The sequence below is a fragment of the Dermochelys coriacea genome, chromosome 12, assembly GCF_009764565.3.
Source record: "Dermochelys coriacea isolate rDerCor1 chromosome 12, rDerCor1.pri.v4, whole genome shotgun sequence".
NCBI lineage: Eukaryota > Metazoa > Chordata > Testudines > Dermochelyidae > Dermochelys > Dermochelys coriacea.
The window spans coordinates 2,610,143-2,754,321 of NC_050079.1; the positions used below are offsets into that span (position 1 = coordinate 2,610,143).

A 144,179-nucleotide genomic window follows, 5' to 3' on the forward strand; every position below is an offset into this window, starting at 1 on the left:
TTTGCAACAGCAGCCATACTGCCAGCTATCTGGGGAGCTTATATCAACCTATTCTGTGTCCTGTATTCAAAAGGCCTTGGTGAGATGAAAAAGGATAGCTGCTCTAAAAAAAATAATTAGACGTTATTACTTATAATTAGGAAGGAAAATAGGAAACTCTTTCCCTTAAAGCAGTGTCATACATATTTCTCCAGTGCTTTAAAGGGTCAGTATCAATGAATGTTAGACCCAGAATGGAGGGTTGGGGCGTTTTGAAAAAAAAAAGGATTGTAGAAAAGCTATTAAGAGAATTACGTTCATGGCCACATTTCAATGCAAACTGTTTTGTGGGGCTCTAAGCTTTCCATACGCAAAGAAAAACCATATCATTTCATTCAGAATGGTTTTTATTTTAGATTAAGGGAGACTAGAATGAACACAAGTAAAATGTCCTTGACAGAGCCCAGTGTGTGTCTCCGCTGTTACAAGCAGCATCAACTATGCCATTCTGCCTCTACAGAGAGTGGACTCAGAGAAATAGAAAGGTGCAATATAACAGAAAGACATCTTCAACATGATGATTGGATGGATTGCACTCTCAGCAAGTTTGCAGATGACACTAAGCTGGGAGGAGTGGGAGGGTAGGGATAGGATCCAGAGTGACCTAGACAAATTGGAGGATTGGGCCAAAAGAAATCTGATGAGGTACAACAAGGGCAAGTGCAGAGTCCTGCACTTAGGACAGAAGAATCCCATGCATCGCTACAGGCTAGGGACTGAGCAGCTAGGTAGCAGTTCTGCAGAAAAGGACCTGGGGTTACAGTGGACGAGAAGCTGGATATGAGTCAACAGTGTGCCATTGTTGCCTATTGAATATTCGTGCCCTCAGAACCTCAAAGTACCATGCCCAGATAGATGGGCTGGTTGAGAGTTCAACGGGACCCTGATGGCAATACTACACAAATTCATGGGGGATGACCCATGGCACTAGGGCACACTGTTACCAGTCCTGTTAGCAGTACGGGAAGTCCCCCAAGTATCCACCAGCTTCTCTCCCTTCAAGTTCCCCAATGGGAGGCAGCTCAGGGGCATCCTTGACCTTCTAAGGGAGAACTGGGAGGAACAAGAAACCCAGGTCATGGGGTCAGCCCATTTACATGTTACAACTTTGCAAACGGCTCTGAATGCCTGGGACCTTCGCCCACGAGAACCTACTTCAGGCGCAATATATGCAAGAGCGGCAGTACAACAGAGGGGCCAAGATATGTAACTTTGAGCATGGAGACCAGGTCTTGCTCTTGTTACCCTCCATGGAGCTAAGTGGTAGGGTCCCTTTGGTGTGGCATGGCAGGCAGGGTCCATGGATTATGAAATCTGGTTGCCCAGGCAATGAAAGGTGGTACGAATGTACCTTGTGAATCTCCTGAAAGCCTGCAAGGCCAATGAAGGCTTCCTGATTGCCCTTTGCCCTCTGAAACCAGAATTGGAGCCTCTAGTCAAGGGACCTGTGGATATGAGTGTGACACTGCACCCCATAATCTTCACAGTGATATTATTATGATAGGTTTATGGCATAATTATGATATATTTTGCACTAGGTAAGTCATGTTAGGTGTCATAGGAAAAGTTATGATTTACTGAATATGATTATCCTATTTGTATGCCTGTATAATTTTTGTATCTGAAGTTATGAATATTGACTATGTATCTGTACTTAAAATGTAGTTACATCTGGATAACGCCCACTTGACAAGATGCTTTCAGCCTCAATAGTGGGTGGGGAAGGACCTATTCAGGGCAATGGGCCAGAAGGAAAAAACAACAGGCCTTGGGAAAAGCTTATCTCCCACCTGGTGAGCCTTCCTGTGAATATTAGAGACAGCCTGTGAGTGATGGCTGCTCTGACTCTACAAGGACATGTGATCAGGTTACATGATGCTGGACTTCATATTGGGATGTCAGTATTTTTCCACAGATTGGTCTGGGAACCAAGCTTCGGAACAGGGTTCCCACCATATACAAATGCTTTATAAGGCAGGGAGTGACATCATTTGTGGTTCTTCACTCCCCACACAAGAGGTCTCCCGAAAACACCTGAGGAACAAAGAGTGAAGGGAAGTGCTGGACCAGGCTAAAGGGATTTCTAGCCAGTGTGTGAAACACCTGGGGATTCCAAGCTGCAAAGCAAGTGTGGCTTGCCCCTTAAGGATCTGCAGCCTGTTTGTATCATTTCTCAGAGTGAGAATCTGCTATTCATATCCAATCTAGCTAATATATTAAGTTTAGTTGGCATTTTTTGTTTATTTGCTAGGTAATCTGCTTTGATCTGTTTGCTATCCTTGAAGGGCCATTTAGGGATCTGGGGCAAAAATTGGGGATTGGCCCTGCTTTGAGCAGGGGGTGGACTAGATGACCTCCTGAGGTCCCTTCCAACCCTGATATTCTATGATTTTATGATTCTATCACTTAAATCTATCTTTTGGAGTCAATAAACTTGTTTTATTTTAATCTAAACCAATGAGCTTTGACTGGAGTTCTTGGGGAAAATCTCTGCATGGTTACCACAAGTGTGCATTGTCCTCTTCACATTGAGGGAGAGGTGGACTGGGTGTTAAACCCACATACTGGCCACATTTGACCAGGCCAGGTCAATTCTACTCTGGGGTCTGAGACTGTTGGTTAGAAAGCCTGCATGTGATTGCAACTGGGTGTGTCTCTACCTGTGTGGATGCTGGTGAAAGTGCAGGCTGGAGAGCTTTGCAGCTTGTCACGGCAGCACAGTGGGAGAGGGAGCCCAGGCTGGTGGGTCAGAGGGCTCAGTGGTACCCCAGTTCCAGGTGGCACCCTGGAGGAACTGGTCACAATGAAGTCCATGACAATTGGCCAAGAGCTCAACTCCGAGCAGCAGGAACAGCTACAGTGGCTAGTGCAGGCCTTCTGAAATGTCATGTTGGCCCTGGACGAAAGTAATGAGCCACCACATCACCAGGTCAGAAAGTATTCAACAACCACTGGCCCCTCCCTAAGAAGATGTGGGGAGCCATCCAGAAAGAGCTAGAGATGATCCTGGGGGTTGTGGAGGAATCAGGGAGTGAGTGCAGAGCTTAATAGTCTGTTCCTAAATCCAATGGGGTCATCCAATTTGCATTGACTTCTGGAAAGTCAATGCTATTTCCTGATTCAACACCTACCCGATGTCCCAGGTAGAAGAGCTCCTGGAATGGTTGGGCAGGGCCAAGTTCCTTTCCACCCTAGATTTGACCAAAGGGTATTTGCAAATATCCCTGAGGCCAAACTTGCAGGCAAAGACTGCCTTCCCTACGCCGTTTGGCCTGTTCCAATTCGTAACAATGCCGTTCAGGCTTCATAGAGCACCTGCCAGATTCCAGTGGCTGATGAACCAGATACTGCAGTCATGTGATCAGTATGCTGCGGCCTATATCAACAATATTGTGATCTACAGTGCCAGCTGGGAAGATCACCTCACCAACATGCTGCAAGCCCTCAAGGAAGCGGGTCTCACTATGAATCCAGCCAACTGTCACTTTAGGCAAAGGGAGGTGACCTACTTGGGGAACACAGTGGAGGAGGAAAGTTACAGCCCTTGGTAGATAAAGTACATGGTGGTGTGGACCATGTTTAAGTGCCCTAGACACCATTTGACCCTTTCTCTCTCCATTGTATAATAAAAGAGCTAATTTAGATTCAATTGAGTGTCTTGTTACATGCTGCAGAGCTGAAATCACTGATACCTAGGTCTAAGTATTAGACCTACTTTGGGATAGCACCTCTACTGCAATAGACTGCCCAGTGTGCACCAGCAGTGAGGCTCCCCCACTAACAGCTGAAATCACTGAGAGCTGTGTTAAGGTGGGGGGGGGGGCCTGAAGACATCTTGGCAAGTGGCCAGTAGGGAGGCTGGTGGAGAGGGCCAGAGCAGAGCCCGCAGAGAGGTGTGGCAATAGGCCGTTGGGGTGATGAATGAGTGACCAAGCAGTAGAGAGTGCAAGGTGCCTCCTAAACCCCTTCCACCTAGGGTGGGAGGTGAACTCTCTGGATGAGCCTCTGAACGAGCCTCTGAACTCTGGGGCTGCACTGGCCAAGGACAGCAACTGTGAATGGGGTACAGAGAAAGAATGGGCACATTAAAGGGACTTTTGGGTGGCTGGACGTAAGAACTTGAGGGGAAAAGGACACTGCCCAACTTACTTGGGGGTGGATCTTTTGCTCATGGTTTATTTTTATGAACCCTAATTGCGGTATTTTCCCAAGTTAATCCTGAGTTACTTCCCTCCTCTTATTAAAATTTTTTGCTACACTCAGACTCTGCTCTTACAAGAGGGGAAGTATAGCCTCTTAGAGACACCCAGGGGGTGGTGTGTAATTGTCCCAGGTTGCTGGGTGGGGGCTCGAGCCAGTTTTGTGTTGTATTGTTGTAAAGGAACCTCTAGATACTGAACCTGGCCCTTGTTGCTGCTGGCTCCACTTGCCAGAAGGGTTACAGATCAATAGTTTGGGGATCTGTCTGAATTAGCAACAATTATCCATGTAGAGGGCAATTATATGAATTCAAAGAAATTTGGACCCAGTTTGTTGATAGAATTGGATAAAATATGTGGAGACAGCGCAAATAATGTCAGATTTCCATTCCACATAGAATCATAGAATCATAGAATATCAGGGTTGGAAGGAACCTCAGGAGGTCATCTAGTCCAACCCCCGCTCAAAGCAGGACCAATCCCCAACTAAATCATCCCAGCCAGGGCTTTGTCAAGCCTGACCTTAAAAACCTCAAAGGAAGGAGATTCCATCACCTCCCTAAGTAACCCATTCCAGTGCTTCACCACCCTCCTAGTGAAAAAGGTTTTTCTAATATCCAACCTAAACCTCCCACACTGCAACTTGAGACCATTACTCCTCATTCTGTCATCTGCTACCACTGAGAACAGTCTAGATCCATCCTCTTTGGAACCCCCTTTCAGGTAGTTGAAAGCAGCTATTAAATCCCCCCTCATTCTTTTCTTCCGCAGATTAAACAATCCCAGTTTCCTCAGCCTCTCCTCATAAATCATGTGACCCAGCCCCCTAACCATTTTTGTTGCCCTCTGCGGGACTCTTTCCAATTTTTCCACATGCTTCTTGTAGCGTGGGGCCCAAAACTGGACTCTTCTATCCCCCAGTCACCTCTTCCCTTTTTGCCTACTTTATTTTGTCTTTTTCTTTAATTGTCCCCCTCCCTAACAGGATGTGTCTGAACTCTGGTCTGATTTTTGTATTGTCTGGTCTTGCAGCTTTGACAAGTTTGTAAAGTTGCATAATTACAGAATTTCATTGGCTAGGCTGTGAAATGAGCAGCATTTGGTGACATGTACAAGAAGTAAGGCGTTCCTATTGTTTGGCATTTCTGTTTGTTTCTTTATGAAAATTAATTTTAAAAAATCACAAAAAAGAAAACCTGCCTTATTGTGATAGACTGAAGGAGCTCTATCTATTTAGTTTAACAAAGAGAAGGTTGAGGGTGACTTGATCACAGATCATAAGTATCTACACAGGGAATACATGTTTGATAATGGGCTCTGCAGACAAAAGGTCTAACATGATCCAGTGGCTGAAAATTGAAGCAATACAAATTCAGATTGGGAATAAGGTGTAAATTTCTAACTGAGGGTAATTAACCATTGGAACAATTTACCGGGGATTGTGGTGGATTGTCTATCACTGGAAATTTTTACATCAATATTGGCTGTTTTTCTAAAAGCTCTGCTCTAATAATGATTTAGGGTAAGTCGTGTGGCCTGTGTTAAACATGATGTCAGACTAGATGATTGCAAGGCCAGAAGAGTCCATGGTAATCTATGGCTCAAAAAAAGTGTGGTGTTTTTATTTTTTGTTGTTTTCCCCCCCCTTTAGAGACTCTCTACAGCTAAAAGGAAAGGGAACAAGGGATATTGTTAAGACTTTCATTTGATTTAATACTTGCCACTGCAAATGCTTTAACTGTTTTCCCTTCTCTTCTGTAGTATTAAGAAAAGGTTAAAGATTTTAATGATGTTTGCCATGGTAACTAAACAAGGTAAGTCTCTGTAAACCAAAGCCCAAACCTTCTTTAAAAGTGTTTAATGCTGGACAGTTACAGGATCAGGTTAGCATCTTTGACCCTGTTGTGTGATGGGGTTTAATCCCCCATACTGGCAGAGAAAGTGTTAGCAATTAGCACTCTTGGTTGCACCTCCCGGATGTGTCAGAACCAATTCTGGATTAGGTCCAGCTGGGGGGAGCTGGGTGTCTAAATGAAGGATGAATCCCAGCTGAGGATAGGGTTGCCAGGTGTCTGTTTTTTTGACCAGATGGAGCCCTCACCCGCTCCTGCATCCCAACTCATTGCCTCAGCCTGGTGAAAATAAGCGAATGAGAGAGGGTGGGGAGAGCAAGCAACAGAGGGAGTGAGCTGAGGGACAGGGCCTCAGAGAAGGGGCAGGGCAGGACTCGGGAGGATGGGGCAAGGGTGTTCGGTTTTGTGCGAGTAGAAAGTTGGCAGTCCTAGGTGAGGAGGTGGGTGACTAATAAAGGAAGCCCCTCAGGGCCACAGAGGACAGGCTTGGGGGAGCATAGCCTTTGGGAGCTGCTCCTGAGACAAGCATTCTGGCAAAGGACAGGAGAGACATGCAGAAGTTACAGGGGCGGAGGGAGCCTTGACAGAAAGGCAGGGAGGTAGCCTGGAGGTTGGGTTTCCAGAGGAAAGCGACATGGACACACAGACTTGGGAGAGGCAGACAGGAGCTGTTCTCCATTGCTCAGAATGAGCCAGAATTTCCCCTAGAAAGGGGAAAAAAGCCAGTGCAGGAGTGAGCCAAGGAGGGCCTGGGAAAAAGGACCTAGAGACAGGCTGAGGGAGGAGGTGGGCCAGAGAGGCAGTGAGGAGTCTGAGGAAGCAGAGATTAGCTGCTTATATAGGGTCCCTGGCCTGCAATCTAGAACAGAGGGAGGGCCTAGGTTTCCTTCCCAGGCACTGGGCAGCTGGTGTGATGGAGTCCCCTGAGACAAGGAGTATAAGGACTACTGGGCCCAGCGCTTGGCTGAAGCCCTGGCATAAAGTCATTGGATTAATATGTGTGTGTTTGGGGGGTGGGGGGAATCTGTCTGCTATCCCAAAGGGACAGGGCTGAATGTGATCTGGGTGGAGGACCAAGCCATGAAAAGAAGCAGACCGCTGCAAGTCTGGAGAGAGGCTGGTGCCAGAGGAGAAGCTTGCTATGCCATATATGGCCATGAGGGGGCGGCGGGCTGGCTGGTGAGTCACGCTCTTCTACATACTGTTTACATGAGTGGAATTCAGGAAGTGTCGGTAGTTTCTACCACTGCAGGTGGCCATGTATACACAACAGGGACCACATTGCTCCCAGTCCTTGGCATGGAATGGGCATGTTTTGCCATTAGGTTTGTCAAGACCCCAGACATAGGGAAACATACCAGCCTCTTACAGTGCCAGAAAGCTGCTCTCTCTGCTCCCATTGCAGCTGTGTCACCTGCTGCTGCTCATCTTTACATCTCAGGCCATTCAAAGATTCCAAGTCCAGAAGGGACCACTGTGACCTCCTGTATAACACAGGCTAGAGACCTTCCCTGTATTGATTCTGGTTTGAATCAGAGCAGATCTTTCAGAAAACACCCAATCTTGATTTAAACATTGCCTGTGATGGAGAATCCACCCCTGGTAAATTGTTCCAGTGCTTAAGTACCCTCACTGTTAACATGTACACCTTTATTTTCAGTCTGAATTTGTCTAGTGTCAATTTCCAGCTGTTGGAGCTTGCACCCTCCGCAGGGTTAGGAGGGTGACAGATGTTCTCTCTCAGCCTACTGCGGGCAACTTTTTCTGATGACTAAATGTACATGGAAGAAATTCCAGTTACCAATCCTCAGGTTCAAAGGACTCACCTAGCCAGGGCATGCACTAAGGGGGGCACAGGGTGGCAGGGGCACAGCTGGTGCCCCTCCAAACACAGTAACATTTAAATTCCTGCACATGCCCCTGCACCTATCTGTCTGGAAAGGGTGGGCCTAAATTGCCCCATCTCTCTTTGTGGTGCTTTCCAGATTGTGGGCAAGTGCTCTTAGGGGATGCTATGTCTCTCGTTACTGAAGAGTCAGTTAAATCAGCCAGTGAAACCCATGATTCTGAGTTTTATTGATCACTTGGCTCTGCAGGGGAAGTCACATGGTACTGACTAAGGCCCTGGTCCTGCAAACACTGAAGCATGAGCCTAAGCATCTGCAGCACTGCGGCCACACAAAACTGATTCGGTGTAAAACCTGGACTCAGTCCTTCAGGGAAGAGCTCTCCTTTCATTATCCCAAAATCCTGGACAAAAGTCTAAGGAGTTATTCCCAGGATGTTACTGGGGACTAGTATAGAAACAGTGCCAGTTTGCTTTGGATGTAGTCGCTGTGGGTTCATCTACAGAGCAAAAAAACTCCACGTCAGCGAGTATAAACTTGGGTCTACCGACTTGGGATTGCTTTATGGCCCTAAAAATAGCCATGTAGTGGTTCCTGCTCAGGCTGGAGCTCAGGCTTCGAAGCTGGGGAGGGGGTAGTTTTCAGAGTCTGGACTCCAGCACTGTAGCATGAGCCCTGCAAACCTGAATCTGTAGACCTGGGCCCTGGGACTTGCTGCTGCAGGTATTTGTTTTGCAGTGTAGACATACCCAATATGGGGAGAGATGGAACAGTAAAGATAAGCTGCTGCCTCTGCAGTCCCAGCTGTGCAGTGTCTAATGCAGGAGGACAATTTCCATGTACTTCTAGCCCCTAGACTGTAAGTTCTCTGTAGCCAGGGCTACCCTCCCCTTTGCCTTCTGAAGTGCCGAACACGCTGTGGGTACTTAACAAGTAATGTTGATCCACTCCAGTGAGTCACTCCAGTTGGCACCATTATGCAGGACACAGGGCAATTTTGTCAGCATTGGGTGTTAAGAGATGGATACTATGATCCATCCTAGACACTCATGGGGATGTAGGAGGAGCCGATGGGAGTGGGAGGAGAGTTGTCAAGAAGGATATTTCACAAAGCCCCTGGCCATGTGCAAAATCTCTAGCACGGAGGCAAGGTAAAAAGCTGTGGGATAAAGTGGTTTGTTGCCTGTACAATGCCCAGTCATGTCAGCAGGTGGGATTCAAGTCTAATGATGATCTCATTTCAATAGCATCTTTGATCCAGGAGGGTCCCAATGTATTTGTGGCCACATTCTCTCCTGGTGTAAATGGGTAAAACTCCACTGAGATCAGTGGAGCGATGCACCTACACCCACAGAGAATTCATTTAAAAGATAGAATCATTTCCCCCAATCACTGAAATGCAGCCACCTCTGGGGTGGATTAGGGCAGTATTTGAATAGCACAGAGCACCAGCTGTTTCACCATAAACATCCAATTTTTAGAGTAAATGACACCATCCCAATCTGCCATCCCAGAATGCAGGAAACTAGCTGCAGAGTTTAGGTTCATGGTGCACCTTGCCTAAGAGCTCACAGAGCATTGGCTGTAATATACCTCGGGGGGGGAGGGGAGGGGAGGGGAGTTTTTACCTACCCCTGGAATGGAGTGATCGTCTTATCCCCTGGCACATGCTGGTTTATGCTGGTTATTGATGTTTATCCTTTTTAAAGATTTTGTATTTGAGGCCTGTGATGGGGGGTTTACCCCACACAAGGCAGAACAGGTTAAATTAAACTAATTAACCTGAAGGGCTGCACCTGAGGGAGAGCCAGGGCTTGAGAGGCTGATTGATGATGGAGCCCAGCTGAGAAGGAATGGGGGGGGGGGCTCTGACATAAAGCCAGGAAGTTCCCAGCAGAAAGGGGATAAGAGAAAAAAAGAAAAAAAAAAAAAGATGGAGGAAGGGTCCAGGGAAAGCGCAACTGGGTCTGGGAGAAGGCAGCTCACAGTTGCTAGACATAGGGTCTCTGGACTGGACTGGAACCCAGAGTAGAGAATGAGCCTAGGTTCCATCACCAGCATCTGGGAGAAGTGGCACTGACCAAGGAGTAGAACAGAAGAGTGCCTGGGACTATTGTCCAATAGGACTTTGTTACTCTGAGAGGGGAGGACTATAGTAATCTGGCTAGAGGGCCAAGCCAAGAAGAGAGGGTGTGCTGAGTTGCAGAGAGAAAGAGGCAGCAGGGTGCACAAATAAACAGCAGAAGCTGGAAGGTGCTAATCCCCAGAACAGCCAGGAGAAGGTGCCCTAGTGGTGAGTGTGTCCCATGACAAGGTCATATTTAATTAATAACTTTTTTTGGCATTGACTGGAAAACAAAGTGGAGAGGAATACACATTTTTTTAAGAAAATTTCCCTTCCACTCAATATTTGATCAAGCTAGTCCAAAAAAATAGGAATAATGGCAAAGATTTTTGTCCTCTTTCCTGGTTTTTCCCCAAATTTCAGAACGTTGCTGGAATAACATATAAAATGAATTTTGTTGAAATATAGTGGGCCGGAGCTGGTGCATCATTCTGGTCCCTTGTACCTGGTACATCCCTGGCGAAATGCAATAGAAGCTGTTCAAACATATGACCTGCCATGCTGGAAGAGACCAGAGGTCACGGGTCTGTCTAGACTGGGACTGTGCCTCTGACACTGCTCACTCGTGGAAGCCTTTGTAAGGTAACTTGCAATTAACTTATTTTGTAGCTCTTGATTTTGTCATTTTAAATGGGAACTTTAGTAGGGCATTAACTTAGTTTGTGTTATTTTTTGTTGGTTTTTTTTTTTTTTTTTTTGCATTTCATCTATGGTAATATCACTCTTAGAATTGCACTAATTTATTTATTTCAGTGTCCTACAATAACAAGTTCCATAAATTACTACGTTGTGTATAAAATATTTCCTCTTATTGGCATTCAAGTGCATCTCTGCTCTGCTCTGAAAGCAATTTTGTAATCTGGCATTGTGGGGTTCCATACTTAGGCCTTCTTACACTAGGAAGGGTTGCTGATATAACTACACGAGCAAACCCTCCTAGCATAGATGCAGCTAATACTAGCAAAAGTTTCTTTGCAAGTACAGCTTATATCTGCTCTCTGAATGACACCAGCTACCCCAGCTAAGGCCTTTTCCCCCTGGTATAACTGCATCTACGCTCTGGCTTTTATTGATTATTATTAAAACACCTCGCATTACGATGAGACATTACAATTCCAGCAGAGTTTCAAGTGTAGACCTTCCTGTAGCTTCTCAATGACATCGTGGCAAGTATACTTGGATTACAAATTGAAGGATGTTGTTTCTCGGCTATGGCTACACTAGAGAGTTTACAGTGGCGGAGCTGCAGTGATGCAGCTTCACTGTTGTAAGATAACGTAATCGCTCTAAGCTGATAGGAGGGACCTCTCTCGTCCGCTTCACTACTTCAGCCCTGTGAGTGGTGGTAGCTATGTCAGCAGGAGAAGCTCTCCTGCTAGCATAGTGCTTCTACCCCAGCGCTTAGGTTGGTGTAGCTTATGTTCCTTTTTCACACCCCTGAATGACATAAGTTATACTGCAGTAAGTGCTAGTGTAGACATAGCCTTGCTGTCAGCTCACTAAGCAAAGAGAATCAAGGTGGGATCTTTCTTTCTCATGCATCATCACCAGTAAAAATGTTCCTAAGGGCAAATTAAACCTCCTAATATGTCTGCAACCCTGTTATCTTCAGATCAGGTCCTCAGTTACATTTATACAATCACCCTGCCATCCCTTGGTTTGCACAGGTGTCAGTGATTAGAACTTAGAACAGTTCTATTGATGGTGCACATGGGAGAATAGACCATGCAGCTCACTCTCTGCAGTGTGTTGACATGCCAGGGCTAGCAGCAGGAACAAGATGAGAGCTTATTTTTATCCACTAACTCAAGCAGATGTGCTGGAGAGAAAACCACTCAGGCTCCAGTTCTCCCTTGCCTTGCTCCTTGTGTTCTCTCGTATACCTGTGCTAAGTGAGTGTGATGCTACCAAATAATGGTTGTTGGGCTAAATTCTCTGTAGGCATATTACCACTGACCTCAGTGGAGTTATATCAGCAGATAATTTGCCTCTTGGTATTATGCCCCCCTCAGACAAGTATAAGTGATGACAAGGAGAAAATCTGATTAAGAAATCATTCTTGCATAGCTTCTTTTCAAACTAGAACCCGAGTTTTAAGACACTGGCAGTGGGATAAGCCAGCCCTATGGTTGCTGCAGGACCACAGAAACACTGACCAGCTTTCAAACCTGATCACGAATCTGAAAATCAGATGGCAAAAAATAACAAAATATCCCCCTATGGAGTCAGATTTTCAGAAGAGCTCAGGTCTGGAATTTCAAGGGCTCAGCACTACGGCCAGTGACATTTTTTTTGCACTGAGACGGTTTTGAGGGAAGATTAGGTTTTTGACTAAATGATTTTTTTTTTAAACAAAAAGTATCTGCTTTCCACAGGGAAATTAATTCTTACCCTCCCCACCCACGCCATTGAAAAAACTGAATACCCAGATACTGAAATATTTCAATTCAGAATTGCTGCCATGGTGCCTCATGGGAGTTGTAGTTTCAGAGTCTCATGCTTCTGTTCTCTTCTGTGGGCTGGCCTCTCTGGTCAGACTACATTTCCCATGATGCACCAAATCTATCAGCTGCCATGATGTACCACCTATCTTCACCAAGAAAGGAGATGGTGATGCATCATGGGAGAGGTAGTCTGACCAGGGAGCCCCGCCTATAAATGAGAATGGGATCACAAGGCTTCTGAACTACAACTCCCACTATGCACCACAACATCAGTTTTGGGGTTTTTTTGCAAACACCCCACCTCTTTCCCCCTCCCAAAACCTCTCAATGTTATGTGGCACCCCTCCCCAATCTCCACCACTTTCCAAACAGTTCTATTCAGAACCCAGCTCCTTCTATTCCTGTGACTCTTGAGGAGAGATTTTCAACTGAGTGCAGCACCCAGCATGCTGAGCACTTAAGCACCAGTCGGATTTTTCCAAGTTGGGAGCTGAGCTCTTTTGAAAAACCTAGTGCTTATTTGCTTGCAGATGTGGCCTTCATCGTCCCAGAGAAAAGAGATCCAAGCGCAGCCTATCAGCCCCGATAGCAGTACTAAGTTTATTTGTAAACTGTTCTTTGGTAAACAATAAGACAGAACTCGAAAAGAACAAAAAACAAACAAAGAAAAATTATTCACTCCAGATTCAGGTATGTACAGGAAACAAACTACGCCAATGCAAGAGACACCGGCTGTACCCAGGAAGAGAACTGAACTATCACCCTACTGAACACTTAGCCTAAATCACAGAGCCACTGGTGGATGAGGTCATGCATCACTGCCCCTCTCACTACTGTTGGCAAAGCTTCTGTGACCCGGGTCACAAGCAGATCAGCAAGTCTAGCTTGGGGGGTTTGGAGTTTATTGGTCAGAGACCCATCCAGTTGCTCTCCCTCCTCGTCCGCTCACACTTGCCCTCTCTAGTCATCTTTGTAGAAGGTGGCAGGGTGGGGGAGGTTTTGGAGGAGTGGGGCTGGCACCTCTTTACATGGGGGGCTCGTTGCAGAGTACAATTTCCAGTTCCGTGCGGTATAGCTTCCCCCCATCGGAGAGGTTCATGATGCTCTTTCTGTAGTTGGTGAGCTGCTGGATGTTCATTTCCTGGCAGACGGGAACAGAAAGGAACATGATATAGAATGGCTGCACACACAGGACTAGATTTCAATGGTGTGTCATGGGATGAGCTGGCCTTTGAAGTGGAATTCAAGGACCTCCCAGATAAGGTTGCCAACTTGGTAATATTTAAAAATTGGACACTCCACCAGGAGTGCCAGAACCTTCCCTGCCGCCCACCCCCCAGTCACTCATTGCTTTTCCTCTCCCACCCCTCTTACCTGAATCAGGGGGGACTCGCCCGTGGAGCCGGAGCTGGGCACTGCAGCTGCCCGACATAGGTAGGAGGCAGCCACGGCTGAGTATGGGGGGGCTGGAGTGGGTGAAGACCTGGCACCTCCCTCATCCACAGCAACCAGACTTTGGGTACCAGCCAGTAGATCTGACTGGACACTGGTCCCCTTTTTCAACTGGCCTTTCTGGTTGAAAACTGGGCACCTGGCTACCCTACTTCCAGAGCAGAAGGATTTGGGGGATTGTAAGTCGCAGAGAGCATGGGCATTGTAGACTGGTAGCAAAGCATGCTGGGAAGAGAGGCAGTATAAAGGTTACTTATGGCAGTTCCCCCTAGTGCAGGGGGAAAAAAGAGGAGAGTTGGATCTTGAAGGTGGAAGGAAGCTTGAAAGTGGGGAGACCTTGAGAAGGAGGGAGCAGAACCCCTCATAGGAGACCCTTGGGTGGAAGGCTAATGTGACTCAGCCAGCAAGGGGAAAGGGACAGCAGCAGTGTCTGAAAGCAAGAGGTGAGCTGCTTTATTACTGAGTGGGGGCCAGGCCCACAGACTCTAACTCCACTGTGGTAGGCTGCTGCAACACCACTGAGAGCAGGGCAGTTTCCCCAGCGTAAAGCAGAGTAAAATGGGTAAATCAGGCCCAGTCTCTGCATTTGTCCTACAAACTTGCTGTAGTTCACTTTGTACTCTTTTTCCTTAAGTACTTCTTGGACTCTGCAAAACAGGTGGAGCAGCTGGTTGTACTCTGGCAATAACTGGTTGGCTAGAATGACCCTCACCCCTGCACAGAGAGTCAGAAGAACCGAACTCTTCAGAAGACAGCAGATGTGGGACTTCAGTGGAGCACAGGCCTCTGCACAGAGGCAAACTTTGTGCAGTGAGTGGCTTGCAAGTAAGCACCCATGTCCTGACTTGGCAATGGGCCATATTCACCACTGCTCAGTGCAATGGCTCCTTGGCTGGGTCATTTGCAGGGATTGAACCTGGAATCTGTGGATCTAAAACCAGTCTGAGCTGCTTAATAATCAACCTGCTTACTGGAAGTAGCAACTTCCTTGTGCCACTCTGATTTAGCAGCACCTTGCACAGGACCAAGCAAGTGCAGGGCAACAGTGATTCAAGCGCCTGACCTCCACTGCTCCTACATTCCTCAAGGCAGACATTGCTGAGCACTGTGCAGGCTTATCACAGAATATCAGGATTGGAAGGACCTCTGGAGGTCATCTAGTCCAACCCCCTGCTCAAAGCAGGACCAGTCCCCAATTTTTGCCCAGATCCCTAAATGGCTCCCTCAAGGATTGAACTCACAACCCTGGGTTTAGCAGGCCAATGCTCAAACCACTGAGCTATCCCTCCCCATACCCACCTGATCAGTGCTGATCAGGTACTATGCAAACCCCAGATGCCCAGCACTAGCACTCTGGCCTACCTTCTGCACCCTGCAGGATTGAACCCTAAATGATAGGTCCAGCTAGGTCTCCAGCATGGCAACCTTTGGGCCAGATATTCCAGTGTACCTTCTGTGCACCACATGGGTCTGCAGCTGGCCCCAAGAGGATTTCCCCATGCTTGCTGCTGGCATAAAGGATGACGCTGTGATGCACTGATCCGTGTCTAAGGCACTGCCCTGCACTTCATCCGCACATAAGACAAAGACTAGTCATGGAGGACACAACAGCTGCTATTAAAGACCTAGGGATCAAAGCTGCTCTAGTGGATTTGCCCACTGACTTTAACAGGAGCAGCCCTTAGTTTGTCTCCATTTGTTCCTTGTCAGCTCACCTTCTTGTTCTTCTCATAGAGGTCTTTCAAAAGGGCATCCAGCTCGTTCTCATCAATGAAGCCGCTCCCATCCTGGTGAGCAGGAGAATGCACACACATTAGGACACACTTCATCCAACCTGCAGGGCCCTGCAATCATCTCCCTGCCTCTGCTCCCTAGGGCCGTGGTGGCCTTGTTGTCAATTACTGGGGAACAGCTCAGACCTGTCATTCCCCTGGATCACTCACAGGTTTGGGGGCCTGTAAGCTACAGGAAACCTGACACAGCTGGGAGCAGCACTCTCCTTAGTCCAGAGGGCGGCAGTGGGGAATTGGTTTCACTTTTGATTGTGTTCATAATGTGATGATGCAGCCATTGCAAACATTGCCACTCTCATTGTGGTAAGACCCTGAGTCAAAGCCCATTGCTAGCACCAGAAAGGCTTTGAGTATATGGCCTGGTCCAGAGCCCCTGGGCATGACTCTGTTGAAATCAACGGTGTTACACTGGTATAAGTGACAGGAGAATATACAGGCTGGTGCCAGCTCTACTCACTACAACGGCCAGCAGCAGCAGTGGTCCAAAAAAGCAGGATTTCATTCTCCATTATTATTCTGTCTCTAAATCCACAAATCCCCTGTGTTCAGATGGGCAGCAGATCCCAGGATTCATAGACTCTTTAAAATGTGCTCTTCTGTCTTCTACAGGCAGAACTACCCTACTCACATTGGAACAAGAGTCTCCTCCACAGCCCCTCCGTGAGCAGAGCAGTTGTCTATGTGCTGAGGGCTAGAGCCCCAGCTAGCCTCAGTTGGCATAATTATGCTGCAACTTAAGGGAGCCCTGCAGATTTACACCAGCAGAGACTCTGGCTAGAGGATCTTTTATTCTGTGCTGGTTTTATGATGGTGAATGGGAGAGAATGCCAAAATGCCTTTCTCAGTTGCAGCAGGCTAGAGAGAATAGGGGAAATAAAGTGCTAGGAAGAGTTATTCCTGGACCAAGCTCATAGGATTTCAAATCCCCTTGTGCTTCCCCTTCTTCCCCACCCCATCCACACAAGCCTCTTACCTTGTCATAAAATGCAAAGATAGCATTGAATTCCTCGGTGGCTAGTTTCATTCCCTGGACAATGACAGAAAGAATAAAGAAATGAGCCACGCACACAGGGAAGGATGCGAGGAAATACAATCACATGGGAAAAGGAAGAACAATTTGTTTTACCTGAAATTTAAGTAGGAAGTTCTCCTGCACAGGTAAGAGTCTGCAGAGAGATTGTGAAAGGGTAAATAGGAAGCTGAGAGGAGACACTCACCCGGCACATGTGGCCAGGGGGTGTATCATCCTCAGAGCTCTGCACAGATGCTGCCCTGGAGAGATCGGCCTTGCCTGCTCTTCTGTGGATGTACTGTACTCAAGCTAGTTAGTGGAGCCCTGTAAAGATGGGCCTACAGCCTGCACCAACCGGCTTCTAAAATGGAGGCCTCTCTATTTGCCACTCAGCCCTCTCAGGAAGGGCATGGTCTTCAACTCAGGGAGACCGAGGTTTAAAAGCTGTTGAGAATGATAGGATGGTCACAGCCCAGACTCCAGTGGATGTCAACCTGATTTGGCATGATTAGGCGAGTCGGGCCAGAAGTGGAATAGCAACGGGTGCTACAGGTTGGGATTGAGGTGTATTGACAGAATTGGGCAGGAAGCAGTTTTTGTCCTACAGTGTGCCAGGCTGGAGCTATTGGTGATTGCTCCCCACTGCCCAGGCCTGGAAATTAATGTTGTTTGTTTTTCAGAGGTCATTAGGCCTCATGGAATGCTTTTTCTGCAGCTGGACAAGCCATAGTAGTCTCTTCCATTCCTGGTGCTGATTCCTCTCTGGCACTAGTGTGAATGAGAAGTAACTCCATGGAGCTCCATTGGTGCAAATGAGAAGGAAGTCAGGCTCCTGGACTTTAATAGCAGTAAGGTCTGAAGCCCTTTGTTTGGAATGGCTTTGAGGCAGGACTGGAGTGGCTTGTAGAACAAGTTCAGAGGATGCCTGGCTGTATGCAGATGGAGCTGTAATTCAGCAGGGGGAAAGATGGGTTTGACTGGGGGGAGGGTCTATAGTTTTCTTTGGCTCTTGCAGGGGCAAGACTAAGAAGCCCAAGTAGCAAGCAGTGCAAGAGGACCCTTACCGGGACATCTCCGACAGGCCCAGCTTCCCGTCCCCATTCATATCGAACATCCGCAGCTGATGGGACACAAACCAGCAGTCTGTTAGTGACCGGTTCTTCCCTCCACCAACAGCCCCAATTGGGATTGCAGCTAAGCCTTTGGCAAAGCAGGGGGTCAGCTGCCACAATGCCAGCTTTCTACTGGGGGTTGGGAAATGGGGCCTGTTTAATTCAGTCATGGAGGAGGTAGGGTTGCCAGATGTCCGGTTTTTGACCAGAAAGTTCAGTCAAAAAGGGAATCCTGCTGTAACAGGACTCTGCCAATACAGGGCAGGAAGCACAGCTGCTGGAGCCTGGAGGAGCTGCTCTCTGCTCGCAGAGAGAAGTGGCTGGCTGGCTCTTGGCCATCTCCAGCAGACAGATTGGGGTGTGTGTGGGAATCCTGTCAGCCCCCACCCGCCCCGCCCTGCTCTGCCCTGATTTTCCCATCCTGGCCTCTTGCTCCAGGGACTGACCTCCCTCAGCCCCTCCATGCCCCAGTTGGGCGGGCAGGCAGGCACCGCATCAGCTCCTCCCAGGCCAGCTCTGCAGGTGGTAGGTGAGTCCCAGGACAAGGGGGAGTGAGCAATGGGGTGCGGGGGGGGGAGTGAGCAGGAGGCAGGGCCTGGGAAAGAGGCAGGCCTGGGGTGGGGTCTGGGGGGGAAAGGGCAGAGGGTGAGGCTGGGTGCCCAGATTTCAGTAGTTAGAAAGTTGGCAACCCTAGGAGGAGGGCAGGCCTGGTTCAGGATGTGTTAGGGAGAAAGCTCTCATCAGCCGGATAAGCTTGATTTTATAGCTAAGTGAACTGTAGGGAGAAAAGGTTGAGCCAAACTGTTCCCTATTGTAACTTCAATGGGCAATCCCCAGGGATAGATTGGGCCTGTTATGTGTGTGTCTGCATTTTACACTTAGTAAAACCTGTGAGAGGTTTAACAATACCAAGCTCTCACATAGCACTTTTAATCAGTAGATCTCAAAGCAATTTAAACAGGAGGCCACTATCATTATCCCCATTATACAGACAGTGAAACTGGGGCACGAGGGGAAGGGACTTGCCCAAGGTCACCTAGCAGGTAAGTGCCAGAGCTGGGACTAGGACCCCAGTCTCCACACTTCCAGCCTAGTGCACGCTTTGTTAGGACAGTCTCACCCCACTTTCCACATCACATGCCACTAGCCAGATTCTGTTGGCAATCTCAGCAGAGAGGCCAAGGAATTGCTGGGGGCCTAGATACTGAATTCCCCTTTCGTGCTAAGAGTGGACCCATGGGGGCAGTGGGGGAAGCCTGCCCTGCTGCCAACCATTCTGCAGTTAGACACAGGCTAGCACCGGAACCCTTTGCACTGGCCCCAGCCTGCCCTTTCCTATGAGTGAAGGACCCAGCCCAAGGGTGTGCTGCTCACGCTTCTACAGCAGATTTCAGAGTAGCAGCCGTGTTAGTCTGTATTCGCAAAAAGAAAAGGAGAACTTGTGGCACCTTAGAGACTGCCACAAGTTCTCCTTTTCTTTCTACAGCAGAGTTTCTGATCCAGATTTCCTTCTGCCTGGGGGAGTCAGGGCAGGGAGTGCTGCAGAACGACTGCACCCGTCCTCTGAGGGCCTACCATTGCTGTTAGATAGAGCAGCACTTCTGACATGCCCTGGGAATCACATCCACTCTTTTGGCTGGAAGATGGTAGCGGTGACAAGGGCTAGTGACCTTGGGGAGTCTCTGAGTCCTGAGACAGAAATAGAATTGCCCCAGCCCAAGCAGAAGATATCATTCATCCCATTGCTACAGGAGCCGGCCTTCTCTGCTACGGTCGCCATAAATTCTTTGGGGCAGGAATTGGCTTTTCGTGACATGTGTGTCCAGCGCAAAGCCCAATGGGGGCCTGAGCAGGCTGCTTGGTGTTACCACAACACCTGTAATAGATAGTACCTAGTAAGGCCAGGAGTTGCACTGCAGCACAGGGCTCCGTCACTGGTGTGGAGGGAGGAGAGTGTGAGGGACACATTCCCCACGTTGGGTAAAGGAGTGGACACAGGCTGGGGAAGCTCTCACTGCACCAGCTGAAGAGGAGGAGGTGTGTGTGTGGGGGGGGGGGGGGGGAAGCTGTTTGCCCAAACCAGGGGGAGGATGGGGGAGCATCTCTGACTTTAGCAGTGGGAAGAGGAGCTGTGTTCCCTAATCTCACCACTAAGCTTTTCACCCTTCTGCTGGTGTCCCTCTTCCGGCAGCTGGGCTCCCGCAGACTGACTCCTCATCCTCACAACTTCTTTGAGCTGGCTGCACCTCTGCTGCACCTGCTTCCTCAGGAAGCAGAATGGGCTCTGAATGGAGGGAGCTGTGTCAGCCGCCATAGGGGAGGCAGCAGCAGGACCCCTTCCCCCGGGATTGGGGTCACTTACTATGGTCTGTGTATATTCTTGCAGCTTTGGCTCACTGTAGGGCTTGTTCGCTTTCTTTAACAGGTCTGACAGGAATCCCTGCGAGTGGAGAGGACCATGTAAGATTTGTCACAGTTGCAAGCCCTGGCTTACCAAGGCAGAACTCCACCCGCGTTGCTGTAGTAAAAACACACCCTTTGTTTTTCTTCACTGGGAAAAAAGGCATGTCCACTGCTGGGCAGTCTAGGAATGGCACTGATGGGTTGCAAAGAGACGTGTCAGACCTGTCCAGTCAAGGGCTATAGCCACAACGCAAGATCATGTCTGAAAACGTTAGTGTGGGAACTTCCAGGGGATGCAGTGGTCACTGGCTAGTACCTTGGCACCCCCATCACTTTGCCAGTCTCAAAGCAGCACAGTGCTTGGCACAAATTCCTCTAGGAGTAAACCTGGCAATGAGTGCCTACAGTAGAGTGCCTAGTCCTTACATACTCCATAGGAAGTAGTGTCTCCTCGTGCCTCTTGGGGCCAGATTTAGCCCCAGTATACATGGACATCAATGGGGCTGGACCCACTTCCACGGGGTGGAATTTGTCTTTAGGTTTGTTGGTGTAATCCACAGTGAGCATTTCTTTCTCACAGCATCACTCAGGAGATTAGGCATTTCTCACTCTGAATCACCCCCAAAGGAACTTCCTTCAAAGAGCTCTAAATTCCCTTCCACAATGGGAATTGCCTGATCCCCGCTTCATTCTATGTGCCTTGAGAAATACCCCAACCCAAAGGTCGTGTAAATTGCAACACAGCTCTAATGGACTCCTGTGCAGCCATGCTGGTTTACGCCAGCCGAGGAGCTGACTCAAAATGTCCTGCTGGCATTATCTGGTTCTGGCTCTTCACCCTCTGAAAGGTAATGGCACCCAGCCAAGAGGACTAGCCCAAATTATGTGCCCAGTCTCTCACAAGGTTTTTGGGATAAGGAGCACTTCAGCAACCCATTGAATAAGGCAAACTTAGGAGTAAGGGGCAGCTTCCAGCATTGTACACCTCTAATATCCTAAGATACAGTGAGAGCGACCTGCCATTTCAGCGGAACAGCTGGAGTTAGTAGGCTCAGTTTTGTACGGAGCAGAGAGCCCTCAGCACTCCTGGATGCTGATGGCAACTGAAGCTGCTAAGCACTTCACAGGAACAGCCCATAGTTAAGAAGGGAATGAAGCTTTCTTGAAATGAGGCCACTGGTGCTGCAGAAGCCAGTCGATCACAGTAAGTGGAATTTTAAGATCAATATGTTAACAAAGGCAGTCTGCAAACAGTCTTATAATGTGGGGTAATATAGCCAATACACAGTGAAACCTGCCATCGGCCACCACCCACTGGGCAAAGCAGAAATCAGTTGCCTACTTAGCAGCAGTGGCTCTTTAAAGACTACACCAAACTGCCATGGAAACTTTGGGGTTGCTTTACAGTGGTCACTTAAGACAATGCAATGCCATCATGGAGTGGGTCCGTAGTGCAGATTCTACTGCTTGCATTTGTGCAACCCCATTGGCATTCAGTGGCGTTGCAGAGAAGTCACTGGGCAGGATTTGACCCTGGGTGTGTTTGGTGAGCTTTATTTCTAGTTGTTTCTGAACAGTTGCAGACCTCTGATCTTTATCAGCTCATCTCCCCAAGCTATTCTAATGTAAGGCAGCTTCAGTAAGAGTCTCCCATCTGCCTGAGAGCCCAGCTCTGCTTCTGCCAGTGTCAATAACAGTTTTCCCATTTGACTTCAATGGCAGCAGGAGTAGGCGCTATACTGTGAAGTACAATGCAGGCTGAAGTGATGAGGAGCTGCAAAGGGACAGTGTAAGCTATCAAGCCTAGCTTCTTATAGACTGAGTAATCATAAGATATACAAGAGCTGCGAACATGCACACATACTGCTTTTCTCAGTGAACGACTCTCAAGAGAGCTATGGTATGGTATAGAACGCCACCCTAGAATAGCTCCCACCAACAGCACAGCCCTTTAAAGTCATATCTCCAAGACATTCTTCAGTCATTCCCTACCTTGAGTTCATTGGCTTCTATATACCCACTGCGGTCTGTGTCATATTTCCGCCAGGCCTGCAATGGAAATGCCACACATTAGTACAAGTGATCCCCCACTAAAAAAAGTAATAGATTTTGGATATAGTGAGACATTGATAGCTCTTTGATCTAGAAGACAAAGGTATAAATGCGATCTAATGGCTAGAAGCTGAAGCTAGACCAATTCAGGCAAGAAATAGGGGAAATTTAACATTAAGGGTAATTCACCATTGGAACAACTTACCTAGGGCATGATGGATTCTCCATCACTTGAAGTCTTTAAATCTAGATGGGATGTCTTTCTAAAAGATCTACTATAGGTCAAACAGAAGTTATGGGCTCGATGCAGAAATTACTTCATGAGTTCTATGGCCTGTGTTATACAGGTCAGACTAAATGGTCATAATAGACCCTTCTGGCCATAGCAGCTTCATGACACACTTGTTGGGAATCCACTGATTTTATTGGGAAGTGCATCCACTTAACATCTGGGCTGGATCTGGCCCAAGGTACATATGTAGACAGCAGTGAATGTACTGGGACTACCCGTCAGCTTTTCCTTTTTAGGTAGCCCCTCTCGTGGCATTTGGAATAGGAATAACTAAAGCTAGCATGACAACAGACCTACAACCTGAGGTCCATTCTCCTAGTGATTTGTGTGTTGTCTCAACATCAGCACATCCATCTGAAATACAATAAGAACTACCCCACGACTACCTGCACCAAACTCAAACAAAACCCAACCTGTTAAGGAGTTTGGCTCACTGAGTGTGAACCTGTTCTGTAGCCGTGGAGGAGACGGATTGTTACCCATTAACAACAGAGATGACAAAGAGGGAGGGAAGGGCAGTAGAAATGTGCATTTTTCCCCCATACTTGGTTCGTATTTATTGTAAGTTTCTGTCTATCTCAGGTCTAATACAGCATCCTTTACCATGACACCTGAGTCCCCAGTTGAAGTCAGGCCCTATAGATCAGGAGTCTGTTTACAGTCTCTCTCTGAGGAGTTGGTTGATCAAAGTATTTTTCTGCTTCCTGTGAAGACACTACCTTGTATCCCCCACATGGTGTGTCAGAAGAGGTCTCCCTAAGTGCTTTTCTACTGCCTACTGTAGATTTCCATCACCATCTGGCCTGGGGAGAGCATAGCTCCTCATTGGTCTCTGGAGTTTTCTGAAGAGACTGGTTTTTGTCATGAGGGGAATTGGTTTACCAGAGCTGGGTGTACTCAGGTGAAAACAATGTCAAGAGTTCATGCTCATTATTATACTCACTATTGGTGGAGTGGGCTGAATTTAATATTTAATTGAATGTGCTTATTAAGCAATAAATCCACTTGTCTATTAAATGGCAATAGGTAGGCTCCCGTTTCATCGAATGGCATCACATTTGCATGTTGTACTCATTTTTCCATAATTGTTTTAAACTCTTGCATAGTGTTGCGGTGCATTGCTAAACAGCTGCTACATCTCACTAGCTGGTGAAACTTTTCATGTACATATAATATTTATGAAGAACTTTGGAATCTGTCAGACAGAGATGCCATATCACTTTATAATTCGAGAGGGTTTTTTATCCTCTCCTCTTAAAGAACTTTTCAAATATTAACTACTTACACTCAAAAATGTCCCTCTGAAGTAGATAAAGGAGATAAAGGTCATTTTACCCTCCTCCAAAATGCTGCCACTTCTGTGTGGAAAACAATCGCTGTTTGAGGGCACAAAGTAACACTACATAGTTTAGGACAGAAAATGAAGAAAAAGACCATCCAAATAATACTGGGAGTGAAATGTATGGACGCAGAATATAAATATCTAACCTGCAATTTGGGCAAGACACAGGGGCTAACTTCCTTACTCTTCTGAGAAGTGCCATAAGATCCTTGATGATGACAAGGCTTCTGCACCTCACTTGCATATTTGATCCACAGACAGCACCTCCAATAGCACAGCACCCATCGACAGATATGCCTATAGATATTAATCACGTCCCGCAGCCCAGATATCTCCCTGCTCTTCCCTTCCTCTTCAAATTCTTGAAAGAGGCTAAAGAACCAATTTAAAGCACCTGGCAATTTAGAACATTCTCTGGCAAAGTGAATTTCAACAGCACAACACAAGGGAAGTCCTCCTCCCCTTCCACAAGGAAACACATCCCACTAATGAGCAGCACCTGGCTGTCAAGTCCAGATTCCTGGCTAGGACTTGGGAGTGATCAAAAAAGAGAGCTCCTCCCCAAAAACTCCATCTCAGGTTTTACAGTGTGAGCTGAGCCAACCTGTCACTCTGGGATGAGGGAGCCGGGATGTTCCCACAATCCACTTTGCGCTTATCATAAACTATCTGACTAGCCCAGGTACTTGCAGAGTACCTGTCCCCGTAACAAAGTGCAATATGACACCAGAATTATGCTGCAGGCTCTTTGTGGCAGGCCCTTTCTGCCTGTTTGTACAGCACCTCGCTCAATATGGCCCCAATCCTGAACTGCTTAATACAAGCAACAAAAAGGACAAAACTACTGTGTGGATGTGTAGAGCTAAATGCTGCTCCCACTGAAGTCTATGGCAAAACGTCCCTGGACTTGAATGGCATCAAGGTTTGGCCTGTTGTATCCATAGCTATAGCTTGCCTTCAGTGGGAGGATAGAATTACAGCTGACATGTAGCTGTCTCTCTGCCAGGTAAAAACATTCAGAGGAAGCCAGCATGGCTGCTGAACAGAGAAACCACTCACCTAGAGAGTGTGGCCAAGGATTTCGCCAGGCTGTATTCATTAGGAATAGCTTGTTACACAGTATGCCAACATTTTTATGGCTGACTTAGAACAATGCTTCCTCAGCTCTCATCCCCTAATGCCCCTACTCTACTTGTGCTACATTGATGACATCTTCATCATCTGGACCCATGGAAAAGAAGCCCTTGAGGAATTCCACCAGGATTTCAACAATTTCCATCCCACCATCAACCTCAGCCTGGACCAGTCCACACAAGAGATCCACTTCCTGGACATTATGGTGCTAATAAGTGATGGTCACATAAACACCATCCTATACCGGAAACCTACCGACCGCTATGCCCACCTACATGCCTCCAGCTTTCATCCAGACCACACTACATGATCCATTGTCTACAGCCAAGCTCTACGATACAACCGCATTTGCTCCAACCCCCCAAACAGAGACAAACACCTACAAGATCTCTATCAAGCATTCTTACAACTACAATACCCACCTGCTGAAGTGAAGAAACAGATTGACAAAGCCAGAAGAGTACCCAGAAGTTACGTACTACAGGACAGGCCCAACAAAGAAAATAACAGAACACCACTAGCCATCCCCTCAGCCCCCAACTAAAACCTCTCCAACGCATCATCAAGGATCTACAACCTATCCTGAAGGATGACCCATCACTCTCACAGATCTTGGGAGACAGGCCAGTCTTTGCTTACAGACAGGCCCCCAGCCTGAAGCAAATACTCACCAGCAACCACACACCACACAACAGAACTACTAACCCAGGAACCTATCCTTGCAACAAAGCCCATTGTCAACTGTGTCCACATATCTATTCAGGGGAAACCATCATAGGGCCTAATCACATCAGCCACACAATCAGTGGCTTGTTCACCTGCACATCTGCCAATGTGATATATGCCATCATGTGCCAGCAGTGCCCCTCTGCCATGTACATTGGCCAAACTGGAGAGTCTCTACGTAAAAGAATAAATGGAAACAAATCAGACGTCAAGAATTATCACATTCAAAAACCAGTTGGAGAACACTTCAATCTCTCTGGTCACTCGATTACAGACCTGAAAGTGGCAATTCTTCAACCAAAAATACTTCAAAAACAGACTCCAAGGAGAGACTACTGAATTGGAATTAATTTGCAAACTGGATACAATTAACTTAGGCTTGAATAAAGACTGAGAGTGGATGGGTCATTACACAAAGTAAAACTATGGCCCCATGTTTATCGCCCGCCCCCATTGTTCCTCATATGTTCTTGTCAACTGCTGGAAATGGCCAACCTTGATTATCACTACAAAAGGTCCCCGCTCCCACCCACCCCCCCCGCTCTCCTGCTGGTAATAGCTCACCTTACCTGATCACTCTCGTTACAGTGTGTATGGTAATACACATTGTTTCATGTTCTCTATGTATATAAATCTCCCCACTGTATTTTCCACTGCATGCATCCGATGAAGGGAGCTGTAGCTCACAAAAGCTTATGCTCAAATAAATTTGTTAGTCTCTAAGGTGCCACAAGTACTCCTTTTCTTTTTGTTAGTCAATGCATTCCCCTGGTAATAGTTCAGATATATTCCCCCTGCCCTGCCTGACTGCCTCATTCCCCCCCGCCCCCAGCCTCCTAACATGCAGGAGAAACATTCTATCTAACTCATCAGAATTAAAGAAATTACAGGCCGAATTCCCTATTCAGCCTTTGATGTCAGTGGAAATTTAGCCTAAGGATGGCTTCAGGAGCTGGTTCTGTTAGAATAATAATAATAAAAATCGGCTCTCTACTCACCTCCATGAATTCGGAGCTGGATCTAACATGCTGTCTGAAACACAACAGGAAGTTCTCCTCTGTGGGCAGGATCTGAGCCAGCTGGGGGCAGGGGAGAGACAGCAAAGCCATCAGTGAGTAGAGTAGAAGGTTAGTCACACAACACACAGAGAATCCTTGGCCTGTCCCACTGGTGCGTGTAGACGGTGACAGAATAGGATTGTGTTTCCTTCTTAGTGCATCTCTGTAATTCTTGCTGCTTTCACAGGCCACTGCCGTTTTGTGAGGGAGAGTCAATGCAGCATGTTGCGGAGGAGACACATACATTGTGCTCTCTCTCTCATATTGCGGATTTACTTTTGCTCTTAATTGTTTTGCATAACCTAAAATTAGTCACTGAGACTGAAATAATATGGTCGCTCTTTGCGCATGGAAAGAACATAACAAGTCCCATCTCCATTGTTTGCAATAATTCCCTAGAGCCTCTTCCTGATGAAACACATTAGCAGAGCATTACTGTTACATTACTCTCTAATGGCTAGTCCACTAGGGAATAAGAGCCTACTGCCGCTACCAGCTAACAGAGTTAAACTATTAGTTCCAGTGATTGAGGTCTGTGCTTTTGTGTTAAGGTCCTGGCCTTAAATTCTGCTGACAGCTAAGAATGAGGTTTGTTACACTGTAATGCAACACACTTTCTCCATGCATTAATAAGGGAGTTTGAAAGTATTGTGGCTCTTTTTTACTTCCTTGTTTGTTGCACCTGCATCCTTGATGATGCTGAGCCCAGCTCTCGGAATCATGTTAGGCAGTAAAGTGCTGTCACAGAACTAACTGGGAGAGGCTAGTCACACTAAACACTTTCTACGGCTAATAAATTTGTTAGTCACTAAGGTGCCACAAGTACTCCTCATTCTTTTTACTAAACACTTTGTTCTACTTAAAGCTTTTGTAGAAGTGACTGTTTTACACTTTAATTTTTGGTGCTCACTAAAAGGAGGATTTAAAAGTGGGGCAAAAAAAGTCCTTACATGTACTATTGACACCACCTAGGATTACTGAATGCAAAAGAATCCTAAAAAATCCATTTTCATCATTGACACTGTTTACAATTTGAGCCTTTTTTCCATTTGAACTGGGAAAAGAAGCTAGACAAGTTCACATGTGCACTCCTAGTCAGTTTTAGACAGAAACTGTTCGGGTTTCAAGCACAGGAGAGAACTGTTTACATCCAGATAAAAAACTATTTTTGGTGACATTTTTAAAAGAAACCCTCTCAAAATATTTGCAATGGGGTTGGGAACTTTTAAACAAAACCTTACATTTGAAGATCAAGACAATTAGGACCAAAGAGAATTGTTCCAAAGAAGATTAATAATTTGAAAGGACCATAGATAAAACTGAGACCTAAACTTTGTGAGGTCCCTCTGTTTTTCCAATCAGTTCAGTTCTCCTTGTCTGTCTGCCTTTCGGTGCCCTTTTCACAGCTGTCTTCTTAACTTTGAGTCATTTCTCCCAAGATAGTGTCATTGTCTTCATCAAAGGGCTGGACAATTTTTAATAAGGCCTGTGCAAGCGAGCAGCTGTACAGAAGATTTCTTTGGAAGCTCAGGTTGGCAGGAGCCTCCTTTTTATTAGGAAAATAATAAAGTGGAGCTTCCTGGTAAATCGAGAGAGCGAGCAGCAGACCTGCAGAAGACAGAGTGACTGGCTTCTTTGATGTTTTCATTTAGTGGTAACAGCTGAAAGGAACCATGTCCTAGCCACTGAGAACATCCTGGCTATATAGCTGGCTTTGTCATGACAGCAACTCACCAGAGCAATTTCATTCCCTCTGCAGGTAGGGACAAATTTAGATCCAGTGTCACTCCACTGACTTCAATAGGGAGGAGTTTGGCCTGACGAGTTCTCAGATACTGTAAAACTACAAGAATGTAGACTGGGGAGCAAAAGATCTTATAGCCCCCACTGCCCATGGTATATACAGTATCCCTGCTCCCCAGTCAGAGTCCTCCCCTCTTAAAGAGAAATGAAATCTGGTTCTGCAAACCAACAGTGGATTCATGCAAATCCCACCCATTATGGATGTGACTGGCTTCAGCTAAATTGCTGCCATCCTAAGCCCAGCTCGGCTTCTGCTGTGCCCATGAGCAACTGTACATGAGATGCAGTTACATGAATACTGGTAATTCGTTGGTATGGTCAGCAGGACACACAGTGCGAAGCATGTTGGGATATGACAGAGTCAGGCCAATTACATATTACTGGTCCCTCTGCATGTGCCGGCTCAAACGCAGGGCCCAGGCCTGGGGCCTGACTCATGCTGAGTAGCATTTTGGTCCATGAATAGTTAATGGGACTAGTCAGTGTGAGTCAGGCTAGCAGGATCTGTCCTGACACAATAGTGCCTCCTTGATGGTCACAGGGAGGAAGCGGGTGGGAGGCAAAAATGAGAGTGTACACAAATACAAGGGTGTGGGGAAAAGGATGAGGACAGGCGAGTCAGAATCACTGATGGCAAAGGGGGGGAAGGGAATGTGAGGAGAGGCAGAGAACAGAAGGTAGAGACCGAAATACACCCTCTGGGAGCTAGTGCCTCATCACTCACAGGAAGGGAGGGCAGAGTACAGAAAAGTTAATCCACCTCTGGTGAAGGAGCCAGCTGGACATGCCGCCCTTATTTTAAAGGGACATCCCTTCCTTGGTGCCTAGCCTCCCACAGCACAGGGATTTGCCAACATCGTCACAGTGTGTGGACCAGGGCCGGCCCACAACATTTTGGCACCTGAGGAGGGGAGCTCAAATGATGCCCCCTCGCTTGGGCCAAAACTTTGAAAGGTCTCAAATCAGCCTTCTTCCTGTTCTACCCCTCTCATGGTACTGCTCTGCTACCTACCCCAATAAAGGAGAACTAACAACTTTAAATGCCTTGTTCAAAAATTTTAAGTAACACTTCACTTTCAAATGCCTGAACAGCAAATGTAACTTTTCTTGTCTGGCATTTTTATCTGTTTGAATAATCAAAGTGGTGCTTTCCCTGCCTTCTTGGTTGCAAAGATTTGAACTGCTTCCTGAAGGTCCATAGTCTGGGCCAGCTCATGCTCTATTGAGATGGTTGCAAGGCCGACCTGTGTCATTGTGGAGCGTAGATGTGTTTTTATTAACTTCAGCTTGGAGAAGCTGTGTTCTCCACTGGCAACTGCTAAAAGAAGTGTTAGAAGTATGCACAGAGCAACAAAAGCATTTGGAAAGAGGGTGGTCATCTTATTTGTGCACATATATTCCAGAACAGCCTTTGGAGTTGATCCTGCTGAAATGTATCTTGAAAGGATTTTCAGTTCATCACCTAAATCATTCGCATCAATATCGCACGTCATCATGTGTCAACACTGGCTCTAGTGCCCTGCATTGCTGCTGTAGGTCTTCTTCAGGTATAGTGAGGAGTTTTGGAATATCAGACAACATCCCAAATATACTGCTGTGTTCCTTGATGTGCATGAAATGTTCTTCAACTGACTATTGCACAATCTAGCACCTGGTTAAAGAACTCAACTTTGAATTGTTGTTTGGGGTCTGTGACAGGGTCGGGCCAGATGGCTACAGGAGAATAATCCTATTGGGATCCAGGAAGTGGGCAGGTGAAGCCTGTCCACTGCTAAAGGATCCCCCCCCCCCAGCCTAAGAGGGGGATCCACAGGACCTGGACACCAAATAAATCCGGGGGACAACTAATGAAATAACAGCAACAGGAGTGTGGTCAAAGGGTCAAACGAAGGGAACCGGACGGGGACACCGAGCAGAGAACCCCAGACAGCGCCCACTGCTCCTCAAAGGCGTCAAGAGAGTCAGTGGACGTTGCTCAGACGAACTCTGCCCAGATATGTGAACGGACCGAGGATCGGAAATAGGCCCCACAGTCACAGGAGACTCCATCGGCCAACCTCCTCACCCTGGTTTTATAGATGGCCATTTTAGCTAGGGCCAGGAGGAGGTTGACCAGGAGATCCCGTGACTTTGTGGGGCTGCGGATAGGGAGAGCATAAACAAGAAGATGAGAGGAAAAGTGCAACCAAAAACGTAATAAAATATTCGTGAAGAGCCGGAATAGGGGCTGCAGCCTGGCACACTCCAGATATATGTGTTTCCAGGTTTTCCCTCACGCCACAAAAGGGGCAGGTGTCTGGGATAGAGGTGAAGCACGCCAAGAACATGCCGTGCTCATGGCTCCATGAAGGAGCCGCCAACTGACATCCCCAGCAGGCCTCGGGACCAAGGTGGAATATAGGCTGGCCCACTGGGGCTCCTCACCCTCCAAAGGTCTCCGAGTCTGGTGACTTCTGCCAGGACCAACCTCTGGCGCACCGAGGGGGACTCCACCACTTGCATGTGGAGCTGGGGGTTGTGTAGCAGGGGCTCCGTGAGGAGATCTGCCCCCATGGTAGCCACCCTGGACCTGGTCGTTGAAAGCAGTTTCCAGGTCTGGAGGAGGTCCTGGTAGAAGACCGGCAGCCCGGAGAGACTTCTCGGATGGAGATAAAGGAGCTGCCGGTCATATTAGAGCCCTCGGAAGTGGTGCAGGAAGGCGTGCGCCAGTATGCTCCACGCCGGACTACCTGTACCATAAAGAAGCCTCTTCAGGGCCTGGAGGCGGAAGACATGGACCTGAGAGTACAGACACTTCAGGCCCTGCCCTCCCTCCTCCAGGGGTAGATGGAAAACCCCTACAGGGACCTAGTGAAGTCCTGACCAAAAGAACTCCAGAATCGATGTCCGGAGGTTGGCCAGGAAACCTGGGGCCAGGACCAGGCTGTTGAGCCAGTACCAGAGCATGGACAGGACTAGTTGATTAAGCACTAGTGCTCTCTCTCGAAGGGAGAGGCATCGGAGTAGTCCTGTCCATTTCTGGAGCCGCTCTATCACCCCGCCCTCTAAATTGTGCCAGTTCTCCGGCGGAGAGGGATGCGTGGCAGAAAGGTAAATGCTGAGATAGAGCAGCGGACCCGTGCTCCACCGGATGGCCTGAAGTGCGGGTGGGAGGGAGCTCGCCTGCCACCAGTCCCCTACCACCAAGCCAGAGCTCTTGACCCAGTTGACCCGCGCGGAGGAAGCTGCCGAATAGATGGCCTGGCAAGCCTCCACCCGCGCCAAGTCGCCCGGGTTCTGGACCATGAGGAGCACGTCATCAGCGTACGCCGACAGGACCAGCCGCAGCTCCGGCTCCCGCAGCACCAACCCTGTCAACCTCCTTCGGAGGAGACAGAGGAAGGGCTCAATCACTAGAGCGTACAGGTGGCCCGAGAGGGGGCACCCCTGCTGTGCTCCTCGCCCGAAGCTGACCGGTTCAGTCAGGGTCCAGTTGAGCCTGACCAAACACTCTGCAAAGGTGTACAGCGCCCAGAGAAAACCCACAAACTGGGGTCCGAAGCCAAACTCTCGCAGAGTGCTGAGGAGATACCCTTGGTCCACCCTGTCGAACGCCTTCTCCTGATCCAAGGACAGGAGGATGAACAACAGACCATCCCTATACCCGAGTTCCAAAAGGTCCCGATCTGGGTGGACCACATCCGCCAGCACGGACCCTAGCCGCAGCAAGATTGCTTTTGCCACGACTTTGTAGTCCATGCTAAGGAGCGAGACGGGATGCCAATTTCGTAAATCGTCGAAGTCCCCCTTCTTCGGCAATAAGGCGAGCACGGCTCACCTGCAGGAAAGAGGAAGGACCCCGCTCCGCAAAGACTCAGCCCACACGGTGACTAGGTCTGGGCCGAGAACGTCCCAGAACACGCGGTAGAACTCCACGGTCAGCCTGTCCATGCGCGGAGATTTATTGGTGGGCATGTGACGGAGGGCTTCCGAGAACTCGTCCATAGTGAGAGGAAGCTCTAGCCGGTCTCGGTCGCCCACGCTGACTGTAGAGAGCTCCTCCCAGAGCACTCTGCAGGCGTTAGGATCGGTCGGATCCAGGGAGAAAAGGCTTGCATAGAAGGCTCTCGCCCTCCCGCACATCTCCATCGGATCTGTGAGGGGGGGTTCCATCTTCTGCCAGAAGGCAGGTGATGTATTTCTTGGCCCCCCTCCTTTTCTCCAAGGCTTAGAAGAAGCGGGAGCCACGATCCATCTCCCGAAGAAGACAGATGTGGGATCGAACAAAGGCGCCCTGGGCCCGATGGTCCTCAAGGGCCCGGAGCTCCTCCCGCTTCTCTCGGCACGCTCCGCAGAGGGGTGGATCCTCGGGGATGGCGGCCAGATGCCTCTCCAGCTCTAAGACCTCCCGTTCCAACTGCTCTATCTCCGCATCCCTCCGTCAGCTAGCGCCCCAAGTGTAGTCACAGCAGAAGAGCCGGGCGTGCACATTCCCTAGGTCCCACCACCGCTGCCCTCAGCAGGCCAGCCAGAACTCCCGGAAGGACGCCACGAAGCCCACATCCTCCAACAAGCTGTTGTTGAAATGCCAATAGGCCGGCCCCGGCCTCTCCACGCAGAGGGAGGCTGTCATGGTGGCTAAATGATGGTCAGAAAATGGGGCCGGCTGGATGCTGGAGGAGTGGGTTTGTGAAGCATGATAAGTAGATGTGGTCCAACCGGGAGCGGGGCGACCGATGTCGGGGCATAGACATTAACGAGGTTGATCACGAGTCCCTCCATACGGGCCCGGAGGTGCAGAAGGCGGCCCGGCACAGCCTCGGCGACCCCCAGCACCTCGGGCCGTAGTACGAACTGTGAGATGGCTAAAGTAGACCCTGTCCCCCCAGTCCAGCCGCCAGCTGTCTTCGGCGGCCGGATCCGTATGGGTCTCCTGCAGGAAAACCACAGAGTACCCCCCCTTCCGAAGGAAGGAGAGCACCTGAGGCCTGCGGAGACCCATCCTACAGCCACGGGTGTTCAATGTTGCGAAGGTGAGTGGTGCCATGAGGAGGTCTGTGGGGGATCCTTGCTGGCAGGGATGCTCGCAGCCCCCATTGGGCCACGCCACAAACCGTAACCTACCCCGTAGGTGAGCAACAAGTCACGGAAGCCATGGAGCCGTTGGTAGGCTACGTTGTCGTGCTTCCCGGTCCTTTTACCTCCCCCATGAGGGCCCTTGCGGCCCAGAGGATTTGATGAAAGTCACCCCATCGCTGGAGAGCAAGGTGTACCTTGTTGCGGGAGCCACGGACGTCTTCTAAAAACTCCCGCAACTCCTCTCGCAGCGCATGGGGGGGGTGGGGTTACTGTCTCCTGGTCATCCCCTGGTGGGACATTTGGTACAGCCCCATGGCCCACCAAGACGGGCAGGCAGGGTGTGGACCCCCGACAGAGCACCCGATGAGCTGGCGCTATGTGGCTCGCCTCGAAACCTGGAGCAATGGGGGGCGACGGAGGGAAGGTAGCAGCCCCACGTGCGCTTGCACAAAGTTAATTTGGGCTGGCTGCTGCTTCTGGCCCAAATGGTGGAAATAGGGCATGGAAGCCAAGCAAGCAGCTGAGTCCAGAGGCAGGAGCTGAGGCAGATGGTAAACAGCCAGTGGGGTGGTGGAGGGGGCAGCGGTGATGGTAGTAGTGGTGGGGGTTGGGGGGGACACAGGTGGATCGGGGGGCAGCTCCATGCCACACACCCTGTGTCCCTTCAAACACAGTCAAGACCCCCACCACAAGAGCACAGTTTGAAAGTTTCTCAGTTCCAAAGACCCCCGCCACGGTGGTCTGCAAAGTCTCTAGGTGCTCCCCCACTGGTAGATGGTCCCCTTCTTCTCCTCCTCGGGCTTCAGCAGCTCCAGGCAGCAAGCTCCACAGCAGCAGCTCCAGGAACTCCAGGTGGTGGTCCGGGCAAGTAGAAAGGACCCCTCTAAGGTGGTGGTGGTGTCCACAACAGCAATGGCTGGGGCTGGGGTCCCTCACTCCGCCCCCCCCCCAGGGGCTGCAGTTGGAGCAGTAGCAGCACCCAAGGGTGGGGGGTCCAGCAGCCAGCCAGCAACCAGGTAGCAGAGAAGGGGGGTGGTGTCTGGCCCAGCCAGGGGAGCAGCTGGAGCAGCAACAGCAGTAGAGAGGACCCAGGGCCTAGCAGCAGCAGCCCTCTCCCTCCTTCTCCCTCCAAGCCAGAGGGAGAAGACCGGCATGCTATGCTACAGGAGCATAATCCGATTGGGATCCGGGAAGTGGGCGGGCGAAGCCTGTCCACTGCTAAAGGATCCCCCCCCCAGCCTAAGAAGGGGATCCACAGGACCTGGACACCAAATAAATCCAGGGGACAACTAATGAAATAACAGTGACAGGAGTGTGGTCAAAGGGTCAAACGAAGGGAACCGGACGGGGACACCGAGCAGAGAACCCCAGACAGCGCCCACTGCTCCTTAAAGGCGTCAAGGGAGTCAGAGGACGCCGCCCAGAGGAACTCTGCCCAGATACGTGAACGGACTGAGGATTGGAAATAGGCCCCACAGTCACAAGAGACTCCATCGGCCAACCTCCCCCCCCCTGGTTTTATAGATGGCCATTTTAGCTAGGGCCAGGAGGAGGTTGACCAGGAGATCCCGTGACTGCAGGAGAGTGATCAAAGGGAGAGCTATTGGTCCCCGATTACGAGGTCCCTTTTCCTTGGGTAAGGGAACAGGGAAAATTCCAGAACAATCAGGAACTTTCTGGAAACAATTAAGGCAGACAGGCTGATTAGAACACATGCAGCCAATCAAGAAGCTGCTAGAATCAACTAAGGCAGGTTAATCAGGGCACCTGGGTTTAAAAAGGCTCTCACTCCAGTTAGCGAGGGGTGTGTGCGAGGAGCTGGGAATAAGAGGTGCAAGAAGCTGAGAGTGAGGTGGTGTACTACTGGAAGACTGAGAAGTACAAGCATCATCAGACATCAGGAGGAAGGTCCTGTGGTGAGAATAAAGAAGGCGTTGGGAGGAGGCCATGGGGAAGTAGCCCAGGGAGTTGTAGCTGCCGTGCAGCTGTTCCAGGAGGCTCTCTAGACAGCTGCATTCCACAGGGCTCTGAGCTGGAACCCGGAGTAGAGAGCGGGCCTGGGTTCCCCCATCCCTCCAACTCCCTACTTGATACCGGAGGAGTTTAACTGGACTGTGGGTTCCACCAGAGGGGAAGGTCTCTGCCCTGTTCCCTGATCCACTAGGTGGATCAGCAGAGACTGCAGGGATTGTTCTTCTTTCTCCTTTTCCCCATGCTGGCCAGTGATGAGGCTAACTGAGTGAATGGCAGATTTGAGCCACAAAAGTGGCCAAACTGAGGGCTGCCGTGAACCTCTGGACAAGAAAATCCGCCAATAAGCGCAGGACCCACCAAGGCAGAGGAGGAGCTGTGTCACAGGTCTCTTATGGGATTATCCCGTGCCGCATAATCAAAATGTCTTCTTCAGTGACTCTTGTATTCTTGAATGGGTGGAAAAATAGTTTCAGTGTGAAGTTCCTCTGCCAACTTCTGTGCATTCTTCAGAACGTTTTGAAATCCCTCATCTGACTGGTAAGACTGTAGGTATGACTTTGCTTTATCCAGTTGTTCCATTGTTCCAGATATATCAAGGTCAACACTTGGAGTCTCTTACTTACAACATTTATTTCAAACAGTATGTCATGCCACAACACTAAGCCACACAGAAATGTGAAGTTATGTATGTTTCTGGTGATTCCATTTCCCTCTGCCACTGTTTTCCCACGAACAGTGCCTGTCATAGCATTATCCTCCATAATGGCAACTATGGCATTATCTATCTTTCCAATTTGGTGTTTGATAGGTTTTATCGCCTCCACTCGACTTTCCCATCATGTGGCACTCAGTGGTTTCAGTGTCAGAAAGGATGTTCCCAGATGTTGCTTCAAAATTTGCCATTGATAAGTTGATGCAAAGAAAAATACATAGATGCTTTGAATTACATTAAACAATTCAGCAGCCTCACTAGAAACTGATGCTGCATCACTGACCACCAAGTTCAATGAATGAGAACTGCATGGGACAAAAAAAAAAACGCTCGAGGGTTTAACTCTCGGATCCGTGTCTGCAGTCCTCCGTTCTTTCCTCTCATGTTGGCACCATTATTGTAGCCCTGACCTCTCATGTCAGCTATCGCAATTCCCATATCTTCCAGCTTTTTAAGAAGCGCATTTGTCATACCAGCTCCTGTAGCATCAGTGTCAATACATTCTAGAAAATGCTCTCTAACAGTCACCATTGCAGGGACATTTTCACTAGGTTTTGTTGTTGTTACAAAACGCACCATTAAAGTCATTTGTTCCATATGGTTGATGTCAGGTGTGCAGTCCAGAATAACAGAGTAATATCGTGCTGACTTCAGATCTGCCATAATCTTCTGTTTGACTTTTGTTGCCAGTAACTCTATGATCTCATTTTGAATTGTTTTTCCAAGGTAGTGGTGTGTGTACATTTCTTGGGTGGTAACTCTTCTTAGATGCTCCTGGCGTACAGCATCAAACTCAGCCATCAGCTCCACAATTTTAAGGAAGTTTCCATTGTTTGGCACATACAGCTGATCTGAAATGCCACGCAGTGCTAGGTTTTGGGTTGCAAGCATTGTCACAATGGCAATGAGTCTTTTCAGAACATTTTGCCAGTAAAGAGACTCTGATGCAATCTTCTCTTGATGCTGATCATCTATGGTGGCCTTTAACCTTAGTCTCATCTCAAGCTCTTTCCACCTATGGAATGCTCTCTGGTGATTTGTTGCCTTCTTATGGCATGCCAGATTTCTAGCCAGATTTTTCCAATCCTTTGTTCCTGTAGAACCCAGTGTGGCTGGAACATTAGGCTGGAAGACTTTGCAACAAAACCAGTATGCAGCATTCTGGGTTTTTGAGTACATAAGCCATGGCCTCTCCACTTTGGCACCATTGGGGATTTCACGCCAGTAACGTTTTGGATGGAAACTTCTATTTTCATTGTCTTTGGGGAACATGAAGTTTTTCACTTGCTGTGGCCCACGCAGTACAAGGAAGTCCCTCAGGCTACTGCTCAAGTGGGTCCACAGTCCTGGATCATCTAGACTCAAGGAACTAAACTCAGCAGCAGCTGTTTCTTGTGCCTCCACCACACTCTTCTCTGATCTACACTTTTCTTCAGGAATGTGCATGGTTACATCCACTTGAGATGGAGATATGGATGCTGCAGCAGCTGCCAGGTCACCTGCACTCTGACTAACTGGAAGATCAGGCATCTCCTCACCACTCGCATCCTCACTGGGGCTGGAAGGTTCACCGTGAACATTTGTGTTCAATGTATTTCGGGAGAGCTCCTTCCTGCTTAGATAGAAAAGCTTCCTTTGCTTTCTTTCTTTTTCTGAATACTGCCCAGAAGGGCGTTTTCTTCTTTCACTCATGGCTGCTGTTCTGTGCCAGCTGTAGTGGCTCTCAACACTCAGTTGAAGGGGACAAATAAGCAGGCTGGTAGCAGGGCCTGAGTGAGGGAAGATATCAGCGTTTTAGGGCCTAACTGGCTCTACTACTTCAGTTGACTGCCTGTTCTCCTCAAGTGGGTTCAGGGAAGCATCAGGAAACAGGAAACTCCCTGAGAAGCTGGGGTTAATCAATCCAGGGTCCTGGGGGTGCTGGAGAGGTACATAAGAGGCTCCTCCTCCTCTCTCTCCCTGCAGCTTCTGCTGCTTTCTGTTATTCCCTCTCCCCTTTTCTCCTGCCTGCCTGTTCTGTCTCTTGTGCCCTCCTCCCTCCAGCACAGCTCTCCCCCCTCTGTGCATCTCGAGCAGAGAGAATCCAGATGCACCAGCAACAGATGCCATTTTCTACACTCTGAGTCCTTGTTGCGTCTCCCCCACCCACAGTCTGGCACCTGAGGGGCTGCCTCAGTTTACCTCATGGTAAGGCCAGCCCTGGTGTGGACCACACCATAACAGCGTCTTTCTACCACCATCTTCTCTCCCATTCATCACTGTGTGCACCTAACTCCCCTGCTGGCAACTGAACAGCTGCCCTGGGGCAACCACAGTAGCTGCTTGTGTAGCCACGTACTTGGGGCACTCAAGGGATTCGAATCTAGGACCTACTGAGCTGAAAGCAGAATGTAAGTGCGGGGCTGAAACTTAGTGGGTTTTTGGTCGGCTCCCTCCCACTATTGAAAGAAAGGGGAAGGGCCAAAGAGAAATCAGGATCATGAGACTTTCAGTCCCCAGGGCCAATGGGGAGAGGCCGACATTCCAAATCAGCCCAGTTGAAAGGTCAGGTGAGCCAATGAGGGAGTCAGGAGCCTGGGGTCCTGTCCTCCCTGTGAGGTGGAGCTGCCTGGGTCACAGTAGGGCAGAGCTAAGGAGAGCAGCAGCCTGAGCTGAGCTGGAGGCAGAGCAGCAGCAGCATGGAGTCAAAGCTGGGCTGGAGCTGGAGCTGGTGCAGTGCAGACCAGGGGTGCCGACAGGAGCCAGGACTGAGGTGGGATAGCAGGCATCCATCATGCTACGAGCAACACCGGAGAAGAGAGTGGTGAGCAGCTGGGGAGAGCAAGGGGGCTATGGGCAGAGGGTCCAGAGAGGGGACACATTGCCAGGCTCAGAGTCGGCTGTGTGTGGTGTCCCCAGGCCCATGGACAGGGTGTGTGCGTGGGGGTCCTTGTGCCTTTAACCTTTTCCATTTTCCCTTATTTTTCTTAGTTGCTGTTTAGTAAATTGTATTTGGTTTAAGGTATGAGTAATGATCAGTGGGCTAGGGCTGTGGCTGGTGCAGAGAGAATACCCCTAGCCCTTGGCCTAAGTGACCATGACAACACAAGGGTTAAACCTCCCAGGAATCCTGGGCCCACCTTTATTGGGGGTAACAAGCACTCTGCCACATGGAAGCGTGGAAGAACTGTCCTCAAGGTCAGGCAGGTTTCTGGGTAAAGGAAGTGGGAGTGAGAACTCAGGTCTTTTCACTATCTGATTCCACTGGGATTGTGCAGAAGCCAGGAAAGTTCCTCACAATAGTGGGACCATTCCCCCACTTGCGATGAGCTACCACCACTTGAGCTAGAGAAGTAAACATTAGCAGACTTGTACACCTTTTATGGGACGCAGTGTGGCCTAGCAGACAGAGCACTGAACTGGGAATCAGGAGACCTTGGTTATATTCCCAGTTCTGTCACTGGCCTGGTAGGTGATGTTGCACAAATCACTTTCTTGTGCTGTGCCTCAGTTTCCCCATCTGTCAAATGGGGATTATGATGATCAGTGTAAGAGCCTGCTATTATGTAGATCAGCCACTAGAGGGCAACAGATTGAGATTCCTTACTACCCAGAGTGCAGATCACACTTACCTGGGCAGGCAATATTAGTGCTGAATGTATTTCTGTCTTATTTTAATGTAGCGCAGCAGCTGGAAACACGGAGAAGCCAAATCCACGTGACCAGCCAACTCCCCACTTGTCACCATGAAGTGCTCTGCAGATTGTAGTCTGGGACTACTGCCTCATTAAAAAATATGCCACACAGTTCTCTCTCATATTTCAACGATCATGCAAAATAGATATAACTTTCATACCTCATCCCAGGTATGATTTTATACCACTGGCCCTGAAAAATCAGTTTAATCTTTGACCTGACAGTTGATGTAAGAGTTTATAGCCCTTCTCAAATCTTATTCTAGCTATGTCATTTTTATTGTTCCTATCTATGTCTAATCCTTTCCTACATCCCACTAAGCTCTTGGATTTAATAATTTTCTGCAGCAGTGAGAACCAGGCCTCCTGGGTTCAGTTCTTGTCACTCTGATAGAGCAGAAATAGAAATGGTCCAGGAAAAGGCAGCAGAAATGATTAGAAGCCTGTAGAGACTTTATGAAGATAAATTAAAAAGATTAAGATGCTTTTCTTTAGAGAGGAGATGAATGAGGGGGAATATAAAATAATTACTGGGAGAGAGGAGGGTCCCCAATCCCATAACTTGGGAGCAAAGGGGCAGACAATGAAATGTAAATCAACAACTTCTACAGCTGTTCAACAACTTCTACAGGGCAATTCTGTTTTATGCAATGCATAGTAGAGCCAGTGGAACTCACTGCCACAATATGTTTGTGGGATACAAGGAGGAATTAAACATGTATATGAATAGTGAGAACATCAGCAGCTATTACACTAGCTGGGATAACAATCCATAATGAGCATCCGCTCATGCATCAGGACACAAGGCAGCCACATTAGTTGCCAGGGGTTCAGAAGATGTTTCTCCCATGGCTATTGGATTCATAGAATCATAGAATATTAGGGTTGGAAGGGACCTCAGGAGGTCATCTAGTCCAACCCCCTGCTCAAAGCAGAACCAATCCCCAACGAAATCATTCCAGCCAGGGCTTTGTCAAGACTGATCTTAAAAACCTCTAAGGAAGGAGATTCCACCACCTCCCTAGGTAACCCATTCCAGTGCTTCCCCACACTCCTAGTGAAATAGTTTTTCGTAATATCCAACCTAAACCTCCCCCACTGCAACTTGAGACCATTACTCCTCGTTCTGTCATCCGCTACCACTGAGAACAGCCGAGCTCCATCCTCTTTGGAACCCCCTTTCAGTTAGTTGAAGGCTGCTACCAAATCCCCCCTCAGTCTTCTCTTCTGCAGACTAAATAACCCCAGTTCCCTCAGCCTCTCCTCATAAGTCATGTGTTCCAGCCCCCTCATCATTTTTGTTGCCCTCTGCTGGACTCTTCCCAATTTTTCCACATCCTTCTTGTAGTGTGGGGCCCAAAACTGGACACAGTACTCCAGATGAGGGCGCAACAGTGCCGAATAGAGGGGAATGATCACGTCCCTCGATCTGTTGGCAATGCCCCTACTTATACAGCCCAAAATGCCGTTGGCCTTCTTGACAACAAGGGCACACTGCTGACTCATATCCAGCTTCTTGTCCACCATAATCTCTAGGTCCTTTTCCGCAGAACTGTTGCCTAGCCACGCGGTCCCTAGTCTGTGGTGGTGCATGGGATTCTTCTGTCCTAAGTAGAGGATTCTGCACTTGTCCCTGTTGCATAGGTGCCAACTTCTCCTGGTGCCAATGGGTGCTCATGCTCCCCAGCCCTGCCCTAACTCCACAGCTGCCCTCCCTCCATTCCAACCCCTTCCTCAAAGTCCCCACCCCAACTCCGTCCCCTCCCTGCCCCCTATTGGACTCCTTCCCCAAATCTCCGCCTCTTCCGTGCCTCCTCCCCTGAGCGTGCCACGTTCCTGCTACTCCCCCCTCCCTCCCACAGCCAGTTACGCCATGAAACAGCTGTTTCATGGCGGCAAGGGCTGGGAGGAGAAGCAGGGAAGGCGTGCTCATGGGAGGAGGTGGAGGTGAGCTGGGGTGGGGCGGGGAGCTGCATTTTCAAAGGTGCCTAAGGGAATAAGGTGCTCAGATCTCATGGAAATCCAATGGGATCTGGACACCTGACTCCCTGAGGCTGCTTTGACAAGGCAGCCTATTGCAACATGCGGCAGGATTCACACTCCCCACCTCTGGAGTGCAAGAGGATCCATGTGTCCATGCTAGGATCTAATCCCTCAGCATAGGTGGGACATCCTGGTCCCAATGAAGCCGATGATAAGTCTCTCACTGACTTCAGTGGGGCCAGGATTTCCCCTTGAACATAGTAGTATTGATGAGAGCAGCTTGTGGGTGCGATGCTGGTGCTAGCACCACTCACCTCTGCCATTTCAATTCTGCCATCTGCATTCTTGTCATACTTCTGCATGAACTCCTTCATCTTCTCTGCAAAGTTGCCATTCTTAGAGTCCTGTGAACAAAGCGAGAAGGTTTGTCCCTCTTGCACTCCAGCAGGGCCTCTGTGCCCCCTGGCCCTTCCCGCACTGTGTCTGGTCAGTGCGTTGGCTTTGAGCCATGAAATGATGAGAGAGAACAGCAAATGGGAAGGACGCTGCTTGGATGTCAAACAAGCGAGTACATCAGCCAGGAGTCCCTTTCCCTCTTAGTTCAAGGCAGGAGAGCCAACGGAATATCCTACCTCAACGCATTTGGGTTAAATGATGATTACAATTGTGCCTATGAGCCCCATTGCGCTAGGCGCTTTACACACGCACAAAGAGACAGACCCTGCCTGGAAGAGTTTACAATGTAACTAGACAAGAAAATTAGTCTCATTCCCAGCTAAGAAGCTGAGGCACAGTGAGATTGAGGGATACTCAGGGAGGCAAGGGCAGAGCTAGGATCTGAATCAGATTTGCTGCACTGAGGCCAGTGCTTTAACCCCAAGAGTACTCCCATCTAATCCAAGAGAGCAGACTGGCAGCTGGCAGGGAACACTAATCTAAATGAGTTTGAGGTGATTAACAACCCAGCCTCACATCAGATCAGGAAAGGGAGCTGCCCATGTATCCCTGGCCAGCTAATGCCAGTGTCAGGGTCCCCTCCCCACTCTGAACTCTAGGGTACAGATGTGGGGACCCGAATGAAAGACCCCCTAAGCTTATTTCTACCAGTTTAGGTTAAAACTTTCCCAAGGCACAAATTCTTTGCCCTTGGACAGTATGCTGCCACCACCAAGTGATTTAACAAAGAATCAGGGAAAGGACCACTTGGAGTTCCTATTCCCCCAAAATATCCTCCCAAACCCCTTCACCCCCTTTCCTGGGGAGGCTTGAGAATAATATCCTAACCAATTGGTTACAAAGTGATCACAGACCCAAACCCCTGGGTCTTAGGACAATAGAGAAATCAGTCAGGTTCTTAAAAGAAGGATTTTATTTAAAAAAAAGGTTAAAATCAGGATAGAAAATAACTTTACAGGGTAACAAAAGATTCAAAAACACAGCAGAACTTCCTCTTGGCTTAGTTTCAAAGTTACAAAAAACAGGAATAAACCTCCCTCCAGCAAAGGAAAAATTCACAAGCAAAACAAAAGATAATCTAAAATGCCTTGCCTGGCTTTTACTTACAATTTTTGTAATATGAGAGACTTTTAGGATAGTTTATAGGAGAAGGAGTTTTCTGACCTGATGCTTCTCTGCTTCCCAAGAGAACACACAAAAAACAAAAGCCTTCCCCCCAGATTTGAAAGTATCTTCTTTTCCCATTGGTCCTTTTAGTCAGGTGCCAACCAGGTTATTTGAGCTTCTTAACTCCTTACAGGTAAGGAGGAATTCTAGGCTACCCTTAGCTGTATGGTTCTGACAGCCAGCTTTACAGATTACTCTGTAAAGGCTGCAAACCCTTACTAGTAAGCGTAACACTCACTACCCAGAGTAGTCCTTTTAATGGCATTGGGGATCCTCTGGGTGGGGAGAGGTTGCAGGGTCAGGTTCTATTAATATAACTTTTGCTAAGGCAACTCTGTCTAAAGCTCCTGTTGACTCCAACGTTAATTCAGTGTTGCCAGCTCTTGTGATTTATTGTGAGGCTCACACTATTTGGTGTTTTCTCTTCAAGCCCCAGCTCCTGGAGTCATGTGACAATAGGAGAATTGCAGCTTGCATTTAAAAAAAAAAGTAGGATTTGAGCCCTTGGGTCTGTGGAGAAAAGCTGGAAAATGTGACCCCCTAAAGGCTTCAATGACAAATATAAAGACCCCAGATCTATTATTTTTGTGATGGGGGGAAGGGGCGGGCGTGCTGGCCTGTGATTTTTGCGGGACGGGGGGGGGGGGTTGGCAATGTTGTTAATGACTCAAAAATGGCAAAGTAGATTTTGCAGAAACTTTCCTAAACAAACATCACCTTGGGGCTGAGACCAAGCCTGGAGGGCCAGATACCGGAGACACTTATGACATGGGCAAGCAGAATATTGTGTGTACCAGGGGAGAAAGACAATCAAACTACCCACATCCAGCTCTACTCAGATTGCAAATCATAGGAGCTGGAAAACAATAATCCAGGCTTTCCCCAAGCAGCAGATTGGAGTTTAATGGTCACCCTCTTTTCAGAACCCTCTTCCTTAGTTGGCTTGTCATTTACTCACTGAAAACAAGAGAAAAGATCACGAGTTATGAGGCTTTGTTGCTAGAGTGTCTCAGCCATTAGAAGAGACCAAATTAGATGCTAAACAACTGCTCAGCAGAGGAAGTGCAGTCCAGTGGTTAGAGGAGCGGGAACTAGGTGCTAGTGCTCCTGAATACTGTTCCAGAGTAGCAGCCGTGTTAGTCTGTATTCTCAAAAAGAAAAGGAGTACTTGTGGCACCTTAGAGACTAACAAATTTATCAGAAGATAAATTTGTTAGTCTCTAAGGTGCTACAAGTACTCCTTTTCTTTTTGAGAATACAGACTATCACGGCTGCTACTCTGAAACCTGTCATTATGCAAGGCACTGAATTTAGCTGTATAGAGTGGAAATCTATGAACTTCATGAAAAAACTCGTACAGATACAGACAGACATCATCTTCCTCTCCAAATGCAAACAGATGGACATCATACCAAAAGGACTGGAAATTTGTTAGTCTCTAAGGTGCCACAAGTACTCCTTTTCTTTTTGTGAATACTGTTCATGATTCAGCCACTGACTTGCTCTGTGGCCTTATGCAAGTCTCTTCACCTTCCTTGTGCCTCAATTTCCCTATTGTTAAAAATGGGGCTAATCATATTTCTCTCTTGATGTACGGCTTAATTAATTTCCATACACATAGTGGCTAGAGATCCTCAAATGCCAGGTGCTATTAAAATTGTATTGACTTTCGTTTGGGGCCAGTTCTTCCATATGTGAATAATCTGATAGGTGGGTCCCTCTTTAAAGCAGCATGGGTTTGCCATGCCTTTTTACCTTCTGGCCTTTGCACAGCCAAAGCAGCAGAAACGGCCACCTGGCCTAAACCCAAGGAGGCCTTGGTTAGGCAAGGGGTTTTGACTGGCCAGCAGGGGGCAGTGTAATGATCGGGGTTGAGCAGTGTTTGGTCAGCAAGGGATGATGGGCAGTGGATCTGCTAAGGAACAGGCACATACACACAATATGTGTCAAATGGCTTGGCCTGAGTGAGCAAACCTTGGCTGATGGGGACCTCAAACTGTGTGGAGGGGACAGCAGCACAAAATGGAGCTAGTTTGCTCACCTCTCAGTGCTCACATCCAACCCCTTGTAAAGGGAGCACAGCCCCAGAAGGAAAGAACTATCAAAGCAGCAGTCTGGTTATGCCACAGCCCCTCCGAGGCAGTGAAGCGCTGCTCTCCAAGGCTGTTTGGAAGAAGTGGAGATCGTGTTTCCAGTGATTCCATAATTTATGCTGTCAGTTCCATCTGCAGCCTTGCATATGCTCCAATGAATATTGCACAGACATCTGCCGGCAGACTGCTAGGCTCAGTGCCACCTGTGCCAGCCTGATGATCACATGGCAGCGGGCGAGCCTAGTTCAGTTTCACACTGGTGTGAGAAAGGGTGCTGAGTTGTAGGGAAAGCTCATCTCTGGCTTGCCTTGGCCAGAGAGATGGCACCATGACCCAGAATATGAGGGTGGCACTGGGGAGGAGGGGAGCAGAAAATGAGAGGAATAAATGAGGCTCTGTGTGGATCACCCCTTCCACATACCCCCTCCCAAAACCCACCCCTGGATGTTAGGGCTAGAATAAAAGTTTCATAAGGAAGGAGATAAGAGCTGGCTCAGTGGCAGGGCTCTGTGCTGTCATGCAGGACAAGTGGCTTCAGGGTCCAATCTGGACTAGCAGGGACTGGGCTCACACTGCAGAGATGGTAGCTAGGGTCTGAAAATAGCAAATACCCTGAGTTGTTCAGCAGTGGCTCTCTCAGCTGACTGAGGCTTGAATGGATTTCAGCCTGGTCCTTAGCCAGCGAGGACAGGCACCTGAACCCACCCCAGATGTTTAAAAATCACAAGTCAGCCCCCTCCAAAATCAGGAGACTGGCTTAGAAATCACAAGTTTTTTGGAAAAAATAACCCATTTGGGATGATTTTTATTTGTCTGCTGATATTGGAACCTTCAGGTTGTCCTCGTGTCACGTTCTCAAGCTGCGCTTCGTAAAGCCTGAGGGCTAGAAATGTATTCGTATTGACCATTTTAAAACTGTTCTTTACTAACCACAAGTAGCCATGATCTGAATTTCCAATGTCAACTGCAATATGGCACTGCGAGCTGCTGGGGCCTTAACATCAGTGGTGACGCAGAAGAGTGAGCAACCACCCTGCTCCTTGCAGCACTGCACCTTTAGCTCTATGCTGGGCCAGTGGGGTCAAAAGTGATGCAAAGGGGAGTACACCACCTACTGAACCTTTCACAAACACACCCTTCCTGTAGCTGGGGCACTGAGGCTGCAACAGATTCTCATGTAATCACCCGACTCCAGTAGCTGGGGCTTTAAGTAAAACATCAAATATTGCAAGACACAATAAAGTCACAAGAGTTGGCAACACAAATATTCAAGCCTACAAATGCATATTTGCAGCAGATGTTTCCAGTGTTTACAGAGAGGCCATAGTTTTTTAAACCCAACTGTGTAATAATGTGAACATATGGGGGAAATATCCTAACTTCTCAGTACATGGAACTACTTGCCCAAGTATAAATTGGTAAGGCTCATATTGATTACTAGCCAAATCCTGCTGATTTTGAAGAGTCAGGACCAAACATCATCAAGAGGTTTAGCTTGGCACCCACACTGGGATTTTAGGTACCCTAGAAGTAGGCCTGAGACACAGAGTTCAGAACCAGACTTTTCCAACGTCCAGAGCTGTTTGGAGCCAGGATTGGGACACCACGCCAATCTCAAGTCAGACCCAAGCCCCTGAGTCCTTTTGAAATTTGCTTGTCACTAGTGAGCATGGCCTCTAAAACTTGCAGGTGATGGGCACAGATTCCAGCTCCCTGAGAATGGCTCTTCGTTGAAACCCTCATAGGGAATGAGGCAACACTGAGCTGTGCAGGAGACTCAGGTCAGGAAAAGAACAGGAAAGGAGGGAACAAAGAAGAGGAGGAAGAACAGCAGGAAGAGGAAAGGAAATGTATTTTTCTTACCACTCCAGCACCCTTCCTAGCACTTTCCAGCTCCTGGAAGAAGTTTTCCAGTTCCTTGCCTTCAATGTAGCCATTTCCTGCAAGGAAAACAAACATATGGTTAATAGTAGTTGAGCCAATGATGGGGGTAAGGCAGTGCCGGATTAAGGCCTGTGTGGAGAGGCCCGCTCCTAGAATCATGTGATTACACATGAATTTAAACATTCAGAAAAAACCCAAAATGTATTTCTAGCCTTTGTGGTTGGAAAAAAAAGCTTGAAAACATGGCCCAAGTGTAACCAACGCAGTGATGTCTGCCTGAGTCTGCAGAGAATCTATGACAATTGCTTGGAATGGGGAAACTGCCCCTTGTTTCTCAAAAGGGGGCTAACTCCAAGACCTTTTGTTCCAGGGTAACCCACCAAACCCAACCTGGCAGAGGGGTGGATGTAACAGGAGGAATAGAATGCAGCTGGCCTAGCCCACATATCTAACTGGTTTCACGTGGCTGCTGAAGTATGTCCTGAATGCCCCCACAGCCTACCCCGCTGCTCTTGGTGGAGACAACGGGGCTCCCATACCGCTTCTCTTGCTTCTCCGGGAGTGGAGGCCCCGCTGCCACCTCTACTCCCAGCCAGGGCTGGGCCAGGGCACAGGGGTCTGGGGATACAGACATGGAGGGCCTGGTACCATAGTGTGCCTGTGGTCCCAGATTGCCTTATTATCTATCCCCAGTCCATCGAACAGGAGGAGCTCTGTGTGTCTATGGAGTTCCCTTGCCACACTTCCCTGACCCCTGAGCACAGGCAGGAAGGAAGCTCTTCAGCTACTCTGCCTTAAACTCAGCTTGGGAGTCAGTAACTCAGGAGGGGCAGGGAGCAGGCTCAGGAGAGAGCAGCACAGATTCAGGCAGTGTCTCTTCTCTGCATTTCCCTCTGGCATTATTCACTCCTGCGAGGGCAGACTGGTGTTACTGGTGCTCAAGCCTTCCAAAATAGGCCCAGAACTTGGGTCAAAGGGCCGGGGCTTGCTTACAGTATCAGGAGAGAACTGGATATGGGCCCCCGGGACAGCATTTTAGATCCAGGTTTGAAGTGTGAGGCTGTTGTAGCCAGGCTCTTGCCTCATTATTGGAAGACAGGCAGAACTCGGATGGGTTGGGCCGAAAGCAGACCAAGAGACACAGCCTCTGCTAACTGAAAGCATCACATCTGGTGCATGTCCAGGCAACACTTTGTTCCAACACATTTTGTTTAACCCTCACCCTGTTTCATCCCATCCCCTCCTGCCCATCACACCCCCAGTGACAGCTAAATCCCTGCCACACCCCGTCCCCCTGCCCAGCACACAGCATGTGGGGTGTCACAGCTTTGCATCTAACCCCAGGGTTAGAAGGGACAGCAAGGTTCCTCTAGTCCCAGGTTTCAATTTACCACTGTGATACGAATATGATGTGTTTGTACAAAGAATGCCTTGTTGAGGTCTCATTTTGTAAGTCTTGATTTGTTGAACAATAATATCCTGTTGGATTATGTATGCTATCACTGTGTGCCAAGCTCTGAGGTATTGCTATATGTGATACTGAAACATGGTATGAGAACCATTGGGAACACCCACAGCCAGCCTTTCAGTTACAACAAAGGAGTAGCCATCAATAGCCAGATGGTCCTTAATGGCTCATCAACACACAATCCACTATTCCGGAGGCTTCTCAGAGAAGGCAAGTACACAATGGAGACTGCTTGAGCAATGGAGACTGCCTGACCCCCATGTCACAGCGAGGACCTTTTCGGCAGCTGGAAGAAGGTATAAAAAGAGAGCCTCTTCCCCGCCCCCACCCAACTCAACACCTGGAAGAGGGTCTGGAGGAGCAAGACTTTGAACTGGGGGTTCCCAGCCTGTGTATTAAGGAACTGTAACCTGCTTGTACCCTCTGTCAGGATGAGAAAAGCTGTTTCATTCAACTCTTGCTTAGACGAAATGTTTAGGATTTAGAATGCATGTTACCTTTTTATTTTCTTCTTTATTTTCTTAACTATTTCTGATCTTTATGCCTACCACTTACAATCACGTCAAATCTCTCTCTGTCGTTACTAAATTTACTCTTAATGTTGGGAAATCTGCTCATGTTACAAAGGCTGACACCGGCCCACTTTCCTTTGATGAAGTTGCGAACTAGGTAATGAACTTACACTGGCCAGGCTCCTGACCAGTGCAAACTAGTACAGCTCTGGGGTGCAAGACTGGGGAGCTGGCGGGGGGGAATTGGCTGGAGCCTCCCCATTGTGCGGTCATGAGTGGCTGCGAGACCATTCATGCAGCTCAGTTGGGTATGTCCCTGCCAGTGGGTGCAGGAGGACTCAGTGAGTTCACAGTCTAGGATGCACCTCAGAGACCCTGCCACACCATGTCAACAACTTGACAGGTTTCAGAGTAGCAGCCGTGTTAGTCTGTATTCGCAAAAAGAAAAGGAGTACTTGTGGCACCTTAGAGACTAACAAATTTATTAGAGCATAAGCTTTCGTGAGCTACAGCTCACTTCATCGGATGCATCCGATGAAGTGAGCTGTAGCTCACGAAAGCTTATGCTCTAATAAATTTGTTAGTCTCTAAGGTGCCACAAGTACTCCTTTTCTTTTAACAACTTGACAAGATCTCATACAGAGATTTACTAGGTGCCATCCTGCATAGCAAGACCTAGCCTGTCAGCCTCCCAAGTTAGCCTGTCTGGGCCAGCTACAGCAGCAAGGTGACTCAAAGCCTTTCCAGAAGTTCAGATCTATAGCCCTAAGCAGGCCTGTGGGCTGTTGTAACATGCAGCAGTGGGCTAGTCTATTGTTCTATGGTACTTATATGGCCCCCAATACCGTAGTGTCTGAGCACCTCACAGTCTATTACCATATTTATCCACATAACACCCTGGGACACAGGGAAGTGCTATTATCTCATTTTACAAATGAAGCTAAGTGACTTGCACAAGGTCACATGGGAAATCTGTGGCACAGCACTACGTCTCCTATGTACTATGCTACTGCTCTAAAGGCTGAACCATCCATCTCCTCGTATTGAGCATAATAGGTGGCTGGCTAGTTTAGAGAGGCACATGCTAGGCTGATGTGTGACATGATTAGTGTCAATGTATAACGGAATCCAGTAGATTTGGAACCTCCTCACCATGTTTGAAAGAATCCCCTTTCTCTCCTGGTCTCCAAGAGCACAAAACAAAAGTCAGCCTGGAACAAAGGCCCAGGACTCTCTTATATTGTGTCGAGCTGGGTCCTATGTAGCTTTCATAGAATCATAGAATATCAGGGTTGGAAGGGAGCCCAGAAGGTCATCTAGTCCAACCCCCTGCTCAAAGCAGGACCAAGTCCCAGTTAAATCATCCCAGCCAGGGCTTTGTCAAGCCTGACCTTAAAAACCTCTAAGGAAGGAGATTCTACCACCTCCCTAGGTAACGCATTCCAGTGTTTCACCACCCTCTTAGTGAAAAAGTTTTTCCTAATATCCAATCTAAACCTCCCCCATTGCAACTTGAGACCATTACTCCTCGTTCTGTCATCTGCTACCATTGAGAACAGTCTAGAGCCATCCTCTTTGAAACCCCCTTTCAGGTAGTTGAAAGCAGCTATCAAATCCCCCCTCATTCTTCTCTTCTGCAGACTAAACAATCCCAGCTCCCTCAGCCTCTCCTCATAAGTCATGTGCTCTAGACCCCTAATCATTTTCGTTGCCCTTCGTTGTACTCTTTCCAATTTATCCACATCCTTCCTGTAGTGTGGGGCCCAAAACTGGACACAGTACTCCAGATGAGGCCTCACCAGTGTCGAATAGAGGGGAACGATCACGTCCCTCGATCTGCTCGCTATGCCCCTACTTATACATCCCAAAATGCCATTGGCCTTCTTGGCAACAAGGGCACACTGCTGACTCATATCCAGCTTCTCGTCCACTGTCACCCCTAGGTCCTTTTCCGCAGAACTGCTGCCGAGCCATTCGGTCCCTAGTCTGTAGCGGTGCATTGGATTCTTCCATCCTAAGTGCAGGACCCTGCACTTATCCTTATTGAACCTCATTAGATTTCTTTTGGCCCAATCCTCCAATTTGTCTAGGTCCTTCTGTATCCTATCCCTCCCCTCCAGCGTATCTACCACTCCTCCCAGTTTAGTATCATCTGCAAATTTGCTGAGAGTGCAATCCACACCATCCTCCAGATCATTTATGAAGATATTGAACAAAACGGGCCCCAGGACCGACCCCTGGGGCACTCCACTTGACACCGGCTGCCAACTAGACATGGAGCCATTGATCACTACCCGTTGAGCCCGACAATCTAGCCAGCTTTCTACCCACCTTATAGTGCATTCATCCAGCCCATACTTCCTTAACTTGCTGACAAGAATGCTGTGGGAGACCGTGTCAAAAGCTTTGCTAAAGTCAAGAAACAATACATCCACTGCTTTCCCTTCATCCACAGAACCAGTAATCTCATCATAAAAGGCGATTAGATTAGTCAGGCATGACCTTCCCTTGGTGAATCCATGCTGACTGTTCCTGATCACTTTCCTCTCCTCTAAGTGCTTCAGGATTGATTCTTTGAGGACCTGCTCCATGATTTTTCCAGGGACTGAGGTGAGGCTGACTGGCCTGTAGTTCCCAGGATCCTCCTTCTTCCCTTTTTTAAAGAGCTTTGTTCTAACCCTGGCTCTGTAGTTAATAGTGTGGCAGCATTTCCATTATAAACCCCCATTTCAGGGGTGTACAGCTCAGCCCCAAGTGCTCGGTCTGGGCTGTGACTTGCTGCACAAGCTGTCAGCCAACCAACCTACTTCTCTCTTCTTACCAATCTGAGGCTTTGTCTACACTAAGTTACGCTACTCCAACTACGTGAATAACATAGCTGGAGTGGACATAGCTTAGGTCGACTTACTGCGCTGTCTACCACTTGCTCCTCTCGTTTGGGGTGGAGTACTTGGGTTGACCAGACAGTGATCTGCGGTCGATTCGGTGGGTCTTCACTAGACCCACTAAATTAACTTCCGGTACGTCAATCGCCGGAGCGAGGATCTGGCTATAGTGTAGACATAGTCTAAGAGCATTAACTACAACCTTTTTGAAATTGCAGGAGAGAGGGAAAAAAGAAAGATGGGTCCAATTCAGATCCTTCTTAGAAGTCAGGCTCCAAAAATGGCTTTGTTTTTTTTTGTTAAAAAGAGGAAATGTGGTAAGTGAGTCTCCCTCAACTTGATCAGATCATTGCTTATATTTTTGAGATCAGACGTCAGTCAATGCACAAATACTAAAAGAAAATCAGCCACTGAATATGCAGCAACTTGTCTTAAAAGCTCTTTCATATGCCTTCTGATTGTGCATAATGACATCTTACATTAATATTGCTCTTTCCTAGCGCCTTGAAAGACTGAAAAACCAGAGGAATTATTTTGATCACCACTAAAATGCAGCCACTTCAGGTGTGGAATGTGACAGTCTGTAGCCATTTTACAGTCCATTAAATACAAACCCATGATATTAAAACAGCAACAAGCCCCTCTACATGGAAACTGGCCAGGCAGAAGGAAACATAACCAAAATCTCCACAACCCTGACTCCCAAGAAGAGGCCATACCGCAACATCGCCCAAACATCATTCAGAAAGATAGAGTTTGTAGCATGCCCCAAAGGTCAGGCTGGGACTATTTCAGACAGGGAATTTCTAAGGGGAGGGAGGGAGGGAATTCCTAAGTCAATAGGTGCTCATGGAAAATGCACTGTCAGAAGTGCCCTCTTTTCAACCAACATTCACAACTGCTGCAGCAGCATGGCAAAGTTCTAGAGCCTCTCTCACTTAATAATAATCCCTAGCTCTTATCTAGCACGTTCCAGCTGTAGCTCCCAAAGCACTCTACAAAGGATGTTAGAATCATTATCCTCACAGGAGATGGGGAAACTGAGGCACAGAGACGGGAAATGACTTGCCTAAGGTCACTCAGCAGGCCAGTGGCAGAGCTGGATAGAACTGAGGTCTCCCGAGTCCCAGTCCAGTGCTCCATCCATTAGATCACCCTGCCTTTGAGATCCTAGACTTTGTAGGTCAACAACAACACCTTGCACTCCACTCAGAAACCCACAAACAGCCATTGCTGATCATGGATGGTTGGTTCTTGCTCACATGCTCAGAGTCTAACTGATCACCATATGTAGTGTCAGGAAAGAGTTTTCCCCTGGGTCAGATTGGCAGTAACCATGGGGGTTTTAACCTTCCTCTGCAGTGTGTGGGTGCAGGTCACTTGCCAGGATTATCGGGGCATATCTCACTTAATCAGTTCTCTGCCCTCATAGGGGCCTTCTGTTCCCTGCCTGTGGCACATCATAGTCTGGTTTCCTGGGGGCTGTAATACCTTGGTCTTATTTCTTTTGCTGTGTCAGTGTACAGGTGGCCTGTGCTATACAGGGGGTCAGACTGGATGATCTGGTGCTCCCTTCTGGCCTGGAACTCTATGACTTCATAATGGCAAGTACTCCACTTAGCAAGCTGACTGCTGCATTCTGTGTCAGCTTCCACATGGCGTTAAGGTGGCCATGTAGAGCGTCCACCCTAGAGGCCATAAAGACATGGATCAGTTTAGGGAGGCAGGATGTAATTCCCCAAACTGGAATTTGTCCAGAACACTGAGACCAACATCCCTGCCCTGATGATAGGTCCTTGTCCCTTGCCATCTCATCTGGATGCTGAATATTGACTCGGGTGTTACCAGCCCACAGGCTGGAATGGCCCCAGACATCTGCCTGGGTAAACAGCCCTAAACACCGTTTGGAATTCTTTGCCAATTGATGGAGAGAACATCTATGGATGTAAAAAACTGCCTTAATTCATATTTATCCAACTTCCAGAAATGGCTCAGGAATCTCTCTCATGAAAAAGTCACAACAAAATTAAATACAATCTCCCACCTGTGATATCGAACAGCATGTATCTGATGCTCTACATTACAATCATTCTTTGTTGGGAATGGAAGGATTGGGAGGGAGATAAGGTAGGATGCCAGGGTTGAAGCCTAGAGTTACAGGAAGCTTTATTATGGTTTCAAACTTGAAACTTGACTCAGGTTTGCCAAAAGATTCTTAAAACTGGGCCAAGATTCCAATAACCCTGTGCTGGTATTAACTTTTTGGATGGCAACTATGTCCGATCCTCTGGATTCACTCATTTTTAATCCCAACCCAGGTAAAACCTCGGTCTTTATTCCTCTCCAAGAGAGACAATGTCTGGAAGTTGAAGCTAGACAAATTCAGACTGTAACAAAGGTGTATGATTTAGCAGTGAAGTAACTAATCATTGGAGCAATGTACTGAGAGCCATGGTGTCCTGCATGACTTTGGGGAAGGCCCTTAGCCTCTCCATGCAATGGTGATAATAATGCTTCCCTGCCTGACACAGGTGTTGCGAAGATAAATACATTAAAGATTGTGACATGCCTTGAGCTGTTCAATGCAAAATGCTATACAGGAAATAGGCATTTATTATTTATTAGGATTACGGTGGCTTCTCCATCGGTGGCAATTTTTAAAATCAAGACCAGATGTTTTTCTAAAAGATCTGCTCCAGTTCAAACAAGTGTTAGTTCAGGGAAGGGCTAAATGTTCTGCAGGGAGGTCACAATAGTCCCTTCTGTCCTTAGAATCTATCAGTCGTGCTAGGTGCTGTAAGCACATACAGTGAGAGACAGTCTCTGGCCCACAGCCTAAACAGATACGTGTCGGGGGGGAACTGAGGCTGGAGAGGAGAAGGGTTTTGCCCAAGGTCACCAAGCAGGTCAGGGATCATGCCAAGAAACCAGACAGGGTTGCCAATGCCACATAACAGGAAGTCACTGTAAAAACCTTGAAAAATGGCTAGATGTTGCTGTTTAAGCACTTAAAAGGAGTAAAAAATGTCACTAAACAAAATGTCCAGAGAATTCAACATATATCTAATCTATATCTATCTGTATATGCACCCAGGCGAGTATAGTCACAAAATCATTGACAAGCAGCTCAGTAATGTTAATAAAATCCATTCCGTGCTCTTCTTACTACATTCTGTTGCACACCAAGCCAATGTCATTATGTCTCAGTTGAGCACGTCCTTGGAAGGAATCACATTCCAGGGCTTCTTGGGTTGAGATCACTATAATCTGCAAGCGAGGAAAAGAAGCTTGTGGAGGCTAATTAAATAGTTTGCTAAAGCCAGGTACACTTTGGTGAGAGCAGGACATTAGCCAGGGCTTGTTTTTAGCCACGTGTGTTCTTTCTTGCTGCTCTGTAGTAGGTAGCACAGCCTGTGATGCAGGGAAAGATGGCTAATGAAGTGGTCAGGGTGGGGGAGGCAGGTTAGCCAGTGAGGAGAGCTGCATGGATGGAAGGTGGGGTGGGATGAGACAGGGCCATGTGCCCCAATGGGGCAGGGGGCACTGTGCCTCCACGGCTGAAGCCCTTACTAGAGGATTGAACGTGGAGTTAGCTTGATTTTGGCTCCCCTTTACTCCTTCCCCTGGCTGGCCTGGGGTTAGCTGGCCAGCTGGGGAGGACTGGGAAGGGGTCCAGCTAGCAGATTTTTGTTTAAAAATCTACTTTCTTGGTTCCCTGCAGCACCGAGCACAGGTCAGGCGAATGCCCTGGCTCTCCCTTTCACTAACCTGTCGGTTCAAATCCAGGCTGGCAAGAAAGTGAGGCTGAGCTGAAATTAACCAACCCCAGCCCTGTCTGAACCAGGCTTAACCTGGTAACTTACAAAAGTAAACCGCCCAGATTAGTTACACCAGTGGAGATTTCTCTAATATGGGCAGGGGCATAATGTGGGCCTGTCTTAACAGAGCCACAGATTGGGCCAGCAAGGCTGGGAGGCCCACCTGGCTGGAGGGCTGAGCTGTGAGATGGGACAGACCAGTGCAGGCTGAGAGGGCTGTGGACAGGGCTTGCCATGAGGGTGTGCACTGGCTAGGCAGTGACCCCTCCACACATACTCCTCACCCCTGCATTAGACTGTAAGCTCTCCAGGGCTGCATTTTCCTTTTATATTTCTTGTATATTTATGGTTACGGGCTGACTGTGTGCTTGGTGCTGTAACTGCAATGAATGTGGCTGCTGTGGGGATCAGGGGCAGTTTGCTGTAGTGTTCCAAGCAGGTCAGATACATAGAATCGTAGACTATCAGGGTTGGAAGGGACCTCAGGAGGTCATCTAGTCCCACCCCCTGCTCAAAGCAGGACCAATCTCCAACTAAATCATGATCTATTGCTGCCAGATGAAATGGTCTAATGGAAATGCACATATCCTCACTAGCTGTTCTTCTCTCTTGCACCAGTTCCTGTTCACTGGGAAGGTAGTTCTTGGGACCTGTTTCTTCTCTGCTTCTTGTATGAGGAATTGCTCCCAGTTTCATGGCGCTGAGGCTTAACTACAGAACATTGAACTTGAAAATGCCTGACAAAGCCCTGGCATGCTGGTCACTGGGAGAAACTGCAGCAGAGAGAGGAAGCTGATGTGGGGGGAATCTCAGAGAGCCACTGCTGCTATCCAGGTACAGCCATTGCTAGGGTACCAGAAATGAAGCTCTTATGAGAGCTCTTTCTGTGTGCGTTCCTCTCCATGACTGGGTTACGCCGGCAGAGCCTCTTGGGACAGTATTGCTGCGAGTCTCCATTAAAGCATCTGCCCTCCCATGATGGGATAAGCCCTTACTCAAGTTAAAAATCACCCTGAAGGTGATGGGAATTCTGCCTGTGAACGGACTGGGAGGATACCAGGAACTATCTATCAATGGTATCTATCAATGGTATTTACATGGCCGCTGTAACAGGGTGACTGGCCCTTTAAGGGGAAACAGCTGCAGTGCCCACCTGTGATATTTAATTCATGCCCCAAGTGCAGAAAATGAGCAGTCAGGTCACATGCCTAAATCAGGACCTCTGGGGTGGAGAGCAAACAGAAGCCTGTGGACAGCCAGAGAGAATCCACATTCTGGGAGCTGCTGTCTGCTGGAGACGAGAGAGAGACTAGGGGTACCAAAAACCCTGCAGCAGCAAGTCTCTGAGTCTGGGTCAATGGACTTTGGCTAGTGTGCAGCAGGGCTAAAAGGAGCCTTGTAGCCATTCCGCCGGGGTTGGAGCCTTCATTCTCGGAGTTTGTTGTCTGCAGCGCCTCCTGCTGGTGTCCCTCTGCACCTAGACCTGCCTCTTCACTAGCTCTTCCTCCTTCACAGCTGTCTTTGTGGCAGAATGTAGGGTGTGACTGCAGAGACAAAAGATGCCTTTGACCAGGGGAGAGGGAGATCAGATAGCGGCCAGCTGCAGTCTGCAGGCATGGGTGCTGTTAACTACAAGCTCTCATTGTTTTAATGTAAAGAACACCACGCTCCCTGCAAGATATTCTCTTGCTGGGTATGACCGAGCTGCAGCTCCTCCCCGAGACAAGTCAGCTCACCTACCCACCCAGTGCATGCTGTCCAGCCACAGGGTTGCAGGTGAGACCTCCAGGGTGTGCTCAGGATCCCCCTCAGAATTATAGCCTAGGCTCACAGAGTGAGCGGTGGAAGGAGGCAACTGTAGTGACTCATCCAGTCCATTCCCATTCCCTAGGGCAGGTAGCAGAGGGCCACAAAAATCCACTAAAACCCTTTGGCAGGTTGGGATAGTTGGGTCTTGTCTCCAGGTGATGTGATGTGGGTGGGTGGGCGGGCGGGGGGTCGGGTCGGGTCTTGCCCCTGGCGAGTGGATTTGGTGACCAAGATGCCCTGTGAAAATCCTGCAGCAGCAGCAGCTCCTGTCCCACAGGACTGGGCACAGCTTCCTGCGCTGGCCCGTTGGATCTTGCCACAGTGTCACATGACATATGTGTCCCTCTTTGGGCAGGGCTCATGCCTCACCCTGCCCCCTTGCTGGCCCTAGCGATGCCAGATCACCTGCCCCAACCTGGACTGTGGTGGGCCAAATAAAATGACCTGGCAGGCTGGATGCAGCCCCTATGCCACCATTTGCCCATCCCTGCCCTAGGATGTCCAGCATTTGGGTTTATAATGAGGTAGCACCCAACAGCCACAGCCAAGTTGGGCCCCACTGTGCTAGGGCCTGTGAAAATCTATCATAAATTACTGTCCATGCCCTAAAAGGCTTCCATTGCCTGGTTGCTCTCTCCTTCCCTACATGGCAGCTCTTTGCTGAACACCTGGCACTGGTTGATTGGCACAAAGGACTTTGTGGGACTTACCAAGTGCAAAGACTAGGGTCAAGGAGTGAGATAGGATGTGACTGAGGAATTCAGTTACAAACAGCACAGTGAAAAGTGACCAGTTCCTTCTTTCTTCATAATGAGAATGGTGGGAGTCAGCAGCTGGAAATGCTTTTCCCCTTAGGGTGGAGTTCATGACTGCAGAAGGCCATTGTGTCAGTCGCTGTGGCTAGAACTTACCAAGATGATTTTATAAAGAACATCTGCAGCTAATGCACGCAAAAGATGAATCAGTCTCATGCTTCAGGGGCTGGGCATACACTGATTGCTGCTATGGTCAGGAGGAATTACGTACTTATCCCTCAGTCTCCCATAGACTGCACAGGTGTTCTATGCATCATTAGGAGTTCTTACCTTCCTCTGAGTTCTCTAGCATTGACTGCTTTTGGAAGAAGTTTATAGATGGCCCAATGGGCTGGTGCCCCAGTGCTTTGTGACATGCTGCAGTAACAGAGACTCACTTGTTAAAATTCCCAAGGAGATAAATAGATCCTCATGATAACTGCTGAATTTCCTTAGTTATAGAAAAACAGCCCGTATGTTCTGTAAACAGCACAATTTGGTGTTTAGGCAGTACCAATTTTCTTTAAACACAGACATTCAGTATCTATCACTAGAACTCTTTGTTTACTTACTTTTGACCAAAAAAAGAGACTGTTTTTACACAATGCATAATTAGCCTGTGGAACTCATTGCTACAAATATCACTGAGGCCAAGAACTTACCGGGATTCAGAAAAGGCTCAAACATTTATATAGCTAGTGAGAACATCCACATTTAGATTAACTAGAAATATACATGCGCCGACTTCAGAATAGGGAAGGGCTAGAAGTCTGCATTGCTTCAGGGCCTAAACCAACATCTCATGGAGGAGTTAATTAGAAACTTCCCTTGAGGGTTGGTCATTAACAGATGTCCACTGGTGGGTCCTGCTATGGCTCCTATTATCTGAGCACCTCACAATGTTAACCAGAGTTGTCCTGGGAGGTAGGGAAGTGCTATTACCCTTGTCTGACAGATGGGGAAGTGAGGCACAGAGACAGACTAAGGCCCTTCTTCAGGGTCACACAGGGACCAATAGCAGAGCAAGGAATCGGACCTGGGTGTGTCTCAGTCGCAGGGATCATTGCTGATGTGCATGGGGGAGGCTTGCACTGCCACAGCCCCTGTGGTAACTAGCTCGTGGGGCTCGTAGAAGACATCAGTCTCCATGACTGTCATGCTGGCACCTTTCATCCATGCAGAGTTCCACTGGACGGCACCACTAACTCCCTCAGTGTCCTCTTGGAGCAATAGATGTTGCCCAGGATTCTCTGCTTGCTGTCTCCTTGTAGAGCCCTTGTTTTCCTCCCAAGACCTGCACCCCCCTTCCTCTTTTGTTTTTTGCTGGCTCCTGTGTTCTGTTGACCTCTTTGTTTTCATGGGCAGAGCCCCACCACACACTGATCAAAAAGGCTGGTGCCCTGCACCCACACATACATCCAAGCAGTGTTCCACTAGCTCCCTTCTTCTCAGAACAGTGGGTGCTGTCTGGGGGTCTCCGCTTGGTGCCTCGCACTGATGCTCTTCTGTTGTACCTTTGACCCATCTCTGCACTGTTCATTTGTCCCATTAGTTGACCTCAGGGTTTTTCTGGCTCTTCCCCACTCCAAAGTGGGTGGCCCTCCCTTCACTGGAGATCAAAGAGCCCAGAGCCTTTTGCTAGCATTGAAAAGTACTTTGAAAATTCCAGTCCCTTGCTGAGCTCCTTTTGGCAACTTGGCTCTGAGCCCTCAATACACAGGGCTGCATGAGTGGTTTCCTGGAAAGGACCACCTCTCTTTGCTGCCCTGCCAGAAATAGTCCTCCCAGGAAGGGCGCAGGCAAGCCATTGCCAGTCGAGCCTCACGCGGATTTGCAGCAGCCTTTCCCCAGTCGCTGGGCAGCCAGGTTGGAAGGGTCAGTGAACAAAGTATGCTGGCTGCTTTGGCCCTGGAAGGAGCTGCCGTCAGGCTTGCAAAACATTTAATGGCCTTCTATGCTGCTGTACGCTTAAAGCTGGGGTTCCTATGGTAACAGTGCCTTCTCTCTCTCTTAATGAATTCATCCCCAATTAGTTTCCATTCGGTCTCCCTTCCTGTCTCTCTCTACCTCCAGTTCATCTCTCTGCCATCATTTTCTAATTGCCATCTGAAAGGCTCCTGTGCTCGGGTGTTCTCATGTGGAGCAGAGCAAGCAGGGTGAGGCTTCATCAAAGATTGAATAAAGCGGCCGTGGGGTGCAGTGCTCAGCCAGGAATCCGGGGAGCGGGCAGCAGTGATCGATATCTCCCGCCACCTTCCTATCCAAGTCGGCTACACAAATAGAGGTGCCGCTGACATCTCCTCCGCGCCCCACCCCCACCCAGCAGCTGGGCGTGTGCATGCACCAGGCCCCTAGAAACAACAAGCAATCGGATCGTGTCTGCGCTTTCCCAGCACGGTGAGTAATGAGGCTTGTCCTGCAGCCGTGCCCGGAATGACACACACGTACAAGGCCTGGTCTGCATTGCACAGCGCTATGCTGAGACTGGAAGGGAAGAAACACGGACAGATCTGAGCTCCTTTACCCACCCCCTGCCTAGAATACAGAAGAGGAAGCTGTGACGAGATTTTCTGTCGGCTGCACCACAGAGAAGCCCTGGAGAACGAAACACCCAAAGGCATGAACTAAGGAGACACCTGCTTGTCTCCCCTGGCCCTCTCTACCTTCTCACTGAATTGTTTGGGAATGACTAACTCCTCTTTGGGTATGGCTATACTGCAATTAGACACCCGCGGATCAGGCTCAGAGCTAAGGGGCTGTTTAATTGTGATGTAGACGTTCAGGCTGGGACTGCAGCCCGGGCTCTAGGACTCTGCAAGGGCATTAACATGGCAATTAAACAGCCCCTGAGCCCGAGCCCCGCGAGCCTGAGCCAGCTGGCATGGGCCAGCCTTGGTGTCTAGTTGCAGTGCAGGCATACTCTAAGACTATTAGGGCTTGAAGGTTGTGCCGTGTATTACTGGAAAGGTCATCTTTCATGCATGCTAAAATACCAGCTTAGAGTGCTTCCGTTCCTGCCTCTCACCCAGTCCGCTGCTTCCTGTATGTGGGGTTTCCATAGTCACCCACCCTTAACTGATAGTGGGTCTGTACTGTTACTAGGACAAATAGCGTGAGCATTTGGGTCTCTGTCCCTCATTCAGTGGATACCGTGTGTGGACTCTGCTTTCCCAGTGAGCCTGCCAAAGGGTGAGCTGCAATCCACATGGAGGTACAATCCTGATAAGATGGAGGCAATGCTAGCTGGTGATTCTCCAGAACTAATGGAAGACAGATAAGTAGTCCACCCACCTGCTCATCACGCAACTGAGCTGGCACCTACCCCATGAGAAATCCAGCCTGCCCACCAGCCTGTGGCCATGAGCAGGGGCTGCTTCCAGTGCCCAACTGGGATTTGTTCAGGGCACTTCACCTTTCTGGAACTGTGAGACGCCTTTTTGGTTTTGGTTTTGGTGTCCACAGCCTCTATCTCCACCCAACTCACTGACAGCGTCCAACCACACCTCCATGCTGAGGGTCCATATTACAAGCTTAACTGATTGCTCTCCAAAGAAGATCTGCAGCATCGCTTTGCTGCTGTGGGTCACGGTGGCATTCTCAAAAGGGCCCCAGCCCTCCACCAGGGCAGTACTGGTGGTACATCTTGCCCCATGAAGCTGGTACGTGCACTGGGGCAGCTCATGCCAATAGAGAGAGATGAGGGAGATACAAAGATATCAGGAGTGCTCGTTACTTGTTCTAAGCAGTACCAGGGATTCTGTGAGCCCTATCTAGTATTTCTGCTGGTGTGCTCAGAAGCAGTGTCTCTCGGAGGAGGGAAATTACTGTCCGTCTAATAATTAGTCACATGTCTACTCAGGCAGGGTATTTGGTTACAAGATTGTTGAAGGCATGCTTCACAAATCTCCCTTTTTATCTTTGAAGGTCCATGCATTGCCATTATTCTGATAAATTTGTTAGTCTCTAAGGTGCCACAAGTACTCTTGTTCTTTTTGCGGATACAGACTAACACGGCTGCTACTCTGAAACCTTCATTTCCCCTGGCTCTCTTGGGCTCTCTTTACTGGATGTTCTTGGGGAATCAGAGCTGCAGTCCAGTACATTATCCAGGCTAAGGGATTTGCAGAACAGCTGTTGTTTATCAGGTGAAGTCTCCTAACCAAGAGCCTTAGGGAGGATTGACAATGAGACTGGTGGAGCTACTATGAGGCCATCTCCTCAAAGAGTTGTCTTGAAAGCTGCTGAGAGAGAATGAATTGGACACAGATCCTATTTGTCCTTGCCACCATTTATACTGCAAGTTAATGGTCCACGCATTGAGCTCCTGCTTCCATGGACTCTGGATTCTTATCTTCCTAGGAAGGGAAAGGTCAACTTACAGCTTCAGCTTCTCTACCCTCTATTCTCAGACACCAGCCCATCCAAAAGCATCAGTAACCTATGAGCTAAGTAGCCACCCAGCCTGACCCTACCTACCTTATGAAATATAAGGAGATCAGAGGCTAAAGTGATATGGCTGTAGACAATCACTACTTTATCCAGAGAGCCTACATTGGCCATTTCTTTCAATACTGTATGCTCAGCCCCGAGACGGTCATTTCTGCCTTCAGGAAGAGAGTTGCTTCCAGTGTCAAGAGGAATACTAGGAGTTAGAACGTAAATGAGTTAATACACACCCCTCAATCTCTCTCTTGCCAGGTCTGCTCAGGTAAGGCTGATGGCTAGCAGAACTGTACTGATGCCCACAGACAGTGTATTCTCTTCTGCATGTCCAAAGGAGTAACAGTTACAACCCCCATTAGCACTGTCTGCCTGCCTAGCGCAGGGTTCTATAGTCCCATCTATCATCATATTAATCCGACTTCTTCCAGTAAAATCAGTATCAACAGCCAAATCTCTATTGGGCTTCATGGATTCTCCAGAACTAATGGAAGACAGATAAGTAGTCCACCCACCTGCTCATCTCCCAAATTGCAGCATGACCCAAGGAGCCAGGTACACAGGACATGGTGCCAGGAGATTAGCCCCCACGAAAGGTCTGCCTTATAAAGTGACAAAGTTAACAGCAAGAACATTTCATTACTAAGGGTGAATAAAATGGTCCAAGTATATCCTTGGTATAACTCCATCAATGTTCTCCAGAGCATTATAGATAGAAGAAACGGAATGGCCAAGGCCACTCTTAAATGCTCCTTTGCTGCCAAAGTTTTTGAAGACCTTACAAATTCAGGCCCATCTGACAACGGCCTGTCTTAAGTGCTACGGCTCTGTGGCAAACAGATGGTCTCCTCCGCCCAGTGTCTATGGCAATTGGAATTCTGCCTCTCATTGGCAGGATCATTCACTGGTGTAAGCAGTATGGCCATAGAACATCAGGATGGCGAATAATTATAAGGTTTCCATTCCACCTAAGGGAATTGGAAGGGTTTAGCAGGTAGACAACAGAATGTAAGGGGGCTGTTGTCCCCTTGCTAAAACTCAGTGGGGGGGTTTGGTCGCTAGCTCACAGTACCAAAAGAAAGGGGAAGGGTCAATGAGAAATCAGGACCCGGAGACTGACGGTCCCCAGGGCGATAGGGAGAGGCCAATGCTCCAGGTCAGCCTGATTTGGCAGGGCGGGCAGGCTAATGAGGGAGTCAGGAGGCCGGGGGGTCCCATCCTCCATGTGAGCTATTGCCTGGGTCAGATAGAGTGGGGCTGAGCTAAGGAGAGAGCAGGGGCCTGAGCTGAGCCGGGGAGCAGAGCTGTGCTGGCCAGAGGGGCCAGAGAAGGAGCTGGAGGCAGAGCAGCAGCAGCACTGAGGCAGAGTGGTGGAGCTGGGGCTGGGCCTGGGCCTGGAGCTGTCCGGAGCCGGGTGCGATGAGCAGCTGGGGAGAGCGAGGAGGACGCTGGGCAGCGGGCCCAGAACAGGCCAGACTTGGGGGATCAGAACCCTGACGGGGCGGGGGTGATGCTGAGAAGCAGGGCCCTGCCACCTAAAGCCTGAGGGTGTGTGGCCACCACCAGAGCGAGTGTCTGACCTGCGGCATCCCTACAGCACAGCCAGGGCCTGAGAAGGGGCTTGGGACATGTGAGGAACAGACTGAACTGCCCTGACATCCCAGAGATGCTAGTTGTGATGTCCCCGGGCCGCAGAGCTGGGTGATGGGTTTTCCTTTCACCTTTGCCATTTTCTCCTTATTTTTTAATTAGTTGCTGTTTAATAAATTCTATTTGCTTAAACTTTATGTAATGTAATGGTTTTGTTCAATATCTTCATAAATGATCTGGAGGATGGCATGGATTGCACCCTCAGCAAGTTTGCAGATGACACTAAACCGGGAGGAGAGGTAGATACGCTGGAGGGTAGGGATAGGATATAGAGGGCCCTAGACAAATTAGAGGATTGGGCCAAAAGAAATCTGATGAGGTTCAACAAGGACAAGTACAGAGTCCTGCACTTAGGACAGAAGAATCCCATGCACCGCTACAGACTAGGGATCGAATGTCTCGGCAGCAGTTCTGCAGAAAAGGACCTAGGGGTTACAGTGGACGAGAAGCTGGATATGAGTCAACAGTGTACCTTTGTTGCCAAGAAGGCCAATGGCATTTTGGGATGTATAAGTAGGAGCATTGCCAGCAGATTGAGGGACGTGATCATTCCCCTCTATTCAGCATTGGTGAGGCCTCATCTGGAGTACTGTGTCTAGTTTTGGGCCCCACACTACAAGAAGGATGTGGAAAAATTGGAAAGAGTCCAGCAAAGGGCAACAGAAATGATTAGGGGGCTGGAGCACATGACTTATGAGGAGAGGCTGAGGGAACTGGGGTTATTTAGTCTGCAGAAGAGAAGACTGAGGGGGGATTTGATAGCAGCCTTCAACTAACTGAAAGGGGGTTCCAAAGAGGATGGAGCTAGACTGTTCTCAGTGGTAGCAGATAACAGAATAAGGCGTAATGGTCTCAAGTTGCAGTGGGGGAGGTTTAGGTTGGATGTTATGAAAAACTTTTTCACTAGAAGGGTGGTGAAGCACTGGAATGGGTTACCTAGGGAGGTGGTGGAATTTCTTTCCTTAGAGGTTTTCAAGATCAGGCTTGACAAAGCCCTGGCTGGGATGATTTAGTTGGGGATTGGTCCTGCTTTGAGCAGGGGGTTGGACTAGATGACCTCCTGAGGTCCCTTCCAACCCTCATATTCTATGAATGGTCAGTGGGTCAGGGAAATGTCCAGAGTGGAAAGAGCACCCTGGAGTGGTGACACCCGAGCCCTGCCTAAGTGATCACGACAAGGTTGGGTGTCGAACCCCCCATGAATCCTGGACCCAGCCTTGTTGGGGTTATGAGGACTCTGCCACACAGGAGAGTGGAAGGGAGCACTCAATGTCAGGCAGGTCTCTGGGTAAAGGAAGTGGGAGCAAGGACTCAGATCCTTTCACTAGCCCATTTCACCGGGATAGTGTGTAAGACAGAAAAGTTCCCCACAATATTGGGACCATTCCCCTGGTTACAAAAAGCTGGTGGATTTGTCATCTTTATGTAAAATCTGTCTAGGTACTTCTATGGACCACAGCACCTTTGTTTCTGGATTGAGCCTCATAACGCCCCCTGCCCTCAACATTCCCATTTTACAGATGGGAAACTGAGGCACAGAGCAATGTCGTGACCTCCCAAAGATCACACAGGAAATTTTTGGCACCACTAGGAAGATAACCTGAGCCCCAGGCCAATGCCTTAACCAGGACACCATTCGTCCGCCTCTTTATCAATAAAAAATGCAGAGGAGCCCCAAGCACCTCTCAATTCAGTTAAAGAGCAGCAATTGGTTCAGCAAATTGAAAAGAAAAACAAGAAAAGCTCCAAGTTGCTGGATTATCTTTTGTCATGGCCACGTCAAAGCTCTCAGCAAAGCAGGTAAATCTTACCCTCCCACTATTGCACTGTAAATGACCCACAGCCCAGTGTCAGATCGCTTTAGAAGTTTCACCCGTATGGTTATTTACAGTCATGCCATGGGCAGAATGGCAGTTCAGATTCTGCTCTTCACTGACTTTTTTTTTTAAACCATGGCTGCTGCTCAACTAAGTGGCTCAGTCCAGAATTTTGGTCTCCTTGCTAGAGTACGTATTTGTCGCCCCTTACAGCATCTGAGCCCCTCCCGATCATTAATGTATTTATTCTCACAGTCCCTCATGTGAGGTAGGGCTGTGCTATTATCTGCATTTTACAGAGGAGAAACTGAGCCACAGAGACACTAGATGAATTTCCTAAGATCACACAAGGAGTCTGTGGCAGAAGACACAATTGAACCCTGCTCTCTGGCTACTTCTGTAACCCCTGGGCCATCCTCCATCTCCTGTGCATCCCCTCCGCTGTGTCACCACAGAGCCAAAAGTTGCATGCCGTGCACTGAAAGCCTGGGGAGTTGATTTGGTTTTTAGCCACTTCGGTCAGTAACTACATGTTGCACTGTGAGTTCTGTACACAGCTAGTACACATTCCTGCAGGATTCAGCTATCCACAGTGACTGTCAGAGGTGAAAGAGTGGCTGACGAGTGGACCTCATGCTGGCATCAGCCAGGCAGAGAGCTTTGCTGTTTATTTAACTGGAGTGAGAAGAACCTCACCCTGGTATCTGTGCCAAGTGAGAAGAGAGGCTGGAGAGCTTGGTGGAGATTGCTGTGGCTATTTATTTCAGAGCCATCACTTTGAGTACACCCTGTTCTTACATCAGATGAGTTTGATGGTGTCCATCCAACAGGGTTCAAATCATAGACTATCAGGGTTGGAAGGGACCTCAGGAGGTCATCTAGTCCAACCCCCTGCTCAAATCAGGACCAACCCCAACTAAATCATCCCAGCCAGGGCTTTGAGACTCCCTGCGGCTCAGACACAAAAGGGGAAAACAATGAGAACGCACTATCCTTTCACCGCCCATGGCCAGGAGGGGACAAAGCCTAGCCCAAATCATGGGTGCAATGAGTTCAGTGCTATCATACAAATGGGTTTTTAATCTTTGCTTAGGGGAGGCCAAGCATTGGAAATGCAGGGGTTGGCGCCAGTCAGGCCTGAGGTGCCTTTGCAGAGTTGTTGGGGGAAGTTGCCCACACCAGGCCGGTCCAATCAATCTCACACACTAACATTCCCCAAAGCCACCAGCAGCAGCCTGGAGTTGACTCCACCAGCAGAACGTCTGAGCCTTTTCCCTACTGTGATGTCTTGCCACCACAGAAGAAGTTTCAGACCCACCCCTCCCATCAAGCCATAAAGAAGGGGAGGCTGATTATGACAACCCCTCCCCAGCCAAGAACCCCACCACTACCTCAGTGGCTCATGAACAGACAAGATCCTCCATTTCCAGCGTGCTCTAGACCCAACCTCCCAGCAGCCTCAATGAGTCCTAGAGCTTAAGATCAGTAGGGACCACCATTTCATCTTGCCAGACCTTCTGTAGATCACAGGCCTCCAATACCCGCACGCTAAGCCCAGCCATGGAAATGAGACCAACGTGAATGAGATATTTGTGCTTCAGCAGTGAGCTGATGCAGTGAAGGACTCTGGTGCTGTCCCACTGCATCCTGGCCTCTGCTTTGGAGCCCAGACAGAGGAGAGGCAGATGGTTATTGACACTGTCCCACAATGTTCTGAGGTCTGAACGGACATAGCCAGAGGGGAGCAGATTTATCCACAGTGACTGACTCTCAGCTGGGTCCCAAGAAGCCTGGTGCTTCAGAGTTGCCGTTCTTTTCCATATCAGCTGAGACAGTCTTCAAGCCAGTGAACACAAAATAAAAGTGAATGAATGAATAGACTTAAGAGCTGCAGTGTCATTCACAAGGATAGACACAGCCACCGTAATCAATCCTGCTGCACTCGGGAATACAATGGTCAGTGATTTATTGGTGGATGTCCTCACCAGGCAAAGGTCTGCGGCTGCAGGCTGAGCTAAATGAATGTGTTGCAATATATTTAGTAAGTGATTGTGCACACCAAAGAGGGATGGGGTGGAAGTTGGGGGAAAAATACATTTCCCAGCTAGGAAATTCCCTTCATGAAAAAAATCTCTACAGCTGAGCAGCAGCCAGGGACAAAAAACACCCTCTTGGAACTTCATGATTACAGCAGGATAGAACTCAGATCTTCCTGTTACAGAAAGCACAGGCACCTGCCATTAGAGCTAAAGGAAAATCTCCTCTAAGCATAAGCAATATAGGGTTGATGGCACACAATTGAGCAGTTCTGATTGCTGCCAGTAGAAGGCAGTTATGTACATACAAACCAGTTCATTACAATAGCTTTATGGGAAATATAGGATGGTCCAGTGATTAGGGTGCTAGCCTGGGACTCCACAGAGCCTGGTCCAATGCCTTGGTCTGCCATAGACTTCTTGTGTGACCTTGGGAAAGTCTCTTAGTCTCCTGTGCCTCAGCTTCCCATCCATAAAATATGGTGAATAGTACTTCCCTGTGGGACAGGGGTGCTGTGAGGATAAATACACTGTGAGATACTCAGATACTAGAGCAACAGGGCCATGTGAGTCCCTGAAATACCTGAAGCTTTTTTCTCTAAAGCTTCTGGTGCTGTGGACAGAACCCTATGGGCCATTGGTCTTTTGGGTGATGGCAGTTTCTAAGTTGATCCGTTCCCTTGTTTCAACAGTTTTTGAGCAATAGCTGTTTGGGAGCCGAGGGGTGAAAAGGAAAATGGCTTTGTCAATGGCTAGTTTTCCCCTTTTGTGTCTGAGCCGCAGGGAGTCCCAGCCAAGCCTGGCTCACATCTTTTTGATGATTTTTATACAATTTTTCCCTTTGTTGGCAAGAAGCGAACGTGGCTGTTTCCAGCTCTGGCTGGGCTCTTTGATGCGATAGTAATGGGCTGAACAGTCCTTGTTAAACAGCCTCTTTGCAAAGGTAAGGGATTTAGCAGCTGCTTTTCTGTTGGGTCTGGCTACAGCTGTCTGCACTAGGGACATTTACCTTTCCAGTGGCCCACCATTGCAGTCACTGGGGAAGCCCAGCATGGTAGCGACGATGGGAGCCTTAATACAGACAAGCTGCTGGTATGTTAACCATGGTGCTGGCTAATCCTGCCCAGAGCAAGTAGAGATGGCATGGTGCAGGCCATCTACACTAGCTGCCTTCTATTGCAACAGACTCACTGGTGGATTAGTGTTAGCAGGTGTGATAAATGAAGCGAGTGTGTGTGTGTGTGTGGGGACTCCCTTTTATGGACACCCAGCCAGCCAGTTAGCTGTAAAATCCCTCTTGGTAGCTATTTTCTGCTTGCTTTACCTGTAAAAGGTTAAAAAGTCCCCTAGATAAAGAAAAGGGAGTGGGCACCTGACCAAAAGAACCAATAGGAAGGCCAGAATTTTTTAAAATTGGGAAAGGAGCTTTTGCTTTGTGTCTGTTGTGTCCCTCTGGGAAAGAGGGGAACAGAGGGCACCAGGAATGCTGTGTAAACCTTTAAGCCAGGTATGAGAAATCATCATATCATACCTAGAATTACTTATTTGAACCCCCCCCCCCTAAATATGTAAGTAAATTAGGAATGTTTAGATAGATGTGATCAGGTTTATTTTGGCTTGTGGATCTTCTCTGTGCTAACCCTAGATGCTTTTGTTTTGCTTGAACCTTTAAGCTGAACCCACAAGAAAGCTATTTTGGGTGCTTAATTTTTGGAATTGCTCTTTGGAATTTAGGCTTTTGCTAGATTTCAAGATGTATTTTTTTTTTTTAACAAAATTTATCTTTTTTAAGAACAGGATTTGGATTGTTGTGTCCTAAGAGGTTTGTGCCTATGCTGTTTGATTAGCTGTTGTCACCAGCTAATTTCCTTTGTTTTCTTTCTCAGCTCTTCTCTGGAGTGGGGGGTGAAAGGGCTTGAGGGTTCCCCACAGGGAGGAATTCCCAAGTTCTCCTTCCTGGATTCAAAGGTTTTTTTTGCATTTGGATGGTGGCGGCAGCTACCCATCCAAGGTCAGAGAGAAGCTGTAACCTTGGGAGTTTAATACATGCCTGGAGTGGCCAGTATTAATTTTTAGAATCCTTGCGGGCCCCCACCGTCTGCACTCGAAGTGTCAGAGTGGGGCATCAGCCTTGACAGCAGGGGTGGAAAATGTGAAGGCTCTAGTGTAGACATGGCCTGTACATGAATTAATTGGGCCCAGAGTGCACAATCCCACACACAACATCTGTGCCATAGAGCCACCTAGCTAGGCAAGGGCCCAGGGATGCCTCTGGGGTGTGTGGGTTCTCCACAAAGCCATGCAGCTCTGGGCAGTTTGAGACCAAACAGCCCCATGCAGGGCTAGGTAGACCCGTCACACCCTGATGGTGTTGGTGGGCACTCCCTTCGACCCCCCCCCCGCACCCCCAGAAATGGGCACTGTGATTCCCCACTGACCGGTTGGGTCCTGGTTTTCACACATATACAATTTATCTATGCTCTTGTAGTCTGCCCATCACCATGATCTCTGAACGTGGTAGCTTTTATAGCCCTTTTAATCAAAGCACTTTACAAGGGTGGTTAAGTATTATACCCGTTTTACATTTGGGATAACTGAGGCAGAGAAGTTTAAGGCTAAACTTTTCAAGAGTAGCTACCGATCTTGGATACACAACTTCAGACACTTAGTGCCTGCTTTTCTAATGTGCTGAGCGCCCATGCCTGTGGGCGGCGAATTCTATGGGCCCGTGGTGCCCGGGCACCAGGATATTCCTGTCCCAGGGGCCCAGCTCCAGCAAAGTTTTCCCCCCCCCCATTCCGCCCTGCGCTTCCCCCAGCCCCCCCACCGCCCCCGGGCGATTTAAAACAGCCCGGGGGCTCCTGCCGCCACCTGCAGCGCAGCGGGGCTGAGCAGCTTCCCGCAGGCTCGCTCCACGTGGCTGCTGGCAGGTCCTTGCAGCCCGTGTGAGGGGGTTGTGCCGCTGTGCGCTGCCCCTGCCCCAAACGCCCCTGTGGCCAATGGGAAGACAGCAGCGTGAGGAGACCCCCCGGCCTGCCCCGCCTAGGAGCTGCTGCCTGAGCAGATGCCCCAGGTAAGCATCGAACCTCCCCATCCACTTCCAGAGCCAGCACCTACACCCCCTCTGCAAACACACCCTTTGGCCCCCAAATTTCCTCCTGCACCCCCACCTCCTCTTGCCCCCAAACTCTCTCCCAGAGCCTGCACCCCTCACCCCCTCCTGGACTCCCATCCTGCACCCCATCTCCCAACTCCCTCTTGCACGCCCACCCCTCCCCTGCACCTACTTTTGTCCCCAAACTCCCTCCCAGAGCCTGCACACACACTCCTGCATCCCCGCCTCCTGCCCAGAGCCTGCACCCAAACTCATTCCCAGAGCCTGCACTCCAGACCCCCTCCCCCACACAAACTCCCTCCCAGAGCCTGACCTCTCACCCCTTCAGCACCCAAACTCCCTCTCAGAGCCTGCATCCCCACCCTCTTGTGCACCCCAAACGCTTGAACCCCAGACCCCCCCCAACTCCCTCCTAGAGCCTTAGGCAGGTGTGTGGGGGGAGGGTTCTGGACACCACCAAAATTTCTACAAACCCTGCCGCCCCTGCCCATGCCTCCCATTGACAGCAGCCGGAGCTGTGGGTGATTGGTACATCTGGCAGGGGTCTCAGTGGTTACAACCCATGGCTCCATCTGTTAGTTCAGTGCTTTATCCACTGAACCATGCTGCCCAAAGGTGTATGTCACAGGGCGGTTGCCCCTTTAAGGGGAGTTGGGCCCAGCCTTACCTGTGACTGAGCAGCAACCTCCCAGCTGAGACTGATGGGTGATTATAAAAGCCAGCATACAGCCCAGCTGGGAGAGAGCTGCCAGGGTACAGGAGGCTCTTGCAGAATGGCTCCTGGGGAAGCCTGTGGAGCCAGCAAACCCCCAACATATGGCCTATAGGAAGACTGGGGGAAAACTCTCCTCTGCATTACTTTGTGAGCTGTGTTTGTCCAGGAAGGAGAAGACAATCTGAGCCAGACTTTGGGGTATGGCCTCAGTCCTTCCAGGGCTACAGGAGACAGGGCAGCCGCCTATAGCGATCCTACAACTGGCTGGGTTAATCCCAACTGCATGGCTTCCATGAATCTCGTTCACTACCCGCTAAGTAGGGGTGAATTTCTATTTTCCTGTACTGCAGAAATGTGTATCGTAGGGTCCCAAATACAGCAGGAAGGACCCAAGTAGGGCTGGGCAAATGGTGTCAAGCTATTATCTGCAAATATTGGTTTGAAAGGGAGAGTGAAATTCAATATTGCCAGATTTGCAACTGGCACTGGGAGAGTAATGAAAACGAATGAGCACTTTAAAAATCATCAAATTCTTCATGTTGTCTGCCAAAGACCTAGGGAATGCTTAGCTCAGACATGATCCCTAACCAGACTCGATTACCAGCCTCCCGCAACTGCTCTTCCAGGGTTCAATTCATCCCTGAACAAGAAGCTAGCACCACAGGTAGGCATCACTTAAACCGTGCTTAGGTGGGATTTAAATAGTACCTCGGTCTTTGGCACAGTGACCAATGTCTCCCTCTAGGAGCCCAAGCCAGCTTGGTTTCCTAGACTAAAACCAACTTAAACTAAACAAGCTCATCTGCAGATTAGAGCAAGTTGCAACTACTGATGACTTTTCACTCTTCCTGTGCTCCTCTGGCCACCAGGAAGACACTGCTTGAGTGGGACTGCAGCTTAACCCATGCTAAAATAATCAAACACCCTGCAAAGCACAAGCATCACCAATCTTGGCGGTGCCAGAGCTCCAGTGGGGAGTGCTCTGGGCTAAGAATTCCCCCAGATTTGAATCTTGTTTGTGTTTTCTCTTTCCTGTGAATTCAACTCATCAACACCAGGAGCAGGTCATGTATCCAAAGGGAAGGGGCATTGCTGAAGTCGAACACACCAGGCTAGGCCCCACTTATCTCTCTCTCTCTCTCTCTCCCTTTTCTTTCAAGCTCCTGTCGATTTTGAATCAGTCCGGCAGACAGGATTTAACCGAACACTGACCACAGGACAGCGGTGTCCAGCAACATTCCAATGGACACATGAGTTTTCCTTTACACACCACAGGGCTCCACTCCCAGAAGGAAAAATAGCTCCCACCAGTTCAGCATAGAATTCATGTAGCATTAGCCCCAGTCTTCCAACACGGAGACGGCAGGTCCAGCTTTTACTGCTAGATGCTCTGAGGCATTTACATTTTAAACAGAATTTTTGTCTGTCAACAAATAATTGTTGGCTTGACTATCTTACAAGACGGGGGGCAGTAAAACCAAACTGGACAGTGCCTCCTCATTCAGGATACCAGAGCTTTCAAGTTATTGGGCATGATGCAGGACTCGCTGGGCAAGGTTCTCCGACCAGTTACGCTGCGAGTTAGGGTCCATTTTGGCCTTCAAGTCTATGAAGAGACCCAGGCACCATGACTCTTAGTAACCCTCCGAACTGGGAAAGAAGAGCAGAGGGTGGGGAGGATATAACTGATGGAGAAAGCCAGCAGGGAAAAAACTCACTATTAGCTAGGTCTTATCTCAAGGCTTAGTACTTCTAACCTAAAATTCCCCAATGTGGGGTTCAACCCAGCCCGGTGAGCCCTGAGAATGGAGCCTAGCCTGCCCAAAGACCATATCCCTGGTACGGCTCAGACTCGTCCTTGAGCACCTGCCCACGCTGAGCTCAGCTTAACGCTTTGCTCACCAAGGACCAGGAAATGAGCACATTTTAGCCAGTGCTGCCAACGCCTCTGCTGGCTATCGCTATGAGAGGAAGCAGGGGTGCAACATGATGTGTCCTTTGCCCTTGGAGTCTGCCAGCCAGGGTAGGGTTTCAGCAGGAGAGCTAGGGCACGCACACAGGGCATGGGTTGTCACGGTCTCTGGCCCCCATCTAGCACACACCGCAACATATGGGACAAGCAGCAGGGGAGACTGGCCACACCTGATAGCCGGCAGGCCACACCTCCTTGGTGAGCTGCCTGGCAATGTGCCTCCGAGCACTTGAGTGCTCGATGAGACTCCTGCCCTGCAATGGGGGAAAAACGCCTCCCTCTCTCAACACTGGCAGCCCCAGGCAAGGCTGGGGGGTTCCTGTTTGAGGGAAACTTAATTTAGGTAAAAAGAAAAGGAGTACTTGTGGCACCTTAGAGACTAACAAATTTATTAGAGCATAAGCTTTCGTGAGCTACAGCTCACTTCATCGGATGCCAAATGCATCTGATGAAGTGAGCTGTAGCTCACGAAAGCTTATGCCCTAATAAATTTGTTAGTCTCTAAGGTGCCACAAGTACTCCTTTTCTTTTCGCGAATACAGACTAACACGGCTGCTACTCTGAAACCTTAATTTAGGTACAAACACACACAAGCTGCTTTGCAAGGTAAGAGGACATAGGAAGGTCTCCCAGGAGCAAGGAATCTGCTAGTTGCCCAGAGGTGCCCTGGCCTTTCCATGCCAGTGTGCTGCCTGACTAGGCCAGCATTTCAAACGGGTGAGAACCCAGGGCACTAGCTTTGTACGCGGGAGGCTACAGGGTTGCTCCTAACAGATTGGTCTCTTGTACCAGATATGGGCAGGCTACCAAGCCTCCTTCTCAGAGAGCGGCACGGGAGATGCGTCGCCCATAAGACCCTTTAACACCTTGCCAGGAATCACAGTTGTGAGCCTAAGCAAGGTGTGTTACACATGGCGCCACCTAGTGTCTGAGCAATACGACACTGTTTAGCATTCCATTGCACAGCTCAAACATACTGCGCAAGACAATGCCAAGCAGGAACCGTTTGCAGTGCTCAGCCTAGGAGCAGCGCCGCTTACTGGCATGTTATCCTATTAACTGGCTATGTACAGACAGCTCGTCTGCAGAGCAATCTTTCAACACTGTGGAAGGCGAATGGGAGCCTAGTTTGGCGCCAGGGCAGAGCGGGCCTGCTCTGAAACCCAGTGAACTCACTGGAAAGAATCCTATTGACTTCACTGGGATTTGTCTCAGCCCATGCGTGAGTAACTAACTGAAGTCAGATAACTTTGTATCTTCCAAAGGAGAAATGGAGCCTGAGGAGCAGAGGAGTTTGTAGCTGATGTTGAGACCTGGGAAATCAGAAAGAGAGAGAGAGAGAGAGAAGGGGACTGAGTAAAAGAGGCAAAAGGCAGAGGAAGAAACCCTGTGAGAGAGAAAAGCCAGATAGAAATTGACACATTTGTAAGATTTAAGGAGTGAATGAGGGACAGAGGATGAAATGACAAAGAGAGAGACAATTCAAAGAAAAGCAAGCTGGATTTCGCTTGTCGCTAATGGCACCTCATGTTTTAATTGAGAATTTCCCTGGCCATTTGACTCAATCCCTTGGCTGCCTCTAACCTGAAAATCTCCAACTCCGCTGGGGCTGAGAAATCATTTTAACTGGCTGCAAAAGTAAACAAGGTGCATTGACCCACCAGACCCCTGTCCTTTGTGCTGACCTGTCAAATAAGCTCTGCCATTCTCCCCTGCAAGTCTAGTCCCCTCCAAGGGTCCAGCAGATGGGTTAATATTTTCATTTGCATGTGCAGCCACTGTTCAGAAGAGAAATGACCCAATAGAGCAGTTCTGCACTCCATTGGTGCACTGAGCGTGCTTCCCTTGGGGCCTACTGTGCAGCTGAGTGACAGAGACAATGCATTTCCCCAAATCCCTCAGTAGAACTCCCCAGACCTTGCCATATAGGGCCTCCCTAAAATCACTGGGTAAAAACTCTGGCCTACATGTTGCAGGAGGACAGGCTAGACTAGCACAACAGTCCCTTCTGGCCTTTGGGTCTGTGAGACTTAGTGGGAAAGATTCTTACTAATGTAAATTAAGGCACAGTCCCAACTGTACTCCTTGCTTCTGATGTTGAAGAAGAATGTGGGTGAGGGGATGCTGCTGCAGTGGGAACTGGAGTTGTTAAAACCCAGCCTTTTGCAGCATTCAGGATGCTGGTTGGAAAAGTGATTGAGCAGAAATTGCACTGTGACATTCCACATTGAATCTCTCAGCAAATGCTGATCACATCCGCTCAGTTTATAAATCAAAAGAAGGCAGCGGAGGGCAAATCCTGTTCTTGGTGACAGTGGTGTAAATCCAAATCAAACCACTAATTTCAGTGACATTACTCCAAATTTACACCAATGTAACTAGGAGCAGAATTTGCCATGATTTTTCTCATACCCGGCAGCATGGAAACCTCCAGCTGGGTTCTCTCTGCCTCTTCCATCATTGCTGGTAATAAAGTTTCTGCAGCCAGAACTCAGCTCACAGTTTTGTCAAGGAACAGAATAGAGTTTGTACTGTTAGATGTTAACGAGAACCCAGCTAGCTCTCCCCTAGCTGTAAAGTGTCTCTGCCAGTGCAAAGAGCTCTGCAGTTATTTTAGCTCAACCAGCAATGATTCTTTGAATTGCTTTGCACTCAACACAAAGCATATTTTTCCCGATTGTCTGATTTAAAATAATCACAAGTGCTTTACCTATCTAATAATATCAAACTGAAATAGAAACTAATGTGGGCAGATTTTGAAAGCAAATGAATCCAAGCCACTCCCTTCTGCAAATGCTTCCCAAGATCACTTTTGCTGTTTGCTTACAGAGGCTCGTTGGATTGTGGAGTGAGAGGCAAGTGTTTCTTAAGCAGGTGGCTTTGTTTAATTGGTCTCTGCAATGCCCTGAAGGGAGAGATGATAATCAGGAGAGGTTTCCTTCACACGTCTTGAAAGGGAGGAGGAAGAGAAGGGCCCCAAGGACAAGGCTGAAAACAAAAAATGATGATTTGGATGAACAAACCTTGAGCCACAGACTGAAAGAGATGGAAATAAAGGTAGATGGGACACTCCCATAGAATCTTTGTTCTAGCCTTGGATCTTACTTAATTCCTACCTCACTGCTGCCACTGACTCCTCTCCCTTGTTCCTGAGGCTTGCTGTTCACCTTGGTTCTTGCTACAGGATTTTAAATCTTCTTGTATTTTCCCGTCCCCAGTTTATGACCCCATTATAAATGCCCAAGTGCCTGCAAAAAGAAAAGGAGTACTTGTGGCACCTTAGAGACTAACAAATTTATTAGAGCATAAGCTTTCGTGAGCTACAGCTCACTTCATCGGATGCATTTGGTGGAAAAAACAGAGGAGAGATTTATATACACACACACAGAGAACATGAAACAATGGGTTTATCATACACACTGTAAGGAGAGCCATCACCAGCAGCAGGGGGGGGGAAAGGAGGAAAACCTTTCATGGTGACAAGCAAGGTAGGCTAATTCCAGCAGTTAACAAGAATATCAGAGGAACAGTGGGGGTGGGGGTGGGAGGGAGAAATACCATGGGGAATAGAAAAGGAGTACTTGTGGCACCTTAGAGACTAACAAATTTATTAGAGCATAAGCTTTCGTGAGCTACAGCTCACTTCATCGGATGCATCCGATGAAGTGAGCTGTAGCTCACGAAAGCTTATGCTCTAATAAATTTGTTAGTCTCTAAGGTGCCACAAGTACTCCTTTTCTTTTTGCGAATACAGACTAACACGGCTGCTACTCTGAAACCTGTGATTATGCATGGGGAAATAGTTTTACTTTGTGTAATGACTCATCCATTCCCAGTCTCTATTCAAGCCTAAGTTAATTGTATCCAGTTTGCAAATTAATTCCAATTCAGCAGTCTCTCGTTGGAGTCTGTTTTTGAAGCTTTTTTGTTGAAGGATAGCCACTCTTAGGTCTGTGATCGAGTGACCAGAGAGATTGAAGTGTTCTCCAACTGGTTTTTGAATGTTATAATTCTTGACGTCTGATTTGTGTCCATTCATTCTTTTACGTAGAGACTGTCCAGTTTGGCCAATGTACATGGCAGAGGGGCATTGCTGGCACATGATGGCATATATCACATTGGTAGATGCGCAGGTGAACGAGCCTCTGATAGTGTGGCTGATGTGATTAGGCCCTATGATGGTATCCCCTGAATAGATATGTGGACAGAGTTGGCAACGGGCTTTGTTGTGCCTGCAGGTTCCCTGGGCTTGCAAGCAAAGACCACTCCACGATCATTCTCCAGTGCCCCTCTTGCACTTCCCCCCTAGATTCAACTTTTCACCCCAGCTTTACCATACTGCAGAGTTTTCTGCTAGAGATGGGCTAATTTGGGATCATCTGGAGTCCCTCCATAGATTCATAGATACTAAGGTCAGAAGGGACCATTCTGATCATCTAGTCCGACCTCCTGCACAGCGCAGGCTCACCCACCCACTCCTATGAAAAACCTCACCTATGTCTGAGCTATTGAAGTCCTTAAATCATGGTTTAAAGGCTTCAAGGAGCAGAGAAGCCTCCCTCAAGTCAACCATGCCCCATGCTACAGAGGAAGGCGAAAAACCTCCAGGGCCTCTTCCAATCTGCCCTGAAGGAAAATTCCTTCTCGACCCCAAATATGGCAATCAGCTAAACCCTGAGCATATGGGCAAGATTCACCAGCCAGATATTACAGAAAATTCTTTCCTGGGTAACTCAGATCCCATCCATCTAATATCCCATCTCAGGGGATTAGGCCTATTTACCCTGAATATTTAAAGATCAGTTACTTACTAAAATCACATTATTCCATCATACCAACTCCTCCATAAACTTATCAAGTAGAATCTTAAAACCAGATAGATCTTTTGCCCCCACTGCTTCCCTTGGAAGGCTATTCCAAAACTTCACTCCTCTGATGGTTAAAAACCTTCGTCTGATTTCAAGTCTAAACTTCCTGGTGGCCAGTTTATACCCATTTGTTCTTGTGTCCACATTGGTGCTGAGCTGAAATAATTCCTCTCCCTCTCCTGTATTTATCCCTCTGATATATTTAGAGAGAGAGCAATCATATCTCCCCTCAACCTTCTTTTAGTTAGGCTAAACAAGCCAAGCTCTTTAAGTCTCCTTTCATAAGACAAGTTTTCCATTCCTCGGATCATCCTAGTAGCCCTTCTCTGTACCTGCTCCAGTTTGAATTCATCCTTTTTAAACATGGGAGACCAGAACTGCACACAGTATTCTAGGTGAGGTCTCACCAATGCCTTGTATAATGGTACTAAAACCTCCTTATCCCTACTGGAAATCTCTCCTGATGCATCCCAAAACCGTATTAGCTTTTTTCACAGTCATATCACATTGGCAGCTCATAGTCATCCTATGATCAACCAATACTCCAAGGTCCTTCTCCTCTTCTGTTACTTCTAATTGATGCGTCCCCAACTTATAACTAAAATTCTTGTTATTAATCCCTAAATGCATAACCTTACACTTCTCACTATTAAATTTCATCCTATTACTTTTACTCCAGTTTACAAGGTCATCCAGATCCTCCTGTATAATATCGTGATCCTTCTCTGAATTGTCAATACCTCCCAGCTTTGTATCATCTGCAAACTTTATTAGCACACTCCCACTTTTTGTGCCAAGGTCAGTAACAAAAAGATTAAATAAGATTGGTCCCAAAACCGATCCCTGAGGAACTCTACTGGTAACCTCCCTCCAGCCTGACAGTTCACCTTTCAATAGGACCCGTTGCAGTCTCCCCTTTAACCAATTCTTTATCCATCTTTTGATGTTCATATTGATCCCCATCTTCTCCAATTTAACTAATAATTCCCCATGTGGCACGGTATCAAATGCCTTACTGAAATCTAGGTAAATTAGATCCACTGCGTTTCCTTTATCTAAAAAATCTGTTACTTTTTCAAAAAAGGAGATTAGGTTGGTTTGGCACGATCTACCTTTTGTAAAACCATGTTGTATTTTGTCCCATTTACCATTGACTTCAATGTCCTTAACTAATTTCTCCTTCAAAATTTTTTCCAGGAACTTGCATACTACAGATGTCAAACTAACTGGCCTGTAGTTACTCGGATCACTTTTTTTTCCTTTCTTAAAAATAGGAACTATATTAGCAATTCTCCAATCATTCGGTACTACTCCTGAGTTTACAGATTCATTAAAAATTCTTGCTTATGGGCTTGCAATTTCAGGTGCCAATTCCTTTAATATTCTTGGATGAAGATTATCTGGGCCCCCCGATTTAGTCCCATTAAGCTGTTTGAGTTTCGCTTCTACCTCAGATATGGTAATATCTACCTCCATATCCTCATTCCCATTTGTCATGCTACCATTATCCCTAAGATCCTCTTTAGCCTTATTAAAGACTGAGGCAAAGTATTTGTTTAGATATTGGGCCATGCCTAGATTATCTTTAACCTCCACTCCATCCTCAGTGTTAAGCGGCCCCACTTCTTCTTTCTTGGTTTTCTTCTTATTTATATGGCTATAGAACCTTTTTACTGTTGGTTTTAATTCCCTTTGCAAGGTCCAACTCGACTCGACTTTTAGCCTGTCTCACTTTATCCCTACATGTTCTGACCTCAATTAGGAAGCTTTCCTTGTTGATCCCTCCCATCTTCCACTCCCTGTATGCTTTCTGCTTCTTCTTAATCACCTCTCTGAGATGCTTGCTCATCATGAATTTTTTCCTCTTTCTTGGGATACAGGCTTCCAATAGCTTCTGCAGCTTTGATTTAAAGTAATCCCAGGCCTCCTCTACCTTTAGATCCATAAGTTCTTCAGTCCAATCCACTTCCCTAACTAATTTCCTTAATTTTTGAAAGTCAGCCCTTTTGAAATCAAAAACTCTAGCTGCAGATTTTTGTTCATCCTTCCATTTAGTTTGAACGGAATTAGCTCATGATCATTTGAGCCAAGATTGTCCCCTACAACCATTTCTTCTATGAGGTCCTCACTACTCACCAAAATTAAATCTAAAATGGCATCCCCTCTAGTCGGTTCAGCAACTACTTGATGAAGGAATCCATCAGCTATCGCATCTAGGAAAATCTGAGCCCTATTATTATTACTAGCACTGGTCCTCCAGTCTATATCTGGGAAGTTAAAGTCTCCCATGATCACGCAGTTTCCATTAGTATTTACTTTATTAAAGACATTAAAAAGGGCTCTATCCATATACAAATTAGATCCCGGAGGTCTATAGCACACCCCAAGCACTATCGTAGGAGAGGCTTTACTAGTTTTCTTCCCCAATGTAATTTTTGTCCAGACGGACTCTGTCTTATCCATTGCATCGCTTCTTATTTCTTTACATTCTACCTCATCATTGATATACAATGCTACTCCACCACCTTTACCTTTGTTTCTGTCTTTCCTAAACAGCACATACCCTTCAATACCTGTAGTCCAGTCATGACTACTATTCCACCATGTTTCTGTTATCCCTATAATATCTGGTTTCACTTCCTGCACCAGTAGCTCTAGTTCCTCCATTTTGTTACCTAGGCTCCTCGAATTGGTGTACAAACATCTTAATTTTTGCTGTTTGGCCTCGCTCACATTTTGTACCCTATTATGCACAGATTCAAGGATGTTTCGATTTGGGGCTTTGCTTTCGGTGAATGTCTGCTTCTCGCCTTCTGCTCTAATTACTGTCAAAGAGTGATGCAGTGGCAAGGACATAGCTAATGCTAAGCTAGCATGACAATAATAATTGGCAGCCATGCCCAATAAGTGCCCCCTGGTCTCCTGGGAAGTCCTCTGCTCTCCCTGCCCAATCCATATGTACCGATTTACTCAAATTGCACAGTTGATGCGTCAACACCCTGTTTACTCAGACTATGTATGTCCCAGATGTATCAGGACTGATGTTTTAACCCGTCCACAAATACAAGGCTCCCCACCACTCTCTTCCAATTAGCAAATACTTCTAGAGATGAAAGCTCTACAAGGAGCTTTCCGAGGAGAGTTTAAGTAGCTGAGCACCAGGTCATTGCATCTTGATGACCTGCACACCCATCACAGTGATGCTGTGCATGGAACTCCCTGCCTTTTGCTAGTGGTCCGGCTTATTTCTGCAGGAATCCAAGTCTTTCTCCCCTTTCACAGCTGCTGTGTCCTGATGGAAGCTACAGCTCCATGTCCCAGGAAAGCCTTTCAGCACCTTTAGCCCAGAGGTGGGGGCTTGAAACTAATAAGTTTATTTATTGTAAACATTCAGGCAGCCTGTACATCAGCGCTGCCTTCTCCCCTGGAGTCCTGGAGACATAAAATTCCACCTGCCCTATATGGGGAATTCCATTAAATAATGGAATTCCCACAAAGGACATTCCTTTTGTGCAGGATGGGTGGGATATCAAGGTTTCAGGACCAGGTAAATGGACAGATTACAAGGGTCTGCAAGTGGCTATGATTCAGGGCTGGCTTACCTGGCTAACTATCCCTTGATAGCAGGTGTCCGTAACAGAGAAGCTGGGCACTTTGAAATAACAGCTGTATAGAGACCCTTCTGCACAGCCGAGCTCACTCCCCGCTTCAAGAGGGAGCGGGAGAGGAAGTAAGGGGATCAGACATGCACAGGGGGGGTTCCTTCTGCTCCACCAAAGCCGTCCTCACATTAGGACAGATTAAAAGCCAATATTCATTTTCAGGTTACACTGGCATCTCTGGGCTCAGGTGGGTCAAAGCTGCGAAAACTTCACTTGCCGTCTGGTTTTGAAGCTAACAGTTGACTGAAAGGACACAACAGACACCCCCAACCTTCACCTAGGAGATGGTGCTGGCTATCATGCCTGCAGACAGCTCACCCCATCCTAGCATACCCCTACCTGCTCAGGCATCCGATCAGCATAGCTTGCTACCAACGTAGCCATCCGCATTCCATCCCCCCTGCTACCTCACAGAGGACAAAAGTTACATATAACTGACCAAAGATTTGGACTCTTCACATAGAGATTTAAGACTGGGGTCAAATTGAACCCAGGTGCAAACAGGTACAATGCCACCAACTTTAGATAAATTATGCTGGGTTACCCCAGGCTTTAATTTCAGTCTAAGTGTCACTTTTATTCCCCATCAGATCTGGACCTTGCTGAACATCAAACAAAACCAGCAGAAGGAGGATTTATGGGCTGCCTGACCTAGAACACAGAACAGTACCATAAGGGATTGGAGTTAAGATTTGGGGAATCCAGTGAGCAAGAACTATTGGGGTAACAAAGCAAAATACTAGCCAGCTCCATATTTTAAAAGGCAGCCGTAAAGTTCCCACAAGGGCACAGGCTTGTCACAAGCAAAGCTAGTCCCAGCACATTACAATAGGAATTTGTCCTGTGTAGCTTAGGATGCTGGTAGCAATGTCACACCAAACAGAGCAGATGGGCTGGGAGACTCCTATGTGCGATACCTCGTGCCAGGGTCTCCTAGCTGGGGCAGTATTAATTGTGAGGAAAGTTTTTCAATGGATAACAACAACAAGCCCCTTAAAATGTGCAGTGAGGAAGTTTTTTTTTTACAGCTGTCCTAATAGAAAAATATACATTTCCAAAGCCCAAATGCACACAGATCTAGCTCTAGCAATAGCATGCAGGGATGGGTTTTTATCAAATATTTAAGGGTTGTTTTTTTTTTTTTTTTTAAAAATCATCCTAAAAGAATCTGAGATTTAAAAGAAGTTTTGGGGGTGAGGTTCTTACTGACCATCAGAATCATAATGTTTCCAGATGTCCAGGAACTGGGATGCTGTGAGCTCAGCCAAGTGCAGGTAAGGGGCTTGCTGCTTCACCGCCATGGTTAGCTGCCAGGGCAACCCTCCGTGCTGCTCTCTGTCTCCTCTCTTCAGCTCCAGTGATTTCACCACCAATATCTCTAGCCTCTCTCTGCTCGGCCTTTATATAAACCCTCCGGAGCATGCACAGGGCCCTGGCAGCCACTAGAGGGCGCACAGTCTCCGAGAACCTAAGCTAGGGCCAGAAAAAGGATGCAAGAGAGGAATGGGTAGGAGCGGGAGGTGTGGAGCATAAGGGGGTGATGAGCTGAGGGAGGATCTGAGTTTCTAGGATTTCTCTAACGTCTGGGGGTTTCTGCATAGCAGCAGCCAACTGATCTAGTTAAAAAGACCTAGCTTTCTGGAATTCCTGCCACCGATCTATATCGCAGCCTGCTCGGAGGTCACCAGCCCTCGCATGGTACCCTCCTTATTGAAAGCGGCTCTGTGTGCTCCAGAGTGAACTGGCGGGCTTGTTGTGCTCTGGGATGAGACAGCCAGTGGGACCCATTGTAATGGAGTCCAGAGCAAACTGGGCTGAGCTCAAAGACTTTCAAGACTCCTCTGTATTGTGGCACCCAAGCCCAGGGACAGGACCTGGGTAAGAGAATTCAGTGCTGTTCCGTCTTGGTGCAGCTGTGTAGTAAGGAGAAATAGTTATCCTGAGGGCTGATCGATAACTACTGTGAATTGGGCTGGGAGGTCTCCGGCCAGCTCCACCCACCAGCTCTCCCAGCCAGTCCTTCCCCAGTGTGTGTGTGTATGTGGCTGTGATATTCTGTGGTAGACAGCTCAGAGAGGATAAAAGCTCTAGCCCTGCTGCACCCAACAAAGAATCTGTTTTGGCTGAAGTGGTGGAGACGTATCTTTGTGGAGCCACAGGCTGGTGACTGCAAGAGGCCTTATTAGTGGCCTTTCTTACAAAGCAGTCCTTCTAGAGCGTGGGACGAGCTCCTGGTGGGATCATTGCAGGGGTTGCTACTGCCTCTTCCCCTGATGTGCCTGTTCATTAGGGAGGGGATGCGGGTCTCTGGGGCTGTCAATCCAGCACCTTACACAAGCATTGGCCATCGACAATTAAAAGAGACTCAGACTGCCCCAGCTGCTGTACTGTGTAACAAATGATATTCCAATGGCTCCCCTACCGGATCAGAGACAGGTGGTGCCCAGTAGCTCTGGGACAGACATGATCCACACCGAGCAGGCCAGGCCAGGCCAGAGCGAGGGATGTAGCTTCTTTCCTGGTCCACCCTCACAGAAGCATCTTGCTGTAACAAATCAGACTGAGCATGCCTTGGGAAATATCACTGTCCGCTGATGAGAGGCCCGGACTCTCTGGTCTCTTGCTTTCCAACCCAGTAGGACCGGAAGGGTTGGGAGGTGGAAGCATGATCAACTTCCCGGTGGCCAGGTTACTGTCATGGCCTGCTAGAGAAATATCTGCTGGCTCATCATGAGCGACATTAACTGAGTTCTAAATAATAATACTACCTAGCTCCTCTACTGAACTTTTCAGCCATGGATATCAAAGCAAGGAAGGAGAGAAGCATCATTATCCTAATTTGACAGGTGGGGAAACTGAGGCACAGAGCAGTGAAGTGACTTGCCCAAGGTCAACCAGCAGGTCAGTGATCTCATCTAATATAGAGACTGATGTGGTTATTGTCCCTATAAATGCCTGATCCTGTCTGTGAAATTACAAAACCCTTGGCACCAACAGCACCTTGTGGTAGCAGGTTCTATACACTAGTTGTGCATTTGGCAGGGAGGCACCTAGTGGAAGTGAGAAAGAAGCAGTTTGGGTAGGGGGCACTCTGGGTGAAAGGACCGAATCCAGTTCTGGTGTAAGAGGGCAGGACTGCACTGATGCTGAATTTGGCCCTAGAGAGTTCTGGGGTAATCAGAGTGTAACCCTTCTGCCAGGTGGAACCAGCAGCAACCAGGGCCAGGTTCAATAGCTAGGGGTTCCTTTTCAACAATACAACATAGAACCGGCTTGTGCCCCTACCCAGTAACCTGGGAAAATTACACACCACCCCTGGGCACCTCTGAGAGGCAATACTTCCCCACTCTCAAGCAGAGTCTTAGTGTAGAAAAGAAACTTTTAATGAAAGGAAGGAAGTCCCCCGACATTAATTAGGGAAAATGCCACAAGCAGGATTTCATAATCATGAAACTGTGAGCAGGATGCCCACCCCAGAATGCGTGGGGCAGAGCCTTCTGCCTCATGTTCTTGAGTTCTACAACCAAAAGTTCCTTTACTGTGCCCCCCTCTGCTCCCTCACCGCACCCCACTCACAGTGGCTGTCCTAGGTCAGTGAGGACCCTGGATTCAGAGGTGCATATGGGTGAATTCAGTTCCCACCTCAGGAAAAAGACACCTAGAAGAAGGCCTCGCCATCTGGCCACCCTGCCAGCCGCTGCTCCTTGCCACTTGGCTGCCCTGCTCACCACTTTTGCTGGCTGCCCATCAGTCACCTCGTGCTGCCACCTGCCCCTCTGCTGTGACCTCTGCAGGTCAGTATCTAAGACTTTGTCTACATACCGTGCTGCTAAAAGTTGGGCAGTGTAAATACTTTCACCCCCTACAAGTGGAGTTCATGTTGTTGACAGGAGAGTGCTCATACACTGCCACTTGCCTGATTTTTAGCTCTCAGCAGGCTGGGCAAAAACACTGCCCCACCACAAATGAGTTCAGCTCTCATTGAGTACTTAATATAACAGGCTCCTAATAGAGCCTATTTAACTCTATCTTTAAACAACTAAACCAGGGACCCTTAGAGAGAGTCCATGACTCCTGGCTGAGGCACCTGTCTGTGTTTTCACAGGGGTCTAGCATTTGAGCCCCTGACTTAGCAAGTTCCTTTCAGCTGAGCGTGACCCCTTCATTTGGGATAGGTTAAGCACAGTTCTGCTCCCCTTTATTCATACAGTAAAGACAACATTGATAGCAGCATGTCACCCCCCCTGCATTCAGTATTAAAGTGATTTGTAACCCAACACCAGCCAAAGTTGATCTAGTTTGTGGCTGCTATACACCACTGCCTGAACCCCACTTAACCCGCCAGCAGAGAGAATGCTCAGGTGGTAGCTCTAATACACCCCTCCAAGCCCTTGGTGCAGGGGATGCATTTCGGGACTGCCTGGGTGGTCCCTGGGACAGCCCTAGGAGGCCATTGGCAGCCAGCAGAGTTACAGCACTTTCTGGCTACTCTGATCTATGCTAAGGAGCCAGTTCAATGGTGGCTGAGGGTGGTGCACCTCCTACCCCTAAGCTGCGCTGATCTCTCTGCAGCCATAGGCCAGGGTCTGGCTGGCGTGGAGCTATTCTCAGGCTCAGGGGATCTCAATCCAAGGCACCAGTTCTGGCACTTCAGTGGGACTGTGCATGGAGGCAAGTTCTGCGCCAAGTGGGAGACGGGGCCTGACCCAGGGGCTGGATGGCTGTGGTGAGAGGGAAGCGATGGCGCTGGGCACAGGCTTGGCAGAGCCGTGGCTTTTCAGGGGAGGAAGGGGGGAGCTTGGTTTCTTTATTTGGATTGTTTGGGTTCAGTGTATGGGAGCCCTTCTCAGGGGGAGCGTGGGAAGGAAATGAGGAGGCCAAGCAGGTCACAAGGTGGTTCTAAGGGTGGGAAAAAGCAGAGAGAAAAGGGAAGGGGGACTTAGGCCCTGCACCAGCTCAGAAGCCCAATGGCACAAAAGACGGCTAAAGACCCCTTCTGAGCCGTGCCTCTTGATAGGTGCAGCCCAGGATATGTCTCAGGGGGCTCAAGGCAAGCTCATAGCCAGATGGAGCAATTCACCAAGGAGAGCTCCCAAACACAAGCCGTGGAGGTGATGCTGACCTGGCGTAGGGAGATGATTGGCTTTCAGATACTCATTCCCAAGGCTCTGGAGGGACTAGGGAATAGTAATGTGTGTGACGATGCCCTCTATATGATTTTATGAAAGTATGCTGATGAGTGTGAATATTATGCAACTAAAATATGCTTCATGCAAAAGGTCTCTTGTAAGGTATCATTACAAAGCTTATAATCTACTGAGTGTGGCCATCCTATTTGTATAAATGTATCACTCTTATATCTGTATGAAATATGAAATATAACTCTGCAAAGTTTGGGCCATTAATGGTGGTTTGGAATCTTGATGGCTCCTGTTAGGGGCTTATTCCTTCACCCGCTCACTTCCCTGGTCCTTCGGGTATTGTTGCTCTCTGTTCTTGCGAGAAGTCCAAAGGTGCAAACAATTCAATGTTTATTGGGGTGAACTTTCAGCAAGCATGATTCCAGTTTCCTTCCTTAGCGTCCCCCTTCCCAGCTCCGACACCACAGAACCTTGACTGTGTCCCTGTTCCCATTCCGCCCCTTAGCAAAACAAGATTCCCATTCCCGCCCTTCCTTCCTGATTGACTGCAGACTATATAGTAAAACTTGAGTTCTGCTTAGCTATACCCTAACCAATCAATCCTAACATATTGTAACATGATTATTTAACCAGTTATATTCCACCACCTTAATTGGTTTACACCCAATAAAATTAATTATACAGCAGACAGAAACAATCACAGAACCAGACAGAGATTATACAGACAAACAATAGGGAAATGTGGACTACAGTGATAGAACAACAAAGAAATGAGGATTTCACATCCCAGCTATTGATAAGTGAGTTCTTGCCAGACAGGATGCTCTCAAACTAAGTTTCCTTTTACATTTTCTAGGCTCTTCCCTTTCTCTGGAGGCGATAGGCATTATCAGGACAGGATTGTATCCTAACGGCCCAATAGCACCTTATTTCAAAGTGACCAGTTTGGAATGTGAGGAGGTGACCGGTCGCTTCCCAGCGTATGGCTGCCTCTGCTGCTTAGCCAGAGGCCTTAGCCTAAGCACAAGGCCTCAGACTGTCACAGTGAGAAAAAGCCTTATACAGGCAGCAGTGATTTTGATTCTTTCTTTCTTTTATACCTCTATAACTAGCTAAATGATAAACATATACCTAAATTCTTAAAGTATAGGCCTTTGCAGACAGGCCTGAATATATACATCCTAACAGCTCCCATCAACCAGGACAACTGACTGTGGATGGCTCTGTTTGCAGACAGGCCTTCCTGTGAGTCAGGCTGGGAGGAATGAAGGCTTGGGGTCTTACAGTGACATGTGATCATGTCACCTGAGCTGGAATCCATCTTTAACCTGGTGTTTTTCCATTGAGAAGGAGGGTGGGAATCCAGAGGGACAAAGGATTCCCGCCTTATGCAAAAGATATATAAGGGGTTGGAATAGAACAAAGGGGGCTACAGTCATGAGAAATCCCCTAGCTACCACCTGAGCTGGAACAAGGGCTGTACCAAGGGAAAGGATTGTGCCCAGACTAGGAAGGCGTCCAGTCTGTGATAGAAGTTTACTGAACATCTCTGAGGGTGAGATTTTATCTGTATTCAGTTTTATTACTGTACTAGTCAGAGTTGTGTGTTTTATTTTATTTTGCTTGTAATTCACTTTGTTCTGTCTGTTACTACTTGGAACCACATAAATCCTTCTTTCTGTATTTAATAAAATCACTTTTTACATATTAATTGCCCAGAGTATGTATTAATACCTGGGGGGGGGGGGCAAACAGCTGTGCATCTCTATCAGTGTTATAGAGGGTGAACAATTCATGAGTTTACCTTGTATAAGCTTTATACAAGGTAAAATGGATTTATTTAGGGTTTGGTCCCCACTGGGAGTTGGGCATCTGAGTGTCAAGGACAAGAACACTTCCTAAGTTGCTTTCAATTAAGCCTACAGCTGTTAGGGGACATGGTTCAAACCTGGGTCTGGGTTTGCAGCAGGCTAGTGGGTCTGGCTCAAACCAAGCAGGACACTGAAGTCCCTAGCTAACAGGGCAGGAAAGCAGGAGCAGAAGTAGTCTTGGCATATCAGTTGGCAACCCCCAGGGGGTTTCTGTGATCCAGCCCATCACAATGTGACCCCCACATTTCACTTTTGTGGGAGGTGGAAGGAAATATCCTGGGGGGCAAAAGCACAGAAATGTCCTTGTCAGGAGAGGGGCAGAGGGGGCCTTTGAGACTGGTGCACAGTGCCATGGGACTCACCTTCCCGCCCCTCATGGGAAAACCCCGGGGATGGGTGCAAGACCCTGTGACTCGTGGGGGGAGGAGGGGCTAGCATCTGCCGCACAGCAGCATCCTAGGGGTGGTTTCCGTTATATCCAGGCTCAATGGCTCTCAGCACCCCGAGCAGCATGACACCCACCTTTCACCTGATTCTTTCATTGACAATGAGATGTAAATAAACCCAGAGAGTGGCCTCTCTACTCTCCTCCCATGGGGGTGCACCTGTTCCCTTTCTGAAAGGCTAAATTAACACGTGTCTCAGCTAGCCATAGAATGGCACAGGTGAGAGAGGCCACCGGCCAATTTTTCAGTAACTGGGGAGGCATTCCATCAAGAGAGCTCTGAGCAACAGCATCGGTGCTGGAAGTAGGGGTGCTCGGCATGCTGCCACCCCCCACCCCCAGGCTTGATGTGGGTTCCATCGTATAGAGGGGTTCCAGTTCGGTTCCATGGCTCTCAGCACCTGCACTATAATCATTTTCCCGGCACCCCTGAGCAACGTAACAGCAAGGCACGGTAACCAGAGGGGAGACAGGTGTGTGCACGCGCAGGGCACACAGCCATCGCCCAGATCGGGGGTGAGTCTGAGCAGAGCCGTTTGGCTGGGCTGGTTGCTAACCCTTTCACATGGCAGCTCAGGCTGATGTTGCTGCTACTCTGCTGTGAAGTCCTCACCATTTCCTTCAGCAGCTCTTACAGTTCTCCTGCCCCCCTGACGGCATCTGCCTTGCGAGAACCACCAGATGACTGGAATACTGATTCCAATGGAAAACCCGGATTTCAGCACACCCTGATCAGGTGATCCTTCCCTTGGCAACTCTGCACCCAAGTGTCTTTAAGATAAATTGCTCCCATCTAAGTAGGTAGGAGGTCTTTCCCTTGACTGGCAGGTATTTCAGCCAATCTCTGCCCTACAGTAATGGAATTTAACTCTGTTAACTATGCTGCAGTGAGTATAAAGCACAGAGGTGGGTGGGAATCTCTGCTTTCAGGTCTGCTGCTTGGCAACTCAACCAGTTTCAGCAACTTCCCAGAAGCTCAGTAACGGAAATTCCTGGACTGGACAGCATTGGCACAAAGGCTAAGAACATAGGAGTGGCCCTGTCAGAACTGACCCAGGGTTCTTCCAGTCCATTGTCCTGTGTCTGAGGACAGGCACCACTGAGGCTCCAGGGGACTGTCTAAAACCCTCCTACTGCAGCTATTTGTGCAGTATTAGCCCATGACAGGAATTTTTTCCTGACCACAGAGATAAATAGTTTCTGCCCAGGAGCAGGATTAACAGCCATTCTCACTGTTATATTAGGTTATTTTTCTTTAGGGGACAAACACTCAACTGGCTTTTGTATCACTCATCCTTTTAAATACCTCTGTACTGCCTCATTATTTCCCTCTCCAAACTAAGGGCCTGATCCTGCAAACACTTAGGCATGCATTTGACTGTAAGCATGTGAATAGTTTCACTGAAGTCAATGGGGCTACTCACGTGAGTAAATTTAACCATTCATGTAATTGTTTGCAGAAGCAGGGAGCTAGACTCCTGCACTCAAAACAAGCCTTGTTGAAGACTCCGCACAGACTCACAGGTCTGTTTGCATAGAACAGCTTGCAGGGCCTATGGAGTTGTAGTTCGGATGATGTAAGCAAGCAGTCTAAGAGTACAGTGGAGTCTTTATTCAAGCAGCTCCAAAAATATACGACTCTCTGCTATCTTGAAAATGTCCTCTCCTTGCTCTCCCTTCTGAAATTTCCCATGGGTGTCTTTGCATTCATCAATGTTTACTTTTCTTCAATTAGGATTAAATCCTAATAAAGTCCTAGAGTCTTATTCTCCTCTCCCACCAGTGTAAATGAGAAATAGATTCTGTGAAATCAGTGCAGCTAAATTGGTATGAATGAGAGGAAGGCCAGAGCCAATGGGAGTTAATTGCCTAAATACTTTTGAGGATTTAGGACTAAATCTTTGAGATCTTCTTCGGAAGACATTTTTATGCAAGGAAAACAATGCAAAGACTATATACAGAAGTTGGGTCAGCAGCAAATTATGTGTGAGATCTTTTTTCCCCTCACCCAGATCCAGTTAACATCCAAGTCAGATTATTGGTGGATTTTTTTTCACTTCCTGTCAGCTTCAGAATTATAGGAAGATTTCCAGACTCAAACAAACAGGTGAAACCTGAGGTTTGTCACTTGCTCTGAAAAACGTGCCTTGGGGAAGAAATGTTGCCATGGATACAGTAACCCAGATCCAAAGAGGAAGTTTGTCCAAAGTAAGGGGTAAATAAAAAATTAAAGGAATATAGAAAAGTTCATACAGTCACAGAAAAGAAAACTAATCACTGGCAAACAGATGCTAAGTTATCTGTAGAGAATTTACTATCGTAAGATGTCTTCATGCTACATGCAATGGCTTTTTGGATTTTGGCAAGGATGGGGCTAGAACTCCTTTTCCTTCCTCCAAAAAGCACAAACAGTGATTGGTTGAACCAAAGGAGAACTTCTATTGGCGCTATAGGGTCTGTAAGCCACAGCTGAGCAGTGCTACTTCTGTCCTTAGAAGACAGTGATGTACGCACTCAGACTAGCCCCTCTGTTACAATATTTGTATTTAAAGTTTAGGTTGGGGAGGAGAATAAAAGGCAAAGATATAGTGAGAAATTAATTCAGTTTAGGGAAAAACAAAATCAGGACAAAAAGAAAAGGAGGACTTGTGGCACCTTAGAGACTAACAAATTTATTTGAGCATAAGCTTTCGTGAGCTACAGCTCACTTCATCGGATGCATTCAGTGAAGTGAGCTGTAGCTCACGAAAGCTTATGCTCAAATAAATTTGTTAGTCTCTAAGGTGCCACAAGTCCTCCTTTTCTTTTTGCAAATACAGACTAATACAGAAAATCAGGACAGTCCAGGTTGGATATTAGGAAACACTATTTCACCTAATCTTCTACGATTCTATATTTCATGAGCCCTAGCACAGAGCAGCATGCCTTTCCTGAGCATTTGCTCTGTGGTTCTGTTTGGCCAAACAGCACCACACAGCACATGCTCAGCAAGTAGGAGACAGTAGACTGCTACCCTGCAACCAGCCTAGATGGCTGGTGGTTTTCTGTACAGAAGAGGACACATACTGCACTGGCCAGTGAGTTACACATGCCCTTACTCAAGATGGGATCTTTTCACCCTGTTATGCTAGTTTTATATCAATTTAAAGTTCACAGACAACTGCTTTCCCTACTGTCATGATTAAAGAGCAGGCTGTGCTTTGGACCCTTTTACAATCTCTCCAATTGCACCCCACAGATGACAGGTTTCACTACCTTTGCCCAGGGCCAACCTTACATGTGGGTGACATGAGCAACTGGTCAGGGGGCACCATGGTCAGGAAGGCATCATGGTCACTCCTCCCCCCCCATCATACACCAGCCCAAGACCCCTTTAATCCCCAAGCTCTGTGTCTGGAGTTAGGGAGAAGCTCCTACCATGTGCCAGGCTCCTGCTTTTAGTCTCGGCCAGGATGGGGAGAGACAGCAGTTCCTCTTCCCCTGCACAGGTCCACAGCTGGGTCAGATCCACCCCCTGGAACTTCCCCCCCAGCTGCAGGAAGCTCTGCCCCTCAGCCCCACTTCCTGCCCCCATTGCTCCCCAGTCGTGGGGGGAGGGGTCACTGTACTGGGAGCTGCCCCATCCCTTCCCTCCCCCCCGTTCGCCCAGGGCTCCATTTTCCCTAAGGCCAGCCCTGCTTCTCCCCTTTCTGGGTGGAGCCCCAGAGTCCCACCAGAGTCTCTGGGCTTCAGGTCCCCAGTTTACTACCTGAGATAAACTGGCAGGCTCAGCTGTATTTGTCGCTTGCAGGAACTTGCCTCTGGGAGCCTGTGATCAGTGGCTGATTAAAGTAACTCAAAACATCTCCTTGAAAACCAGGTATTATTTCTACACCCACAGGTACGTAGCATTCAGAGAAGTGAGTTAACACAACAGAAGTTATTCTTTGCAGGTTTTGGCAAGCTCCGCTTAACCCAGATACCTCTAGTCCTGGGCTAGGAGAGAGAGACAATCTTTGCAGAGTTCTCTGCCTCTTGCTGTGTCTCGCCTGAGCAGCTACTGCCCACTCACCCTGTCCTTCCACTCTAGCCGGGCTTTTTGATCCTGGGCTCAGACCAATGAAGAATAAATCTGCAAGCTTGACTGCAGCCAGGAAGATGGGCATTTCCCAATTAATAATGCCTTCATTGTTCCTTTAAGTCCCGTTGGTATTTTCCTTTTAGTTATCTCTCTTAGTCATTGTTTCATTTCCTGCTTGGGTCTCCCTATCAGCATCCTTTGACTTGATTCCATGTCGTCAGATGAAATAATCTTAAGCAGGTAAACTGAGGCACACATGCTATTAATAAAAAATACATTCGGCACAGCTACAAATGTACATTCCCAGCAATGTATAATGTGTGAGCTCTGGTTCCCCCAGGTACTGCTGCTACAGTCCTTCATCAATTCTCATAACAAATGGGACTTGCTGTGGAATATTGCCAAGGCGGGTGACACAGGCTTTCCTAATACCATTTGGTAAGGTGTGTCCATAAGGTGGGGAGGGATGTGTGTACAATAGGAGTAGAAGTAGACAGGGGGGCTAACTAACTTCTTTCTGTTAGGCTGTGTTCGGTGCTGCAGCACATGTCCCATAATGCTCTGTTTCCCATGGAGCGCCCATCCTTGCCACAGAAAGCAGCACAGAAGTGATATGTTGTTTCTGTTGACTCTCATCACTGTGAGGTACAATTATAACCCACCCCCCAGCCCCTCCAGCATGGTGCGCTGTCTATTCTATTGTATTCTGTACAGGTTCTTATACCGCACTCATCTCAGGGATAGCTGGGCCACATAGAGAGGTTGATGAGCTTACTACAGCCTTAGCAAGTAGAGCTGGGTCTCTTAGATCAGGCAGTAGTAGCTCATCTTTTAAGATTCAGAGATCCCAGGTGTGATCCCTGCAGCTCTTGGACACCTTTCCCGCCCCTGGGTGCAGTGTTACACAATGGAAGAGTCCTTAGTTTAGAGAAGACACAAGTGTTGGATTCTGATTCCCATCAGATTGGCTGCAGTTGAGGACTGGAGTGCTTTAGCACAATGCCTATCAGTGTGCACTACTGCCTGGCTCTGGTCTGTGACTTCCACCTTCTCAAATAACCATATGTGACAAAGAGGGGTTTCCCCCTTGTTATGTTGTATGTGGGTTTTACTGTTTTCCATGAATACTGTAAAAAGAAAAGGAGTACTTGTGGCACCTTAGAGACTAACAAATTTATTAGAGCATAAGCTCTAATTAGATGCATCCGATGAAGTGAGCTGTAGCTCACGAAAGCTTATGCTCTAATAAATTTGTTAGTCTCTAAGGTGCCACAAGTACTCCTTTTCTTTTTGCGAATACAGACTAACACGGCTGCTACTCTGAAACCATGAATACTGTGTGTGCTTAGATTCCCTGTGTATTGCACCAAAGCCTAGGTGCTGGGAATATGGGTGTGTGACTTTTGCTGAGGCCCTCAGGGGCAGGGGAGACTGCCCAGCTGCCTGCACATTAGGAATAGATGGTGCCCGTCGTAACCTGAGAACCAGGAGGGAGATGTGACCAGGTGACACTTTGCCAGGGAAGCCAGACAAAGACCGGAGGAGAAGCAATGGACTTGTTGGAGGCCAGGTGGTTGGGTCCAGTCAGTCTCCGGTCTGGGATTTGGATGGGGGGTGTTCAGGGGCACTAGGCCCTGGGTCCCTCCAGATGGACTTTGCTGAAAGTTCCTGATTTCTGTACTAGCAAACCGTTTTATGCTATGTTCATGGCTGACTGCAAAGTTGGGGTGCAGGGCCCGCTGCGGATATGCACAATGAGAACGGGGGTGCTGAATGCTCTGAGGTCACTGTCAGATCCAGGAAGGCCATAGCAAGGGGACTTTTTGCCCTGGACAACATGCCCTGAGGGGAGTCATGCTACACCAGAGTCCTGGCTGGCTTCACACAGAGCAGTTCCAGAGTATCAGACCTGTGACTCTGTGACACCATGAAATAAAAAAACCTGTCATAGTAGCCACGCCTGAGTCTCATTTATGGTAAGGACTCTCTCCCCTGCTCTGCTGTGCAAAAGGGCCTTAAAGTGGGTGCACAATGGTATAAAGGGGTCTTAGAGTAATGAGAATCAGACCCTTTATCTTTGGAGGGTATCTACTTAGCACTGACTTGGGCCTGCCCCTGTGGAGTCCTGCTGCATGGAGGATCTCCGCTGTGCCCGTTTAAGTGTGTGGGGAAGGCTTCATTTTCCCCTCTCTGGGGTTTCTCTTTTCTCATTCCTGCCATCTGCCCTTATCTGGGAACCTGAGCCTGCTTCTTTTCCCTGTGTGTCTTCATCCTCCGGGAGAGAATGCTTCCGTAATCCAGGAGTGGAAACTCATCACTTTCTCTGAGCTGTCCTCAATAGCAGCCTCCCCAGCTCACATGCATGCAGCACAGTATTGGCCAAAGAGAGGTCAGGGCAGTGAGAGTGAACATTGATCCTCTAAGTACCAACCCCATCATGTGGCTGATTTATGAAGCCACTTGATGCCAATCACCATCAGCCCTGGGGCCATTTCAGCTGCTGGGTGCCAGACCCTTTGCCCTGGTTTTCGTGGCTCACTGCAAGGAGAGCAGCTCTATACTCTCTGAACTGCTTTAAAAAGAGGTTATTGCTGCACATTAGTTGGTAGAGAGTTTCCAGATCTTATCTCTAGCACAAGACAAGTGGGTCATTCATGGGAACAGAGACCTCCTGAAGGGGAACTGAAACCAAGAGGGAGAGAGGATATAGACCCAGGTTGGCTGGTTGAGTCAGCACATTCTGTCTTATTGCTTGTGGCACCTTAGAGACTAACAAATTAAGGTGCCACAAGTACTCCTTTTCTTTTTGCGAATACAGACTAACACGGCTGCTACTCTGAAACCTGTCTTATTGCTGTTACTCTGCTGTAGTGAACCCTGCGGCTGGGATGATGAGGACGGGGAGGTTAGCGCTTGAGGGGTGCAGGGGGAGGTGGAACTGGGTGGAAAAAATTAGGCCAACCACTTGTCATCTTTTCTAAAATCAGCCTTTGGGATCTTTGGCCTCTCTGTTTACACGGGAAGCTTGTTGGCTCAAGGACCCACTTTGTGTTCTGTGTCTGTACAAAGCCTAGCACAATGGGTTCCTGGCCTGGGACTAGGGCAGCTAGGCGCTGCGGCCAGACAAGTAAATAACAGTAAGAATGTTTATGTGGCCCGCTCAGTGTGACGTTCTGTCCCCCTCTAGTGGTGGCTCTCTCGTCTCAAATCACCTTCCATGGCCATCGCCTTTCTGGCTCTGTGCTTTGAAGGGCTGGGTAAGGACAGTGTCTTAGTGAACCAGGTCCTCCTCTCAGGCCAGGTACCAGCCTTACTGCATGGATAGGAGTACTTGTGGCACCTTAGAGACTAACAAATTTATTTGAGCATAAGCTTTCGTGAGCTACAGCTCACTTCATTGGATGTGATGAAGCTCAGGGCTTCATGGGCTGTAGCTCACGAAAGCTTATGCTCAAATAAATTTGTTAGTCTCTAAGGTGCCACAAGTACTCCTTTTCTTTTTGCGAATACAGACTAACACGGCTGATACTCTGAAACCTGCATGGATAGGAACTACCGTGGCTCCTGCCCTCCTTCTTGGCCTCCTCCCTGCTGCCAGTCAGAGGAAACAGCTTTTAATTGAGCCTGTTGTATTCATTACCTCAGGGAAATAACTGAGACAGAGAGTTTCCATGAAAGGATTAGGTAAGAGGGGGAGAATGGGGTTGAGGCTATAGCCCAAAGCTACAAGGCAGGAGACCTGGATTTTAACATCGCTTGTACCACTGACTGTGTGACTTTGGGCATTTTTGGACCTCAATTTCCCCATTTGAAAATGAGGGATTACTCTACTTCTCTGGGAGCTGAGACTCTGAGTGCTCTGAGCTCTTGCTGGTAACAATGAGCAAGATTTACTGACAGCCCAACTAGCTAAGTCAGAAATTGCTGTGGGGTGGGAGGGTCTCACTGGTCATGGTATCATGTTGCCCTTTTATACAGGAGTGGCAAGGAAGGGAAGGGTCACCATTCTCCAGAACATCCAATGTCAGCCACTGCCTGAGGCCAAACGAAATGGCCCAAAGATCTGGGGCTAAACTTCCCACTCCTGTAAGTGGGTGCAGTTCCTTTGGTTTCAATGAAGTTCTACTTGCATGAATTTAGTCTCTGATCAGGCCATTAGTACCCTGCTTCTGGGAACCAGTCACCTCAGTCCCTTCTCTGGTGCTTGGGATCCAGGGTGTACTGCCATTGCCAGGGCTCCTAGGTCTCCCAGTCTCACTCCAACACAACAGCTGAGCAGTCATCATGTCTGCCATCAGCTCTCAACTCAGACACACCAGGGGCCCAGTGAGTAAACATGGAGTTGCTCTAAAACACCAAGGATGGGTAGCAAACTTAGGACCAAATCCTGAGATCCTCCCTCAGTGTCTACTCCCTGCTTATTTGGGCAAGATGCCTTCTGAGGGCAGGGAGAGTTTTGCCTGTGTGCAAACTGAATAAGGATCTGAAGGATTTGGCTCAAGGAATTTACTTGCACAATGCAATATTTTTAATAAAAAATTGAACTACAAAATAGCAAACCTGGGCCAGAGTTTGTTTTCAGTTATACCTGAGTAATCGCTCAGAGAGTGAGAGAGTGAATTTAAGCACAGATGGTCAAAACTACCAGGGTCTTAAACCTACTGCAGGATGGTGTAATTAGTGCAGGTGCTCATCTCTGCGCAGTCACCTCACAGGGTCCCACATCCACTAATTAGCCACAGTCAACATGGTTGATTCCAAAGACAGCTCCACTGTCTGTTTTAATTCTGGGCCTTTATTCTCCCTCCCTGACAGCAAAACACCAGGAGGGAGACCTCTCAACTGAGCTGCAGTTTGGTAAAACAGGAGAGAGAGAGAGCTGCAGGCCATTGCTCCTGAATTCATCTGGGTTTACTAATTGGCAGGACTTCGTTCGGGGTTGGTCTTTTCACTCAGCAGAAATTGAGCCTGGTTCCTCCTTCCCATCCTCCACCATTTGTTTCTTCTTCTGGCTCTTTTTAAGCTGATTTTGACATGTTAAAAAGTTCAGGCCTGATGTTTGTAGCAGCGAAGATGCTCGCCTTCTGGTTACAAGGCCTAGAATGCTACAGCTCACTTCTGAGGGCTCAGGCTGGTTTCCATGGAAACAGATGCAGAGTTGCTGGGCACTGCCAGGTATCCAGTGGATAGTGAGGAACCGCATTGCCCAATGTATAATGCAACATGACAGGGAGAGGAGAACCAGCTAGATCTGAACCTATTCCAGAACTGCATGTGCTTGCATTTGTGTGCAGGTACAAATATAGCTGTCTCCATATTTGAGGGAGAACGGTGTGGTGTAAAGCATATAGCATCATGCATTTGGGATGAGCACATTATTCACTTGTAATAACGTGCTACTAAGTCGCTTCGTTGTAATGGTGCACTTGTTCTGTAAGGTTCAGGAAGGCAACCAGCATGTCTGAATTCCTCCTCATCCCAAGATCAGTATCTGTGGGAATAGTGGAGCTGGCCTTATGAAGGCAATTTGGGGTTTATAAAAAACCATGTGCTGCTGATGCTGTTTTTAGGGCCCTCAGCATTGAGGAACAAGGCTGGCTCAGCAGAGTTGGCAGCCAGTTCCTCCCTGAGAGCTAGCCTTGAAAGCAGAGAGTACTGGGAAATGTAGTCCCCTGGGCAGTCATGACTGTAGTTCTAGCCTGGGGCAAAGCATGCTGGGACTTAAAGGGCATGTATAAAGCACTTTCCAGGAGCTGGAGAGAGATGTTGGAGGAGTGGGTCATGCTGAAGGCCATTCTGGAAGTAAGCCTTTTTTGGTTTTGATTTCTGTTTTTTTTTTAAATTTGGTTTTGTGTTTTATTTTGTGTAGGCTTTGAGGGGAGGGTCTCCCCCAATTTTATAGAATGGGGAATACAGCCCCTGGCAGGAAAGGAGGGTATTGGTGCCTGTGTAAAAGATCTCCACACAGTAGCTAAGCCATCAGCGAGTCAGTCCTGGAGGTCAGACTAGATGATCTGATGAGCCTGTCTGGCCTTAAAAATCAAACAATGAAACCATGCTATGTCCTGGTGTATCTATGTGTGCTACTACCTTAAAGTAACACTCCTCTAGAAATGTTTGAGATTTATTTTTTAAATAACTATATTCCTCTGCCTGCAAAGTCAGTCTGCAGAAGGCCCCAGTTCAGCAAAGTACTTAAGCATGTGAGATCAAGCTATATGTCCCAAAGTGTATCTTTTATGTAGCTAAATTAAATTAACTTAGTTCAGCTTACCACTTTTACTTACTTCTCTTTGGTCTGAGCTCTGTTGTGTCACCTCTTTGTAGTTTCATGTATTTATCCTTGTAATGAAGGATTTAAATTCTTCATCTGTATTAAATCCTTCCAGTGAAGAATTAGAGAGCTTTAAAAATAAAATTCAAATGCAGATTTCTGGTATAGAGAAATTGGAGAAGGACTTTGATAATTCTGAAGGCAGCACGTGTGTCCTGTTACTGAGATGGGAGATTGAAATTGCATTTTAAAAAAAGCTTTTCCACTTATTTTTATGTTTTTAAAAAAGCCTGAATAGCTATTCTTGTGTAAAAGAGGGTATCTGATGAAACCTTGCATATGGGGGACCAATCTCATCATCAGTTTGTTTGTTTTTGTTTTTATCCTTTTCCTGATAACAACAGAGATTTCTCATGGTGTGATCTGGCCCATGTTGTTATCGGGGTCCTCTGTCATAATCACTTCCATTCAAGACAGTCATGATGGCATAGGGATAGGATTATCCATAATGTCAGTGGGATAAAAGCAGCAGCAGTTGACCACCTAGGGGAGGAAGATCCAGCTTCCATGAAAGTTTTCTTTGTAATGATGCAAAAAGAAAAGGAGTACTTGTGGCACCTTAGAGACTTACAAATTTATTTGAGCATAAGTTTTCGTAAGCTCACGAAAGCTTATGCTCAAATAAATTTGTTAGTCTCTAAGGTGCCACAAGTACTCCTTTTCTTTTTGTGAATACAGACTAACATGGCTGCTACTTTGAAATTTGTAATGATGGACCCGTAAAGTTAAATGGCAGGCACACCTGACAGGACAGGCTTGCTCCAGGGATGATGGAGCCCCAGCAGTGGTAAGTCTGGTGGAACACGGCTCCCATGGGTCTAAAGCTGGCCTTAAAGTGGCAGGACTGCTCACTGGGATGGGGCAAGGTCCAACTGCTCAGGAGCGGTGCTGATTGAGTAGCCACTAGGCGGCATCCATTCTGTTGCCATATTGCCAAGCCCAAGCATTGAAAAATGACAAGTCAGGCCTCCGAATCAGGAGATTGGCTTAAAAACCATGAGATTATTTAAAAAAAAATAACAAATGTTGGGTTCTTTTTGTCTTCAGTTTTCTGGCTTTAGGGTGAGCTCACTTCATGTTTTTAAGCTTTCCTCAGAAAGCATAAGGGCTGGAAACTTACTTTTATTTGAATGCAATCTGTTGATTTCAGCAGCTGAGGCTTTAAAAACCACCAAATACTGCAAGACTCATAATAAAATCTTAAGTTATCAACACTGCATCCACCAGCAAGGCTCCAAGAGTCCCAGCTTGGACTTCTTTAAAGCTGTCTTTGCCCAACAGAATCTTGGGCATTTGTCTTTCATTTTCTTTTCAAATCCTCACTTGGTCCACACTTGCGCATGTGCTTATGGTCCTGGTGTCATGATTCATATATCCGTGTAATACATTATAGGTCACTGAGGCCTGGTATGAATGACACGTGCTTGACACGAGTATGTGCATTGCAAGTTAACAACCAAAGCAAGAACTTAAGTCAAGGACTATTAGAACTATTTGTGCAAAGACAATCTTATGTTCCAAGAAAAATACAGAAAATCATCAGAAAAGGAAACAACAACAGCTGGACTGATATAAAATGGCATAAGAATTAGAGGAAGTGGCACAGCTATGATCATGGTGGCCCACTTAGGATTGTCTTTTTGGAATTGTATGGGTAGAAGGCCTAGTAAACAAAGGCAAAGAACCGATGATGTGATGGAATGGACTATAAATAGTTGCCTATGATTTCTGCCAATGGGAGTAGTTTATTGATCCAGAGTCCCATGTGGATATAAATGTGGCTTTCGCTGGCTCCCCGCATCTTACGATTGGAAGGAATCTCGACTGGCCATCGGGACCAATCTGACCTTTGGACTCTGGTATAGTATGTTTGGGGTGTGACTGTGGAGTAAGTAAGGTTTGTTTAATAAAGAGCATTTAAAATATTATATACTAACACTGTGTCCAGTATCTGGCTGCGCCCCATCCTGTAGAGAGACTCCTATTGTGGGTCTAACATTGGCGTGTGCAGGTCACAAAAATCCACCCACAGTGTGACCTGCTTCAAGTCATAATTCAACATTGCTAGCAGTCTCTGGTGATTCTGTTCCCAAAGTGCTTGGAAATGTTAAAATCTATTATCCCTTTTGGGGTGGGACTTAGCAGCTGTGTAACCAAATGCAGCAATACACACACTATTTTAGGACTGGAAGCGAAGAACAGTATATCCAACTACATACTAATACAGAGGGTATTTAGCTAAGCAGAATGTACTTACCCAAACTGGAAATTGGCCAGGATGTACACACTAACTTTTGTCAGGTTTCAGAGTAGCAGCCATGTTAGTCTGTATCCGCAAAAAGAAAAGGACAAAAGTTAGTAAAAAGAAAAGGAGTACTTGTGGCACCTTAGAGACTAACAAATTTATTTGAGCCTAAGCTTTCGTGAGCTGCATCCGATGAAGCGAGCTGTAGCTCATGAAAGCTTATGCTCAAATAAATTTGTTAGCCTCTAAGGTGCCACAAGTACTCCTTTTCTTTTTACTAACTTTTGTAAAAGTTCACAGGTGATCTGCAAAGAACATACAGGCTTAAGACCTCTTCTTACATCTTATCTGCAAGACCACACCTCCAATGTCCCTTAGCATCATCCTCTCACTGACTCCAGTTGACAAATAGGAAACACTATCTTTTCAGTCGCCAACACAATGATGGGCTGCTTGGATGTTTCCCCTCTGAGTACTGATCTAGCCTGACCCTGATTAATTTACGAAATCTGACAAGGTCTCAGCCTTAGGTGCTATGGCTGCACACTAGCTACATTTAACTGAATGTATGATCTCTACTCTCAGTCAGATACTTGTATTTACATAATATTTATTTAATAAATATTGAGTACTATTGCTTGGACATAGAGCACTTGTCTGGTATCTTGTGCCCTGAAACTGACAACTGTTAACATGCTGTTCTACTCTGAATAGTGAGTAAGTAAAAATTACACCTTCTTTCTCAGCAGAACTTTTTTCTAGTCAGTCACACCTACTGACTTTAGTGACCAATTCTTTTTAACTGCTTTTTGCTCCTGGTAGCTCTGCAGAACTGACACAGTTGTGGGAAATGGAGTGGGTATTGTCTTCTCTTTGGATGTCATTTGCAGAACTGGTTACTGAGACTCAATCAGCTACCCCTGTGCAATCCAATGTCATTGAGGGACCTAGTTTTAAAGTTCATGAGAGCCAGCCTTACCCTGCTCTACTGTGAGATGTACCCACCAAGGAAAGGTCAGCCTTCATCACACATGTCGGGCTGTACGAATTTAATGTGCTCCCTTTCGGGCTGCGGAATGCACCCGCCACCTTCCAAAGACTTGTAGATGGTCTCCTCGCAGGATTGGGAGAATATGCAGTCACCTACCTTGACGATGTGACCATATTTTCGAATTCCTGGGCAGAACACCTGGAACATCTACGAAAAGTCTTCGAGCACATAAGGGAGGCAGGACTAACTGTTAAGGCTAAGAAGTGTCAAATAGGCCTAAACAGAGTGACTTACCTTGGACATCAGGTGGGTCAAGGAACTATCAACCCCCTACAGGCCAAAGTGGATGCTATCCAAAAGTGGCCTGTCCCAAAATCAAAGAAACAGGCTCAATCCTTCTTAGGCTTGGCCGGATATTACAGGCGATTTGTACCACAATACAGCCAAATTGCCGCCCCACTGAGGCCTGGTCTACACTACGAGTTTATGTTGGATTTAGCAGCGTTAAATCTGAATTAACCTTACACCCGTCCACACAGCAAAGCCATTTTTTCGACATAAAGGGCTCTTAAAACCGATTTCTGTACTCCTCCCCAACGAGGGAATTAGCGCTGAAATCGACATCACTGTTTCGAATTAGGGTTAGTGTGGACACAATTCAAAGGCATTGGCCTCTGGGAGCTATCCCACAGTGCACCATTGTGACTGCTCTGGACAGCACTCTGAACTCAGTTGCACGGGCCAGGTGTACAGGAAAAGTCCCAGGAATTTTTGAATCTCATTTCCTGTTTGGCCAGGCGAGCTCATCTGCACAGGTAGCCATACAGTCCCAGAACTGAAAAAGAGCTCCAGCATGGACTGAACGGGAGGTATTGGATCTGATGGCTGTATGGGGAGAGGAATCCGTGCTATCAGAACTACGTTCCAAAAGACTACGTGCCAAAACATTTCAAAAAATCTCAGAGGTCATGAGGGACAGAGGCTATAGCAGGGACGCAAAACAGTGCTGCGTGAAACTTGAGGAGCTCTGACTAGCGTACCAGAAAACCAAAGAATCAAACAGACGCTCCGGGACAGAGCCCCAGACATGCTGCTTCTACTTTGAGCTGCATGCAAGTCTAGGGGGGGCCACCACCACTACCCCACCCCGTCCCTGGACTCCGATGATGGGGTACTCTCCGCCATGCCTGGGGATTTTGCGGATGAGGAAGATGAGGAGGAGGATGTGCTTGGGGAGAGAACACAGCACACCATTCTCCCCGACAGCCAGGATCTTTTTATCACCCTGACTGAAATACCCTCCCATCCCAACGAAGCCGGAGAAGGGACCTGTGGTGAGTGTACCTTTTTAAATACAATACATGTTATAAAAGCAAGCGTTTTTTAATGATTAAGTAGCCCTGAGGACTTGGGATGCATTTGTGGCCAGTATAGCTACTGAAAAAATCTGTTAACATGTCTGGGGATGGAGCGGAAATCCTCCAGGGACATCTCCATGAAGTTCTCCTGGAGGTACTCTAAAAGCCTTTGCAGAAGATTTCTGGGGAGACCAGCCTTATTCCGTCCTCCATGGTAGGACACTTTACCATGCAATGCTAGTAGCAAGTAATCTGGTATCATTGCATGACAAAGCCTGGCAGCGTATGGTCCCGGTGTTTGCTGGCATTCAAGCAATATCCATTTTTTATTTCTCTTTGTTATCCTCATGAGAGTGATATCGTTCATGGTAACCTGATTGAAATAGGGGAATTTAATTAAGGGGACATTCAGAGGTGGCCGTTCCTACTGGGCTGTTTGCCTGTGGCTGAAAAGAAATCCTCCCCGCAGTTAGCCACATGGTAGGGTGGGGGTAGTGCATTGGTGCTGAGCTGTTTGCATTTGGCTAGCAGGGATCTTCCCTGATACCAGCCAGGCGGTGGGGAGGGGAGGGGTAAAGCGATCGTCCCAGAGAACTGGATTGGGGAGAGGGGGGTTAGTTTAGGTTCTGCTGCTGCACGTTAACAGGAAAACTGCAGCACTAAATGGCCAACTCAACGGGCTTTGCTTGGTATGGGAAAGGAGGGCGCTGCTGTTACGAAGGTTGCAGAAGACGAAAGACTATGGCTTAACATGGCCGCCTGCAAGCCGAATTCTGTTGCCCAGCACTGCGTGTGTGATCTCTCACACCAAAGCCGCAGGCAGTCAATACAAGATGCAAAATGCGACCTTGTACCAAAATCACATGTGCTATGTAATGTGAATATTGTTGTTCACTGTGAAAGAGCATAGCCATGGTTCTGTAAAATGTATCTTTTAAAATACTTCACTCCCTTTTTTTCCTCCAGCAGCTGCAAATGTTTCAAGCCTACCTCCTCCGTCCCAAAGGCTACCTCAGATAAGGCAGCGAAAAAAATGCACACGCAATGAAATGTTCTCTGAGCTCATGCAGTCGTCCGGCACTGACAGAGCTCAGCAGAATGTTTGGAGGGACACAATAGCAGAGTACAGGACAGTGGCTGATGAATGTGAGGAGAGGTGGTGGCAGGAAGATCAGAGGAGGCAGGAGGCAATGCTGGGGCTACTGCGGGATCAAACAGACACGCTCCGGGGTCTGGTGGAGGTTAATGAACGGCAGCAGGATCACAGACTGCTACTGCAGGCCCTGCTTAATCACCCTTCATCCTCCCCAAGTTCCATAGCCTCCTCACCCAGATGCCCAAGAACGCGGGGGGAGGGGGGTAGGAGGCTCTGGGCACCCAAAGACTCCACCACAGTGGACAGCCCAGGCAACAGATGGCTGGCATTCAGCAAGTTTTGAAGTGGCCTTTTCCTTCCCTCCTATCCTCCTCCCACACCCCACCCGGGCTACCTTGTGAGTTATCTCCCTATTTTTATAATCAATTAATAAAGAATACATTTTTTTTAAACAATAGTGACTTTATTTCCTTTGCAAGCAAGCTGTGATCGAAGGCGGGAGGGCGGGTGGCTTACAGAGAATTTAGAGGAAACCAAGGGGGTGGGTTTTCATCAAGGAGAAACAAATAGAAGTATCACACAGTACCCTGGCCAGTCATGAAACTGGTTTTCAAAGCTTCTCTGATGCGCAGCGCTTCCTGCTATGCTCTTCTAATTGCCCTGGTGTCTGGCTGAGCGTATTCAGCGGCCAGGTGATTTGCATCAACCTCCCACCCCGCCATAAACGTCTCCCCCTTACTCTCACAGAGATTGTGGAGCACACAGCAAGCAGCAATAACAATGGGAATATTGGTTTCGCTGAGGTCTGAGCGAGTCAGTAAACTGCGCCAGTGATCCTTTAAACATCCAAATGAACACTCTACCACCATTCTGCACTTGCTCAGCCTATAGTTGAACAGCTCCTTACTACTGTCCAGAGTACCTGTGTACGGCTTCATGAGCCAGGGCATTAAGGGGTAGGCTGGGCCCCCAAGGATAACTATAGGCATTTCAACATCCCCAACAGTTATTTTCTGGTCTGGGAAGTAAATCCTTTCTTGCAGCCTTTTAAACAGACCAGAGTTCCTGAAGACGTGAGCCTCATGAACCTTTCCTGGCCATCCCACGTTGATGTTGGTGAAACGTCCCTTGTGATCCACCACTGCTTGCAGCACCATTGAAAAGTACCCTTTGTGGTTTATGTACTGGCTGCCCTGGTGGTCCGGTCCCAAGATATGCGTTCCATCTATAGCCCCACCACAGTTAGGGAATCCCATTGCAGCAAAGCCATCTAGTATGACCTGCACATTTCCCAGAGTCGCTACCTTTGATAGCAGCAGCTAAATGATTGCGTTGGCTACTTGTATCACAGCAACCCCCACAGTAGATTTTCCCCCTCCAAATTGATTACCGACTGATCAGTAGCTGTCTGGCGTTGCAAGCTTCCACAGGGCTATTGCCACTCGCTTGTGAACTGTGAGGGCTGCTCTCATCTTGGTATTCTTGCACTTCAGGGCAGGGGAAAGCAAGTCACAAAGTTCCATGAAAGTGCCCTTACGCATGCAAAAGTTTCGGAGCCACTGGGAATCATCCCAGACCCGCAACACTATGCGGTCCCACCACTCTGTGCTTGTTTCCCAGGCCCAGAATCAGCGTTCCATGGCATGAGCCTGCCCCATTAATACCATGATCTCCAAATTGCAGGGGAACACAGTTTTAGAGAAAAGTCTGTTCATGTCCTCATCACCGCGCTTCCGTTGCCTCCTCGCCTGGTTTCTCAGGTGCTGGTTCTGCATAAACTGCACGATAATGCGCAAGGTGTTTACAATGGTCATAACTGTTGCGGTGAGCTGTACGGGCTCCATGCTTGCTGTGCTATGGGGTGTCTGCTCCTGCTCAGGCAATCCAGGGAAAAGGGCACAAAACGATTGTCTGCCATTGCTCTGATGGAGGGAGGGGCGACCGGCAACATGGCTTACAGGCAAAAATCAACAAAGGGGGCGGCTTTGTGAGAAACAGAATGGCCCCCTCAAGAATAGAACTCAAAACCTCAAGGATAGAACTCAAAACTGGTTTAGCAGGCCGTTGATTTCAGGGAGGAAGGGAGGAGAAAATGAATACAAAACAAACCTGGTCTATTTCTTGTTTTGATCAACTTCATCTATCTTTATACATCTTGCTGACAGCAGACTGTGCAGTACGACTGCTGGCCATCGTCATGTCCTGGGTGCTCGGCAGAAGACGGTGCAGTATGACTGCTGGCCATCGTCATCTCCTGGCTGCTCATTAAAAGACGGTGCAGTAGAACTGCTGGTAGGACTGAATCACCATGAGACGAAACTTAAAAGGGTAATGACCTGGCTGAGTCACTCTCATGTTTGCCCAGGTGCCCCTGACCTCATCGAGGTTGGTTAAAAGAGCACCCTGGAGCATGTTGACGATGGCTACAGTCATACTGCACGGTCTACTGCCAAAAGGCAATAAGCTGCTGCTGTGTAGTAATGCAGTTCCATGTTGCAAGCACCCAGGAGACATACGGTGACGGTTAGCTGAGCGGGCTCCATGCTTGCTGTGGTATGGCATCTGCATGGATAACCCAGAAAAAAAGGCGCAAAATGATTGTCTGCCATTGCTTTCACGGAGGGAGGGAGAGAAGGGGGGGCCTGACAATATGTACCCAGAACCACCCATGACAATGTTTTTGCCCCATCAGGCATTGGGATTTCTACCCAGAATTCAAATGGGCGGTGGAGACTGTGGGAACTGTGGGATAGCTACCCACAGTGCAACGCTCTGGAAGTCGATGGTTGCCTCTGTACTGTGGACGCAGTCCGCCAACTATGTGCACTTAGAGCATTTGTGTGGGGGGACACACAATCGACTGTGTAAAAATGCTTTCTACAAAACCGACTTCTATAAATTCAACCTAATTTTGTAGTGTAGACAAGGCCTGACAGATCTAACCAAAAAGAAACAGCCAAATGCAGTTCAGTGGACTGAAGAGTGTCAGAAGGCCTTTAACCAGCTTAAAGCAATACTCATGTCTGACCCTGTGCTAAGGGCCCCTGACTTTGACAAACCATTCCTAGAAACCACAGATGCATCCAAGCATGGTGTGGGAGCAGTCTTACTGCAGGAAGGACCAAATGTTTCTCAGCAAGAAGCTATCTGAGAGGGAAAGCCACTGGTCAATCAGTGAAAAGGAATGTTACGCCATAGTCTACGCTCTGGAAAAGCTACACCCATATGTTTGGGGATGGCGTTTCCACCTGCAAACCGACCATGCTGTGCTACACTGGCTTCATACCACCAAGGGAAATAACAAAAAACTTCTTCGGTGGAGTTTAGCACTCCAAGATTTTGATTTCAACATACAACACATTTCAGGAGCTTCTAACAAAGTGACTGATGCACTCTCCCGTGAAAGTTTCCCAGAATCAACTCGTTAAAATTGTCCTTGAGATGTGGAAAATATTGTTAGTCTTTATACATTTAGTAGTATATTTAGAGGTGCATGTGTTTTATTAACTCTGTTTTCTCCTAGAGCTCCAGGAAGAAATCACAGCCAGTGTTTCACCTTATGTGTGATTTGGGGGGAGTGTCATAAATATAAAGGGAAGGGTAACCACCTTTCTGTATATAGTGCTATAAAATCCCTTCTAGCCAGAGGCAAAATCCTTTCACCTATAAAAGGTTAAGAAGCTAAGGTGACCTCGCTGGCACTGACCCAAAATGACCAATGAGAGGACAAGATGCCTTCAAATCTGGAGGTGGGGGGGAAAGGCTTTTGTCTGTCTGTGTGATACCTTTGCCGGGAACAGATCAAGGATGCAAGCCTTCCAACTCCTGTAAAGTTAGTGAGTAATCTAGCTAGAAAATGCATTAGGTTTTCTTTGTTTTGGCTTGTAAATTCGCTGTGCTGGAGGGAATGTGTATTCCTGTTTTTGTGTCTTTTTGTAATTTAAGCTTTTGCCTAGAGGGATTCTCTATGTTTTGAATCTGACTGCCTGTGAGATTATCTTCCATTCTAACCTTACAGAGTGTTTCTTTTATCTTTCTTTTGTTCTAATAAAGTTCTGGTTTTTTTAAGAATCTGATTGGGTTTGTAGAGTCCTAAGAAACCCAAGCTGGTCTGTGCTCAACTTGTTTATTCTCAAGCCTCCCCAGGAAAGGGGGTGTAAGGGCTTGGGGGGATAGCTGGGGGAAGAGGAACTCCAAGTGGTCCTTTTCTCTGGTTCTTTGTTATAGTGTTTGGTGGTGGCAGCATACCCTAACCCAAGGGCAAAAATGTTGTGCCTTGGGGAAGTTTTTAACCTAAGCTGATAGAAATAAGCTTAGGGGGTCTTTCATGCTGGTCCCCACATCTGTAACCCAGAGTTCAGAGTGGGGAAGGAACCTTGACAACTTATATTCTATTTGATCCACTATAACCCCCCACATCCTTTCCAGCAGTACTACAGCCTAGCCAATTATTCCTCATTTTGTAGTTGTGCATTAGATTTTTTTTTCCTTCCACAACTGAAGTACTTTGCACTTCATTGAATTTTGGAGTATTGAATTTCATCTTGCTGGTTTCAGACTAATTCTGTAATTTGTCAAGGTCATTTTGAAATCTAATCTAATGGGGATGATCATAGAATCATAGAAGATTAGGGTTGGAAGAGACCTCAGGAGGTCATCTAGTCCAACTCCCTGTTCAAAGCAGGACCAACCCCAACTAAATCATCCCAGCCAAGGCTTTGTCAAACCGGACCTTAAAAACGTCTAAGGATGGAGATTCCACCACCTCCCTAGGTTACCCATTCCAGTGCTTCACCACCCTCCTAGTGAAATAGTGTTTTCTAATATCCAACCTAAACCTCCTCCACTGCAACTTGAGACCATTGCTCCTTGTTCTGTCATCTGCCACCACTGAGAACAGCCGAGCTCCATCCTCTTTAGTACTCCCCTTCAGGTAGTTGAAGGCTGCTATCAAATCCCCCCCTCACTCTTCTCCTTTGCAGACTAAATAATCCCAGTTCCCTCAGTCTCTCCTCATAAGTCACGTGCCCCAGCCCCCTAATCATTTTCATTGTCCTCCTCTGGATTCTCTCCAATTTGTCCACATCCCTTCTGTAGTGGGGGCCCCCAAACTGGACGCAATACTCCAGATGTGGCCTCACCAGTGTCGAATAGAGGGGAATAATCACTTCCCTTGATCTGCTGGCAATGCTCCTACTAATGCAGCCCAATATGCCGTTCGCCTTCTTGGCAACAAGGGCACAATATTGACTCATATCCAGCATGATCCAATTTTGTAAACAGAGTCAAGATCTGTCTGTCAGAAGTGCTAAAGTATTATAAAAGAAGTCCCAAGCACCACATCTAATCTCAAAGAGCAAATCACGTATGGAAATAAGCAATCTAATAAAGAGCTCCCATCTTGGACAGCCAGATGATGCAGACTAAGAGAGGAAATAGAAATCCCATTTTGAATGCATGGAAAAGCATTTTCAATATTGCTGAAGATTAGTTTTAATGTGTATGATAAGCACTAGTGTTTATTCCGGACAGATCTCATTTTCAGTCTAATCTATTTGATGTATTTAGGGATTGATCCCAAGCCCATGGGAGTCTGTCCATTGACTTCCACTGGCTTTGGCTGAGGCCCTTATAGGGCATCAATCATTGCAATAGCTGGGGCACTAAGATAAGCTAGCTGTGATCCATGCACTCTGGGGCTGAGTCAAGCCTTCAATCTTTAGCATAGTGTAGAGGGCTAAGAGGGCAGTTGGTTGATGGAGAGTCATTGCAGGAGTGTGCCTTAATGATATGCTTGTTAATGGGGAGGCAGGTGCACACATAAATAAAGAACTCTGTGTGTGTCTGTGCATGTTTGCTGAGTACAGAGCAGTGTAAACAAGGAGTGGAAACTCAATTATGTGCTATAGTCTGTGTTACAGAGAGGCACCTGGCTGGCATTCACAGTTTGGTCCCCACCAGTTTCATCTAGATCTGCCTTCTGTCAGTGGAAGCTGTAAAGCTGGACATGCATTCGCTGAGTAGGGCGCAGAGAGAGCCGGCTCTTGCCAAGGAGAAGATTATTCTAACAAACTTCAAAGCAATGTTTGTAGTACTGATCATCTAAAGCAGTGGTTCCCAAACTTTAACAACTTGTGAACCCCTTTCACTAAAATGTCAAGTCTTGCGAACCCCCTCATAGAAATGAATATTTCCAGGGATTTTCTCCTTTACTTGAATATAAATTATAAAAGCAGTGACTTGGAAATATAAAATTTGTTTTTATGACATGCTTATTACACACTACTTACTATTAATTATTATGTATCATTACAGTATTTTTATTACATTATGAAAATGGCAACACTCTTCCAAGATCTCACTTTCATAGCTTGTATCACTTTGGAATAAGCCTGTTATAAGACAAGACTCCTATGTTTCATAAAGGAGTATCAGATGTGAAACAGCATGAAGGTATTTAAAAAGCCAACCCAAAGAGTTCCTCCTATAGAAGCATTCAGGTCTTGAACTGTCCAGGCAAACAGTGCACGTTACAACAAAGCTTAAACTTTTTCTTCATAATAAATTTAAAAACAATACTAGCTGCCTATTTAATTTTAAAACAGCAAAAAAAATCCACCTCCCTTTCTATTTCTTATAAGTTTCAGAGTAGCAGCCGTGTTAGTCTTTATTCGCAAAAAGAAAAGGAGTACTTGTGGCACCTTAGAGACTAACAAATTTATTAGAGCATAAGCTTTCGTGAGCTACAGCTCACTTCATCGGATGCATCCGATGAAGTGAGCTGTAGCTCACGAAAGCTTATGCTCTAATAAATTTGTTAGTCTCTAAGGTGCCACAGGTACTCCTTTTCTTTTTATTTCTTATAAGGAGTCTTGAAGTTTAAATCTCCTCACTGTGATAGATATGCTTGCTTTGATCTGCTTAGCTCTTGGGGAAATCCAGGGTTAACAAACCCCAGTTTGGGAACCACTGATCTAAAGCACAGGACAAGACATCAAGCGAGATGTCTAAAAGCAAAATGGTAGGAAGGGGACCCCACCAACTACTCTCCCCCAACATACCTTGATGCACATTAAACTTTGGAGTGCAGGAGATGTGAATGGCTCTGTACCTGCCACCTGACAATGGCAGAGATGGTGGCTTTGAGACTGGAGGTTTTGGAGCATCTGTGCTTTCCCCCATCGTCCCAACAAAGAATGTGCCCAGTTTAGCAGAGATCATATTGGTATGCAGCATCTTGTCGGGGTTGGCTTTCTCCTGGTTGTCAGAGAAATCATAGAGGTCATCGTGCCTGACCATAGTGACCTCTGGAACAGTGCTACTCACTGCAGCAGGAGAGGGAGGAAGCTGAGTGAAACATAGGGTCAAGCAGAGCATGAGTTGGGAGTCACCCCAAGAACAAAATCCTGCTAGACTCTAACGGCACAGGGCACCCCAGTGTTTTGTATTCTAAGGTTGGTTCATCTTCTTCTTTTGACACCCTTGCAGCTTTCCTACCTGTGTGGGGAATGGGGCTGGCCAAGTAGCACTGTGATTACAATGCCACATTGCCCCATATGTGACACATGTTCAGTTTGTTTCATATCATTCTGCTTGTGGCCATGCTAGGAGAAGTACTGATGTGGTGTTTCATTCAGCCCTTGTCTTCCTTGGCTAAGGAATGTCACCGGGAGGTATGGCTTCATGGAAGAATGACCTCACTTCCTATGGGAGATCACAAAAGTGCCTCTTGGTCCTTGACAGAAAATGCTTCACCTCAACCAGGTGTTTGGCTGTCAGACTCTGTATGGGTCATTAGCACCCATCCTTGCAAAGGCTTTGTGAGGGTTCAGTAATTGTTACTTGTTAAGCACTGAGATATTCAGAGGGAAGCTCCTGTTGCTCCAGTGGACTTAGTGGCGCTAGTCAGAGATTAATCTGGCCCACTAGATTTTGTTTTAAAAAAAGAACTTTGGGGCTGGGCTGCTTGTCCCTCTGACAGGACCCTGGAGCCCTGCGTCGAGGTACAGAGCCGTACTGCTGACTAATCCTGGCAGCTGCACTACGTGGATTGTATTAGCACCACATCAGAAATGTCTAGATCTTTGTTCCCTCTCAGAGATGGATCCTCGAGGGGGAGTCCTAGGAACAGACAGGCTTGGGCTGAGTTTATTACTGAAGTTAACAATAAAGACAAACCCCAGTGATAGGGTAAGTCTGGGGAATGCCCAGTGTGTGAATGAATATCCAGTGTTAGGAGCAGGCTGGGAATGCTGCTCACATATGGTCCCTCCATACTCATAACTTTGTCTGAATTACCCCACAAACTCAGCGTGTTCATCTCATCTACTGCATCTACTCCCAGGGTCGTGAGCATGTGATGCTCTGCAATGGTCTCATAAGAGGAACCTGACATTATGCAGTACACACCCCTTGGATGAAGTCCAGGTAGCCCAGCTCCTGTGCATTCTTTCTAGGCAGGCTGAGCAGATCTCTGTTGTGTACCCGTCTGACATGCAAGGAAATCTCACTCCAGTCCTGCAGGGGAGGGAAGAGCGCAGACAGGCAGTTCTGCCCAGGTGTTGTTGCTGATTCCTCCATAACATAAGGGTTCAGTAGGGTTCACATTTCAGAATGGAAGGCAGACCTCCAGGGTGGACTCCTTCAATCCAGAGCCTCACTTATCACAGCCTGCATAATCGACACATTCACTCCTGCCCTCGTTAATCCCCCAACCATCTATCTGCTAGTGGGACTATTGTAATAGTAAAGGCTGGCATGTTGCTCCTACAGCAGCAATGCTTCACAGTGGCCTCTGTATATTTCGAGCCCCCGCCCTCCAGGTCCCAGCAGGAATCCTTGCTGGTTTATGCACCTCCTCTTCAATTATATGCTGTAACTGTTTAAAATCTTGTATCACGTAGTTGTTATTCACTGCACCTTAGGTCATGGACAGAGCTCCCTTTACAACTTGCTGGTTCCTATGGCCATCCCCAGGGAGGAGTGCTGTGAAGGGTCTTAAGGATGGTGTCTTTTTGTAACTTAAGGTTTTGCCTAGAGGGATTCTCTATGTTTTGATGTGACTGCCTGTAAGATTATCTTCCATTCTGATCTTACAGAGTTGTTCTCTTATCTTTTTTTGTTCTTCTAATAAAGTTCTGTTTTTTAAGAATCTGATTGGGTTTTTTGAGTCTTAAAAATCCAAAGCTGGTTTGTGCTCATCTTATTTATTCTCAAGCCTCCCCAGGAAAGGAGGTGTAAGGGACTTGGGGGGGGGGTATTTTGGGGAAATAGGAACTCCAAATGGCCCTTTCCCTGCTTGTTAAATCACTTGGTGGTGGCAGCGTTTAACTAAACGAAGGGCAAAGACTTTGTGCCTTGGGGAAGTTTTAACCTAAGCTGGTAGAAATAAGCTTAGGGGGTCTTTCATGCAGGTCCCCACATCTGTACCCTAGAGTTCAGAGTGGGGAAGGAACCCTGACAACATCTGTCTGGTAGGAAATGTACCAACAGACCACCAAATATGTAAACACATAGGTCATTCAAAAGGCATCAGATGGTAACTAATTTCATACTCCTTGCCTAGGCTGAAAAACATGTACTACTTACATTTACAATTTGGTTTCAAGATCATTATGACCTATGGGAGTAGCCATAGGAGCTGGATTAAGATGATGATATGTCAGTTCTTCAGATGTGTTTGTCTAGCACTTAGCATATCTTGGGTGCTACTGCCATCAAATAATAACTCTGTCATTTGTATAATTACTCAATTAGGGAAGCCGAGAAGAATAATTCCCTCCATTGCAGATTCCCTACTCTGGCCTGTGTTATACAGGATTCTGATTAGATCACTTGCCGATTCTGGCCCACAAAGCTATTAATCCATTTCCATACTACAGCACTGTGGCATTTTTTCAACTCTCTAAAGATTGTTTTAGCTTTTTTTTAAACACTAAAACATCATTTCAGGGCTGTGATATCGTAGCCGGAAATCCACACTTATGATTATACCACAGCTTTGAAATAAACCTTTCTTCATTAGCTCACAGTGGGATTTTTGCTATTCCTATTAACATAGGTAATATTATAGTGGGACTGGATGGCTCAAGAATTTGGCTTAACACAATCCAGGACTTTCATCTCTGGTTCTGGGGTTCAGATCTAGCTCACTCATATTGCTCATTGATTGGGCACATCTGGGGACTATTGGGTAGTTCTCTAGCATACAACTGATCTCTCTTACTGGAAGACAGGCTTAGGAGTGGATTGGTGAACTACTGATTCATAACAAAAAACAGCCTCTCTTAGACCCCACTTCAACAAGGTACTTAAGCACACTATTAACTTTAAACACGTGAGTAGTTCCAGTGTCTTCAGCTGTACTACTCACATACTTAAATACCTTGCTAGTTCTAACCAGAGATGAGGCACATTGGCAGAGAACCATAGGAGGGAAGCTTGTTCTGCTGCTGCCTGTGTTGTATCTGTCTTGTGGAGAGAGTCCTTCCGTGTCCATAGCTGTCAAGTCAGTTGTTTGAAAGTATCGTCATGCTTTCAATTAGCAAAATTAAGAGATTTCTGGAAGTCAGTGTTGCGGTTGATCAGAGACTCTTCAAAAATAGGAGATTGCACTGTTAATATTCCTTAATGACTATTCCTATTGTTCCAAATGGCTGAAATACATTTAATAGCTATCAGCTGGATGGCTGCGCAGTAGAGTGTGTGGCTAATGTAGGCTGAAATTCATTCCTATGCAGAGGGCCAGAACAAGGCACACAAGTCGGATGGATACAATGCTAAAGTGTACTGCTTTGTCTCTTAGCAAGATTTTTTTTAAAAACATAGCCGTGTAGGGAACAAACTTCATTCAGATTTGGATTCTGCTTTTTGCAGCTTTAAAGGACAATACAAGGAGGCTCCCATAAAGAGCTGCTCCATACTCCAGCAAATTCTAAACCATTGGTAAACAGGGTTTTGAATGCTGATGTATCATGCCATATCCTGTGGTAGGATGTTAACTTAAATCACTACATTGTTTAGGTTTTTTCCTCTCTTATTGACAAGCTGTATTTGTCTATACAATAGATGCTTTTTCCTATATAATTGCTCAACTCCTGTTGCTTGATTCACTCATGATGGCCCAGTCCATCACAACTATGTCCATGGTAGTGAGTTGTGATGTCACAAATACTGGATTATTACACCAGCATATGATCTGAGCAAAGGCTTAAGGCATTTACAACAGGAAATTCATATTTATCTAGAAATACTTTGCCAAGGAACAATAATGAAATGAAAAAGAGAGTACATATCCAGTAAGATAGATGGAGTTTTGATAATCCTATCTTTGAATTTTCCTAGGTATGCCATGGACTCTTTAAACAGGCAATAGTGACAGAGCTCCCAGCCAAAAACCTCAAAGTGTTTTCCATATGTTAATGAATGAATCCTCACAATTCCTCTGCTACTTAAGCATATTCCATATTTTACATGTGAGTAGGGAAACTGAGGCAAAAAGATTCATAGATATTAAGGTCAGAAGGGACCATTATGATCATCTAGTCTGATCTGCACAATGCAGGCCACAGAATCTCACCCACCCACTCCTGGGATAAACCTCTCACCTATGTCTGAGCTATTGAAGTCCTCAAATCATGGTTTAAAGACTTCAAGGTGCAGAGAATCCTCCAGCAAGTGACCCGTGCCCTATGCTACAGAGCAAGGCGAAAAACCTCCAGGGCCTCTTCCAATCTGCCCTGGAGGAAAATTCCTTCCCGACCCCAAATATGGTGATCAGCTGAACCCTGAGCATATGAGCAAGATTCATCAGCCAGATACTACAGAGAATTCTTTCCTGGGTAACTCAGATCCCACCCATCTAGCATCCCATCACAGGCCATTGGGCCTATTGACCATGAATAGTTAAAGTTCAATTAATTGCCAAAAATCATGTTATCCCATCATACCATCTCCTTCATAAACTTATCGAGTTTAATTTTGAAGCCAGATAGGTCTTTTGCCCCCACTGCTTCTCTTGGAAGGCTATTCCAGAACTTCACTACTCTGATGGTTAGAAACCTTTGTCTAATTTCAAGTCTAAACTTCCTGATGACCAGTTTATATCCATTTGTTCTTGTGTCCACATTGGTACTGAGCTTAAATAATTCCTCTCCCTCTCCGGTACTTATCCCTCTGATATATTTATAGAGAGCAATCATATCTCCCCTCCACCTTCTTTTAGTTAGGCTAAACAAGCTAAGTTCCTTGAGTGTCCTTTCATAAGACAGGTTTTCCATTCCTCGGATCATCCTCGTAGCCCTTCTCTGTACCTCCTCCAGTTTGAATTCATCCTTCTTAAACATGGAGACCAGAACTGCACACGCTATTTAAGGTGAGGTCTCACCAGTGCCTTGTATAATGGTACGAACACCTTATCTCTACTAGAAATACCTTGCCTGATGCATCCCAAGACCGCATTAGCTTTAAACCTATGTACCCTGCAAAAGGGCACACAAGACAAACCTGAGAACAGAATCTATATTGCCAAATTCCCTGTCCTGTGCCCTAATCACTAGACTTTGCACTTTATCCTAGCCAGAGTTTTGTGTATATATATTGTGACAGGGTCGGGCCAGATGGCTAAAGGAGAGTAATCCTATTGGGATCCGGGAAGTCCGTGGACGAAGCCTGCCCACTGCTAAAGGATCGCCCCCCAAACTTAAGAGGGGGATCCATAGGACCTGGACACCAAATAAATATGGAAGATAACTAATGAAATAAACAGGGACAGGAGTGTGACCAAAGGGTCGAACAAAGGGAACCAGAAGGGTACCGAGCAGAGAACCCTGGACAGCGCCCACTGCTCCTCAAAGGCGTCAAGAGAGTCAGAGGACGCTGCCCAAAGGAACTCTGCCCGGATACATGAATGGACAGAGGATCGGAAATAGGCCTCACAGTCACAGGAGACTCCATCGACCAACCTCCTCACTCTGGTTTTATAGATGGCCATTTTAGCTAGGGCCAGGAGGAGGTTGACCAGGAGATCCCATGACTTTGTGGGGCCGCCGATAGGGAGTGTATAAATAAGAAGATGAGGGGAAAAGTACAACCAAAAACGTAATAAAATATTGGTGAGGAGACAGAATAGGGGCTGCAGCCTGGCACGCTCCAAATATATATGTGCTAGGGTTTCCCTCATGCCGCAAAAGGGGCAGGTGTCTGGGATAGGGGTAAACCACGCCAAGTACACGCCCTTGCTCGTGGCTCTGTGAAGGAGCCGCCAACTGATATCTCCGGCAGGCCTCGGGACCAAGGTGGAATATAGACTGGCCTACTGGGGTTCCTCACCTTCCAAAGGTGGCAGGAGGTCCTGCCATTTTGTATCGGGGCGGGACACGAGGGTGAGGGCGTGAAGGGTGTGGAGCACGAGCATGTATAGATGTTTCCTTGGCATGGTCTGGAAGCAGATCGGCTGCAGCTCATGCAGCTGGCTCACGGTGAAGGGATGGGGGGGAAGGGTCGGTTGCGTCCACAGGGCAGGGGCCCGATGAAAAGGTCCGGCGGGCCTGGAGTGGAGGGTGGATGGCACACGCCCTCATGCAAGACCTGGTCAAGGTAAACCCGAGCAGCAGGCGGCAAAGTGGCCCTCACCTCCTGAAGTACGCACCGGGGAGTACGAGGTCTGGAAAGCCCCATGCGCTTAGCGAGTGTCAGAGGATCCAGCCACTCTCCCCAATCATAGTCCAGGAGGTCTCCGACTCTTGTGACTTCTGCCAGGACCAACCTCTGGCGCACCGAGCGGGACTCCGCCACCTGCACTTAGAGCTGGGGGTTGTGTAGCAGGGGCTTCGCAAGGAGATCTGCCCCCTCGGTGGCCGCCACGGACCTGGTCATTGAAAACAGTTTCCAGGTCTGGAGGAGGTCCTGGTAGAAGACCGGCAGCTCGGAGAGGTCTCGCGGAAGACCTCTCGGATGGAGATAAAGGAGCTGCCGGTCGTATCGGAGCCCTCGGAAGCGGCGCAGGAAGGCGGGCACCAGTATGCTCCACTCTGGTCTACCTGTACCACAAAGGAGGTGGAAGGCTCTTTAGGGCCTGGAGGTGGAAGACATGGACCTGAGTGTGCAGACACTTCAGGCCCTGCCCTCCCACCTTCAGGAGTAGATAGAGAACCCCTGCAGGGACCCAGTGCAGTCCTGACCAAAAGAACTCCAGAATTGATGTCTGGAGGTTGGCCAGGAAACCTGGGGCCAGGACCAGGGTGTTGAGCCGGTACCAGAGCATGAATAGGACTAGTTGATTAAGCACCAGCACTCTCCCTCGAAGGGAGAGGTACCAGAGTAGTCCTGTCCATTTCCAGAGCCGCTCTATCACCCCGCCCTCTAAATTCTGCCAGTTCTCCGGCAGTGAGGGATGCGTGGCAGAAAGGTAAATGCTGAGATAGAGCAGTGGACCCGTGCTCCACCAGATGGCCTGAAGCGCGGGTGGGAGGGAGCTCGCCTGCCAGCTGTCCCCAACCACCAGTCCAGAGCTCTTGACCCAGTTGACCCGGGCGGAGGAGGCTGCCGAATAGATGGCCAGGAAAGCCTCCACCCATGCCAAGACGCCCGGGTCCTGGATCACGAAGAGCACGTCATCAGCGTAAGCCGTCAGGACCAGCCGCAGCTCTGGCTCCTGTAGCACCAATCCCGTCAACCTCCTGTGGAGGAGACAGAGGAAGGGCTCGATCGCCAGAGCATACAGCTGGGGTGAGAGGGGGCACCCCTGCCGTACTCCTAGCCCGAAGCTGACCGGTTCGGTCAGGATCCAGTTGAGCCTGACCAGACACTCTGTGGGTTTTCTCCAGGTGCTGTACACCTCCGCAAACTGGGGTCCGAAGCCAAACGCTCGCAGAGTGCTGAGAAGATACCCGTGATCCACCCTGTCGAATGCCTTCTCCTGATCCAAGGACAGGAGGGCAAACGACAGACCATCGCTACACCCGAGTTCTAAAAGGTCCCGGTCCAGATACAGGTTGTCAAAGATGCTGCAGCCCGGGATGGTGTATGTCTGGTCTGGATGGACCACATCCGCCAGCACAGACCCTAGCTGCAGCGAGAATGCTTTTGCCACGACTTTGTAGTCCGTGCTTAGGAGCGAGATGGAACACCAATTTCGTAAATCACGGAGGTACCCCTTCTTTGGCAATAAGGCCAGCACAGCTCGCCTGCACGAGAGAGGGTGGACCCCGCTCTGCAAAGACTCGGCCCAGACGGTGACTAGGTCTGGGCCCAGGACGTCCCAGAACACGCAGTAGAACTCCACGGTCAGCCTGTCCATGCCCGGAGATTTATTGGTGGGCATGCGACGGAGGGCTTCTGAGAACTTGGCCAGAGCGAGAAGCAGCTCTAGCCGGTCTCAGTCGCCCGCGCTGACCATAGGGAGCTCCTCCCAGAGCACTCTGCAAGCGTTAGGATCGGTCGGATCCGGGGAGAAAAAAGACTTGTGTAGAAGACTCTCGCCCTCCCACACATCTCCACTGGATCCGTGAGGGGGGTGCCATCTTCGGCCAGAAGACAGGTGACATGTTTCTTGGCCCCCCTCCTTTTCTCCAGGGCATAGAAGAAGCAGGAGCCACGATCCATCTCCTGAAAGAGATGGATGCGGGATCGAACAAAGGCGCCCCGGGCCCGGTGGCCCTCGAGGGCCCAGAGCTCCTCCCGCTTCTCCCGGCATGCCCCGCAGAGGGATGGATCCTCAGGGCTGGCGGCCAGACGCCTCTCCAGCTCTAAGACCTCCCGTTCCAACTGCCCTATCGCCGCATCCCTCTGTCAGCTGGCGCCCCGGGTGTAGTCACGGCAGAAGAGCCGGGCGCGCACCTTCCCTAGGTCCCACCACCGCTGCGCCGAGGGAAAGGCACGCCGCTGCCCTCGCCAGGCCAGCCAGAACTCCTGGAAGGATGCCACGAAGCCCGCATCCTCCAACAAGCTGTTCTTGAAATGCCAATAGGCCAGCCCTGGCCTCTCTGCGCAGAGAGACCATCACAGTGGCTAGGTGGTGATCAGAGAACAGAGCCAGCCGAATGCTGGAGGAGTGGGCCCGTGAAAGGTGGAAACGGGATAAGTAGATGCGGTCTAACCGGGAGTGGTGCGACCGATGGACCTCCACCCGGACAAAGGTGAACGTCAAGACGTTGTCCGGGCGGTGGTCACGACAGACATCCACCAGGGAGTGATGGTCGACTATCCCCTGGAGGACATCCACGGTGGCTGGGCACTGCTTGGTCCCCGAGCGGTCCTACTCCTTGAGGGTAGTATTAAAGTCCCTGCCCAGGACCAGGCACCCACGAGTATCCAAGATGCCGAGGAAGGCGGACGCCTGCTGAAAGAAACGCAGCCGCTCCAGGCCCAATGTCAGGGCACAGACGTTGACAAGATTAACCACGAGCCCCTCCATATGGACCCGGAGGTGCAGCAAGCGGCCCGGCACAGCCTCGGCGACCCCCAGCACCTCGAGCCGTAGGTTGGGGGAGAACAGGGTCGCCACTCCAGCTGTACGAGCTGCGAGATGGCTAAAGTAGACCCTGTCCCCCCAGTCCAGCCGCCAGCTGTCTTCAGCGGTCAGCTCCATATGGGTCTCCTGCAGGAAAACCACAGAGTACCCCCCCTCCCGAAAGAAGGGGAGCACCTGGGACCTGTGGAGACCCATCCTACAGCTGCGGGTGTTCAACGTTGCGATGGTAAAAGGTGCCATGAGGAGGGCTGGGGGGGATCCTCGCCGGCAGGGATGCTCGCGGCTCCCGACGGGCCGCGCAACAGTCCATGACAAACCCCGTAGGTGAGTAAGGAGTCACGGAAGATGCGGACCCGCCGGTAGGCCATGGCGCCCTGCTTCCCGGTCCTTTTGCCCTCCCCCATGAGGGCCCTCGCGGCCCGGAACATAAGATGGAAATCCCCCCATTGCTGGAGAGCGAGCTGCACCTTGTTACGGGAGCCACGAACGTCCTTGAGGAACTCCCGCAGCTCCTCTCGCAGCGTATGGGGGGCCGGGGTCACTAGCCCCCGGCTTTGCTCCGGAGGGACCGCCGACACAGCTCCGTGGCCCACCCGAGACGGGCAGGCAAGGGGTGGACCCCCGACGTGGCGCCCGATGGGCTGGCACCACACGGCCCCCCTCAAACCCAGCTCAACTGGGGGCGGCGGAGAGAAGATAGCAGCCCCTGGTGAGTCGGGACTGGGAAATACAGAAGCCGCTCCCTGGGGACTATCCTCTAGGGACGAGGAGGTGGTGGCCCCAGAGGTGGCAATAATATCACAGGAGGTGGAGGGGACAGGGACGGGGTCGACAACAAGTGCAGGGCAGGGATCCAGAGTAGGAGCAGGACAGGGGTTGGAAGCAGAGGCAGGGAAAGGGCAAGGGCAGGATCCTGGGCTCCAGGAGCCACGCAGCTGGAGATTGGCCCCCCTTGGTGGAGCTCAAGGGACTGGGGGGTGGGAAGGGGGCCCTCCATGATGCCGGGCTCTGGCACCATGGCTGGCGGAGTAGCCACAGCATCTCCAGTGGGGTCCCCGCCCCGGAAGGAGGTCGGTTGCCTCACGCCCACAAGGGACAGCCCGTGGGGCCCGGGTCCCAGCCGCACGGCACTGGCCATCACCTCAATGGGCTTGGCGGCCGACAGCAGGGTGCGACCCGCGGCTGGGCAGATGGAGGAGCCCAGGCAACCCTCGGGGGCGGGAGCAGAAGCAGCAGTTAGGGAGGAGGAGCATGGAGGAGGGGGCCGGGGTGAGGTCGCTCAGATTGAGGCCCGCTGGCGGAGGGTCGTCCTCCCCCAGGGTGACCAGGGTCAGACCCAGGGCCTCGATCTCCTCGTAGATGGAGGGGAGCTCCCCTTCCACCACCCCAGAGGTCTCCCCGCCACAGCCAGAAGTAACGCTCGCCTCGGGGCTCGCAGGGGCTCCGGATGGGAACGCGGCAGGAGGGGCTCCATCGGGGGCCTTGAAGGGACGGGGCTCCAATGGAGGGACGGTACTGCCCTCCCGTGCTGCCACACCCTCCCCAGCCGGCACTGGGGGATGGATCGCGCCCGTGGGCAAGGCAGAGGGGTCTGCATCGGTGCCCCCTTTGCTGGTCTTCCAGGGGGCTTCTGCATCAGGGGAAGGGAGCGGAGCTCGAGTCTTCCACTTGCCCCGCTTCCCCTGGACAAGGGCCCAGCCCTCCATGGCATTATCAGGGGGCTGGTTAACAGGGGTCGTGTCAGGGGGCAGAGGCGATGGCTCAGGGACTCGAGGGGGTAACGGTGGGGCTGCACAAGGGAGGGAAGATGCCCCTTGGGGCAGGCCAACTCCCATGCCCGGTGGTGTCCCTGCCGCACCCTCCTCCACAGGCCCCGCCAGATTGCAAGTAGCGGGGCGGGGCTCTCCCGCTCATTTGGGCATAGTTGGGGAGGTGCCCCTTGCGCCCGAGCGGGAGCAATGGTGGACTGGGAAGGAGGAGGGGTGGTTTCGGGCACCGGGGCGCCGGCAATGAGAGGGCCGGCGCCCCACCGGGGCTCGGGGGTCCCAGATGCCCCTCCTTGCCAGGCCAAGGAGCAGTCCCTCCAGACGTGCCCCATTGCCCGGCAGAGGTAGCACCGGGCCTCCCCCGTGGAGTAGTGCACCCGGTAATGGGCCCCCTGGTAGGGGACCAAAAAGGACCCCTCAAGCGCCTCTCCGTCGCGCGCCACCGGCAGCAGTTGAAGCTGCACTTGCCGGTGGAACGAGAGGACGTGATGGAGGGCGGGGTCCTTGCAGCCCAGCGAGAGAGGGCTCAGAACGGAAAGGGGCTTCCCCAGGGTCGAGAGGGCGGGTAATAGGGCGGCATTGGGAAGAAAGGGAGGGATGGAGGTCAGGATGAGGCGGACGCCCAGGTTGTCCAGCGGCTCCAGGGAGATGAACACGCCCCCCACCGCCAGGCCCTTCTCCACCGCCTCCTGGGCGCCGGCCTCCGATGCTAAGAAGAAGACGACCTTCCCGTACATTTTGGAGGCTGCCGCAATGGCCGTGGGCCCCACCACCCTCGCCAACGCCCGCACGTAGGTCTCCATGTGGGGTGAGGTGGGCACCAGGAGGCAACGGACGCCGTGCTTCCTGGTCACGGTGGGAAAGGGGCCCCGGCCGCCCTAGATGGTAGCGGAGGCGGGAGAGATGATGTAGCGGCAGGGTTACGCCCTGGGGGCCGAGGGAGGGACACCCATAGAACTGGCGGAGGGAACAGCGGGTAGGGACGTCGTGGCCTGTGGCGGGGCCGTGGCAGTGGGGGCAGTCCCTGCCATGGAGGGCCTGGTCTTTTTGGTGGGGCCCTTCCCCTTCTTCTTCCCCTGGCCCTTCCCGCGGGCTGGGGGGGCTCCCCCGGAATCCAAGGGAGCGAGAGGCATGGTAGCAGTGGAGGTCGCCCCGGTGCCCGCCGCTCCTGGCGCCCCGGCGAGGGCAGGTGGTTTGGCAGCAGCGGGTGAGGTAGAGGCTTGGGGTGGTGACGGAAGGGCAGGCGGGGGAAGGGTGTCTGGGGCTGCTGGAGGGGCCCCACTCGTCGTGTCCCCCGCCATAAGAAGCAGGGAGGGAGAGGAAAACACCAGAGGGGGGGGCAGGTCAACTGCTCCTCCCCGCTAGGCTGCAAGCAGGGGAGGAGAGTGCCAAAACAGGGGGGGGCTGGACAAGGGGGTATCAAGGGCTCATAGGGGACAGTCACCGACTCAGGGTAGAAATCCGGCTCCTCTAGCTGCACTAGGGGAGGGAGGTCACAAGAACGTTAGGGGTGTGCAGTGAAGTGGGGGCAAACTCAAACAGGGGAAGAGCACACGCACATGGGTGGGGGCATGGGTGCACTGGGTAAGGGGTCAATCAGGGCAGGGGTACCACGTGGGGAGGGGGGAGAACCAGGCTGGAGGCAGGACAGGGAACCGAGGAGCTCGCTCCAGAGGCCGGGGCGGGGCAAACAAACAAACAAAAGCTGCAGAGGGAGAAGGGGGGGGCAGGCAAAACAAAACTGAAGCCAGCGAGGTGCTGGGGTAAAGGGGGGGGGCAAAAAGGCTGCAAGGGGCAAAATGGGGCAGGTAACAAGGGACAAAGCTGGGGCTCACTAAGGGGGTCCAATCCAGGGGGATGGGGGGGCGCATGCACCCATGTGCGCTTGCAGAGAGTCAGTTTGGGCTGGCTGCTGCTTCAGGCCCAAAAGGTGGGGAAAGGGCGCGGCCGGCCCAGCAAGCAGCTGAGTCCCAGAGGCAGGAGCTGAGGCAGATGGTGCACAGCCAGTGGAGGGGGCTGTGGTGGTGGTACTGGTGGGGGTTGGGGGGGACACACAGATGGATCAGGGGCAGCTCCACACCACACCCCCTGTGTCCCTGGGAACACACTCAAGACCCCACCACAAGAGCACAGTTGGAAAGTTACTCAGTCTTAAGGCCCCCTCCATGGTGGTCTGCAAAGTCTCTAGGTGCTCCCCCACTGGGGGATGGTCCCCTGCTTCTCCTCCTTGAGGCGTCAGCAGCTCCAGGCAGCAGACTCCACAGCCGCAGCTCCGGGAACTCCAGGTGGTGGTCAGGGCAGGCAGAAGGACCCCTCTCAGGTGGTGGTATTCACAGCAGCAACAGCTGGGGTCCCTCACTCCCCCCTTCTGGGGAGTGGGCCAGCAGCCCCCCCAAGGGGCTGCAGTTGGAGTAGTAGCAGCACCCAAGGGTGGGGGGTCCAGCAGCCGGCCAGCAACCACATAGCAGAGAACCAAGGGAGGGGTGGTGCCTGACCCAGCCTGAGGAGCAGCTGTTGCCGCAGGGAGAGCCCAGAGCCTAGCAGCAGTGCCAGGAGCCCTCTTCCTCTAGGCCAGAGGGTTACAGGAGAATGATCAAGAAAAGAACTCTTAGTCCCAGGTTAAGCAGGTCCCTTTTCTCTGAGTAAGGGAACAAGGAAGGCTCCAGAACAATCAGGAACCTTCTAGAGACAATGAAGGCAGACAGGCTGATTAGAACACATGCAGCCAATCAAGAAGCTGCTAGAATCAATTAAGGCAGGTTAATCAGGGCACCTGGGTTTACAAAGGCTCTCACTCCAGTTAGCGAGGGGTGTGTGCGAGGAGCTGGGAGCAAGACATGCGAGAAGCAGAGAGTGAGGTGGTGTACTACTGGAAGACTGAGAAGTACAAGCATCATCAGACATCAGGGGGAAGGTCCTGTGGTGAGAATAAAGAAGGTGTTGGGAGGAGGCCATGGGGAAGTAGCCCAGGGAGATGTAGCTGCCAGGTAGCTTTTACAGGAACTACTGTAGACGGCTGCAATCCACAGGGCCCTGGGCTGGAACCTGGAGTAGAGGGTGGTCCCAGGTGCCCCTCATCCCCTGAACTCCCTGCTTGATACTAGAGGAGTTGAGCTGGACTGTGGGTTTCACCAGAGGGGAAGGTCTCTGGCTTGTTCCTCTGTCCACTAGGTGGATCAGCAGAGACTGCAGGGATTGTTCTTCTTCCTCCTTTTCCCCATGCTGGCCAGTGATGAGGCTAAGTGAGCGAATGGCAGATTTGAGCCGCAAAAGTGGCCAAACTGAGGGCTGCCGTGAACCTCTGAGGTGAGAAAATCCGCCAATAGGCGTAGGACCTACCAAGGCAGAGGAAGAACTTTGTCACTATATCTATATCTATCTATAAGATAGCTATGGATATTACTTCCCCAGTATTTGCAGGAACCTCAACTAAGGAGAATAGTGTGTAGTTTCAGGGGGAAAGGCTTTCCTTATAAGCAGGAGCAGTAGCTTTTATTCAGTATGTAATATCTGGGAGTCAAACTCCTCTGTGACTTCAAGGGAGTCACAGCAAGTTTGAATGTTGTCCTCTTCATCTTTCAACCTCTCTCTCACTTTGTTGGAACTGTCCTTGCTGCTGACTGGAGTAATGCCCACGAACCAGTGAGAATTTCTTATTGGGGGGTACCCAGCTTGTGACACTTTGTGCCTGGCTCTCAGAAGGCCTGAGAATTCACAGCTTTGTGAGGAGACTGCAGTTGCTGAGTACTTTGAAAGTCAGGAAGTGTCAAGCAGCACCTTGAAAATTAGTGACCAATCCTGAAAACTTTGGCCTAAGGGTCACTGAATTCCACACTTTGTTTGGAACTGGGGGACTCAGCATCTGTGCAAGTGTTGTGACAGCATGAGTTAAAACAAGCAACACAGTGCCCTATATACTACTGATCACCAACAGTACCCACCTAATAATAGCATCACTTTATTTTAACCCATGGAATCATCTGAAAACGCAATCCCCTTTATTGTGATCACTGTCACCAACTGGAGAAACATATCTGATGCAAAACACAGGATTGTCAATGATGACAGCTTCTTTTGTAGTTTGAAAACACACATGCTTCTAGCCCAGCTGAAAGCAATCTGTCTAAAATGCAATCCAATCCAGATAAACTGTTTGATTTCAGAAAGGATTGTACCAGCAAATGTCTTTTTTGCTTTTGCAGTGTATCTCTCATTCTCTATATTATAATCCAAGGATTTTTGACTTTCCAAGATCCCCTATCTTCTGGCCCAAACTGTGTGTGTATAACATTTCCCAAGGTCAGCTGCACATTGCCATATTTCACAATCCAGGCATCTGACACACGGCAGATGGCCAGATCCCTCTTTAATAATAAGATGTTTACTTCTATGGAACCTGTGCCTGACATTTATTGAGTCCCTGGTGGGAAGAAAAAGAGGAAAAATAAGGGTTGTCTGTTACTGGAAACTGATGCAATCTTCCTAGGGTTACCAACTTTCTACTAGCATAAAACTGAACACCCTTGCCCCATCCCGCCCCTGCCCCATCTCTCCTCTGACGCCCTGCCCCTGCCTACTCCTTCTTTGAGGCTCCCCCCATTCACTCCATTCCCCCCTCCCTCTGTTGCTCTCTCTCCTCACCCTCACTCACTCTCTTATTTTCAGTGGTTGGAGTGTGGGAGGGGGTGAGGGCTCCAGCTGGGAGGGCGAGCTCTGGGGTGGAGCCAGGGATGTGGGGTTTGGGGTGCAGGAGTGGGCTCTGGGCTGGGGGGTGGAGCTGAGGTGTTCAGAGTATGGGGTGGGGCCAGAAATGAGGGGTTCAGGGTGCAAGAGAGGGCTCTGGGCTAGGACTGAGGTGTTTGGAGGTGCAGAGGGGGTGTGGGAACTCTGTCTGGGGTGTACAGACACTGGGGTGGGGTTTGGGATGAGGGGTTTGGGGTGTAGGAGGGTGTTCTGGGCTGGGACTGAGGAGTTTGGAGGGCAGGAGGGGGATCAGGGTGGGGGTGGGTTGGGGAATGGGAGGTGGGGTGAGAGCTCCAGCTGTGGGCTCTGGGATGGGGCTGGGGATGAAGGGTTTGGGGTTCAGGAGGGTGCTCCAGGTTGGGGCTGAGGGGTTTGGAGAGTTGGTGGGGGCTCTGGGCTGAATCTGGGGAGCTGTGGTGCAGGAGGGGATACAATGATGGGTGCAAGCTTTGGGAGGGAGTTAGGGTGCAGGAGGGGGCTCTGGGATGGGGCAAGGGATTGGGGTGCAGGAAGGGGTTTGGGCTACAGGAGGGGGCTCAGGGCTGGGGCAAGGGGTTGGGGTGTGGGCTCCTGTTGGGCGGTGCTTACCTCGGGCGGCGGCACAGTGGGGCTAAGGCAGGCTCATACACACACAAACGTAGGCCTGCCTGCCTGACAAAATAATAACAGCCTGCAAATTTGCATAGATTTTCACATATTTACATAAACTCAGGCACCAACCATCAGAAGCATTTGTCTTCCTGTTTAAAATGCTCTGTGACAAAGCCCAAAGTAAGTGTGGCATGTGTTTACTGGGAGGCTGCAGAGTTTGGGAGGTGCCATGTGTCATGGATCCACAGGTCCACTGCTCTTGAACAGCTCTGGAACAGTCCCCGGGAAGACCGCTTTAGTGTGTCAGCCCCTTCAGGTCACACTTTCTCACTGGGTTGAGCCCCTTGGCTTCTCCGCCTTCTGGGACTGAATTTTGGAGCCTTCAGCACCCCTGCTTCACTCTGTGAGCTTGACCTGAATTGGACACCGGGGGAAAACTTGCATGCCCAAAGGGAGCAATGTACCCCCAACTTCCTGACTCAGAAGTGACTCTCAGCCAGCAGACGGGTCTATTAGATGTCTGGAACACAGCATAGAAAGTTCTTGATTATCACAGAGAACAGAAAGTTACAGCCTAGTCCATCTGGGTCAGTTCAGAGCTCAGAGATCTCTTTGACCCACCTTGAGTCCCAGTCCCGAAGAGTGTGTCATGCTTCCAGCAGCTCACATGTAACTACCCTCCACCCCCAGACTCCTCGTCAGTCCTTTGTGTTGTCAGTTGTTGGCTACATGCTGCATTGGCTGTAGCCAGATAGCCTGTACAGGAGCCTTTGATTGTAGTGCCCAAGAAGACACAGACTCTGTTCATTGGCAAAGGCACTCAACCAGGCTTACTGTCAGCAAAGCTTTCAGAGTAGCAGCCGTGTTAGTCTGTATTCGCAAAAAGAAAAGGAGTACTTGTGGCACCTTAGAGACTAACAAATTTATTAGAGCATAAGCTTTCGTGAGCTACAGCTCACTTCATCGGATGCATTTGGTGGAAAAAACAGAGGAGAGATTTATATACACACACAGAGAGAACATGAAACAATGTGTTTATCATACACACTGTAAGGAGAGTGATCACTTAAGATAAGCCATCACCAACAGCAGGGGGGGGAAGGAGGAAAACCTTTCATGGTGACAAGCAGGTAGGCTAATTCCAGCAGTTAACAAGAATATCAGAGGAACAGTGGGGGGTGGGGGTGGGAGGGAGAAATACCATGGGGAAATAGTTTTACTTTGTGTAATGACTCATCCATTCCCAGTCTCTATTCAAGCCTAAGTTAATTGTATCCAGTTTGCAAATTAATTCCAATTCAGCAGTCTCTCGTTGGAGTCTGTTTTTGAAGCTTTTTTGTTGAAGTATAGCCACTCTTAGGTCTGTAATCGAGTGACCAGAGAGATTGAAGTGTTCTCCAACTGGTTTTTGAATGTTATAATTCTTGACGTCTGATTTGTGTCCATTCATTCTTTTACGTAGAGACTGTCCAGTTTGGCCAATGTACATGGCAGAGGGGCATTGCTGGCACATGATGGCATATATCACATTGGTAGATGCGCAGGTGAACGAGCCTCTGATAGTGTGGCTGATGTGTTTACATGCATCCGATGAAGTGAGCTGTAGCTCACGAAAGCTTATGCTCTAATAAATTTGTTAGTCTCTAAGGTGCCACAAGTACTCCTTTTCTTATTTCCCCATGGTATTTCTCCCTCCCACCCCACCCCCCACTGTTCCTCTGATATTCTTGTTAACTGCTGGAATTAGCCTACCTGCTTGTCACCATTAAAGGTTTTCCTCCTTCCCCCCCCTGCTGTTGGTGATGGCTTATCTTAAGTGATCACTCTCCTTACAGTGTGTATGATAAACACATTGTTTCATGTTCTCTCTGTGTGTGTATATAAATCTCTCCTCTGTTTTTTCCACCAAATGCATCCGATGAAGTGAGCTGTAGCTCACGAAAGCTTATGCTCTAATAAATTTGTTAGTCTCTAAGGTGCCACAAGTACTCCTTTTCTGTCAGCAAAGCATGGTCCTAGTGCCCTGTACATGCTACAGGTACACTGATACATGTATACTCATGACAGTGGACTAGCTCGGTGAGTGGCAGGACTTTCTGCTCTCCCCTTGGCCAGATAAAGACACTTCTCCTGAGACCCCTCTTTTATACAAACAAATTACTTAGTACCCTTCTGACATTTTTTGTGACCATCTTATACCCTGTACCTGTTGGTTTGATCAAAACATCTCCATCCATCTCTCTGTCATCCTGACCCTACGTCTAGGAGGGGTCAGTGTGTCCCTATATCATCTTTGGGGCGTGTGTGTACACCATACATTTGTATCGAGGTGTTCTGGCACGATCTTTCTAGAATGTGTTTACATGAATACTTAGTACCTAGAAGTGCTTGTGTTTTCGCAACATCAGCCCTGTTCTTGCCAAGTTCATGTATCGGACAGTGAACCTGCAAGCAGGCATCTGCTTTGTAACAGGGAAGGACTTTTGCTCATAGCCTGACTCTTGCTAACTCTGCTTTATATCAGCAGGCCCTGATTTTTGCTCACTTTAGTTCATGCCTTAGTCCTTGTACCAGGTCCCATGCTTTAGACTCTCTTTCTACTAAACTTTGTTCTTGCTTCCAGACAAAGATGGTCACCTGGCCATCTTCCTTAGTGCTTTATTCTCCAGCTGGTCATAACTGGCTGGCTTTCTGCAGAAGGGGTGGGCTCCCCTGGTTGTTAGTTGATAGGTACCAGATGTTTGGGCAATTGTCTGGGACCAGGCCCCAGAAAGCTAGGCATCAGCCACACCTGGATCTCTGGGTCCCTGCAAAGAATAAATAGGGGAAACTGAGGCACGCACAATAGTCATCCAAAATATTACGAAAAGCTCTCATACCATGTAAATACAAAGAGTAATCAAACACATCCCTGCCACACTTCAATATTCTTTCCCATTCAAGTGGTGACAAGGGGGAGGTGAGGTGTACCTTGTAATACTTCAACTAGCTTAACTAACTTACCAAACTTCAGCCATGCTCAAAGGAAATGCGGAGGCAGGTCTTTCAAACCAATTCTGCTCAGCAGACTATAATGTCTTAAAGGGCACATGCTAGAAAGTTGGGGACCCCAGAAATTGCATACCCATTTTTTATTTCTACATGTGTTTGCTCTCTGACCTGAGAGAACACCCTGAACACTTTCTGGGTTGCCCCAAGAAGTTCTCATAGTAAATTTCAGACTCAAATAGGATAAAATGTGAATGGTGACAAGCATGCAAAACAGAGCTCAAAATACTCCATAGTCATCCCCGCCTTGATTTCATGCAGGTCCATCTGCACAAAACAGCTTGCAGGATCTTGGCCTTCAGGAGCCAATGGGGTCAATAGAATCTGTTTGATGGGAACAACTGATACAGAAATAGTCACAGCATGATACGGAAAGCATGAGTTTTCACTTTCTCTCCCCCTCCCGCCGCCCCCCCACCACACCACACACAGAAAGTGGATCTAAACAGATCCTTCCCACCCCATCTCCCCCCCTCCACACAGACACACTGTCCTCACCCTACACACACACTCCCCTCACCCCGCCTTTCATTTTGGCGTCACCACCTCCATGGGCTCCTCTCTTTTATAGACATCTGGCCCCGTGCAGTCCTTCCTCCACCTGGGAGGACAGGGGAATGCCCTCTGATGCTGCTGACTGGGTTGTTTACCTTCACAGAGCCTAAAATGTCTCCTCCACAATGTCTCTGAGCTCTGTGAGCCTGGGAACCAAGAATTCCTAGGTTGCTCCCTGTCTTAGGGCAGCCCCACACCAATGATTTAGCTTCCTATTTCCTCTTGTTTTGTTTCCTTTATATCCCCTCCTCACTTCCTCTTTTCATTTTCCCCACCCTTTTTTCTGATATCTTCCCTTCTTTTCACCTCTCTTCACTCCTTGCCATTCTGCTTTATCCCTCTCCTCTGTGCACTCTCCTTCTGCCTGCCTTCTCCCCAGGCACATTCTTCTCCTCTCTTTGTCATTCTTCTTTACAAAACACATTAGGCCAGTAGCACAGAGCCCTCCATAGCAGCTCAATCCTTTTGGCCCTCTGGAGAGCCCCTACTTCTCTTCCCAGTACTTTGGATTTCTTTTTAACACCAAATTTGTTTCTATTGAACTAAATGGAGGCAGGCAACCCCAGTGAGCAAGACTAGGTCCTAAATGCTGATTTTCCTTATAGCTCTTTGGGGAACTCCCGAGCCCTCCAGATCTGCCCCTTTGTTTAGCATTAATCTGATTTTTTTTTCCCCCAAAGCAAACAAGATCAGTCTGTGAGCTCCTTCCAATTTGTTCTTGTCTAAGACAATCTCCTCCTTCAGTCTGGATTTACATGAAAAACAACATTATCAGGAAAGGACCTTTTTTATCTATCTCCAGTGGTCTGTGATTTAGCAGCAACAAAAATGACTTAGGCCTGGTCTACACTATGGGATTAGGTCAAATTTAGCAGTGTTAGGTTGATTTTAAAATGAATGAATTTGGGATAGTGCGGCTGCAAATCGATGGTATTGGCCTCCAGGAGCTATCCCAGAGTGCTCCATTGTGACCGCTCTGGACAGCACTTTGAATTCCAATGAACTAGCCAGGAACACAGGAAAAGCCCCGGGAACTTTTTAATTTCATTTCCTGTTTGGTCAGCATGAGGAACTCAGCACAGCTGACCATGCAGTCCCCCCAGAATCGCAAATGAGCTCCGGCATGGAGTGAACAGGAGACACTGGATCCGACTGCTGTATGGGGAGAAGCATCTGTGCAGACAGAAGTCTGATCAAAAAGAAGAAATGCAAATATATTTGCCAAAATCTCACAGGGCATGGTGGACAGAGGCTACAACAGGGACATGCAGCAGTGCCATGTGAAAGTCAAAGAGCTCGGGCAAGCCTACCAAAAGACAAAGGAGGCAAATGGTTGCTCTGGGTCAGAGCCCCATACATGCCTCTTCTATGATCAGCTGCATGGCATTCTGGGGGGGACCCTACCACTACCCCACCACTGTCTGTGGACACCTGCAAGGGGGGAGTCTCGCGCAACAGGGAGGAGGATTTTGTGGATGAGGAAAAGGAGGAGGAGAAGAATGCGCAGCAGGCAAGCGGTGAATCCGTTCTCCCCAGCAGCCAGGACCTTTTCATCACCCTGGAGCCAATACCCGCTGAAGGGGGGATCCCTGACCCTGAAGGCACCTCTGGTGAGTGCACATTTGTAACTACAGTACAGGGTTTAAAAGCAATAGTGTTTAATGTTTGATTTGCCCTGAAGATATGGGATGCATTCGCAGCCAGTACAGCTACTGGAAAAGTCTGTTCCCATGTCTGGGGATGGAGCAGGAATCTTCCAGGCACATCTCCATGAAGCTCTCCCGGAGGTACTCTGAAAGTATTCTGGAATCATTACAGCACAAAGCATGGCAGCGAATGGTCCTGGGTTTTGGTTGCATTCAAGCAACATTAGGTCTATATCTTTCTGTGTCAGCCTCAGGAGAGTGATATCATTCATGATCACCTGGTTGAAATAGGGGAATTTTTGTAAGGGAACAGTAAAAGGACCCTGTTCATACTGGGCTGTTTCTGCATGGCTAAAAGGGATCATCCTGGAGAATAGCCACGCGGTGGAGGGAGGGGTATGCTGCACATCTGCCCCAAAACCGCAGCCCTCCTTTTAAATGTGAACCCCAACCCATTGCTTGCTATGGGACAGGATGGTGCTGCAATTTGAAACCATTCCCACACGTTATGAAGGCGTAAGAAGCCAACCCCGTACCAAAAGGCTTACCATGGCTGCCTGGAAACTGAATTCTGCTGCCCAGCCGTTTGTGATGTGCCACCATACCGGCAGGTGCTCAATATAAAAGACAAAATGTGACCTTATACCTAAAGCACATGTGCTGTCTGCTGTGAATTGCATGATTCACTGTGAAAGAGTCTCCCTTTTGTTCTCAGAAATGTATCATCTTAAAATTTTACTCTCCCTTTTTATCTCCCCCCAGGTGCAAATGTTTCTATGCTCCTCCTATCATCTCCATCCCTGAGGTTATTGCAAATTAGAAGGGGGGGTGGGAAAAAAACCCCACACTCACGAAGACATGTTTTCCAAGCTCATCCAGACCTCCTGCACTGATAGGGCACAGCGTGGGCGGGAGGCTCCGGGCACCCAGCTACTCCATTTCAGAGGATGGCCCAAGCAACAGAAGGCTGTCATTCAAACAGTTTGATTTGTGGTATGGCTACAATAAGCAATGTGGCCTTGTCCTTCCCTCCTCCCCCACCCGGACTACCTTGTCAGTTATCTCCCTCTTTTTTTAATTACTAAAGAAAGAATGTATGGTTTCAAAACAATAGTTACTTTATTTCGAAGGGGGGAGGGTGGTTGGCTTACAGGGAATTAAAATCAACAAAGGGGGTGGGTTTGCATCAAGCAGAAATAAACACAGCTGTCACATCGAAGCCTGGTCAGTCATGAAACTGGTTTTCAAAGCCTCTGTGATGTGCAGTGCACCTTCCTGTGCTCTTCTAATTGCCCTGGTGTCTGGCTGCTCAAAATCAGATGCCAGGCGATTTGCCTCAACCTCCCACCCTGCCATAAATGTCTCCCCCTTACTCTCACAGATATTATGGAGCACACAGCAAGCAGCAATAACAATGGGAATGTTGGTTGCGCTGAGCTCTAACCTAGTCAGCAAACCCTGCCAGTGGGCTTTTAAACGTGCAAAGGCACATTTTATCACCATTCTGCACTTGCTCAGCCTATAGTTGAATTACTCCTTACTACTGTCCAGGCTGCCTGTGTATGGCTTCATGATCCATAAGAGCAAGGGGTAGACTGGGTCCCTAAGGATAACTATTGGCATTTCAACATCCCCAACAGTAATTTTCTGGTCTGGGAAGTAAGTCCCTTCTTGCAGCTGCTCGAACAGCCCGGAGTTCCTAAAGATGCGAGCGTCATGCACCTTTCCCGGCTATCTCACATTGATATTGGTGCAACGTCCCTTATGATCCACCAGTGCTTTCAGCACCATTGAGAAATACCCCTTGCAGTTTACATATTGGTTGGCAAGGTGGTCTGGTCCCAGGATAGGGATATGCGTTCCGTCTATCGCCTCACCACAGTTCGGGAATCCCATTGCAGCAAAACCATCCACTATGACCTACGCATTTCCCAGAGTCACTACCCTTGATAGCAGAACGTCAGTGATTGCCCTGGCTATTTGGATTACAGCAGCCCCCACAGCAGATTTGACCCCTCCAAATTAATTCCCGACTGACCGGTAGAAGTCAGGCATAGCAAGCTTCCACAGGGCTATCTCCACTCACTTCTCAACTGTCAGGGCAGTTCTCATCTTGGTATTCCTGCACTTCAGGGCTGGGGAAAGCAACTCACAGAGTTCCAGGAAAGTGGCCTTATGCATGTGAAAGTTTCGCAGCCACTGTGAATCATCCCATACCCGCAACACTATGCGGTCCCACCAGTCTGTGCTTGTTTGCCAGGCCCAGAATCAGTGTTCCATTGTATTAACCAGCCCCACTGCCGCCATGATGTCCCAATTGCCACAGCCCTTGCTTTAAGGAACATCTGTGTCCATGTCCTCATCAAAATCGTCCTTGTGCTGGCGTCTCTTAGCCCAGTTCTGCATATACTCCAGGATAATGTGCAAGGTGTTTACAATGCTCACAACAGCAGCAGTGAGCTGAGCGGGCTCCATGCTTGCCATGGTATGGCATCTGCAGGAGAGCAGAGTTGCAGCAGAAGTGGTGGATGATGATGGTTAGCAGTTGTACTGCACCGTCTGCTGACAGCAGCACCCAGGGCACAACAGCAGTGATGGTGAGCTGAGCTGAGCGGGCTCCATGTTTGCCGTGGTATGGCGTCTGCACGGAAAAAAGGTGTGAAATGATTGTCTGCCGTTGCTTTCATGGAGGGAAGGGCGACTGACGACATGTACCCAAATCATCCGTGACCATGTTTTTGCCTCATCAGGCATTGGGAGCTTAACCCAGAATTCCAATGGGCGGCGGAGACTGCGGGAACTGTGGAATAGCTACCCACAGTGCACCGCTCTGTAAGTCAATGCTAGCCACAGTAGTGAGGACACACTCCACCGACTTAATGCGCTTAGTGTGGACATATGTAATCAACTATATAAAATCGATTTCTAAAAATTGACTTCTGTGAAATTGACCTAATTTTGTCATGTAGACATTCCCTTAGTTTTAACCTGTAATGGCACTTTGGCTTGACAAACATCAGCCAAAAGCTCATCCCAGTAGACAAAATTAATTAAAAGATAGAGAATATTCAGTCAATTCAGCCATCAGGGTATGTGTCAGAATCCAGCTGATCAAGAACAGCAAGAAAATAATAGCCTTTGAGTTCCTAATGATGGTTGCTTGAATTTCATTGAGGAAAACGATAAAGTTCTGGTTTCTGGCTTTGGTTGGAAAGGTCACCCTGTTGGTGATATTCCTGAAGTTCGCTTCAAGGTTGTCAAAATACCCAATGTTTCCCTCTTAGCCTTATACAAAGGCAAGGAGAGACCAAGATCATAAACTTTTGTTACTCTGTTAAGGATGTCAATAAAATTTTTCTACTAAAAAAAAAATACCATGGAGAGGAAGAGAAAAAACAAATTAAACTTCTGCTTCTGCACAAGTAGTCCAAAGCATATCTACCTTAAAAAATTTGAAAGACAGAATAAGCCTTTAAAAAGATTACTGAGCATCTTGCATCCTGTAACCATTTCAGTTGTCTGTTAGTTTATATGTCTCTGTGTGCAGCAAACTATAGCTACAATTCTGATCTGAATGAGTGGAGTGCCATTAAAATCCCATGTTTCTGTGACTAGATACAATTTCAATAACTGTAAGATGTAATCACATGGAGGGATTTTATAATTTGCATTTCTATAGCACCTTCCATCCTAGGATCTCAAAGCACTTCACAAACACTTCATTAAACCATTAATGAAAAATTTGAGGTAAGTCTGTCTGCCTAATGAAATGTGTGTGCCCCATGTTACCCTGGTATCAGAATTCCTCACACCCTTTTCAAGTGCACAAATCCCCCTTGAGGTAGGGAAGTACTAATACCCCCAGTTTGCAGAAAGGGCATTGAACTACAAAGTGATTTGACCAAGGTTACACATGAAATCTATGGCAGAGCAGAGAATTGGACCTGGATCTCCCAAGTCATAAGCTAGCTGTCTACCCACTGACCATCCTTACTTCATTTCACAGGCGGGGATATATGGGCACAGAAAGATGAAGTGATTTTCCCAAGGACACACACAGAGAGTCTCATTAGAGATTGGAATAGTACTGAGATCTCCTGACTCCCAGTCTCTGACTAGGTGATGCTTCTACCTGGCAAATACAGTTGTAGTGTGTGAATTAATTAAGAGGAAATAGAGAGGAGAGGAGATGATGGTGGTCTTTATTCTGCCATCACAATCCCAATGGAGAGCAGAGGATGAAGAGTGGGGAGCATATCACAATGCCTCTAACAAAGCAATCCACCCCATTTTGAAACTGCCCAGCTGGCGCTCTTTGTTTTTCAGTGTGACACACATGCAAACACACTCATTGGGCACTCTGGAGAGTTCTCCAGCCCCTGATTTTCCCTGTATTAGTATGTATCATTCTCAATTTGAAGTTCGTATCTTTTATATCTTCATGGGAAACTGAAGTGGGAAGAGTTCAAATGTAATGGCCCAATCCAGGGAGGTGGTGGCTATGGGCTGTACTGCATAGGATAGGTTCCAGCCACTGTGCTTTTTTGCACCTTAAAGCAATGATACTTAAAAGGTATCCTGCTCTTCCTATCCAGAACAAGCAAGATGAATTTGTGGTGAGAGAGATGAAAACAAACAAAAAAACCTAGAGGGTGGAGGAGAACTTTTAATGGAGGGATTCAGCAGCTCAGTCAGTGGAGATGGGTGGGGGGGAACTGAGCGGCAAAGAGGTCCTGGTCTCTGATGGGTTGAAGGTCACAGAGAGCAGATGGAGATTTTGTGTTATGTCTGTTTGTGCACTTATTTTCATGATAAATAAAAATAACATTTTAAATATATAACCAACAAATAGGAGGACAAGGAAAAAACATTGTCTTACAGTCCCGTCCCAGAAAAATAAAAATTCTCAAGTAGTTGTGTGACATGACACAATAAAGTTACTGATGCTCACTGAGTGTTCTTTGGTAGATAACTATCCTTCAGTCTTCTACCAAGAACAAATATACAGTTTGTATTCCTGCAGCAGATACATGTGTTGCATTTCCTTTGACTTCAGCTGGAGCTGCATATCTACCTCCAGAGCAAGAATGACTACAATTCAGGGGCTTTCCCACCACATTTCAAAATAGTCTACAAATGTCAAATAGGGTCAAAGTTTGTTCCCTTCCTGTCACATGGTATTAATCACAATAAATGAGTAACAATCCAAAACACACATTCCTGCCCTAGCTTTCTCACTAGGACTTTTTACTCCCAGAATTCCTCTTTGAGGACTGTTTGGTTGATTCCCCTCTCTTTACAATACCATTCCCACCTCCCTTGTCCTCAGGAAGCAATTTAACAAACTCCACCTGCAACACTGAATCGTCAGGACTGATTTAGCCTGTCCCAGCAGGATCAGTGCTCCCCAGTAGGGCGCTTTCACAGTGCAGCACTACCACACTGCTACACTGGTCTGCAATGTATAAACTCGCTCTTTCAAAAAAGTCCAACAACACTTCATTGGGGTGCCTCAGTCATGGATCAGGGCCCCTTTGTGCTAGGGACTGTATAAACACAGAACAAAGAGATGGTCTCTTCCCCAAAGAGCTTACAATCTAAGAAAGATACTGTGACACATAGGCACTTTGTCAAAGAGTCCTCTGTTCTTTGCAAATAACTCTTGTCACAGACCTGACAAACTCACTACATCAAATATGTTGCTCACAGGGTATTTCTCCATAAAGGGTAATGTGTAAGGTCTCTGTTGAAAGTTTGCAACTTATCAATCTTCATAATCATGGTGTGATGTGTATACAAGTAATATTTAAGCAATAGTGTAACTATATTAATGTCTATGCCTTTATAATTTTAAGATTAAAAGGAGTTATCAGGCAGTAATATTACTCAGTTTTGGCTTTTCATGCAGGAGGGAGTTGCCACCCCTCCCTGGTTAGCCGGTGATGTAATTCAAGGCTAAACTGTCTATCATTGCCCCATTCCAGAACAGTCAATGGTAACCCATCAAAAACAAATCAAAACCACTTGGAGGTAAAAAACAAAACAAAACAAAACAAAAAAAACCCACTATAACAGTCTGGGGATACCCCTGTCTATGAAGAAAAACAAAAAGACTGTTTCAGTGTAACACAGGATGGGGAGAGGCATTCTGTATCCATTCACTGAGGAGACATTTTGTTGTGTGCGGATGTTTTTCATTAAAGTTTGGATTCTGGGTCCTGGGAAGCCAGCCAGTGCCGCAACAGACTCAACTTTGTGAAAATGCGGAGTGGAACCTTCTTTGTCAGAAAGGAAGGGTAACTATTAATAAATATAGGTCCTAATTTGTGTTTTATGATTTTGTTTTATATTGTAACCATCTGTTTTAATCACTCTGTCTTGTTTCTAGTGTAATCTCTATGCTTTCTTAAAGAAACCTTGCATTTCATTACAAGTGCTGGATGTGATACAGGAACACTGGTTTAAAATACAGTTGGTAAGATGGGGTTACACTGCTTCTTTGGGGGGGCAGAGGATCTTGACTTTATGGACCACTAATGTCAGGGATTGTATACCATAGGGGAACTGGGGTGCAACTCTAGTTAAGCTGAAATGCAAAGATAGGGCTGTCATAAGCCCAGAAGAGATTGCTTGAGTGGCTGAAAGGCTGGTGGTGTTGGGGAACTGTCATAAAAATAAAGGGAAGGGTAAACACCTTTAAAATCCCTCCTGGCCAGACGAAAAACCGTTTCACCTGTAAAGGGTTAAGAAGTTAGGATAACCTCGCTGGCACCTGACCAAAATGACCAATGAGGAGACAAGATGCTTTCAAAAGCTGGGGGGAGGGAGAAACAAAGCCTCTCTCTCTCCGTCTGTGTGATGCTTTTGCCGGGGACAGAACAGGAATGGAGTCTTAGAACTTAGTAAGTAATCTAGCTAGAGATGCGTTAGATTCTGTTTTCTTTAAATGGCTGAGAAAATAAGCTGTGCTGAATGGAATGTAGATTCCTGTTTTTGTGTCTTTTTGTAACTTAAGGTTTTGCCTACAGGGATTCTCTATGTTTTGAATCTAATTATCCTGTAAGATATTTACCTTCCTGATTTTACAGTGGTGATTCTTTTACTTTTTCTTCTATTAAAATTCTTCTTTTAAGAATCTGATTGCTTTTTCATTGTTCTTAAGATCCAAGGGTTTGGGTCTGTGTTCACCTCTGCAAATTGGTGAGGATTTTTATCAAACCTTCCCCAGGAAAGGGGGTGTTGGGTTTGGGAGGATTTTGGGGGGAAAGACATTTCCAAACGGGCTCTTTCCCTGTTATATATTTGTTAGACAGCAATAACAAATTGCTTGTTTGGTGGTGGCAGCAATAAAGTACAAGGGCAAAAGGTAAAATAGTTTGTACCTTCGGGAAGTTTTAACCTAAGCTGGTAAAAATAAGCTTAGGAGGTTTTCATGCAGGTCCTCACATCTGTACCCTAGAATCCCACCTCTACCACCGTGTCAAGGTTCCTTCCCCATTCTGAACTCTAGGATACACATGTGGCCAGGAGGGATTTTAAAGGTGTTTACCCTTCCCTTTATATTTATGACAACTCGTGACAATGTTTTTTGCCCCATCAGGCATTGGGATCTCAACCCAGAATTTCAATGGGCAGCGGAAACTGCAGGAACTGTGGGATAGCCACCCACAGTGCAACACTCCAGAAGTCGACGCTAGCCTCGGTACTGTGGAAGCACTCCGGCGAGTTAATGCACTTATTGCACTTAGAGCATTTTGTGTGGGGACACACACAATTGACGATATAAAAATGATTTCTAAAAAACCAACTTCTATAAATTCAAGCTAATTTCATAGTGTAGACATACCCTTTGAGGATCTTGGCCCTGGGGCGGTTCCCCAGAGGAACTAAGCAGATTAAAACCATTGGGATTTAGGTGCCTAACTCAACTGTAAATCCTAACAGGTATCTAAATCTTAAAAGTGCCTAAATACCTTTGAAAATCTGGCCCTAACCTCTCTGTGCCTGTTTTCCCATCTATAAAAGAAAGGCAGTTACTTGCCTTCCTACACGGAGCTGAATTCTGCTTACCTTACTTACATTGTCCTACTGAAGTCAGTGGAATTCTTGAATAAATGAGGTGAACAGGATTTGTCCTCTATATGTCTGTGAACATTGTAAATCCTGTACATTTGCTAGTGTCATCTTTGGTTTGTCAACATTCCCATTTTACAGATGGTAAAACAGACTTGCAGAACTAAATATGATATACTAAATATACTAAAAACCTGGTAAGTGTTGACCCACAAGAATATATATTTATGCTGCTGATACTTATGAGTGAGGCTGAAAACTCCATGCATCTGAAGAAGTGTTCTTTTACCCACGAAAGCTTGTGCCAAAATAAATCTGTTAGTCTTTAAGGTGCCACCGGACTCCTCATTGTTTTTTTGAAAACCACTACTTACTCTGTAGAAATTATTAACTTTCTTCCCAGATTCAGCACAGAGGGCACAGCATTTCAGTAAATATTCCTGCAAATCTAATGACATTTTTTTAAATAAGCATCCAGGTGGTTAGATTGCATTTGT

General features: G+C 48.2%; 1 protein-coding gene and 1 long non-coding RNA gene across 2 annotated transcripts; one reads left to right on the forward strand and one right to left on the reverse strand.

The window, feature by feature from the left end:
• Positions 1 to 9,858: 9,858 nt before the first annotated feature.
• Positions 9,859 to 21,386, forward strand: LOC119840959. Its single transcript, XR_005288360.2, has 3 exons — positions 9,859 to 10,231; positions 10,472 to 10,645; positions 20,302 to 21,386. It is a non-coding gene; the product is annotated as an uncharacterized LOC119840959 (long non-coding RNA).
• On the reverse strand, positions 13,089 to 84,647 carry CALB2 (calbindin 2). The gene is made up of 11 exons (XM_038367734.2): positions 84,459 to 84,647; positions 47,667 to 47,743; positions 42,402 to 42,491; positions 26,824 to 26,904; positions 22,272 to 22,328; positions 20,239 to 20,316; positions 17,829 to 17,884; positions 16,879 to 16,918; positions 16,726 to 16,779; positions 15,675 to 15,746; positions 13,089 to 13,648 (listed from the first exon to the last, which is right to left on the reverse strand). Exons 1-11 carry the CDS (start codon positions 84,547 to 84,549, stop codon positions 13,532 to 13,534), a joined length of 813 nt encoding a protein of 270 aa, XP_038223662.1. The 5' UTR covers positions 84,550 to 84,647; the 3' UTR covers positions 13,089 to 13,531.
• Positions 84,648 to 144,179: the final 59,532 nt, after the last annotated feature.

Coding starts and splice junctions, on each gene's coding strand:
- CALB2 (XM_038367734.2), bottom strand. CDS start 84,549: ATGGCGGTGAAGCAGCAAGCCCCTTACCTGCACTTGGCTGAGCTCACA. Junction 20,317..22,271: donor TAGAAGCCAATGAACTCAAG/GTAGGGAATGAC, acceptor CTCCACTCGCAG/GGATTCCTGTCAGACCTGTT. Junction 17,885..20,238: donor AAGAATATACACAGACCATA/GTAAGTGACCCC, acceptor GTGTCCCATCAG/CTGCGGATGTTCGATATGAA.